General features: G+C 40.9%; 3 protein-coding genes across 4 annotated transcripts in view; all 3 read right to left on the reverse strand.

The window, feature by feature from the left end:
- Positions 1-9,908: 9,908 nt before the first annotated feature.
- LOC114665123 (bMERB domain-containing protein 1-like) lies at positions 9,909-70,178 on the reverse strand. Its single transcript, XM_028819524.2, has 6 exons — positions 69,868-70,178; positions 33,384-33,504; positions 20,254-20,327; positions 17,664-17,778; positions 17,446-17,501; positions 9,909-11,185 (listed from the first exon to the last, which is right to left on the reverse strand). Exons 1-6 carry the CDS (start codon positions 69,941-69,943, stop codon positions 11,067-11,069), a joined length of 561 nt encoding a protein of 186 aa, XP_028675357.1. The 5' UTR covers positions 69,944-70,178; the 3' UTR covers positions 9,909-11,066.
- Positions 70,179-78,122: 7,944 nt separating this feature from the next.
- On the reverse strand, positions 78,123-93,871 carry mfsd6l (major facilitator superfamily domain containing 6-like). The gene is made up of 2 exons (XM_028819221.2): positions 93,756-93,871; positions 78,123-82,579 (listed from the first exon to the last, which is right to left on the reverse strand). Exon 2 carries the CDS (start codon positions 82,553-82,555, stop codon positions 80,756-80,758), a length of 1,800 nt encoding a protein of 599 aa, XP_028675054.1. The 5' UTR covers positions 82,556-82,579; positions 93,756-93,871; the 3' UTR covers positions 78,123-80,755.
- Positions 93,872-104,126: 10,255 nt separating this feature from the next.
- The window catches only part of LOC114664830 (phosphoinositide 3-kinase regulatory subunit 6-like), a 146,430-nt gene continuing 106,377 nt past the window's right edge, over positions 104,127-144,179 (reverse strand). For both annotated transcript variants that reach the window (XM_051936289.1, XM_051936288.1), the window contains exons 8-20: positions 141,716-141,899; positions 138,966-139,113; positions 135,213-135,305; positions 131,593-132,031; positions 128,162-128,261; positions 127,737-127,862; positions 124,507-124,617; positions 122,440-122,530; positions 119,164-119,234; positions 115,510-115,600; positions 114,978-115,033; positions 110,359-110,465; positions 104,127-105,175 (exon numbers count right to left, since the gene is read on the reverse strand). In XM_051936289.1, coding sequence (XP_051792249.1) covers positions 105,019-105,175; positions 110,359-110,465; positions 114,978-115,033; positions 115,510-115,600; positions 119,164-119,234; positions 122,440-122,530; positions 124,507-124,617; positions 127,737-127,862; positions 128,162-128,261; positions 131,593-132,031; positions 135,213-135,305; positions 138,966-139,113; positions 141,716-141,899 — 1,774 coding nt within the window. In that variant the 3' untranslated portion in view covers positions 104,127-105,018. The remainder of the gene's footprint in view (positions 105,176-110,358; positions 110,466-114,977; positions 115,034-115,509; positions 115,601-119,163; positions 119,235-122,439; positions 122,531-124,506; positions 124,618-127,736; positions 127,863-128,161; positions 128,262-131,592; positions 132,032-135,212; positions 135,306-138,965; positions 139,114-141,715; positions 141,900-144,179) is intronic.

The following is a 144,179-nucleotide window of genomic DNA, read 5'->3' on the forward strand; positions in this document are numbered from 1 at the left end:
TAAGGGGCCCAAAGTGTACCAAGAAAATATCCCCCATGCCATTACACATCCAGCACCAGCGTGAACAAGGCTGGATGGATCCATGCTTTCATGTTGTTGACACCAAATTCTGACCTGACCATCCAAATGTCAACAGACACCAGTGTACAGCTCAACATCACAATCGGGACACTTTAGAGATGGTTTGCTCCCCTTGGCCTGATCTGTGCCTCACCACAATCTGATCATGGAGTTGGCAGAGATTTCCTTTGAATTCATGGCTTGGTTTTTGTACAGATGTGCAGTATGAATGTCCATTTGCCACAGGTGGGCTCCAATTAGGTTCTAGAAACATCTCAAGGAAGATTAAAGCAAACAGGACTGACCTGAGCACAACTTGAAGTAAAGGGTCTGAATACGTACAGAAATGAGAGATGTCAATTTTTGATTTTTAACAGATTTGTAAACCTTTCTGAAAACGTGTTTTCACTTTCTCATTATTGGTTATTGGTTTTATATAGATGCACGAAAGGACAAATTTTTCAATTTAAACTTAAATTGACATCACAGTAAAATGTGCAGAAAGTGAAGGGGTCTGAAAACTTCCTGAATCCACAGTAGGTGACTCTGATGCCATTTCCTTCCTTCATTAAGTTTCATTGCCTTTGCATCTGAACTTCTTAGTGCTTTTCTAAAATAATTGGAAGAGAATTTTATCACATTGTGTGTATTGGCTGAGAACATTTGCATTAATGACTAGTAAAATTTCAGTAAGACACGTAATTCATTAATGGTCGAACTGACCTATACCTTGCAATTAAATCCTAATGAGTTTGTTGAATCAAGAAGCTTGTTTCAAGAGAACAGGAGACAGACTCTCAAGATCAGCTAATGAAGCTCTGAAACTCTTAATAAATATGCAATCCCAGCACAGCGTGACCTTAGAAGCAACATTTCAGACAAATTCTTACATAAAAGAAGAACATTTCTCAATATGTGGTTATAATCTAATTAGCACTGAACCATGTGCAATTTTTCTTTTTTCCTTTTAATGGCAGACATACGTCAAGTGTGAGAGAAAATAAAGGTGAGTAAGAGGTGTGGACGGCAGGGGGCGCTTCAGCTCCCCAGACACCCAACACACACCGGCCCGGACACAGGTATAAACGTAGAAAGAATTTTATCGTGGGAAACTCTTCTCTTTAAGTGTTTCCCACATTATATCCACTATACAATACAGTACACTGTTACAATAAAGCACACTTCTTCTTCTCTCTCTCACTTGGTCATAGCCTCCTCCACTCCTCTGCAAGCTTCGTCCCCTTCCCTCCCGACTTTGGCTCCACTCAAGTGTGGCAGGCTCCTTTTATTCCAATCCCCGGGAGTATTATGAAGCTGCAGCTCCGAACCACTTCCGAGTAGGGACTCCCAAATCCTGCAGCTCCCCCAGACGGCCCTCGTGGGACCCAACAGGGCCTTCTCCCCGCACTACAATACCTGGCATGCCTTGTGGACACCCAGGTGAGGATCCAAGCTTCAGTTCACTGGTATCTAGCAGCCTGGGGGAGACAAATCCCTCTGTAAGCTATCTCCTCCTGTCCTTCCATTTTGAGGGCATTATCGCTGGGTAAAGACCCCGGCCATCCCTCACAGAGGTGAAGCCATTATTTAAGGGTAATTTAGTTATTCTTTAAGTAGCATAAAGGTTTAAGTAAGCGTATGAGGAAACCAGATGAAGGGCGTGTGATCAACAAAGAGATAAAATGTTCTAGATGGTGGTTAAAGGATTTGCTGATGTCATGTACACAGCAAGGCTTGACAGTTGTCACGCACACAGAATTTAAATAAAAGATGGGTAACAGCTGCACTTAAGAAATGTTTGAGAAGGACAAGAATGTAGTGGAAGGAGACTTTTATTTTGGGTATGAAAGCTGGCTATGCTTTCTGCTGAGAGCATCTCATGTGTTTTGAAGCAATCAGAGTAAATGTCAGATGATGTGTAATCATTAATTCAGCACTGTAAACTCAATTATCCATAAATATAGGACTGTAACTTTGCTCTGTGAGCATTCTGTGGCATCTCTGCTCGGGGAATCATCCCTTAGTAGACAATGTTAATGGGGTGTTTCCCTCTTCATGAAGATAAATTAAAAGACACAATGAATGAGCTTCCTCCTGCCTGGTTCTTTGGGGTGATTATTTGTATTGATAAGCGGTCCTAGATGAGGAAAAATTTCTTTCTGTAATATACTTTCAATTTATCTTTTCCATACTAGTTGAAAGGCAAAAATTCTATATTATGTAATAAAGACTTGATAAATCCACCACATCCAAGATGGAGACGTCACGATCACGTGATGAAATGCTTTTATTAAGCAGTTAAGGATTTCAGTGACTTTCCTGCCCACAGAAGTACTTCCTAACCATGTAAGTTACATAGCGTGATATCCTGTAATGTGAATGATACAACTATGTTATGCAAAGTATTCTAATCTATTGAAGCTCGGCTCTCACAACTAGTAGTTGGCATTTATCATCATGAACTGAGTTGTTCATACATCGGTGCTCCCTCAGATATGTCGAATAAAGGAGGTCCATTGGAACCATTGCAGGAGCGATCTCAGTCATAGACCGTAGAAAGAGGGGAAGATTAATAACTTCTAGCCTAGTAGTGACAAGTAGGTCATTCAAGCAAAACTGAATTTTCAGAGATTCACTTTGCAAAATTAAATTCACTTTGCCATTAAATTTGTGCCATTAAACCCACGAAGAATGATGCTTATTACACCATAAATAAAAAAACCCTTTCCCTTCTTTATTTTCATGTTATTAGCAACCTTATGGTAGATGCAATACAGGAGCAGGAGGAGCTGGGGCTGATGGGAGGGTGTCTTTGTTTAGATGACAGTTGCAAAAGTGGAATTCCATCTAAGGCCACAGCTACAGCGTTTTCTTCTTTAACAACATCACAGCGTCTCAAGGAATAGTTGGGGAGCCAATCATGCAACCCCATTTTAATTTGTATTCTTAAATAAACAAGTGCACAATGGCACTACATACATGCACAAAAATGGCGTCTTTGACTTCCAGTTACGTCAATTTAAGGCAAAGTGGCTCATCTGATCGCAAGGTCAGTAAATGGGAGCTCCGTTCTCATTGGCTCGGGTCCAAATAAATGACTCCCCCTATAACAATTTATTTCTTGTATAGTCCATAATCACATAAAGAATGTTCTTGTGTCTTTGTTGAAGAATTTATTTTAAAATAACAACACTGTACTAATTCCCTTTATGATATCAAACACTTCCCTTTGCTTAAACTGTGAAGGTTCGCCTCCTTCAATTTCATAGCTCAGAACTCTCAGTCCTGGATTCTGCCTAGTGGCTCCTTTCTGAGTTTTTCTAGTACTTCCATGTCTTTTTGGTATTATAGAAACCAAAACAGTACTTCAGGTGAGGTCTTACCAGCGCCTTTAATAGCTTAAAAGCAACTTCCATTGGCTTGTACTCCTCACATTGCGCTTTATCTATATATGTTACCGGCAATGTATGAAACGTGGGCATTGTATAGAATGCCTAGGCAATATATAGAACTCCTGCCGTTTTTGGGCAAAGTATGAAATATCTATATATTATTTTAATATTATATAGACTTTCATTAGGCATTGTATGTAATTCCTAGGCATTATATAGAATGACAAATGCTATTTAGGCAAAGTATTAAAAGAAAGTCATGAAAAGGCTTTTATTGAAAAGACGTATATGAAAAAGAAAGAAATACAAAATAAAGTATAGGACTTTCTTATTGAGGAAAACGAGAAAATAAAATATGAACCTACTTGTTGCAACAAGGAAGGAAAAAAATTTATTTTAAATTGCACTTAATTGTCTTTCGCACAAAAAAGTAAAACTTGAAAAGAGAGTCATGAAAAAGCCTTCATTAAAAACTACTTGAATGAAAAACGAAAATATCAAATAAATTACAGAACTTTTTTACTGAAAAAAATAAGAGAATAAAATGAACCTACTTGTTGCAACAAGGAAGTCTTGAATGGCATTTTGAATTGCACTTCATTGCTTTTTGCATTAGCGGGAGTATTTTATACTTTACCGGTTTGTCTTTTGGCATTGCATAGAATGCCTAGGAAATGTGTGAAATGTTAATCATTTCATACTTTGACGTCCAATTTTTTGCATTCTATATATTGCCTAGTCATTCTATACAATGCCTGCCTTTCATACATTGCCGGTAACATATACTGTATATAAAATCCCTATGTGCGTCCAGGCGTCCGTGTGTGTGTGTCTTCTGGTGAAGTGCGCATGCGCGGGGCACGGTGCGATGTGCGATATTACTGTCAGAGAAAGTTAGAGGCGTTTTACGGAAATACAAACCAGTAATTAAAGGTACACAATACAGTAACGCATATTACAGCCGCATACAAGCCAGTATTACTGTCAGAGGAGATTAAAGGCATATTACCAACGCGCACGCCTGTATTACCGCCAGAGAAAATTAAAGGTATATTACGGACGTACAAGCCAGCGAATGTACAAGACGGTATCCTTCAATAAGGGCGCGCACAAAAATGCGAGCCTCAGAAGGGCGACCTCAATTGGGCGCAACGAATAAAGGTACGCGTACATAAAGATCTGCACCTTTGTTGCTCTTCACATATTCCAGAGCCATTTGAACTAAATTATCTACGAACGCCTTTATTCGCCGCGCTCAATTGAGGTCGCCCTTTTGAAGCTCGCCTTTTTGTGCGCGCCCTTATTGAATAGAGCCGTACAAGACAGTATTACTGTCACAGAAAATTAAAGACACACAATACACGGCGGCAGCCCACGAAGAACGGTCAGCTCAGCAAGTAAACATCAACAAAAGAAAGGCTGAAAGAAAGAAAAATACGACCAACAAAAAGAATGAGGTCAAAGTCCCTTGCCATTTAATATAGACTGTTCCTACTAATGTTTATGCACTACTGTTCTAGCGTCCGTTATTGTAACGGGCTAAATGACTAGTAAGTTAATATTCCATTAGCCTTCTTGATTGCTTCTGTAGACAATGACGAGTCCACTATGACTCCTCAGTTCTCCTCATATTAATGTTTATCTTATTTATTATTTTCATTTTTCTGTTTGCATGTTGGAGAAGGGAAAGGGCCTTAGTTATGTCTCATGTGCTTTGTGGGTGGTTCCCACAAGGGGCGGAGCCAATTGCTAATCACCACCCACCACCCTATTTGCTGTTGCTTGTGATTTTCTGGATTTTTGAACCTTTGCTTTGTTTTCGACCTCGCCTCTGGATTTTGCATTGGGATTGTGTTTATTGATATTTTTGAACCTGTGCTCCATTTTATGACCACTGCTTTTGGCTATTGTTTTGGGACTTTGTTCTTTGTGGATCACCTTGCCTATTCACGCAACTCAGTGGAGCTCTGTACATTTCAGAGCAGGGGCAGGAGGAAGTTGGGAGCATGCACTGCACCTACCACTGAGGTGGTCTGGGGATCTGATATGGAACTCTCCAGGATGGCTCCCTGTGGAGGTTTTATGGGCACTACCAGCTAGGTGGAGACCCCGGGGATGACCCAGAACTTGTTGGAAGGATTATATCTCCCAGAAGATACCAGATTATGAGTTGGCAAGTGTGGCTGAGGAAAGGGACATATGGGCTTTACTGCTAAGACTGTTGCCTCCATGAGACTTTTAAAAATAATCCTTTTATTTTATAAAGCCCTTTGGGTTTCTAGTTGGGGTTTTTGATGGTGATCTCTCCCTCACTAATGGCCAACTTTTGAAAGTATTTTGTACTTGTGCTTTCAGGACTCAAGAATTTCATGACACATTTGTCCTGTCCAAATCCCACCGTAATGATTCAGCTGTTCTAGATTATCTGCATTTCCTCCTAGTTTAGAAGCATCTACAAATTTGACCAGATTGTTATTATATGTTCTTATCCAGAACATTTATGTATATTAAAATGAGCAGCGGATACAGCACTGATCCCTGAGGGGCACAACTTTTAACATTACTGAATTCTTAAAAAGTTCCTTTCACCTACACAATACATGGTGATTTTGTAACTCCTTTCAGTTTATTTACTAACGTCTCATGTGGTACCTTATCCAAAGCCTTCCTGAAAATCAAGGTGAATAATATAAAGACATTGGCTTATTTACTGTGTCGAAGGCAGATGTTAAGGTTAATCTGAGGTGAAGTGTTCCACTGATTCATGAATCCACTTTCAGCAATTGATTGCTTCTTCCACAAGTTTGACAACACAGCCAAAACTCCCACATCTGAAAAGGACCTGCAGCACAAACAAACCTACGTTCCTTAGCGATCTGACAGCACACTTGAAGAGAAATGAAATGTGAAACTGGAAGGCGACGACAAACATGCCGATGAACTATGCGTCATTTTGACAGTTATAAAATAAACCTGACCTTGTGTGCAGACCAGAAGAAAGGTGACGGCCTCTTCACCTGTCATTTCATAGATGGAAGAGAAATGCAGGGGGCTTGTTAGAAGGTAATAAGATGTCACAGTTCAATTAAAAATTGCATTATCGCTACATAGCTTTTGTATCTAGAGTAAGAGATTTCACATAAACAGGGGAATAAACCCACCACAATTGTGGAAGACAAGAGGAGAGGAAAACTTTCTCATCAGAGCACAACATTTAATACTTGTATTAAAACTTCAGGCAATCGTGTTCAAATGTCTGTCACCAGAAATCTGTCCATTTTTGGCACAAGGCTCCAACTGTCACCTTAAATTGGACTAACTGAATTAAGAAAAAGATTGGATGGATGGATGGATGAATTGTTTATTCCTGAAAGTGTATCTTCCCTTCTATGTATTGCACTATTTTTGGCTTTCAGGAATGACTTGTTTCAGTGACATTCACTGGTCACCTTCATTATCAGTGACTGGTCACCTCGAGGCAATGCAAAATCTTTCATTAGATATTGTGGCACGCGGCTGGGGGTGGTACCCAGCCGGGACGCCCAGAAGGACAGAAGGAGGGCTCATGCCTCCTCCGGACCACGAGGGGGCGACCGCCCTGGATATATTGGTGACCATGGGTACAGGGCTTGGAAGCTCAACCCTGTAGGGGCCCGTGGTCACCGCCAGGGGGCGTCCCCATGCCTGGAGGACTCGGGACCCCAGCACTTCCACCACACCAGGAAGTGCTGGGGGGAAGAAGAAAAGAGGCGCACGGAGTGGTTCCGGAAAGACAGCCGGCACTTCTGCCACACAGGGGCGTGTCAGGGGAAGATTGCCGGGAACCACCTGCAGCACATCCGGGCGACTATAAAAGGGGCCGCCTCACTTCATTCGAGGCTGGAGTCGGGTGGAAGAGGACGAGGTCTGACAATGAGAGATAGAGGAGAGAAGGAGGCGGCCTGAAGGCATTGTGGACTGGCCTGGATTACTGGGGTGATTGGTGTTGTGGCACTGGGTTGTGCATATTTGGACTGTGTACATAGTGTAAATAAACGTGTGTTGGGCCTTTAAAATGAAGTCTATCTGTCTGTGTCCGGGCTATTTCCCACAATATATATAAACAAAAGATCTGTTTATGTATGCGTGTGTTGGAGTGTGTGTGTGTGTGTGTGTGTGTGTATGGGGCAGTCTGCTCTTCTCACCCTCAACCACAGCCACAGGAGTTGATGTGAATTCTACAGAACATGTAGAAGCTTATACAAGTGTGACTTGCACTTAGTGAAATGGAACGTGCAGGCACTTTTAAATATTTTCAGCACGTGCATGCACCTCTCTTCTCATTCAACCCAAGCAGACAACCTCGTCTGTATTGTATGTGCATGGTGTAGGTTCACACAACGGACTACCATACATTTGCCTAAAAAAGGTTCTAGCCTGTCCCTTTCAATTTATACCACAGCCGCATTCAATTACACGTCCATCTCTGACAAGATACTACCTGTCCCTATAGAAAAGCTGCTAGGGTTGTTTTTGTCCCCAAGACCACACGCAGCTAGTCTGCTGTATAATAATATGCTAAGATCTGATTGGTCAGTATGGCTTTGGTGATGTGATCGAAAAAATAAGTGTAGTAATGCTTTTAAAAGGGAGATTTTGAAATTTGGAACTTTTGTGCAAGATATCACAACAATAATTGAACTTTTTAATTAGTGTGGCAAGTTGGAAAAAAATCAATTCACTAGTTTCATGCAGACCAACAGGCAACAACAGTAGGTGCTTTTCTCATTACAGTTATCCCTTGTGAATGCAAAAATCCACAAATATGTTTTGAGACCATGGTTATTATATATTTTATGTTTATTGCACTAAATAAGATGCAAAAACGTTACAAGAAAGAGAAGGTAGAATGATCACCATGAAAGAAAATCACGTTTGAGAGGCTGGCTGCTGAGATAAAGGTGTGTGTCATCCGCCAAGCAAAAAGCATAGTTCAGCAGTTCTTTAGTGAACTGTAACTTTTTACAAAATTTTACTTAGTATAACAAATGTGTGCGGATATTTATGGAAATAAATAACAAAAATGGTTAATGTTATAGATACAAAAGAAATACAACAAAACACTGAAGCACAAAATGATAAAGACTCATAAAAGAGTCCAGTTTCGTACCTAAAGATGATGGTGGTGTAGTCATGCAATGGAATCCCCTGTGAACAGCCCTCTGAAAGTTATTAAAAGTTTTGTCCATGATGTCGATGTATGTAAAGAGTTACAGAAGTTAGGAGCACTCTCAGATGGAAATGTTTTCCAAACCCAGATGAAATCGCACAAAGAAGCACACACAGGAAAACAACATAAACCCAGAGAGAACTGCAATGCAATGGGTGTATCCATCCATCCATTATCCAACCCGCTATATCCTAACTACAGGGTCACGGGGGTCTGCTGGAGCCAATCCCAGCCAACACAGGGCGCAAGGCAGAAAACAAACCCTGGGCAGGGTGCCAGCCCACCGCAGGGTGCGCACACACACACGCACACACCAAGCACACACTAGGGACAATTTAGGATCGCCAATGCACCTAACCTGCATGTCTTTGGACTGTGGGAGGAAACCGGAGTGCCCGGAGGAAACCCACGCAGACACGGGGAAAACATGCAAACTCCACACAGGGAGGACCCAGGAAGCGAACCCGGGTCTCCTAACTGCGAGGCAGCAGTAATTGTAATTTAACTGTGCAACGAAGCATTGAAACAAAAGACACCATCCTCCCAGCTTGTTATGGCTCACTTTTAAAAACAAGTACCCTCTTATTCACTCAGCAGACCTTGTGGCAAACAAGCAAAGCTGTTCAGGGATGCTGGGATTTGCAGTCCATTTAAGTAGCACTGATAGATAGATAGATAGATAGATAGATAGATAGATAGATAGATAGATAGATAGATAGATAGATAGATAGATAGATAGATAGATAGATAGATAGATAGATAGATACTTTATTAATCCCAGGGGGAAATTCACATAACATTGTCTGTGGATTCCACAATCAATCGCAAAATTTGCAAAATAATTTCCATTTAAGTATTGATGACAAAGCTTCAAATAGGTGGTCCTGCAAATCGGAAACCCACAAATCGCAAGGGTCAACATGTATATGCAAACAGACCTAGCAACAGAGCCTTGAATTTTTCAGATATTCTGTGCTCCAGCTCTGTGCCATAATGTTAAGGTGAGACCGTGAATGACTAGTTTAGGCATTATTGTGAGCTTTTTTTTTTAAAGGCTGTGCATTTATGTAGGCACCCCAACACTTGGTTGGTACCCACCTCATTTTGCTGTGATCACTATAATAAAGCAGCAGCCGTCAATAGTCCCATTGCATTCCCTGCCTTCGTTATGTAGCTGGCATGTTCTTCTTGTGTTCACATTGGTTTCCAGCATTGAACCAATCATAAACGATCAATAATAAACTGTAATTTGTAAAATAATTCTTTATTCATTATAATGGTTAGTTTGTCAAACAGTAAATTGTAGGTAACAAAAAAATCCATGTACAACATGATGAAAAATAAAACTGACAATAAAAAAATGCATTACAGTTTACATAAACTTTAACCATATAGAAAATGCTTATTTTTTTAAACAAATACAAGGTTTAATTGTGAATCATGCTTAAAAATTTCATTGCCCCAGCATAATAATTTATGATTCACAGGGCATCATAAAGATGGGGGCTCAAAGATGGAATGATACAATCAGATTACCTTGCATGCACAAATATAACTGTTAGTTAAAACATAACACTGTAATACAGCGACATTCACCAAGAGCACCGTATGACATAATTAAAAATAAATAATTCAATTAACAAATCTATAAAATATATTTTTAAGCTTCTGGTGCTCAGACAACATTCAAAATGCCATATCCACCACGGTCCCCCCCTGTCCTCTGGGCAATTGTGTCTTCCCTGAAAATGAATTTGCCAATGTTGTGAAGATCAGGATGTTTAGCAATGTCCACTATCTTGTCTCCTGCCTTTTGTTTGCAACATTGTGAATAGAGGACGAATTTATGTGAGGAAAACATCTACTGTAGGGGCCCATTCCAGCTATGAGATGACACCCAGTAATAAGGCGTCATCACAGGTGGCGCAGTGGTAGTGCTGCTGCTTTGCAGTAAGGAGACTGTGGAAGATTGTGGGTTCGCTTCCCGGTTCCTCCCTGTGTGGATAGTGCTTTGAGTACTGAGAAAAGCGCTATATAAATGTAATGAATTATTATTATTATTATCTTGCTGTGGTCCAGCAAAGGGGTTATCAGTGAAGACAAAAGACCAGTGATCCTTTCGCTCCTCCCTGACCAAAACCTGTTCTTCAGCTTAGAGTTTGGATTGTTGCCTGTACAGAACAGTGCGCTTGACTTCAGGACCCTGGAGAATTATTTGAAAAGTCCACACATTACGTCACATCTCGGAGAAAATGGGAAAGAGAAAAGAGGAGGCAATACAAGCAATGACACAGATAAGATGCGGCTGCTCTCCAGCCTAGCACTCCTCAGCTTCCAACAAGATTCCCTTAGGACACAGACCCTTTGGGAAGGCCCCTTCTCACGTAGCAGCCCTTGGCCTGGTTTTACATCACAGAGCAGGTGAAGCCGCAGCACTCTTTGAGCAGCCTCAGGCCTGTCTTGGTCACAAAAGGCGTGGAGGTCTGCTGTGCTCTAGAAGTCATTTTCTTATCCTTGATGGGGTCTGGGAAAAAAAAGAGAAGCAAATACACATAAGCTACAAACTAAAAAAACAACAGCTTTCAAAATTGTGTGTGCATGTGCAGAGCTTAGAAGCAGATTGTACTTTGATGGTTCCCAAGAGCACTGTGGCCTTCATAATTGTTCAATGGAAAGAAGTTTGGATCGACCATGACACTTTCTAGAGCTGGCTGTCCAGCCAAACTGAGCAATCATGGGAAAAGGGTCATGGTAAGAGAGGTAACCAAGAACCTGATGGTCACTCTGGCTGAGCTCCACAGAACCCATGTGAAAAGTGGGTGAAACCTTCAGGAGGACAACTATCATGGAAACACTCCCTTGACCTGGGTTTTATGACAAAGTGGCCAGACAGAAGCATCTCCTCAGTACAAGACACACGGAAACCACTTTAGAGCTTGCAGAAAGGCCCCTAAAGGACTCTCGGACTGTGAGGAACAAGATTAGTGTCACGTCTGGAGGAGACTAGGCAATGCTCCTCATCTGTGCAATACCATTTCAAAAGTAAAGTATGGTGGTGGAAGCAGCTATGAGATGTGCAATTTCTCTTAAAATAAACTCTTCAAATATATGCATGGGAAGATGGGTTTCATTAATTCTGGATCATTTCTGTGAAGTTACATTTACATTATAATGTTTATTATTATTTCCTGGTGCTGCAACATTATTTTGTTTTAAATATAGGCACCCTTAGAGGTAGGGTGAGAAGTTTGACATCTGGGGAGAAGCTTGGAGTAGAGCTGCTGACTCTCCGCATCAAGAGCAGCCAGTTGAGGTGGTCTGGGCATCTGATATGGAAGTCTCCAGGATGGCTCCCTGTGGAGGTTTTATGGGCACTACCAGCTAGGTGGAGACCCCGGGGATGACCCAGAACTTGCTGGAAGGATTGTATCTCCCAGAAGATACCAGATTATGAGTTGGCAAGTGTGGCTGAGGAAAGGGACATATGGGCTTTACTGCTAAGACTGTTGTCTCCATGACCTGGATTCAGATAGTTAGTGAAAAAATAAATGAATGAATGAATATAGGCACCACCAGTTTGATTCTCATTACTGGCACACTGCTCCTGGTTGCCAAGGAGTGTGGTTTTAGATGGTGCCATGTCGTATGTCATCAGTGCAACCTCTTAAATACTTGTGCAACGATTCACTTGTGTCTTTGTTTTGGATAACGAATGTTGCGCGAATTTCTTTCGAAGAAGAAGGAGAAGAAGAATTGTTGGTTTCTGATCTTTCAGTTTTCCATCTGACTTTGCTTTCTGATTAGAGATTAGGCTTTGGTGCAGCAGGTGTTATCTTCTCGGTTTCGACTTGTTTCCAGATTTGTCTACATTTCATCTCCTGATCTTTTTGTAGCCATTAGACAGAACAGCAGCATCATGCCATGGGGTTGTTTATCAGCAGCAGGGACTTAGAGGCTAGACAGGGTGGACACAGGCGTGGCTTTGAGTCAACTCTGTGAATGTTTTTGAGTGGCCCAGGCAGAGTCCAACCTTGTTCTCCATCCAGCATGACAGAGCTTGAGAGGATCTGCAGAGAAGACTTGCAGAAAATCCCCAAAGCTTGTCACATCAAACCATGAAAAGTGTCAATGCTGCCAAAGGGGATTTAACTAAGCACCGAGTCAAGGACATCAATACCTAGGTCAATGGAAGATTTCAGTTTTCTTTATTAAAAAAAAACGCAAAAATTTCTAAAACCTTTTTTAGTTTTGTCATTAAGTGTTGCTTGATGAGGGAAAATAATATTTTGAATAATTATAACACAAGGCTGCAACACAACAAAACATGAATAAAGTGAAGGGGTCTGAATACTTTCTGAATCCACTGTGTATATCTTTTCATTTTTTACTCCATTTGCTGCTCTTAAAGAATGCATTAGTGAGCCGGATTAGTGATGTTTAGTATAGAAGGCATCGGAATTACATGAATTTCCCACCCCATCCCTGTAAAGAAGGCACACTGGCTCTGTGTTAGTCCCTACATTGCTGTACTTCAAGGAATACATTGATGCCTGGCAACATGCAAGCATTAAATAATTTGCTACTTCAATTCTCTTTCTTTCTTTCTTTCTTTCTTTATTTTTTACAGTGGGAATGATTCCAGGAATGATCTACGTGATCGCCATCTCACGGCTTAGAAAACCTACGTGGAAGTGAAGGTGGGTTGATTGCCACCATTTCAGCACTGATAGCTGGAGGTGGAATGAGAGAAAAATCTTTTGTTTAAGTGTTACTTAGCAACAAGAGTTGTGGGTCCAATTAAGCACGAAGTTTAGAACATTTGCACGTGGGCTGTGAGAAATGCTTGCTATCGGGCATTAGGCAACATGACGTTTCTGTTTTCTTAATTTAGATAAGAGGGTTATTTAGTTTTCATTAACAATGGACTCTTTTGTAGAGCATATCCTGTCATGCAAATTCCAGCTTAGGCGGTGGCAGGATGGGTCTTCAAAACTTCCTCAAACATGAATGTGTCACCGTGAAGTCGGGACTCATGAATAATTCACACTGAAAGTATTGGGAGAGAGAACAATAATTCTGAAGTTGATTGAGAAGCAAGTATCAAAGTGCAGAACTGCAGACCCATATGTCACCACAGGTGTACACCAACAGGTCCAGACCAGGATGAAACTGATGTTACCTCACGTCTGTAGTACACCCTAACCACACAAACCCCTAATCTTCAATTACCACTAATCTTAACCGTGTATGCTACACAATAACCACACTAACCCCTAAGTTCAACTTCCCTCCCAAATCTTCTGGTCTATACCTGTAGTGTCATCTGCTCTTCTGGCTCTCCAGCTTCATTATCTTCTGTGACTTCTTCAAAGAAGCTGTGGTGATGTATGGCTCTGCAGCTGATGATGTACAGTATCTACTTTATTCTAGTCATAGTCATGTATACTATCCAGTAACCTGAAATGAAGACTGGACTCCTTCAGTTCTGTGTCTGTTTGGAGAATCTTTGGGTACCGCAGGTTTGACTTTGTGTTGCTCACGGAGTCCCGAATGAAGCACATTACCTGCATTGTGAGGAAGCATCAGTTACGGAACTATGGTCATGTAGTATGATTTTCCAGGGTGATCTGACGGACCGGAGTGGCTGGACCAGGCCAAGGGGATGCCCACATAACACCTGGCTGCGTCAGATAGATGGTCATTTCTGAGGGGGTGGGATTGGACCATTTGTCTGTCTAGGGGGTTGCCAACCATGATCGCGAGCTATTTCGTCTTGTGATGGGTGCAGCAACGAGCTGTACCAGTGCAGGCTCCCCCGCCTGACCTGACCTGATAGTATTTTATGATATAAGTGGACCATACTAATCACCAAGTGGGTACTTAAGACTGCTTTTTAATCCAAAACAATAGTTCTCAAAGTGTGGTCCATGGACCACTGGTGGTCTGTGAGCTTACGGCAGGTGGTCATTTGGCAGACTTTGTCATCTTTCCTAAATGGACTTCCTCACTGATAGAGCCAAATAGACCAATTCAATAATAACCAAAGAAGAGTACTCTGTCTTTATTAGGGATGACAACATATTTTAGTTCTGCTCCACACCTGGATACCTAGAGTGGTTACTCCCTTTCATTTGGCACATCCTTAAACTTGATGTCTCTGCTAATATCCAACAAAACTCTGTCAATGTGTGGGACTGTGTGACAGAATGGCCAGACAGAATCTTTTCTTCAGGAAGGGCATAAGGACACCTGCACCTAAAGGATTTTCAGGCTGTGAGAAATAAGATTCTCTGGAACCCAGCCTTCATTTTGGAGCCAGTCCCTAGCTCAGAAAAAACGCTGGGGGACAGTACCAGGAAAGGCACCTCACCATAAAAGAATCACACTGAAACGTCTTTGGCAGAAGTCTAGGCAAACTATATAAAAATGGGAATAGCTAAGGAAGAAGAACTAAGATTCTTTGATGAAAACAAGATTAGCATCATGTCTGGAGGAAACCAGGCACTCCTCCTCTCCTATCTAATGCCAATCCAATGGTGAAACATGGTGGTGGCAGCATCATGCTATGGGGTTGTTTATCAGTGGCAGGGACTGGAAGACCATACAAGGTTAAGGGAAAGCAAAGTACAGAGATTTCCTTAGTAAGAACCTGCTCCAGAGTGTTCTGGACCTCAGTCTGGGCTTAACGTTCACCTTCTAACAGGACAATGACTCTAAGCACAAAGCAAAGACGAGAGAGGATTAGTTTTGAGACAACTTTGTGAACCTCCTTCCAGCCAAAGTCCAGACTTGAACTCAAACGCACATCTCTGGAGAGTCCTTAAAATAACTGTCTATCGATGATCTCCTTCCAACCTGATAGAGCTGGAGAAGATCTGCAATGAAGAATGGCAGAAAACTCCCCAAACTAGGGACGTGAAGCTTGTCGCATCATACTGGCTGCAACTGCTGCCAAAGGGGCTTCAACAAAGTACCGAGTAAAGGGTGTGATTACTTGTGTCAGTGTGATATTTAAGGTTTTTATGTTTAATAAGTCTGCAAAAATTTGTAATGTCCTGTTTTTGTTTTGTCATTCTGGGGTATTGAGTGTTGCTTGATGTGGGAAAGAAGTAAGGTGTTGTACCGTGTTAGTCATTGCCTGAAAAAAGGGGTCTGAGCCCCCTCGAAAGCTTGCATATTGCAATCTTTTTAATTAGCCAACAAAAGGTGTCATTGTGCTTGACTTCTCATTGATGTGGGAAAATTACATTCTAATGATTTTAGCATATCACTGCAACAGAAGAATATATGTAAAAAGTGAAAGGGTTGGAGTACCGTGTTTCCCCAAAAATAAGACCTACTCCGAAAATAAGCCCTAGCATGATTTTCAGGCTGCTCTGTAATATAAGCCCTAGTCAAGATCGTCAGCTGAAAAGCAAAGTGCCTAAGACTGGGTTGATACTTCACGCGATATGACAAGTGTGCCCAAAACATCCATTAAATTTCGAGGACACCTTACCACAATATCTCTGAAAAGGATGAATGTTTTATGATTACATCCATCAATGCAGGGATGCACCCATTCCAGCAGCATCGGGCGTAAGACAGAAACAAAAACTTTGGACGGGGCATCAGCACATCGCAAGGTGAACACAAGCACACACATACACTAACTTCATTTTAGAATCAACAAATCCCCAAACCTTCATGTCTTTGGATGGAAAACAGAGCACACTGTGGAAACCCACCAAGAAAACATGCAAACTCCAGGCAGGGGAACACCAGGGATGTGACTCCCTACAAGACAGCAGCGCTACCGCTCTGCCACAGTGCCACATGTGTAACTATTAACAGTATTCATTATTTAAACAAAGTTAACGATTTTTCTGTAAAATGTAACATATATAACTTTAATGTATTTCATCATGAAAGTGATATCAAGTATAAATCTAAGGATTCTAAATGTGCAGAGAGTTGGAATATTATAAATTTAATGTGTTCTGTGTGGCGATTGCTGCTTTCAGCTCAGGAGGAAGCCCCAGAAGCACATAGTGTTTAACAACTGGGTCAGTTTTAATATGACGTTTACGACAGTCTGCTTTAACGATAAAATAAACTACGAGGTTAAAGTGGACATTTCGAGGTTAAAGCCAAAAGTTCCACTTTAATCACAAACCAGACAATTTCACCATGTCCTTCATTTTTTTCTCTGTAGCTCAAATATGCCGCCATACATTCTGATGCTGTTGTGAAGGTAAATGATGGATAATGTGAGACTTTTAAAATGTATTGTGTCATTACGATTGGGGATATGCGACGCTTGAATATAAAAGCACCACGAATGTATCTGTATGTTGGAATTTTGCTTCACCACATCAAACCATTCATCAAACATTGAAGCAGGCACATCGATCCCGGAGGATCCTAAAAGCGTCTGGAGTAGCAAGAAATTCAGGGTTTGAATGTGGAGAGTTATGACGATATTCCAGAAGAAAATGACATGACTGTATTTGGATAAATGTAGATTGTTGTACATGAATAAATACGGTATAAGACGTCCCCTGAAAATAAGCCCTAGTGCATCTTTTGGAGTAAAAATTAATATAAGACCCGGTCTTATTTTCGGGGAAACACGGTACTTTTGGAATCCACTGTACTCTGTTGAGTTGTCTGAGCTTCTCCTGATTGGTCTCAATGTTAGTATCATAAATGGACCGTGACGTAAAAGGGTCAGAACAGTACTCGGTGGAAGCCATGGTCCACAGCTAGAGAAAAGCCAAAGGAGAGTCACAATGTCCACAGTACCTTTTGATAATTTTGACTGCAAGAAGTCGGCCATTTCCTTGTCTTCTTCTTTTTCCCTGTATTGGACAAAAATTTAATTATCCGTGGTTGCAAACCAAAACACCATGCGATTTTTTTATTCATTACTTTTATACACTTTAAAACCACAGATATTTAGTAATTTGGGCTGGTCTGTTGGTTCCTAGACCCTCCGGCATGTTTTTGATCTCCATGCTCACCTCAGCCTTTCGAACTCGACATCGTCCACCAGGAAGTCTCTGGTTTCCACAAGCTTGTGGATCTGTTGAAGGAGCTCTTCTTCTTTTTGCTTGTCTTCATTCGATTTATCTTTATCTGAAAGCAGAACGTAGGAACTGAGATCCAGCTTCAATCTGATAGCACATTACCAATATATCAATATAAAGCATTAAATGGCCAAGGTCCGGCTTACTTGTCTGAACTTATCATGATTTACAAACCAGAGCGCACATTAAAATCTCAAGATGCCAGTCTGCTTATGATTCCAAGGATTAATAATATAACAGTGGGAGGTTGCGCTTTTAGTTACAGGACCCCTAAACTGTGGAATGGTCTGCCTGCTACTATAAGAGATGCCCCTTCAGTCTCAGCTTTTAAATCCCGGCTGAAGACTCACTATTTCAGTTTAGCACACCCTGACTAGAGCTGCTGATTCACTGTACAGACTGCATCTCTGTTGTTAGTCATTAGCACTTAAACATAAGGAACATGATAGTTAGAATTTGTTACTAACCCTCACCTATTCTGTTTCTCTTCTCGGTACTCGAATATGGCACTTGGTGCCACGGCCCACCTGTCAAGTTGTATTGTATTGCATATTGTATTGCATATCAAATAAGGGACCCCTTCCTTGTTTTATTGGGAGTCAATATTTATTTTATGGACCACCTTTATTGCACGGGGCACTGAAAGACACTTTAGAAAGTAAATATTGTAAGATAAAATATGAATGCAATGTAGGCTGTGCACATGGGGAGCCATCAGATCATAGCATCACATCAGAGACCAAAGCACCACATTGAATGCCCTTAGAGGAGCGGTTATCAAACTGTGGGGCGTGAAGTAACAAAAAAGGGGGCGCGAATGTTGCCATATGTGGCGTAATTTCGCTATTCGTAGGGAAATGTTAAACTTGTAGCGGTGTATCTGCAGCAAAAAATAAAGGAATAAATTTTATTAGGGTTTCAAAAAACGTTAGGGGGGCGTGATTAAAACTGTTATGAAAACTCGGGTCGCAAATGCTTAAAGGTTGAGAAACGCTGCCTTAGAGGAAGACTTCATAAGAAATGAAGGAAAATTGGCATGAGGAGGGCAAAACCGAAAGCTAAAAGGCAGATTAGAAATGGAAGTGAGAAAGGAGACACAAATCAAACATGGTGACCGATAAAGCTTTATGGACAGGCCTGAGGAGATCATTTTTAAAAAAATGAAGGAGCCACAAATGTACATAAGCCCTCCTTGAAAATTACATAACTGAGCCTCGGAGTAATGTGTAGGCTGAGTCCAGAGACCCTCTGTGCCCACCAGGTTTAGACAGGGTAACACTGATAGTTAGAAATAGAAATTTATTGCATTTTACTTTTAACCGAGTTTTGAAGATTCAGTGACTCTGTAGATTTACAGTATTGCACAAAAGCGCTAATATATTCATTTTAGACAGTTATTTTCTGGACTATAGTGTGTTGTGTCATGGTAGAGTCTCTTCTCTCTATTACTCTTTATTACATAGACCTGAACTCCCATACTGTTAGGACGCCATCAGAATTGGCTGTTACTGTAGTTGAATACTTCAACCTTCCTTTTACATGTGTAACCCATTATTCTGCCCTGAGGGGAAGAGAAAATGAGAATGACTGCAAGACCTAAAGAGAATGAATCAAAGGGAACAAGGGTCTGAACCGGGGGAACAACCTAAGCACCAATTACCAAAGCCACAAACTGTAAGACAAGGTCAAAAAGGATTGCAAAGTGTTCAAAATTCAGGAAAATCAAACATGAAAATAAAGCACAAAGAAGGGTTTTGCAATGCAAGTAGTCGGATAAGAAAGGAGAGATCAGCTAATATCACCAGGAAATGCTTGGCTGTAAAAACATAGCAATGACAAACAAAAGTGGTAGCAAGCAGAACTGACAGGAGCCAGCCAGCCATTCTCCAACCTGCTATATTCTAACACAGGGTCACAGGGGTCTGCTGGAGCCAATCTCAGCCAGCACAGGGCAGGAACAAATCCTGGGCATGGCGCCAGCCCACCGCAAGGCACACACACTAGGGACAATTTCGGATCGCCAATGCACCTAACCTGCATGTCTTTGGACTGTGAGAGGAAACCCACGCAGACACGGGGAGAACATGCAAACTTCTCGCTGGGAGGACCCAGGAAGCGAACCCAGGTCGCCTTACTGCGAGGCAGCAGTGCTACGACTGTGCCACCATGCCACCCTGAAAGGAGCTCGCACTTAAAATCACCAAGTATGAAAAGGGGCTGAGCAAATCAAGTCTCACAGAGCCAGATGGCATACGATGGGTCCGGAAAGCCCAACCCTTCATACGTTCTGTGCCCTTTACTGTGATGTAGATTTCATTTGAAATGGATAAATCTGACATTTCTGCTCTTCAATCTGCACTCAGTAACCCAAAATGACAAAGTGAAAACATTTCAGAAAGCTTCACCGGTTCAACAACAACAGACAACTGACATCTCTCTGTTTTATTACTGTCCTTGAATGTGATGTGGTGGAATGGACTCCATACTGGACCACACCAGTGGCGGTGCCATCACTGTTCCTCACCTGGTATTGAGACAAGCTTCTGGAGTTCTTTCTTCAGTCGGGTGATTTCTTTACAAAGCTGAATGTCATCCATCCTGGAAGCAGAGAGAGGAACAGAAAAGGAGGAAGAGGAGGAGGAGGAGGAGGAGAAAGTGAAAAGAACTAAGAGAAAGACAGAAAGGAGGTCATCAGACAAGGGTCTTCTAAACACAAAAAAGGCTGAAGGGAAGCTAATGGTACCCACATCATGACCTATAATATTAAAACGTAATTATTTTTTTTTTTACATTTGTATTTAAAAAGATAATGCATTTTGAAATCCCAACCATCCTTTCCAATGGTCCCAGTTGCACCTCATAGTGTCAATCATTCTCAATGTGCTTTCATCTGAGGGCAGGCTGCGGAGTGGAAAAGTGGGAAGCGCTACTATCTCAATGCACGCTGACCCAGGTTCAGCTTCCACTGGGGGAACTGTTGGGGGTGAATGGCAACTCAAATATATGGGGTGAGGTGGTAAGGTGATCACATCATGGGATACTTTGGTCAGGGGGGCACTTTCATACCAGAGATCAAAAATCAAAAACAACCCCTTACTCATGATCACTGGCCTTAAAGTAGTCTAAAATGACACCTTACATGTTTATGTTTGACGTCTGACATTTTTAACCTTCTGGGAGTGTCTCTTTGAGGGACAAGACCCCCACTAAAAACATCAAATATTAGAAATAATATATTCATGATCAGCAACCTCAGCAAAAAACAACACTTCACATATTTAGAATACCAATCCCCATTAAGTTTTATGAAAAGGAGTAACTTTGACCCCTTGTATCCCAATGGGGGCTGAACCCCTTGGGGGGCAGTTGAATGTGGCATGCACAACTTCAGGTCCTTCTGTTGGTTTAATGTTTGTCACAAAGGTGTACTTTTGTGCACAAAGTACAGTCCAAAAATGGACTAAAATATTTTTCAGGACTAGAGAGCCAAAAGATTGACATTTTGCATATCTAGACATTAAGATACGTTGAACGGTATTTCACATGTGGGGTTTTCTCGTACCAGTGAGTTAGAATTGATATCAACTGAAGGGGCATTCGGGCAATCCAGGGTTAATTCTTTCCTTGTGGCCATCACTGCCTATAGATGGATAGATATGAAAAGCACTATAAGATAGATAGATAGATAGATAGATAGATAGATAGATAGATAGATAGATAGATAGATAGATAGATAGATAGATAGATAGATAGATAGATAGATAGATAGATAGATTTAGCATAGTTGGCAGGATTACACAGATAGATAGATAGATAGATAGATAGATAGATAGATAGATAGATAGATAGATAGATAGATAGATAGATAGAGCGTAGTTGGCAGGATTACACAGATAGATAGATAGATAGATAGATAGATAGATAGATAGATAGATAGATAGATAGATAGATAGATAGATAGATAGATAGATATAGCGTAGTTGGCAGGATTACACAGATAGATAGATAGATAGATAGATAGATAGATAGATAGATAGATAGATAGATAGATAGATAGATAGATAGATAGATAGATAGATAGATAGATAGATAGATAGATAGATTTTGCATAGTTGGCAGGATTACACAGATAGATAGATAGATAGATAGATAGATAGATAGATAGATAGATAGATAGATAGATAGATAGATAGATAGATAGATAGATAGATAGATAGATAGATAGATATAGCGTAGTTGGCAGGATTACACAGATAGATAGATAGATAGATAGATAGATAGATAGATAGATAGATAGATAGATAGATAGATAGATAGATAGATAGATAGATATAGCGTAGTTGGCAGGATTACACAGATAGATAGATAGATAGATAGATAGATAGATAGATAGATAGATAGATAGATAGATAGATAGATAGATATAGCGTAGTTGGCAGGATTACACAGATAGATAGATAGATAGATAGATAGATAGATAGATAGATAGATAGATAGATAGATAGATAGATAGATAGATAGATAGATAGATAGATAGATAGATAGATAGATAGATTTAGCGTAGTTGGCAGGATTACACAGATAGATAGATAGATAGATAGATAGATAGATAGATAGATAGATAGATAGATAGATAGATAGATAGATAGATAGATAGATAGATAGATAGATAGATAGATAGATAGATAGAGTGTGACATTTGGCTTTTTAACGTAAATACACACACACACACAGACGCACACAGTGAGGTTTGAAAACTCACCAGAATGACTAAAAAGGATGAAAAATGTAAAAATAAAGAATAAAAAAAAAAGAACACTTCACTTCTGTCTTGTTGATATATAGGAGCTCCAGTTCCATTTCTTGTCCCATGGGAATGGAGAACTGGAGACACTGGGATCTGAATCCACCAACTAATTGTACTTATTTTTGGCACTGTCTGCAGAATATGCCTGTTTGATCCCCTGCAAAATGGTAGAATTCTCAGTGCACACAGCATACCACATCTCCCTCTTCTTTTCTCAATAATTAAGACTTTACATACAAAATGATCTAACAAGAGGACGCACGCTCTCCCCTTAGGCAGCCACAGCGAGAGCCCGACTGTGCAGCCAGAATGAATCACTCTCTCCAACATCGGCCAGCATGCCATCCAACAAAAGCAAATTGAAAGAAGCTGTCATCAGGTGTCAGCTTTGTTTCTGTTTCAAAATCTCAAAGGTAGTTTAGTTTAATTAACTTAACGAATATTATCAAAGCTGGCTTTGCTTTGTTTAAATGCACTTCCAGCAGCCTAATCAGCAGGCAGTGGTTAACTGCTGAAAAGGTTAACTGGATTCCAATCTGAATAAATGAGATGACCATATTATTTAACAAACAAACATCGATGTAAAGTAGGACAAACACTTAACTTTGTAGTGAACTGCCTACAGTGTAACACGATGAATGCAAGTTGAATTTGTTCTGATATCCTTTGTGCAGATTTAACCCTTGTGTGGGTCTTTCTGTGTGAGATGGCAGTCTTAGGAAGTTTGTCTGCAAGAGGCCACAATAGCTATTAATAATGATATAGAGTCTGAGACACAGGCTTTACAGGAAAGCACTCAAGAGAGGGAGCATCAGTGAAGAGACAGTCACAGGCACAAAAGGCACTGAAGGCACTGAAAGTGAACCTAGGGCAAGAGATACGATATTTAAAAGATATTTGCAATTACCTGCCTTTGACAGGTATTGTGGTTAGTTATTGAAGAATCTGGCTGTGCTGCCTATCTAAGATGGGTTGAATTCTAAGTAATCAACGCAGACCTCAGTGGCAAAGTTTGCAGTGCACCATACAATGCATATATGTCTCTGCTATATGTCATTTGGTATGTGATTTATAAAAACAGGGTTGATGTTTGTGATTTGCCATCTGTTGGAATGACAAAGGCAATACTTACTTCTCTGTTAAATGCCTTTGGTATGGGATTTGTAAAAGCATGGCTAATGTTTGTGATGTGCCATCTGTTGGAATGACAAATGTAATGCATACGTCTCTGTTAAATGCCATTTGGTGTGGGATTTGTAAAAGGTAGTTCTGACGGCCGGTGAGGATGAAACACCCTCGAGGCAGCTATCAGTCCTAGAGTCTACATGTTCCACATCATCTCATTGATTGTTATTATCTTGATCACCGTCATTATCACCACATATTCATCTTGCAACAAATCTGCTTATTTTCAAAGCATCAGCAAATTTATACCTTTTTTGCTATAACAACTACAGACTCTATTTAGAATAATATTTTCTGAGATTTGCCATCAAAACAAATTCACTAGATGGTAGCACTTTAGAAGGTAACTGAGGTGGGGCAGCAGAGCTGCATCTGTAATGGCTGTATACTAAGGTATGAGTTCTCTCATATGTCACGTCTTGATAGACTCAGTGATGTTCAAGTTAACTCATTCTCACACTCAAAGTGTAAAAGTAGATTAGGGTTACATATATATATATATATATATTGTGACAGGCATCCAGGGACCTTACTCCACCGGGATGCCGCGAGAAGGGAAGGAATGGGTGAAGGGCAATATCTTCCCTGGAACGTAAGAGGGCAGCCACCCTGGATTGTATGGGGACCATGGACCTAGGCAGCCCAACCCTTTTGAGCGATGTGGCCACGAGGACACCTGGGCAGCTCCGGAACTGGGGTATGCAGCACATCCAGAAGTGCTGCCAGAAGAGGAGCTGCACGGCTTAACGAGCCCATGTGGGATGGAATGCAGCCACACCAGGAAGTGCAGCCTAATTTAGGTCAATTATAACCTGGAGCGCTTCTGGGTGGGCTATAAGAGAAGCCAACACCTACCACTCAAGGAGCCGGAGTTGGGAGGCAGAGGACGGAGCGTGAGGGTGAAGAGTCGAGGCGGAAGAAGAATAAAAAGAAGAAGCGAGACTTTGTTGGTGAATTGTGCACTGTTTGCTGTGTCATCAGGTGTTGGGTAATAAAGTCTGTGTGTTTTTGGACTTGTGACCTCCGCGTCTGTCTGTGCCTGGGTACGAGGTTCACTATATATATATATATATATATATATATATATATATATAAGGGCGGCACGGTGGCGCAGTGGTAGCGCTGCTGCCTCGCAGTTAGGAGACCCGGGTTCGCTTCCCGGGTCCACCCTGCGTGGAGTTTGCATGTTCTCCCCGTGTCTGCGTGGGTTCCCTCCGGGCGCTCCGGTTTCCTCCCACAGTCCAAAGACATGCAGGTTAGGTGGACTGGCGATTCTAAATTGGCCCTAGTGTGTGCTTGGTGTGTGGGTGTGTTTGTGTGTGTCCTGCGGTGGGTTGGCACCCTGCCCGGGATTGTTTCCTGCCTTGTGCCCTGTGTTGGCTGGGATTGGCTCCAGCAGACCCCCGTGACCCTGTGTTCGGATTCAGCGGGTTGGAAAATGGATGGATGGATATATATATATATAACTTATGTATTTATTTTCTGCCATTTATCATAGTCATTTAAAGAAATCCATTTAAAGGTTTCGTTCTGTAGGTTGTATCCTCAGTCATTAGCCAGTCTGGAAAATTACTCTCAGAATTTAACTCTGTGGCTCTGCCCACTCATTCAAATGAAGGACCAATTGACCAATCAGAGGAGTGACTTTCATGGTTGTTTGCAGCTTGGGGGTTGGAGGGTGTATTTGAGCAGCAATATTTGCTTACTTGAAATGGACGAATCACTACTGGGCTAGATATTGGGCGGGACTGTGACAGTGATTGGGCTGTAAAGTGCCTCTCAATTCTGGAAACCCTGGGTGGAGAAAAGAAAAGAATTTTCTAGATGGGTAGTGCGCACATTTAGAAATTACATGAGGAATGGTTAAGTTGTCAACCAGATAACTAAAGTTATGTTACAAGGGGAATTTGGTTATAAATGAACTTCATTCACTGCGGTGGGTTGGCACCCTGCCCAGGATTGGTTCCCTGCCTTGTGCCCTGTGTTGGCTGGGATTGGCTCCAGCAGACCCCCGTGACCCTGTGTTCGGATTCAGCGGGGTTGGGAAATGGATGGATGGATGAACTTCATTCAGACATTAATTTAAAAAGTACAATGGCATGCAAAAGTACTCAATCCCTTTGAAAGTCAACAGAATTTTCTGCATGACAAGAGATTTGTACACATATTTATCCATTTGGTATTTTGAATGTGAACTCTTAGGCTGTAACAATACATTCCTAAAGTCAAAATAAACAATTTCTCTGTAGATATTTAACTGAAGAAGAAACTCCAAAGTTAGTGTTTGCATAAGTACAGTATTTAAATCTCTGTGCTTTGGAAGCTCCAGGTTTATACAAATTAATCACAAATGACACAAAAGTGACAGTCATAATTAAACATAATGAGGTGTTACTTGTGAGTCCTTTCTATCTCTGTAGATATAAAAAGCCCCCTTTGTAAGGACCATAGTCTTGGTTGGACAATCACTGCAAAAATGAAGACAAAGGAGCATTCTGCTGATGGGAAGAAGAAAGGCAAGAGTTTGAATGTCCCATCAAGCACTGTTGGATCCATCATCAGAAAGCTGAAGGTTCATCCCAGACTCTTACTACAACATGCCGTTCCTCAAAACTTAACATCAAAGCAAGACGTCAACTGGTGGGAGAGGCTACTAAAACTCCAACTGTCACTCTCCAAAGTTGGCAATGCTCTTTGGCGGTGTCATGATCTGCTCAAGTCCTGAAAGCTCAGCTGCCAAAAACATTTCCCAAATTGCCCAATAGAGGGGGAAACCACCGTCAAAACTACCCCGTCTAGAAATCCAAAGGGCCAAGACAAAGCTTGATAAAAATCAAAGGTTTATTTTTACAAAACCCGTGCAGGCAAAAAGCTCAGAAGAGCACAAAGAATTCCCGGAAAGGCAAGGGTGAAACACAGAAAACAGAGTCCCAATACAGCATCGAAAAAAATCGTACTCAAGGTAGCGCTGAGGTTCAAATAAAATTAGTAACACAGTCCCAATAGAGCAGTGGTTTTCAATATGTGGGGCGGGCCCTCCTAGGGGGGCGCGAAGATGTGAAAAAAAGAAAACAAGAATTGAAAATATGAAAAATACATCTATTGAAACCAAAACAAATTAACTTAAACTACATTCTGATACTAGAAAAATAAATATAGAGGTAGATAGATGTCGATAAAAGTTAAGTAGGTATACAGTAATAAAATATGCATCTATGATATATCATTAATTAAAAAAGAACAAATTGGTATTAGTGGGCTCCTTTCAAAAAAACCATAGGGGGGCGCAATTAAAACTGTTACAAAAACTCGGGTCGCAAATACTTAAACGTTGAGAAACGCCGCAATAGAGAATCCAAAAATCGTAGGTCAGAGATAAAGCACAGGTTCGAAATCCAGAAATGCAATAGACAACAGCAACTCACAAGAACTCTCCTCTCCCTGGCGCATTCATTGGGAGGACCTCTCCCTTAAATAGGGTGGAAGGCTGTTCCTAGTGGTGATTGGTAGGTGGCCCCGCCCCATAAAGCACAAGGATATAACTAATGCCCTCCCCCTTTTCTAGCATTCACACAGAAAAATATGCACAATAAAAAAAGCACTAATACAAATAAATGATACAAAGTTAAACAAGACAGACATGAAACACAACGGTGAACGACAGCCAAGTGGAAAATGCTGGCTGAAACATGTCAGGCTGGAGTGAAGCTGCAGGGGTCCACAATTTCAAGAGCTCTCCACAAAACAGGCCTCTATGGGAAGGAAGCAAGAAAGAAGCCATTCCTCAAGGAGGTCCACATAAAAGTACGTATGGCATTTGCTACAAAACATGAGAAAGACCCAGTTAAGATGTGGTAGAAGGTTTTATGGTCAGATGAGACCAAAATAGAACTTTTTAGCCAAACCTCAAAGAGGCAAGTATGGTGTAAAACTAATGCTGGTTCTGCCTCCAGAAACACTACACCTACCGTGGCATATGCTGGTGGCAGCATCATGCTATGTGCTGGGACTGGGAATCTTGTCAGAGTTGGAGGGACAATAGATGAACACAAATATCGCACAATATTTCAGTAGAACTTGTTCCAATCTGCTGAGAAGATTCATCTTTTAACATGACTAGGGGGCTCTGCCCCCTGCTCACTTTGCTCGCCCGCTCCCAGGTTTGGTTTACCAGATATACAATTTAAAGAGATTCCATTTCATGGGAATTGTTACATATGCATTATTTTCACTTTTACTTTAAAACTTTTGTAAAAACAATACTTGTCCTTTATTTCCGGCCCAAGGCATGGTTACATCTCTTTCTCGCAGGACGTATAACGCTGCTCGCGTTGTGAAGCGGGTGAGGCTGAACGCACACTAAGGAGAAGCGGTTGGATCATCTGCTGGCTTTCTGCTGCTGACAAGCTGTGTGTTTAGCTTGTCGCTTGTCGTTGTTTTAAGAGCTGGGAGCCCATGAAGCGTGTCTGCCAACAGCAATCCAACAACTGCTAGGTTAGATGTCTGTGGACTTGTTTTAAATGATGTCTCACTGCCTTGTCTCGCGTGACTTTGTAAAAACAATACTTGTCCTTTATTTCCGGCCCCGGGCATGGTTAAATCTCTTTCTCGCAGGATGTAGAACGCTGTTCGCGTTGTGATGGGGGTGCGGCTGAACGCACACTAAGGAGAAGCGGTCGGATCATCTGCTGTCTTTCTGCTGCTGTCGCGCTGCCCCTCGATCTTTTTAAAGCCTGTACAGCAGCTGTCCTTTTGCCACTTCGCGTCTCTGCCACTTGCGTTGTGAAGGGTGGGGGAGGGGGTGGGTAGGGGTTAGGGTGGCTGAACGCATGTAAGGAGAAGCGGTCGGATCATCTGCAGGCTTTCTGCTACTGGCGAGCTGCGTGTTTTGCTTGTCGCTTGGTGTTGTTTTAATAGCTGGGAGCAAGTTAAAGTGTCTCTTGCGGGACTTCAAATTGTCTTCCGAGAAGACCACGTCTCGTCTCCCTAGTCTCCCTTCCAAAGATTTTTTTTTTTATAATAGAGAGATAAGGACTTTAAGCATAAGGTCAAAGAGACACTGAAATGGTTCAAAAACAGAAAGGTGAATGTTTTGGACTGGCCAAGTCAAAGCCCCGAACTTAACCCTATTGGGAATCTGTGGCACTGCTTGAAAACTGCTGTCCACCCCACCAACCTAGAGGGTCTCTATAAAGAATGGGGAAAAATCCCTCATGAACAATAAGCAAAACTGGGACATACCTTCCCCAAAAGAATGAAGGCAGTTACTGCAGGAAAAGGGTTCTCGACAAAGTATTCATGTGTAAGGTTTGAATACTTAGACAGACACTAACTTTGGAGTTACAGTAATCCCTCACTATATCGCGCTTCGACTTTCGCGGCTTCACTCTATCGCGGATTTTATATGTAAGCATATTTAAATATATATCGTGGATTTTTCACTGGTTTGTGGGTTTCAGTGGACAATGGGTCTTTTCATTTCTGGTACATGCTTCCTCAGTTGGTTTGCCCAGCTGATTTCATACAAGGGACACTATTAGCAGATGGCTGAGAAGCTACCCAACCAGAGCACGTATTACGTATTAAATAAAACTCCTCAAATATATTGTGAGCACGGGGGCTGTTCGCACCCCTAGAGGATACGGCCGCTCCTAAAAAAACGCTGAAAGACTACCTTCACTTTGCTCCCTTCCTTGCTGGGCTTACTTGTGGTTACTTTGTCAAGCCATATGCTTCCCACACGGTGCTTCACATACTTAAAAGCTCAAACAGCCCTATTGATTTTTGATTGTTTGCTTTTCTTTCTCTTGCTCTGACATTCTCTGCTCCTGACGGAGGGGGTGTGAGCAGGGGGTCTGTTCAAGATTATTATAGTTAACGAAAACTAAAATCAAAACTGAAACTATTATTAAAAAAACATTTTCGTAAACTGAAATAAAATAATTAACAAAACCGAAATGAAAAACTAAAACTAAATAAAACTATTAAAGTAGCTGGAAAGACTAACTGAAATAAGATAATAATTTACTAAAATATTTTTAGTTTTCGTTTTTGAATGAATATTCTTGCCATTAGTCTTTAACCCTTGTAAGTTTTAACTCTTAAACAGAAAGTCATCCACCACGAGCCGCCCGCATATATTCATCCAGTGAACGGCGGCTGGTGACTGAGGGCGGCTGTTCACACAGCATTTGCGGTGACAGAGCAAGCTGAGTGCGGGTGCGTAAAGCATGCGAAATAGAAAGCGATTTTCATGCCACCTTTCTTTGCGCTTGTTCTATATCAAGATGTAATTCAAACGGCTGAAATCAGAATGTGCTTGTCAACAAAACATTTACCATATGGACAGAAAAATCACGAGTGAGTAACGTTTCAGTTTATTTCTCAGGTGTCTGCTTTTTGTTGACAGCAATTCACCTGCCACTTCGCACTGGAGAAATCATTTTTACTTTCTCATATACGAAGTATAGAGAAAGTATAGTAATCATGAAAAAATTCGACCAAGATATTTTGATGAATCTTGACGTTATAGACTAACCAGTGTCCAACAATATTGTTCTTTGGAACTGTGTGTGCGTGTGCGTGTGCGTGCGTGTGTGTGTGTGTGTGTGGGCCTGTGTGTGTGTGTGCGTGTACTTGTGTGTGTGTGTGTAAAAACACGATAACTCAAAAACGCAACTAGATAGATGGATGAAATTCAGCATGTGGTTGTTACGCCACAATTATACTTCTGTATTAACTGTTGGGCCAAATCCATCACCCAGAAGTGGTACTTTACCTGAACACATACTCGATTTTTTTTTATTTATACAGTTGCAGAGTCCGATTTATTCAAATTCACTTTTATAATAATTGTTCAATATATTATTAAATTGATTTCTTGTTGATGGTTCCTTAATGTACAGAATATAAAAATATAATCATTGTCTTGCGGTTTACTCCTCAAATGTCCATCCCCATATCTGAGTATACAAGAAAATCGAGGGGAGAGCACTCCCGGTTTTTGAAAATAAAATGGCACTGATTGAGAGACTGACTAGGTCATCATACAAGATCAGCATGTTGTTGCTGACCAGTCACTTTTGCTTTAAAAACATTGTTTAACAACGAAGCGATACAAACAAAGGTAGACAGTCTGATAAGTGATGAAAAACTAAACATACTAATGGGTTTTGTATTTATTCCATATTTATTAATTTTTATCTTTTTCAGTTCATATTCACAACTCAAAATACCTGATATTGTGAAAGTAATCCATTAGCAGAATTATATTTTAAAATATTTGTCTCCCTTTTTTCAATGTTTTTCTCTCTTTATCAAAATAGATAGTTGAAATATCATATTCTTTTTGTTCTTAACATCAGCCTTATCAAACATATTGCATACCAGGGATTTTTCCTGCCTTGCATCCAAACCTGCTGAGGTAGACTCCAGATTTCCTGCAGTTCTACTCTGGATAAACAGGTTTAGATAATGTATATGTTGTTCTTAATCTCAGACTCTCTGAGATCTCTGTTGTTTTATGCCTGTCCGTACTCCTATTACCTGCTCTTGCTCTTCTCATTATGGGCTTACTGTCCTTTATGGTGGTCTATTCAAGTCTCACTGCCCCTAACCTTGACACTACATGCTTGTTGTTCTTTGTTTCCCTTAATACAGCTAGGTGGAGTCTGCACACTCATTCAAGTCTAAGAGCCTTGTTCTTCCTAAGCCCCTGTGATTTTCATGAGAAAATATTTTTAAAATGATAAAATTGTGTAAAATTGTTCATATTCAGTGTCTAGTTTTGATTATGCTTGTTATTATCAGACAAAAACAAAACCAGATAGTAAACCAGGCAGTGTAGTATGCTTCCACTAACATTAAACTCATATCCAAATCTGTTAAGTGTACAGTTCTGTCTGATTGTGACACAAAACTAACTCCATAGACGCTCCATGCCATAATTAGTAAAACTAAAACTGAAACTAATATATATAAAAATAAAATAGAAATGTCTTTGTGAAATAAAAACTAAACTAAAACTAAAAATACGCAATGAAGGAAAACTAAAACTAAACTGAATTTCCAAGTAAGGTCAGAAAAAATATAGAAATAAAAACTAATATAAAAAGGCAAAACTATAATAACCTTGGGTCTGTTCACACCCCTAGAGGATACGGACGCTCGTCTAAAAAGTGCTGAAAGACTACCTTCACATTGCTCCCTTCCTTGCAGCTGCTTTGTCAAGCAACATGCTTCCCGCACGGTGCTTTGAATACTTAAAAGCCCAAAAAGCACCTGTCAGTTTTTGATTGTTTGCTTTTCTCTCTCTCTCTGACATTCTCTGCTCCTGACATGCACTCCTTTGAAGAGGAAGATATGTTTGCATTCTTTTAATTGTGAGACGGAACTGTCATCTCTGTCTTGTCATGGAGCACAGTTTAAACTTTTGAAAAAGAAACAAATGTTTGTTTGCAGTGTTTGAATAAAGTTCCTGTCTCTCTACAACCTCCTGTGTTTCTGTGCAAATCTGTGACCCAAGCAAGACAATATAAAAATAACCATATAAACATATGGTTTCTACTTCACGGATTTTCACCTTTCGCGGGGGGTTCTGGAACGCAACCCTCGCGATCGAGGAGGGATCACTGTATTCTTCTTCAGTTTATCATGGTTTATTTTGACTTTGGAAATGTATTGTTGCAGAATAAGAGTTATTAAAAATTACTGAATGGACAACTGTATGCAAATCTAGAAGACTTTCAAGGGGATGGAATACTTTCCACGCCATTGTAGCCTATTGAAAGGCAAAGCTAACTGGCTTGATAGACTACGGCGTGTCACTGTTGTTCCTAAAGACCATGCTAACTGAGCCAACCCACCAAACTGTGCAAGGCCGTCTATTAGGGGCTAGATGAACTGGGACCTCAGTGAAAGTCGGAGTTTGGGGGGGGGGGGGGGGTGCATCAGACTTACTTGAAGGTAGCTGACTGTCAGGAGTCGCAAACGCCTAAGAATTCCAAAGCACGTAGTCCCACAAATGCCCACTAGAGGGTGAAACTATCAAACCAGGTTAGTAACAAGGGCAAACAACAATCTTTACATATACTGTAAAAATATTTATCAATAACCAAAAAAAAAATGTTCTGTTACACGGAGTAGCTCTGAAGAACACAAAAGGTGTACAATGTCTGTTAAAGACAAATCCAAAATCGAACAGAGTGCTGATACGATATCTCAAGTAGAGCAATAGATCAATTAAAAAAATCCAGTAAATGGTGAAACACGAGCAAAACACTAATCCACTCACCACCCCAAAGCATATTCATAATGAGCCACCAGGAACTGTGGAAGATCCCCCCAGATTCATAAGGGGGTGGGCAGCTCCTGGCAGTGGCTTGCATGCATAAAGAAACAAGGAGCAGTGCGCATATTCATCAAATGCAACATTAACATAACCAACTTAAATCAAAGAATCGAAAATGAACAAAAGAGACATAAATCATGAACTTGAACCCCCACCTCCCAGCACTGAGACATGACACCATACAAACTCAACAAGAAAACGTTCCAAAGTAATGAGATCAGATGATAAAAAAATCACCACTTTTAAAAATATGAAAAACTTTATAAGGGGGCAGTGTTTCACAGATAATTATTGTAAAAGTATTTGGGCTTACATGTATCTGAGCTCCGACTCCCTCCTGACCAGGACCTCCCTTATCCTTTCAATCTTGAAGAGCTCCCCCTCGATGTCATCTATAGTGATGGTAGAGTCTGCCATGGAAACGATGTCTTCATCTGGAAAGAAATAAAAGAAAAAGACAAGAAAACGATCCCGGTGTCTACAGGGGCTCAACTTGCTGGAAGCAGACAGTTTGAAGTAGGACCTCCTCCATTTCCCAGACTCCCAGGAAAATAAAAATATTTGGATTAGCAGCAACTGGGGAAAAGTGAAAAGCCAGGCAGACACACAGAAATCGAATAGCTCAACGGTTCTCTTTGCTCAGTTTACAAAGCCTACTGAAATTTCACTGTAGATGTGGGGACTCGGAGTGAGTCACCTGTCCTGCTGGAGCTGAAAGTGCATACCGAGGGAAAGAAGTGCATACATTAAAGTTACCTTTGTGGTTGTGTTGCAAAACTGAAAGCAATAAAGTGTTTTGCTTCTTCCCTAATGTTTAAATGGTTTCATTTTATCTTCGTAGATTTTTTTCATTACTGTTCATTGTTTTCCAGACTGCTCCAATCACTGGTAGGTGATCCTACTGAGGATGTAGAACAGCTATTCCAAAAATGAAGAACACAAGGTGAAGCTTTCAACTAGACTTTCTGTGTTCTGCAATGCATTATTTCCATTGTTCTGTTAATTTATTATTGGTCCATCTATCCAGCAGAGGGCGCTAGCTCCCTGGTTAGAATAACTTCTTTTGTAATTGTAGCATTTTAAGTAACCCAAAACTATCCATATTACTAACTGAGAATGGTAAACTGGATATGGACGCAGGTACATGCCCATGGACGCAGGAGACATAGTGCGCAGGCGCCACACAAAAACGAGGAATCAGCCCCCCGCCCCAGAGTGAAACGGGAGAGACTACAAACGACACAGCCACACAAACAAGAGGAGTCAGCGCCCCGCTCCAGAGTGAAACGGGACAGACTACGGAGTCCACAAAGGTCCACAACACACAGCATAATCAAACCTGAGATGGTACGGAAAGCACAGGCGCCTACAACGCGCTATACACCGCCAACAACGAAAGAGCTCAACTAACAGAAATAAGAAATAAAGCAACAAGCCCAGAAAATACGGAACCCTAAACGTCCACAACACACAGCAGAGGCAAACCCGACATAGTACGGAAGGTGCAGGTGCCTACATCGCGCGTCGGAAGGCGCGGGAAAGTACGAAAGGTAAAGGCGCCTACACAGCAAAGTGAAACCCGACATAGTACGGAAGGTGCAGGCGTCACCGCCATATTGGGAGTGGCACTACTGCGGAGTGAAGGCGCAGGCGTCACCACCATATTGTGAGTGGCACTACGGCGGAGTGAAGGCGCAGGTGTCACCGCCATATTGTGAGTGGCACTACTGCAGAGTGAAGTTAGGAATAATGTGCTGCTTGGGATTGTACAAACCGCTGAACGTTTTATACCAAATTCAAACACAATACAGCTCAACGATACAAACACGAGCCCACCTGGATAAGATCAATGAACGCAGGCGCCTACAACGCGCGTCTGAAACTGCGGAAGCAAAGCAGGCACGGGTTCAAAACGAACGAGCTCGACTGACGGATATACAAACATGAGCCCGCCTGGATAAACTCAATGAACGCAGGCGCCTACAACGCGTGTCTGAAATGCCGCGGGCAAAGCGGGCACGGCTCCAAAACGAACGAGCTCAACTAATGTATTTCAGGATACCCAACGCCAGGAGTAGGCGATCGAAGCGAGCAGGGGGCGGAGCCCCATTGTACAGATATAATTTAAAAAGGCGAAATCCCTCCCATGGTGATACGGCGGTAAGAAATCACATAAGAGAAAATAACTTAGCTTTCTTTAATGAGGATTTACGTGGCATAACAGACAAGGAAGCCAATGAGAAACCCATATGAGAGTCTGCCATTTTTGGCGCTGCGCTGAAAGGATTTTCAGGATCGGATAACGTAATCTTCCATCTGTCCGTTGGCTTCAAAGTGTGCCGGGCAATGTTCCAAGGCTTTATACTCTTTCTCCATGTGCAGGCCCTTACTTACAGTAGGTAAATTATGCCATTCCAAACAAGGCAAAGAGGGGATTCAATTTCATGCACGTAGAAATAGTACAATGCCCATTTTTGTAGTTGTCCCTTTCTCGTCTTCTAATGCTTGCCTAGCAGTTCTAAATGATGAGCCCCTATATGCTAAATCTGGCCTTAGCTGTACATTTGAGAAGAAGCACATTTAAAATATTTGCACAGAGCACAGTGACATTAAACTCACAGTATATTCTGATTACAGTCCAATTATGTATTATCTGTTAATTGTATTCTATTTAGTTATTATTATCTATGTGAGTTTTGCTGTTCTCTAATGTTCCTTGTATTTTGTGGGTGGAGTCACCTGTCCATCACCATTAAGGGACCGCCCCCAGCTCATATTAAGGCAGGCTGGGAACTGAAGTCCAGGGCAGTTCATTTTCAATGCATTCTGGTGGGATTGGTGAGTATTGTATTTTATATTCTTTGATTATTTCTTGATTTTGCTACTTAGATTTACATAGTCCTCTAATAAATCCAAGCCAGGGGTTGCAGGTGATCCCCCTCCCTTGTGGGGGCATGTTAAGCATTTTCCAAGACATTTCCATTGTTCTACAGTTGAAGATTTGAGATGCAGATCGGGAGATGGACGAAATCGAAAAACAGGCAAAAAGTTAAAAACCAGGAGACAAAAAGGAAACTCAAGTGAAAGTGAAATGAAAATCAGGATCTAAATTTGTTGCAAAAGGTCAGGCCTGAAAACGCTAGAAAAAGGGTTAGAAATAGACCAAATTTGACACAAAAAGGCAATGTTTCTCTCCGTAAACTCGGATAAGAACGTGATCTCACTGATGGCATTTTAACCCGTTATGGGAGGACACGAATTCCGAATCCCCACCCCTAACAACTATTGCAGCAACGGTTAGACAAAAGGGCGGCGTTTGTCACAAAATGGTGTTTGTCCCATTTTTTTTTTTTTATAATTTTATTAGTATTATTTGAAGAAAACAACATTCCATACCAGTGTCTGGCCTGTTTCAAAACAAAAATTAGAAATCAGATTGAAACAATAACTCAAAATATTGATATTGATTGATATTTTAAACTCCAAGATATAGCCTTTAACCAATCAAAAAGCCCCCAAAACTGATGCAAATATTATTTAAATAAATACTTTCATAGTATATATTTTTAAGTTATATTTTGAAGAGCATTTTGGCTTGGTGTAGGTCAAAGACAACCACTCTAGTGAAAGCTAGGCTGCCTTCTGATACCCCTACTCTGGGCAGGCTGATGGGATTCCCACCTTTTTAAAGTCCTCATTCCACTTTGGCCACTTTGTAAGATAAATCAGAACACATTTTTGCATGCCACTCTTAATTATTTATGCTCACATGTTGTTGTATTTTTATTTATTTATTTATTGTGTGAGTGCCATGGAGGACAGATGGGCATTCCAGCTGGATGATGGCATGACCTCTGGACCAGATGGAAGGTGCCAAGGGATGGACAAACAGAAGCCAAAGGCCAGGAGCAGTTCCATCCCCCATATGTTAGGAGGCAGTGGACTCCTGGAGGACACCCCACAAGGGGTAATGGGAACTGGAGTTCTGAAGTACAACACTGTTGGTGTCCCTGGGAGCCACAATAGGGTGCTGTCCTGGCTTTCAAATAACCCGGAAATGCTGGTTCACCAGAAGCTGTTATGAGTTGGGAGGCAGAAGGCGAGACTCGACTGGAGGCGGAATGAGTGGATAGAATTTCTTTGTTTGTATGATTATTGGCTGTCCTTTATGCTTAGGGGATTACAAATGACTGGGTCTGGGACACTGTTGTGCCCCCTACTGGTTGCAATTGTCACATTTCACCTTATGTTTATTTATTTGTGTATATTTAAAATGTATATAATTTTGTCCAGAATATTGCTCCATATATACTGGATGAAAACAAATCTGCAATTTTAACAGCAGTTATTAATTGGCAAGTGATGGTGCCCCACAATGTCTATATTTAAAATAAAACAACTCTGGTCCAACTGCATACACAAGTGCTCAGAAACTGGCCCAAATGACCAAAACAAAAAAATGACATTCAGGAGGCCCCCATGTCTGAAATCCCTCTGAAGAAATTGAACACCTTTCTTTCCTTGACCCAGCTTAAGAATATAAGGGGTTCAGAAAATGAATGACTTCTTCTTTCCGCTGCTCCCATTACGGGTTGTCACAGCAGATCATCTTCTTCCATATCTTTCTGTCCTCTGCATCTTGTTCTGTTGCACCCATTACCTGCATGTCCTCTCACCATATCCATAAACCTCCTCTTAGGCCTTCCTCTTTTCATCTTGCCTGGCAGCTCTATCCTTAGCATCCTTCTCCCAATATGCCCAGCATCTCTCCTCTGCACATGTCCAAACCAACACAATCTCACCTCTCTGACTTTGTCTCCCAACCGTCCAACTTGAGCTGTCCAACCTCTAATGTCCTCATTTCTAATCCTGTCCATTCTTGTCACACCCAATGCAAATCTTAGCATCTTTATCTCTTCTACCTCCAGCTCTGTCTCCTGCTTTCTGGTCAGTGCCACCATCTCCAACCCATATAACATAGCGGGTCTCACTACCGTCCTATAGACCTTCCCTTTCACTCTTGCTGATGCCCGTCTGTCACAAATCACTCCTGTCACTCTTCTCCACCCACTCCACCCTGCCTGCACTCTCTTTCTTCACTTCTCTTCCACAATCCCCATTGCTCTGTACTGTTGATCCCAAGTATTTAAACTCATCCACCTTCGCCAACTCTACTCCCTGCATCCTCACCATTCCTCTGACTTCCCTCTCATTCACACACATGTATTCTGTTTTGTTCCTACTGACCTTCATTCCTCTCCTCTCTAGAGCAGATCTCCACCTCTCCAGGGTCTCCTCAACCTGCTCCCTACTGTCGCTACAGATCACAATGTCATCAGCAAACATCACAGTCTGCAGGGACTACTGTCTAATCTCGTCTGTCAACCTGTCCATCACCATTACAAAATGAATGAAATGAAAGAATTTAATTCAAGGTGGCATGGTGCTTGGCGCTGATGCTTAACAGCTTCAGTGATCGGGGTTAAACCGCAGGTCAAGTGGACTTTGTGTTTTTTTTTTTCATATCTATTTTGGTTTTCCCCGTTTCCTCCCACATCTCGAAAGCATTAAGGTTGGGTTAAATGTCGTTCCTAAATTGGCTCGGTGTAAGTGAGTGTGGGTGTGTGCACAAGTGAGGGAGTATGCAGCAAATATAATCATTAATTAGTATGCCGCTGCAATTTAGGCTTAAAATAGCTATGTAGGTAGGCATGTGATTTTCTTTTTGTTTATTTACTTGTTACATATATTTTACATAAATTTACATAAGAATTCTCAGGGCCAGTTAATCCTTTTCATAGTCACAGAAGCCACAGAGCCTGTCCAACTGCATCAGCACACCACAGGACTCACTCAGCTCAGCTCGGACACCTTCAGGGATGTGGAAAGAATGCAAAGTCAGAGTATTCAGAGTCCAAATCTGTAAAGACCAGGCACAGGACGGCAATCCAGGACGCGAGATCCACAACTTAGTGGCACAAACCAGTGCACCATACTCTACACACACACACACACATCGATATATACAGTATATATATATATATATATATATATATATATATTGTGGGATATGGCCGGCCTTTCATCCCGGCCAATACCCCCAGGCCGCCAGATGGAGCTCTCCCTGCAGCATGGTGGTACCCCGAATGCCAGTAGGGAATTATGGACATTGGAGTTTTCATCCACAACCCTGCTGGATACCACAGGGACCCCTAGAAGGCGCTGCAGGGAGGAGCAGCGAGACTTTCGCATACAACCCGGAAGGGCATCATAATCACATGAACAAAAAGACAGACGTACTTCCGGGATGAAAAGAAGACTTTTGGATCTGACCCGGAAGTGCTAAGAAGTCACATGGACAGGGGTTCAGGAGCACTTCTGGGTCACGGACTATATAAAGGACTGTGGGAGATTCCAGAGTTGAGCTGAGCTGGGTGGAAGGGTGACAACGTGTCTGGGAGAGTGGAGGATTGTTTATTATTGATTATTGTAGTGTTTATATGAGTATTGTGGAGAGGAGGGTGCTTTGTGCACTGTTTATTAATAATAATAATAATAATAATAAAGTCAACTATTGGACTTGTACTTGGTATCTGGCATATAGTCTGAGGGTTAGGGTTAGGGTTAGGGTTAGGGCGTGATTGGGAGGAATGGCCTCCCCGATCTGAACCCGAGTGGTGCTTTGTTATTGGACTTCTGTGCTCGTCACAGATTGTCCATAACGAACACCATGTTCAAGCATAGGGTGTTCATATGTGCACTTGGCACCAGGACACCCTAGCCTCAGTTCGATGATCGACTTTGTGGTCGTGTCGTCGGACTTGCGACCACATGTCTTGGACACTCGGGTGAAGAGAGGAGCGGAGCTGTCAACTGATCACCACCTTGTGGTGAGTTGGCTTCGATGGTGGGGGAGGATGCCGGTCAGGCGTGGGTGGCCCAAACGTGTTGTGAGGGTCTGCTGGGAACGTCTGGCAGTAACCCCTGTCAGAAGTAGCTTCAACTCCCACCTCCGGCAGAACTTTGACCACATCCCGAGGGAGGTGGGGGGACATTGAGTCCGAATGGGCCATGTTCTGTGCCTCTATTGTTGAGGCAGCTGACCGGAGCTGTGGCCGTAAGGTGGTCGGTGCCTGTCATGGCGGCAATCCCCGAACCCCGTTGGTGGACACTGGCGGTGAAGGATGCCGTCAAGCTGAAGAAGGAGTCCTACCGGTCCCTTTTGTCCTGTAGGACCCTGGAGGCAGCTGATAGGTACCGGCAGGCTAAGCCGAATGTGGCTTTGGTGGTTGCTGAGGCAAAAACTCGGGCGTGGGAGGAGTTTGGGAAGGCCATGGAGAACGACTTTCGGACGGCTATTGAGGAGATTCTGGTCCACCGTCCGGCGTCTTAGGAAGGGGAAGCAGTGCAGTGTCAACACTGTATATGGTTGGGGATGGTGCGCTGCTGACCTCGACTCGGGACGTTGTGGGTCGGTGGGGGGAATACTTCGAAGACCTCCTCAATCCCACTCACATGCCTTCCAATGAGGAAGCAGAGCCTGGGGACTCGGAGGTGGGCTCCCCCATCTCTGAGACTGAGGTCACCGAGGTGGTCAAAAAAACTCTTTGGTGGCAGGGCCCCCGGGGGTGGATGAGATACGCCCGGAGTTCCTCAAGGCTCTGGATGTTGTAGGGCTGTCTTGGTTGACACGCCTCTGCAACATCGCATGGACATCAGGGACAGTGCCTCTGGATTGGCAGACCAGGGGTGGTAGTCCCCCTTCTTAAAGAAGGGGGATCGGAGGGTGTGTTCCAACTACAGAGGGATCACACTCCTCAGCCTCCCTGGAAATTTCTATTCAGGGGTCCTGGAGAGGAGGGTCCGTTGGATAGTCGAGCCTCGGATTCAGGAGGAACAGTGTGGTTTTCATCCTGGTCGGGGAACAGTGGACCAGCTCTATACCCTTAGTAGGGTCCTGGAGGGTGCATGGGAGTTTGCCCAACCAGTCTACATGTGTTTTGTGGACTTGGAAAAGGCATTCAACCGTGTCCCTCGGGGAATCCTGTGGGGGGTACCCCGAGAGTATGGGGTACCGGCCCCCCTTGATAAGGGCTGTTCGGTCCCAGTACGATTGTTGCCAGAGCCTGGTCCGCATTGCCGGCGAGTAAGTTGAACCTGTTTCCAGTGAGAGTTGGACCTCCGCCAGGGCTGCCCTTTGTCACCGATTCTGTTCATAACTTTTATGGACAGAATTTCTAGGCGCAGCCAGGGCGTTGAGGGGGGTCCGGTTTGGTGGGGCTCAGGATTGGGTCACTGCTTTTTGCAGATGATGTTGTCCTGTTTGCTTCATCAGGCCGTGATCTTCAGCTCTCTCTGGATCGGTTCGCAGCCGAGTGGTGAAGCGGCTGGGATGAGAATCAGCACCTCCAAATCCGAGACCATGGTCCTCAGCCGGAAAAGGGTGGAGTGCCCTTTCAGGGTTGGTAGCGAGATCCTGCCCAAGTGGAGGAGTTCAAGTATCTCAGGGTCTTGTTCACGAGGTGAGGGAAGAATGGAGCGTGAGATCGACAGGCGGATCGGTGCAGCATCCGCAGTAATGCGGGCTCTGCATCGGTCTGTCGTGGTGAAAAAGGAGCTGAGCCGCAAGGCGAAGCTCTCAATTTACCAGTCGATCTATGTTCCTACGCTCACTTATGGTCTGAGCTATGGGTAGTGACCGAAAGAACGAGATCGTGAATACAAGCGGCTGAAATGAGTTTCCTCCGTAGGGTGTCTGGGCTCTCCCTTAAACATAGGGTGAGAAGCTCAGTCATCCGGGAAGGGCTCAGAGTAGAGCCGCTGCTCCTCCGGCATCGAGAGGAGTCAGATGAGGTGGCTCGGGCATCTGATCAGGATGCCTCCTGGACGCCTCCCTGGTGAGGTGTTCCGGGCACGTCCAACCGGGAGGAGGCCCCGGGGAAGACCCAGGACACGCGGAGGGACTATGTCTCCCGGCCTGGCCTGGGAACGCCTCGGGATTCTCCCGGAAGAGCTAGAAGAAGTGGCCGGGGAGAGGGAAGTCTGGAATCTCTGCTCAAGCTGCTGCCCCCGTGACCCGACCTTGGATAAGCGGGAGACAATGGATGGATGGATGGATGGATATATTTATTTATATATTATATATATATATATATATATATATATATATACTATATATATATATTACAGTTAGGTCCATATATATTTGGACAGAGACAACTTTTTTCTAATTTTGGTTCTGTACATTGCCACAATGAATTTTAAATGAAACAACTCAGATGCAGTTAAAGTGCAGACTTTCAGCTTTAATTCAGTGGGGGTGAACAAAACGATTGCATAAAAATGTGAGGCAACTAAAGCATTTTCTGAACACAATCCCTTCATTTCAGGGGCTCAAAAGTAATTGGACAATTGACTCAAAGGCTATTTCATGGGTAGGTGTGGGCAAGTCCGTCGTTATATCATTATCATATATATCATTATATGATTATTATTATTATTATATTATTATATTATTATATCATTATCATTATTATCATTAAGCAGATAAAAGGCCTGGAGTTGATTTGAGGTGTGGGTGCTTGCATGTGGAAGATTTTGCTGTGAACAGACAACATGCGGTCAAAGGAGCTATCCATGCAGATGAAAGAAGCCATCCTTAACCTGCGAAAACAGAAAAAACCCATCCAAGAAATTGCTACAATATTACGAGTGGCAAAATCTACAGTTTGGTACATCCTGGGAAAGAAAGCAAGCTCTGGTGAACTCAGCAACGCAAAAAAAGACCTGGACATCCACGGAAGACAACAGTGGTGGATGATCGCAGAATCATTTCCATGGTGAAGAGAAAACCCCTTCACAACAGCCAACCAAGTGAACAACACTCTCCAGGGGGTAGGCGTATCGATATCCAAGTCTACCATAAAGAGAAGACTGCATGAAAGTAAAATACAGAGGGTGCACTGCGAGGTGCAAGCCACTCATAAGCCTCAAGAATAGAAAGGCTAGATTGGACTTTGCTAAAGAACATCTAAAAAAGCCAGCACAGTTCTGGAAAAACATTCTTTGGACAGATGAAACCAAGATCAACCTCTACCAGAATGATGGCAAGAAAAAAGTATGGAGAAGGTGTGGAACAGCTCATTATCCAAAGCATAGCACATCATCTGTAAAACACGGTGGAGGCAGTGTGATGGCTGCCAGTGGCACTGGGACACTAGTGTTTATTGATGATGTGACACAGGACAGAAGCAGCCGAATGAATGCTGAGGTGTTCAGAGACATACTGTCTGCTCAAATCCAGCTAAATGCAGTCAAATTAATTGGGCGGTGTTTCATGATACAGATGGACAATGACCCAAAACATACAGCCAAAGCAACCCAGGAGTTTATTAAAGCAAAGAAGTAGAAAATTCTTGAATGGCCAAGTCAGTCACCTGATCTTAACCCAAGTGAGCAGGCATTTCACTTGTTGAAGACTAAACTTCAGACAGAAAAGGCCCACAAACACACAGTAACTGAAAGCCGCTGCAGTAAAGGCCTGGCAGAGCATTAAAAAGGAGGAAACCCAGCATCTGGTGATGTCCAGGAGTTCAAGACTTCAGGCTGTCATTGCCAGCAAAGGGTTTTCAACCAAGTATTAGAAATGAACATTTTATTTCCAGTTATTTAACTTGTCCAATTACTTTTGAGCCCCTGAAATGAAGGGATTGTGTTAAAAAAATGCTTTAGTTGCCTCAAATTTTTATTCAATCGTTTTGTTCTCCCCACTGAATTAAAGCTGAAAGTCTGCACTTCAACTGCATCGGAGTTGTTTAATTTAAAATTCATTGTGGTAATGTACAGAACCAAAATGAGAAAAAAGTTGTCTCTGTCCAAATATTTATGGACCCAACTATATATATATAAAGCTGTTGCTAATATGAAAAGAAGCATGTTGCCTAAGTTAGGCACTATATAAGAATCATTTTTTGCAGTGTAGGCTTTGCCCTTTTAAACATAAACATCCAGATGAGAGATAAAGGACAGGCATGTAAATCTTGTATATGCCAGAATGTTCTGGAAATAGAGAGAAGCAGGCAGGGGATGGCGTCCAGGATATTACACAACTATTGAGACTTATTCTTGTGAATGGTATTTGAAAAAGATAATAAAACGACAGGCAAATACGTCCTGCTGTTCTCCAACTGTCTTTATATCACAATGAGTAACAACTGAGTGCTCTTTATTTAGATTCCATAGACTCATCGCATTCTCTGGTTCAATCCACCTTAATTAAAGGATAAGTATCAGTGTGTCCATCCAGTTACTGTGTCTGAAACAGCTTGCTTACCCATGGTCCCCTAGTAGCAAACAGGAGTTTTTCAAAATGAGCAAAAAAAAAAGCAAACATTTGTCCCAGAATGTAGAACACTGCGGGTCAGGTCAGGTTGGGAGCATGCACGATGAAACAGCTCAGGATTCCAGTTGGCAACCCCCCAGGAAGACATGTGGTCCAGTCCCGCCCCCCCCAAGAAATGCAGCCAGGTGTTATGTGGGGGTCCCCTTGGCCTGATCCAGCCTCTGGGGCCTTCAACAATGAGGATCCTATGAGCCTGATGACCCTCGGGGAATCGCGCCACATGACCATAGTGTGGTAACTGACACTCCCTCACAATGCAGGTCATGTGCCTCATTCAGGACTGCATGAGGAAGATACAGGAGTCCAGTCTTCATCTCAGGTCACTGGATAGCATCCATGGCTTGCAACCATGTCAAGCACCAGGACTCTAAAGACTTGGACCTTCGTCCTTTTGCATAGATATCGGGAGCACCATACACCCCTTTCCAGTGACCTCATGACCCCCCATGCTCTCCCAATCCGTCTACCGACTTCATAGGAAGAGTCACCAGAGATATGAATGTCACTGCCAAGGTAAGTAAATCTCTCAATGAGGTCAACACTCTCTCCACAGACAGACACACTGCTGATGGCTGTGCCCAAGAGGTCATTAAAGGCCTGGATTTTGGTTTTTTATCAGGACACTCGCAAGCCCAGACACTCAGACTCCTCACTCAGTCTCTCGAGTGCCCCGATCAGAGCCTCCATTGACTCCGTGAAAATTACAGCATCGTCAGCAAAGTCAAGATCCGTGAATCTTTTTTCACCAACAGATGCCCCACAGACGCTGGACCCCACAACCCTGCCCAACACCCAGTCTACGGAAGCATTGAACAGAGTAGGAGCAGAACAGACCCCTGACAAACCCCAGAATCAACTGGGAAAAACACAGAGGTCCTGCCTCCACTCTGCACAGCACTCACAGTACAAGCGTACAGGCCGGCCATGATATCCAGCAACCTTGAGGGGATCCCGCAATTTCCTCAGGATGTCCCACAGGGTAGCGAAAATCAACAAAGGCTGCAAAGAAACTCTGCCGATATTCGTGTTTGCACTCCATGAGAACCCTCAGTGCCAGGATGCGGTCAATAGTTGACTTTATAGGCAAAAAACCAGACTGCTCCGGTCGCTGGTAGGTGAACAAGTGATCACGGATCCTAGTGAGGATATCCAGCAACCTTGAGGGGATCTCGCGATTTCCTCAGGATGTCCTACAGGGCAGCGAAAATCAACAAAGGCTGCAAAGAAACTCTGCCGATATTCGTGTTTACACTCCATGAGAACCCTCAGTGCCAGGATGCGGTCAATGGTTGACTTCATAGGCGAAAAACCAGACTGCTCCGGTCACTGGTAGGTGAACAAGTGATCACGGATCCTATTGAGGATGTAGGACAACTTTTCTGAAACTGAAGAACACAAGGTAAGGCTATCAACTAGACATTCCGTATTCTGCAATGCATTATTAGCTAAACTGTTGTGAACCACCAGGGGGCGTTGCAGCATCCCAAATCCCTGACACAACCTCACAGACACAAGTCCCAGTGTGAATAAAAGGGTTCAATCTTACAAATACCTTTCACAACAGGCTTTAAACAAAGGAGAAACAAACCACCACACAAGCCTTTTCTTCTCTCTCTCTCTTTCTCTTCTTTCCTCCGCTTTGTCCACTTCCACCCGATTCCAATTTGCCCGGATGTGGCAGGGCGGTTCCTTTAATCTTGGACTAGGGAATACTTCCGTTGTCAGGGCACAGCCCGATGGAAGTACATCCGGCCCAATCAGAAGTTCCACAAAGTAGGGATTGTTAATCCCTTCAGCTTCCCCTGGCGGCCCCCACAGAACCCCAAAGGGTTACATCATGGGACTACAAGTTCCAGCATACCCTGAATTATCTTCCCCAGTCCTTCTGTTATACTGGCCTCCCACAATGGGTAAGGATCCTTGTTCAGTCCCGGCCAGAATGCCAACCTCTCTATGCCATCCATTACAGTGTCATTTAATAAGTCAGCTCCATTGGGTTGCAAAAAGTCAAAGAAAGCCACCTGCTGATATTTTACTAGTCAACTACTGCTGTGCCACTAAAATGTGTGTGTCTCCTTGTGATTCATAAAGAATATTGGACTGTTAGAGTCACAGATATTTAATTAACTGGTAATCTCAATTGGCAGGAGCAGAGAGTACACCAATGTGCTGAAATGAAATAATTAAAAACACAATTATGAAATAAATAATCACATGAAAAAGTGCAATGATATATTTAAATATGTCATTACATTTTGACTGTGGTGGGTTGGCACCCTGCCCGGGATTGGTTCCCTGCCTTGTGCCCTGTGTTGGCTGGGATTGGCTCCAGCAGACCCCCCGTGACCCTGTGTTCGGATTCAGCGGGTTGGTAAATGGATGGATGGATTACATTTTGAAAAACTGCAATAGCTGTATTAAAAAAGATTGATTGACAGATGACAAAAGCATCTGGAAAAGAGACCTTTTGAAATAAATATTAAGTGATTTTGAAATGTGCCATTTGGAAAAGTCCAACTATGAAATATAAATGACCTTTAAAAATAAGGCAATTTTTAAATAAAACCTGCAAATGTCAAATTCATAGTACATTAGTGAAACTGAATAGCACGTACTGTAGCATTTCGTGACAACTAGTAGTATTAGTAGATATTATTATTAAATATTGTGCTCTGTTTTACAAGATTTATTAAATTATGTGGTTCAGCTATAAACAAAAACATTCACTGCATTTTGCTTTGAAATGAACACAAATTTGAAACTGTTGAAAGAAAAACAAAATGAAAGACAAAGCTGTGCACTGAATAGTAAATGTCCCTGCTTCACAAGGTCCGTCTCATGCCTTTGTTTATTTTAACCTTTTCACAAGAAACCCTTAAAGGGCCTTGGAAATATACATCATAAATTGAACAAAATGAATAGAAAGACCTGCGTTTGGTGTTTGTTGATTTGGAAAAGGTGAAAGAAAGAAAGAAAGAAAGAAAGAAAGAAAGAAAGAAAGAAAGAAAGAAAGAAAAGAAAGAAAGAAAGAAAGAAAGAAAGAAAAGAAATAAAAGATAGATAGATAGATAGATAGATAGATAGATAGATAGATAGATAGATAGATAGATAGATAGATAGATATGAAAGGCACTATATGATAGATAGATAGATAGATAGATAGATAGATAGATAGATAGATAGATAGATAGATAGATAGATATATGAAAGGCACTATATAATACATAGATAGATAGATAGATAGATAGATAGATAGATAGATAGATAGATAGATAGATAGATAGATAGATAGATATGAAAGGCACTATATAATACATAGATAGATAGATAGATAGATAGATAGATAGATAGATAGATAGATAGATAGATAGATAGATAGAAGAGAAAGGCACTATATAATACATAGATAGATAGATAGATAGATAGATAGATAGATAGATAGATAGATAGAAAGATATATAGATAGATAGAAAGATAGATAGATACATAGATATATAGATAGATAGAAAGATATATAGATAGATAGATAGATAGATAGATAGATAGATAGATAGATAGATAGATAGATAGATAGATAGATAGATAGATAGATAGATAGATAGATAGATAGATAGATAGAACTTTATTTATCCCCAGGGGGATAGCTGGCAAATAAGGTCTCCTAGGATTGCAATTCCTGGCACTGTGTCCTAATGTCTTTTCTCTTCCTCCCTCTGCAGACTGAAAGACACTGTAACACTACTGATGTCATTTCCAGTGACCGTCCACCTGGACTCACCTTTTGGTATTCTTCTTGCTTTAACACAGGAAGATGCACTATCTTGAGGTAGATGTCTCTGAAATTATTGCATGTTTTTTTGCTTTTTTTTCCCCCCTGTTCCAGTTACTCAGGGTCACCCAGGTGGTGGCCCAACTCTATCGTAGTCTGCCTGTTCTCTTACATAGTGTATGGCTAATTGTGCAGTTCTGTTCTGAAAAGATAATACATTTCAAGCGCACATTGCTTCTGTGTGGAAAATGGAAGCTTGTTTAGATCACAGTTTGCCCCCAGCACATTCTTAAGAAGACATGACTCCTTCAGATAGCTTTCTGTTCATGAAAAGCCTGACAAGGCAGATGAGCCTCTAGGATGCAGTGGGCATGCAGACTTGTGTGCACCGGCAGCATAAATCTCGGCAAGCTGGTGTCTGCATTATCTAACTGCTCTGTCAGGTGCAAATGATTATATGGAGACACGACAGGAGTGTTTGTTTCCATTTCAGTTAATGATAGGCATTCAAACTTGTCACCAGTTCTTTTTCACTGTATTAATACATGCTGTGTGACACTGTCAAAATATTCCATGTAATATAATACCACCAGTCTAGTTATATTATTAACATTTAAAAAGTATTAATTTTTCTAAACAGACCGACTCATCACCCAAGAGATTGGGCCAATAATACAAATTACTATACATGGCATCAAAACTTTGAACCACTCCTGCCACACATATCACAAACATTTGTAGTAATAAAATGCATTGCATTTGTCATTCCAACAAATAGAACATTTCTAGTAATAAAATGCATTGCATTTGTTATTCCAACAGATGGCACATCACAAACATTTATAGTAATAAAATGCATTGCATTTGTCATTTAAACAAATGGCACATCACGAACATTTCAAGTAATAAAATGCATTGCATCTGTCATTCCAGCAGATGGCACATACCAAATGACATATGACAGAGACATATGCATTGCATTTTTCACTCCAACAGATCGTGCATCACAAACATTTGTAGTAATAAAATGCATTACATTTGTAATTTCAACAGATGGCACATCACAAGCTTTAGCACTGCTTTTATGAATTCCATATCAAATGGCATATAACAGAGACATAGCAACCAGATGGACACACAGACACTTGTATTTTTATTAAAGTGGATGCCCAGTCAACACAGGATAATATGGCTAATAGTTTAATAAGTTTTACCCATCGCAAGACCTCAAGTGTCAGCCTTTTACATAATACCTTCAATCAACAGTGGATCAAAACAGAGAGTCCACGCTGAGGCCATAGCTGCAGGCTGCTTTGAATTAAAAGGGGAATTTAACTTCATAAAGACATGTTAATGGAGGCCACTAAACAGCATGAATCTTTGAGAAACTGAAGTGAAACCACATAACTCGACTCCTTATGGTAAAAGAAGTGCTGTAATTCAATTAGCGCTGAGAAACTGAACTCCAGCTGTTAAGCTGTGGTGCCCAGGGTGTTCTGATTACGCCTGGCATCAAGACAGCTGCCCAAGGCAATGCTATGCAATGCTGGCCAGCTAATTGACTTCCCTGGCTGTTTATCAGTAAATTGTCCAGATCAGTTCAATTTCATCAAGTCTTTCTCCTTTGTAAGAGAAGGTAAATCTTCCTATTCTGGTGTGTTGTGAAAAAGATTGGTAATTTATAAGGAAAATAAAATAATAAAATTCATTGTGAAGCCTTTCAGTTTATGTAACACCATGAAAGCAGAGTGTGGCTTTGCTACACAAGCACACAGATTTGTTAAGGCATCTATCCATCCATCCATCCATTATCCAAACTAAAGGGTCACGGGGGTCTGCTAGAGCCAATCCCAGTCAACACAGGGCACAAGGCAGGAAACAAACCCCGGGCAGGGTGCCAGCCCACCACAGGGTGCGCACACACACACACACACACACACACTAGGGACAATTTAGAATCACCAATGCACCTAACGTGCATGCCTTTGGACTGTGGGAGGAAACAGGGGCACCCGGAGGAAACCCACAAAGACACGGGGAGAACATGCGAACTCCGCATAGGGAGTGTCACCCCTAAGGCATCTAAAACAAACATTTGCTGGTTGTGAGGGAGCAAAATCTATAAGAACACAAGGAAGACATGCAGTGGTTCAGGTTAATTACCACTCTGCTCCCTTCTAATACATACAGGAGCATTTATTTCCACATATCACAATGAAATCTCCATTAATAATAATAATTCTTTACATTTATATACCACTTGGGCGGCATGGTGGCGCAGTGGGTAGCGCTGCTGCCTCGCAGTTGGGAGACCTGGGGACCTGGGTTCGCTTCCTGGGTCCTCCCTGTGTGGAGTTTGCATGTTCTCCCCGTGTCTGCGTGGGTTTCCTCCGGGAAACTCCGGTTTCCTCCCACAGTCTAAAGACATGCAGGTTAGGTGGACTGGCGATTCTAAATTGGGCTTGGTGTGTGGGTGGGTGTGTTTGTGTGTGTCCTGCGGTGGGTTGGCACCCTGCCCGGGATTGGTTCCTGCCTTGTGCCCTGAATTGGCTCCAGCAGACCCCCGTGACCCTGTGTTCGGATTCAGCGGGTTGGAAAATGGATGGATGGATGGATATATATCACTTTCTCCATTCAACTTATTGTCATTGTTCCTTATATTACAATGGAAACTATTTGTCACTAATTCCCACTGGAGGAGATACAGCCAGAATGCAGTAATAATATACTATATATGCAAAAATATATTTAAAAATGTATTTCAAAAATGAACAAATACACTTCTTGAGCAAATTCTTTGGACCATTCTGCTATTACTGGGTAGGGCGAACTCTGGCTCTCATCACAGCCTCACTTCTTCGTGGCATGGATTCCACAAGATGCTTGAGACATACCTTTGAGATGCTGCTCCATGTCGATGTGAAATGTCTGCAGATTTGTCAGCTACACCTTCCTTCTGCTAATCGTCTTTTCTACTACATCCCAAAGGCATTCTGTTAGATTCAGATCGGGTGAATGGGAAGGCCACTGAAGAACACTGAACTCATCGTCTTGTTCATGAAACCAGTGCTTTAATAATAACAACAATAATAATTGATTACATTTATATGCTGCTTTTCTAAATACTCAAAGTGCTTTACATAGAATGAAGGGAACCACTTCAGCCACCAGCAATGTGTAGCACCCACCTGTGATGGCAGCCATTATTGCACCAGCCCGCTCACCACACATTAGCTATGAGGTGGTTAAGGCATGAGAGAGACAGCCAATTAGAGACAGCGGATGAACGGGAGGGAAGGCAACATGGATGAGGCCGTGCTGGACCAGGACTTCGGGATACCCCCTACTCTTTATGAAAGGGATCTCTTATGACCACAGAGTTGGGACATTCCGTTTTTTTGTACGTTTCATCTGAAGGATGGCACCATTTTTACAGTACACTCTCACTGCATTGTGATCCACACACAGACCACTGGGTAAGTGTCCACTGCTGGACTCACCAAAAACCTCTTTCAGCAGCAACCAACATATGTCTAACATGGCCTCCCGTCCAATTGCTGGACATTCTAAATTAAACTAGCCCACCAATGTGAGAAAAGTCCATTATGCACTGTATTTAGTGTGCGGGAGTCCCAGTATGTGGAGCTTTGAACCTTCAGTGTCTGACAACAGACTTCACTGGTGGGCTGAGAGCTGGCGACACAAAAAAATGACTTTATAGGTATTTGCATTCCGGCACCAGGGTGACCCACATCAGATTTAAAACAGCTTTTTATCTCATAATGCATTTTGCATAGGGAAATATAAACTCACTGAGCAAATTCTTAGGAACACCTGTGCACCTGCTTATAAATGCAAATATCTAATCAGCCAGTCACGTGGCAGCAGCACAAAGCATAAAATCAGGCAGATCCAGGTCAGTAGCTTCAGTTAATGTTCACATCAAAGAACCAGAATGGGGAAAAATCTGATCTCAGTGATTTCAATGGTGGCATGATTGTTGGTGCCAGGTGGGCTGGTTTGAGTATTTCTACAACTGCTGATCTCCTGGGATTTTCTGTCTGTAGAGTTTACACAGAATGGTGTGAAAAACAAAAATCATCCAGTGAGCAGCAGTTAGATGCCTTATAGATGAAAGAGGTCAGAGAAGAAGAACCACACTGGTCCGAGCAGAGAGAAAAGCTACAGTAACTCACATAACCACTCCATACAACTGTGGCGAGCAGAAAAACATCTCAGAAAACAAATGTCTACACTGGTAGAAGACCATGTTGGATTCCATTGCCGCCAGGCAAGAACAGGAAGCTGAGGCTGCAGTGGGCACAGGGTCAGCAAAACTAGATAGATGACGACTGGAAAAACGTAGCCTGGTCTGACGAATTTTAATTTCTGCAGTGGCATGCAGATGGTTGGGTCAGAGTTTGATACCGATATCATGAATCCTTTAACCCAACCTGCCTTATGTTAACAGTCCAGACACTAAAAAAAAAACTCACACCATTCCAGTGTGGTGCTGAGATGTCACCTGCTGCATTCGGGTCTCAATCCAGGTGATTTGTGGGTGGGTGCGGCAACGTGCTATCAGTTCATACTCCCAACCAACTTGGTGGTGGTGGTGTAACGATGTGGGTAATACTTTCTTGGCACACTTTGGGCACACTAATAGAAATTAATTATTGCTTAAATGCCAGAGCCTATTTGAGTATTGTTGCTGAGTATCTGAAACCCTTAATGGCCACAGTTCACACATCTAATGGTTACTTCGCGCACAATAATGCAGCATGTCACAAATCAGCCATACCTCCTATGCTTCAGAACAGGTCATACAGCTAAAGCTTAGCTTGTCTGTGCCCAGCCAGTACTTCGATGGGAGACCATCATGGCAAAGCTTGGGTTGCTGTTGGTGAGGCCAGCAGGGGACGCTTACCCTGAGGGCTGTTAGTGGATCCCAATGCCCCAGTGCAGTGATAGAGACACACTGAGATGTTAAAATGGTGCCGTTCTTCGGCTGAGACATAAACCCGAGGTCCTGACTCTATGAGGTAATTAAAGATCCCTGGGCATCTTTTGAAAAGAATAGAGTGTTTCCTGATGTCCAGGCCAACTTGACCATCATGGTCTCTTCCAACCATCCCCTGTCACAAATTGGTTAACAACCTCTCAATGTGTGCCGAGTGTGTTGGTGCAATAATGGCTGCCATTGCATCTTCTACATGGGTGCCGCACTTTGGTGGTGGTTGAAGTCGTTCCCCTCTGTCTATGTAAAGCACTTTGAGTATTTAGAAAAGCACTACACAAATGTAATCAATTATTATTGTTATTATTAATGCACTGGTTTCATGAACAAGACGATGAGTTCAGTGTTCTTCAGTGGCCTTCCCATTCACCTGATATGAATTCAACAGAACACCTTTGGGATGTGGTAGAAGAGAAGATTGGCAGAAGGAAGGTGCAGCTGATAAATCTGGAGACATTGTGTGATGCATTCACGTCGACATGGAGCAGCATCTCAAAGGTATGTCTGCAGCATCTTGTGGAATCCATGCATTGAAGAAATGAGGCTGTGGTGAGAGCAGGACTTCCTCTTCCCAGTAATAGAAGAATGGTCCTAAGAATTTGCTGAAGAAGTGTATTTGTTAATTTCTCTCTATTATAAAAAAAATCTTGGCAGGGAGACCATGGAGACGAGACGTGATCTTCTCGGAAGACAATTTGACATCCCGCGAGAGACACTTTAACATCATGTGAGACAAGGCAGTGAGACAGAAGGACAGCTGCTGTATAGGCTTTTAAATGATCGACACGCAGCATGACAAGCAGAACACGCACCTCGGCAGCAGCAGCACAATGCCAGTAGCTGATCCGTCCACTTCTCCACAGTATATACAGTATATACACACACAGTATATTTTATATATATATATATATATATATATATATATATATATATATATATATATATATATAAATATATAAATAGAGAGAGAGAGAGAGATTATTACTGCATTCCGGCTGTTTCTCCACAAGTGGGGAAGAGTGACAAATAGTTTCCATTGTAATATAAGGAACAATGACAATAAATTGAATGGAAGTGAATTGCAGTCATCTGCTGTGCTATAGTAATTTTAATTAGCAGCAATTCTCTGCCATTATTAATGGTGTCGAATAAGAGAGAGATTCATTTTGCCACAACTGGAGAATACTGAAGGAACACCATATAACACCAAAGTGGCCCCTCTTTCATAAGTGTGAACCCAAAAATCTTCAATAGGACTTCATTAAAAAAGGACCCCCCATCAATTCTTTGCATCTAAATTAAAAAAAAAACAGAGCAGGGTGCCATTACAGTCAATACTACTCAACTCCTGGTTTTTCATCTTCTTCATGTATTTCTGTGGTACAATCATCTCCTTCCACATCAATCATTTTACTGCTGTTCTTAAACTGGAGGTGTTCAATCATTTGCTGGACCCTCCCTGACAAAACCAGATCCCTATACTAATTATTTCCACATCAATACAGTTACGAAGAGACAGATAAATTTCGATTGTTTGTGCAACATCCATCTATTGTTTCTCTTGCTCATCTTCTGTAGCATGAGTCAACATGATTGATGCAGGGCTTGATAATTCAACAGAGAAAATAGCAGTTCAGAAGAGAATGTGCACCTCATTGACTTCTGAACTCTGTTGGTGTTGTGATAAGGGGTCACTGACATAGTGAAAAGGGTGTTAGGTCTCCTGAAAGATTCACAAAGCACGTTAGGACCATTTCTCTAGAAATTGCCAGGTAGCCAGACCCAAACTACCATAGGAAGGCTGTGTCTTACATAGGCCCAATAATGCACAGAAATGACTTACAAGAAAGAGGAAACATAAAATCTCTAGCTCGATGTGACAAGTCCCACAAAAACAATGATACATTTTTAAAAAAGTTAAAAAAAAAAAAACAGTCAGTCTAAGGCAGTCTAAATCCCCAAAAATAATCTGGAAACCATAATCCTAAAAAAACAATATAAATAAATCAGAAAAATAAAAAAGTAATACCTATAATAGCCTCCAAATATCACTTAATGACAACCTGAGGGATGCTATCTCATCTCCCATAATATAGAGGTGGAATGTGGTTCCTCAGATATGATGTCATGGAGGGACGCCTTGTGGGGTTCAATCCGAAGAACATAAAAACTGAAAATCTGTTGTGATTGCAGTAGACAAAATGGCTAAAGTGGTGCAAGTCCTCTAAAGCAAATCCAAAAAGCAGGCCATTAGATTGGCTCAGGCTTGGTCTTGTTTGTAAAATACGAAAAAATACAAATACGGGGTAACTACAATGAAAAGAAGCTAATGCAATACAACACGTTCCAGATGGCTTATGGGTAGTTCAAACACACTCTGCCATTAGTGTAGTTGAAGCCAAGGTCTAATGAACATTGATGTCCACTGCGGGATTGCACCATTGTTGAACAGTACGCAGTAGTGAGATTTCTTTGGGCAGGGTGTGTGAAACGCTCGACTCCCTAGAAGCATTTGAAATGAACCACCAGGAACTATGGAAAGCCCTCCAGTTTATAGGGTGGAGGGAAGTTCCTGGTGGTGATTATCAGGTGGCTCCATCTCTTGGGGGGACAACCCACAAAACACATGGGACATAACCAAGGCATTTTCTAGTTACAAAAAAAAAAACAAAGAATAATGCACGTAATAGACAAAAGAAACCTTAACATAAATAAATGGCACTAAAATAGACAAAACAGACAAGAAAACGCGACTTTGAACCCCAGCCAGGGAGAAATGCTGGCTGAAACATGACAAAGCAGATCACAGGTTAAATGAGTCTGCATTCAGAATCACAAAAAAATGAATCAGAATATTCACTTTCATTCCTAGTCATTCAACATTTACAAGTTGGGCTTTTAGGGGTTATAACAGAACCTTCCATTTACTACATAGTAGTTTTTCGAGAAACATTTTAACTCTTCCTCTTTCAGTTACTCCCGTTAGGGGTTGCCACAGCGGATCATCTACTTCCATATCTTTCTGTCCTCTGCCTCTTGTTCTGTTACACTTATCACCTGCATGTCCTCTCTCACCACATCCATAAACCTCCTCTTGGGCCTTCCTCTTTTCCTCTTCCCTGGCAGCTCTATCCTTAGCCCCCCTCTCCCAATATACCCAGCATCTCTCCTCTGCACATGTCCAAACCAATGCAATCTCGCCTCTCTGACTTTGTCTCCCAACCGTCCAACCTGAGCTCACCCTCTAATGTCCTCATTTCTAATCCTGTCCATCCTCGTCACACCCAATGAAAATCTTAGCATCTTTAACTCTGCCACTCCAGCTCTGTCTCCTGCTTTCTGGTCAGTGCCACCGTCTCCCACCCATATAACATAGCTGGTCTCACTACCGTCCTTTAGACCTTCCCTTTCACTCTTGCTGATACCCGTCTGTCACAAATCACTCCTGACACTCTTCTCCACCCACTTCACCCTGCCTGCACTCTCTTTTTCACCTCTCTTCCACAATCCCTGTTACTCTGTACTGTTGATCCCAAGTATTTAAACTCATCCACCTTCGCCAGCTCTACTCCTTGCATCCTCACCATTCCACTGACCTCCCTCTCATTCACACATGTGTATTCTGTCTTGTTCCTACTGACCATTCCTCTCCTCTCTAGAGCAGTGGTCCCCAACCTTTTTGACAGCAAGGACCACTTTATTAGATGCAAATTTTTCCACGGACCGGTCGGGTTTGGGCAGTTTTATACACAATTTACATAACATTTCTATTATTATTAAGTTATTAAGCAGTTCGCATACGTTTGCAACTCGAGATTTTTCTTCTTTTTTTGCATATAACAAAGACATATGCTTTGCATTTGCCATTCCAACAGATTGGACATCACAAACATTAACACTGTTATCGTTTTTTTCGTGTCTGCCGTTTCTATAGGAGGGTGACAATGAGTTAAATTCCAATGGATGTTTTTCAAATGTTGACAAGCAATAAGCAAAAGGTATCACTGAAAACCACCGAAAACAAAAACAGCAAAAAAAAAAAACAGTACGAGGAAAGTTTGAAGACAGAATTTTTTTTTACAATGTTTCTGTTTGGGGATCGTTGTGCAAACGTGCACATCTGAGCTGCGACCACAGATCTAACTGCTCTGTGGATGATTCATTCAGGCATTTCAAGGTCACTTCGTTGTAATGAAAGCATCTGCTGAATGTACTTCGTAGTAACGCGATTTCTATAGACTTGTGTCATATGGGGAAACTGTCGGGACCGTAACAATACTTTGTTGTAATAGTCTCTCACCTCGGTCTCTCTCCTCTCTCTGCGCCGCTGCAAAGCCCCGCCCGCCAAGCGTTCTGAAAAGTCTGAGTGAGTCTCCGTTGCCGGCAGTTCTCTCGCGGCCCGGCTGTCAGACGGCTGCGGCCCGGTAGTGGGTCGCGGACCGGTGGTTGGGGACCCCTGCTCTAGAGCATACTGTATCTCCACCTCTCCAGGGTCTCCTCAACTTGCTCCCTACTATCGCTACAGATCACAATGTCATCAGCAAACGTCATAGTACACGGGGACTCCTGTCTAATCTTGTCTGTCAATCTGCCCATCACCATTGCAAATAAGAAAGGGCTCAGAGCTTATCCCTGATGTAATCCCACCTCCATGTTGAATGCATCCGTCACTCCTACCGTAGACCTCACCACTGTCACACTTCCTCTCGTACATATCCTGTACAACTCTTACGTACTTCTCTGCCACTACCGAATTCCTCATACAATACCACAACCAGGGCCGGATTTTCCTATAGGCTAACTAGGCTTCAGCCTAGGGCCTCAAGATCAAGAGGGGCCTACATTCAAATTGTTAGCAAAATTAAAATTACACTATTCTAAAAACAGTGAACACTAAAACACTGAACCGAAAATAAGGAGAAATTCTACGCATATGACTAATAAACAAACATAAAAATGTATTGGTTAATCACAGTAATGATGTATTTTATTATCTCTCATGTAATTTACAAACTTAAAAATGGAAGGTGAAAGGGCCTCATAAGTGGAATAGCCTAGGGCCTCTTTTCATATAAATCCGGCCCTGACCACAACTCCTCTCGTGGCACCGTGTCATATGCTTTCTCCAGGTCCACAAAGACAAGAAACATTTTAACATTACTCGGTAAATACTTCAATTTAATGCAACCTAACTAACTAACAAATGGCTCTTACACATACATTGATATGCGTCGCGATCACAGGGCACTTGACTACATTAGAAACATAAAAAGCTGGTGCAAATGCCATGGTGATGGAAAACACAGATAACACGAGTGGAAATGAAACGGGTTTTCTAATCACATACACTCATGAAGTCAGCAGAAAAGACAAGAATCGCGTCGGGCGGCAGCAGCAGTCAGGTAAGCCACGAAAGGATGGCCAGCGCTGACACCTGTGCAGCTTTGAAAAGTAAGTGCAGTATGAAGTCGAGCTCCAATCTCCTTCATGAGACTGTCACGTCTTTAGCATCAGGGTTAAACATTAAAAGTTCTTTATGGCAGTGCATCATCTCACACCTCTGTTCACTTTTTATTGTTGGGTTACTACGAGCGGCCATTTTCTACTCTAACTCCAGTGCAGTAGAAACGCATTGGGGACGCATTAATGCCAACCAGTTAAATTAGATATGGATACCATTTACACATGAAACTCACATTAAAGGGGAAACATTTGAGAAAATGAATGGCTGTATATAATGTGTTTTTAAATATATTGATGAAGCAGGTCACCTCAAAAATATTCAAGGGCAGGTTCTGAGGTATACACTTAAGTTGAACACCAGAGGTTCTTCTGATTTCTTATTTTCATTGAATTTTTGCACCGTCGTCTCGCTCACTGCCCCCTGACTGTCGGAACTCAATTACAACTGCAGCACTCTGAATGGTTTCTTTCTCTCCTCTGTCCTCACAGGCACCTGGTCAGCACCCACAAAGCTCTGCCATTTATTCTTGTTGCTACCACTGTCATGCCAATTTTTTTTTTTTTTCCCCCCAAGAGTGTTCAAAATGCACCATGCTGACAGTTTAATGAGTCCCTTCACAAATCCACAGTGCGCCAAACAAATCACCTGCGTGTGGAGCTTGTGTTTGCAGCAATCTTTAATTACAAATGTAATGCAAATGGTAAATTAAGAGAAGCAAAGTGTTTAGGAGAAAGAAGAAGGAGAGCTGGCAGGCTTGTCTACATTCATCCACTTAAAACAGAACTCTGCTGAACAGTGCCAGGAGCCATTCTGAGGATAAGAGGGTTTAATTCTGGGGGGTGGGCAGTCAGTCTGTGGCTCGAGACCCTTCCCAAACCCCCGACAGGATTATAATATGCACTACCAAAACCTAGAGTGGCAGCAAAATAAAAGAAAAAATTATTACATTTTCCGGAGAGGAAGTGACCAACACTACTTTCCTACTAGCCAGAGCATTAAATACAATGGACTCAAAGTATTCAGACCCATTCACTTTCTGAAGTGAGATACTGTACCTGTTCCCTGTTTTGAATGATACTTGATTTTAAACAATATGTTTGCTTCCCCCTTTTAGTAATATTCATGCAAGAAATACATTTGAATGAAAGTGAAAAGTGTTGCTGTTTTTATTATATATGGCCATTGTTATAGATAGATATGAATAAATATACAGTATATATCAACCGACACATTTCCTTTTTTAAACTTAAAAACAGCATTCTGTAATATCTATATAAGTCATGCATGGGCACCTGATGATCACTTTCCAGACTGAGACAAGGTATGCAGTACCCCGCTGGGAAAAGAGGTGGCACCTACGCTAACAATACTATCTCTTTTCTTCTCCATAGCTCTGAGAAGCAGCCCAGTGAGGGGACCTCAGCAACGCCCCCCACTCAATTGAGCCACACCTCCTCTGGTCAGGGCAACATAAATTTGATGGCTCAAGGATGATTTTGATTTTGATATACTTTGTTAATCCCTGAGGGGGTCAGAACACAAGGTCAGCCATTGTACAATGGCCCTGGAGCATTTTCCAGGTTAAGGACTTAGCTCATAGGCCCAAAGGATGGCATCTCAGTTTGAGGAACACAGTCCCACGTGATGAAACTCCACAACACAGATCTACTCAAGAGAGTTGATAATTTTAGGAAGCTGAAGAGGCTAAAAAGGCATAATTTGTGCCATCATTCTTTGTTTTGGATACTGGCAGTAAATGTAGTGACCTGGCTGGCACCCCAAATTTTCTTTAGTTCTCTCCCTCTTTTGCACCTCACCATATATATATATATATATATATATATATATATATATATATATATATATATATATATATATATATATATATATATATATATATATATTGTGACAGGTTGAGGTCGCTTGAACCCTCGGACAATACGCCAAACACCAGGTAAAAGTCCAAATATTGTTTTTATTCGAACTATAACTTGCACAAAGCACCCTCCTCTCCACAATACTCATAAATTACTCAATACACTAATCAATCCTCCACACTCCCAGACACTTCGCCACCCTTCCTCCCAGCTCAGCTCAGTGTACTGGTTTCCCAGAGTCCTTTATATAGTCCATGACCCGGAAGCATTTCTCTCTTCTGTCCATGTGATCATGAACACTTCCAGGTCGGATAAAAAGCTCCTTTCTTCAACCCGGAAGCGCGTCGTTTCTTCTTGTCATAACATCATGACGCACTTCCGGGTTATAGGGCACGTAAGAGTCTGATAGCCCCCTTACAGCGGCTCCTGGTGGTCCCCAGGGTATCCAGCAGGGCTGTGCATAAAAAAGTCGGGGGACATCCATGCCGTCGGGAGAGCTCCTCCTGGCGGCCTGGGGGTGAAGACCGGAATATTTAGCCGGCCACCCACCACTATATATATATATATATATATATATATATATATATATATATATATATTTTTACTGTGTATATATAAACTGCTCAAAAATTAAAGGAACACTTTGAAAATACATCAGATCTCAATGGGGGAAAAAAAAGTCCTGCCAAATATCTCTACTGATATGGTAATGTGTTAGGAACGAAAGAATGCCACATCATTTGATGGAAATGAAAATGATCGACCTACAGATGGCTGAATTCAGAGACACCCTGAAAATCAAAGTGAAATAATGATGCTGCAGGCTCGTCCATTTGGCCGAAGTTTCAGTGCAGCAACTCCAAATCATACTCAGTAGTTTGTATGAAAACACGTGCTTGTATGCATGCCTGACAATGTTCGGGGGGCATGCTCCTAATGAGACGACGGATGGTGTCCTAGTGGATCTCCTCCCAATCTGGACCAGGGCATCACTGAGCTCCTGGACAGTCTGAGGTGCAACCTGGCAGTGTCGGATGGACCGAAACATAATGTCTCACTCAGAGGTGTTCTATTGAATTGAGGTCATGCGAGCATGGGGGCCAGTCAATGGTATCAATTCCTTCATCCTCCAGGAACTGCCTGCATACTCTCGCCATATGAGGCTTGGCATTGTCGTGCACCAGGAGGAACCCAGGACCCACTGTACCAGCATAGGGTCTGACAATGGATCCAAGGATTTCATCCCGATACCTAATGGCAGTCAAGGTGCTGTTGTCTAGCCTGTAGAGGTCTGTGCGTCCCTCCATGATATGCCTTCCCAGACTATCACTGACCCACCACCAAAGCGGTCATGCTGAACGATGTTACAGGCAGCATAACGTTTTCCATGGCTTCTCCAGACCCTTTCATGTCTGTCACATGTGCTCAGGGTGAACCTGCTCTCATTTGTGAAAAGCACAGTACGCCAGTGGTGGACCTGCCAATTCTGGTATTCTATGGCAAATGCCAATCGAGCTCATGGTGCTAGGTGGGCAGTGAGCACAGGCCACCCTCATGAAGTCTGTTTCTGATTGTTTGGTCAGAGACATTCACACCAGTGGCCTGCTGGATGTCATTTTGTAGGCTCTGACAGTGCTCATCCTGTTCCTCCTTCCAGTCAGTCCTGCTGATGGGTCAAGGACCTTCTATGAGGGTCCCTGTCCATCTCTCCTAGACTAACTGCCTGTATCCTGGAATCTCCTCCATGCCATTGAGACTGTGCTGGGAGACACAGCAAACCTTCCTGCAATGGGAGGCACATATTGCTGTGCCTGCCATCCTGGAGAAGTTGGACTACCTGTGCAACCAAACTCTGTAGGGTCCAGGTATGGTCTCATGCTACCAATAATGACAATGACCATAGCCAAATGCAAAACGAGTGAAAAAACAGATGAGAAGGGAAAAATGTCAGTGGCCTCCACCTGTAAAACCATTCCTGTTTTGGGGGTCATCTCATTGTTGCCCCTCTAGTGCACCTGTTGTTAATTTCATTAATACTAAAGCAGCTGAAACTGATGAACAAGCCCCTCTGCTACTTAACTGACCAGATCAGTAGCCCAGAAGTTTCACTCACTTGATGCTATACTCTCATTAAAAAGTGGTCCTTTCATTTTTTGGAGCAGTATATACAGTCATATGAAAAGTTTGGGAACCCCTCTCAGCCTGCATAATAATTTACTCTCCTTTTAACAAAAAAGATAACAGTGGTCTGTCTTTCATTTCCTAGGAACATCTGAGTACTGGGGTGTTTTCCGAACAAAGATTTTTAGTGAAGCAGAATTTAGTTGTATGAAATTAAATCAAATGTGAAAAACTGGCTGTGCAAAAATGTGGGTCCCCTTGTAATTTTGCTGATTTGAATGCCTGTCACTGCTCAATGCTGATTACTTGTAACACAAAATTGGTTGGATGAGCTCGTTACGCCTTGAACTTCATAGACAGGTGTGTCCAATCATGAGATATAAAGGTATTTAAGGTGGTCAATTACAAGTGGTGCTTCCCTTTGACTCTCCTCTGAAGAGTGACAGCATGGGATCCTCAAAGCAACTCTCCAAAGATCTGAAAACAAAGATTGTTGAGACTCATGGTTTAGGGGAAGGCTACAAAAAGCTATCTGAGAGGTTTAAACTGTCAGTTTCAACTGTAAAGAATGGAATCAGGAAATGGAAGGCCACAGGCACAGTTGCTGTTAAACCCAGCAGGTCTGGCAGGCCAAGAAAAATACAGGAGCGGCATATGCACAGGATTGTGAGAATGGTTACAGACAACCCATAGATCACCTCCAAAGACCTGCAAGAACATCTTGCTGCAGATGGTGTATCTGTAGATCGTTCTACAAATCAGCGCAATTTGCACAAAGAACATCTGTATGGCAGGGTGATGAGAAAGAAGCCCTTTCTGCACTCACGCCACAAACAGAGTCGCTTGTTGTATGCAAATGCTCATTTAGACAAGCCAGATTCATTTTGGAACAAAGTGCTTTGGACTGATGAGACAAAAATTGAGTTATTTGATCATAACAAAAAGCGCTTTGCATGGTGGAAGAAGAACACCACATTCCAAGAAAAACACCTGCTGTCTACTGTCAAATTTGGTGGAGGTTCCTCCATGCTGTGGGGCTGTGTGGCTAGTTCAGGGACTGGGGCCCTTGTTAAAGTCGAGGGTCAGATGAATTCAACCCAATATCAACAAATTCTTCAGGATAATGTTCAAGCATCAGTCACAAAGTTGAAGTTACGCAGGGGTTGGATATTCCAACAAGACAATGACCCAAAACACAATTCGAAAATCTACAAAGGCATTCATGCAGAGGGAGAAGTACAATGTTCTGGAATGGCCATCACAGTCCCCTGACTTGAATATCATCGAAAATCTATGGGATGATTTGAAGCAGGCTGTCCATGCTCAGCAGCCATCAAATTGAACTGAACTGGAAAGATTTTGTATGGAAGAATGGTCAAATATACCTTCATCCAGAATCCAGACACTCATCAGAGGCTATAGGAGGACAGCGTCTAGAGGCTGTTAGATTTGCAAAAGGAGGCTCAAATAAGTATTGATGTCATATCTCTGTTGGGGTGCCCAAATGTATGCACTTGTCTAATTTAATTATGATGCATATGGCATATTTTCTGTTAATCCAATAAACTTAATGTCACTACTGAAATACTGCTGTTTCCATAAGGCATGTCAGATATTAAAAGGAAGTTGCTACTTTGAAAGCTCAGCCAATGAGAAACAAAAATCTAAAGAATTAAGAGGGGTTCCCAAACTTTTTCATATGACTGTATATATACTAGCTGTGCAAGCCTGTGCTGTAAAATGCCTGGGCTCCTAGAAACTATTGAAATCGTCAGAAAATAAACTGAAATGCAGAGTCGGCGGTATCGTTCTGTGGATGTGCTTGTCCCCCTTGTCTATCAGCGGCTAAGCGAGTTTCTCTCTCATCTGTCTTTCCTCTGGTTTATATCTACTCCCTATATATAAAATCCTAAGCCTAAAAGTGCAATGATTTTATGTGACGTTTTTATGTCATGTTTTTTGTCACGCTTTAAATCGGATTTATTTTAAAACCTACATACTGTATATATGTTTGGTATCAGTCTTTTCAGAATTGATCGAACTTTAATGTAATGTTGTTAGATTTTCAGATTCTTATTCCATTTTAAAATTATTAACTAAAAAATATCAAGAACTCACTTCCCGCGAGACAAGACTTAACCAAGAGTGCCAAGAGATTTAACCACGCCTGGGGCCGGAAATAAAAGACAAAGAGTAGGAAAGCTGCTGTAAAGGCTTTTAAATGTTCAAAGCGCCGCCTGAGATGCAGATCACACGGCATGGCAGCAGCAGCAATCCAGCAGCTGATCGAGCAAAGAGGTGGTAAAAAAAAAAAAATACTGTATTTGTTTTCCCATTGTATCACCGTTTAAGAGGGAGTTTCAGAGGAGCGACCGCATCTCCTTCGGGTGCATTCAGCCCCTCTCTTCACAACACAAGTGGCAGACTGGCTGCAACTGGGGGAGCTTGCCCCACTAGTATATATATATATATATATATATATATATATATATAGTGAGACACTGACACTTATACATGAACCCAGCATATGCAGGCTTAAAAAGAAGAACATCCACATATTAAGACTTTATGACCTGGACCCCACCTTATTAATCCACACCCCCCCATACCCACCTAACCCCACCCTTCCTCATTTGCTATTTATCGCCTTTTCATTACTATGTGTCTATTCATTTCCCTTTGATGATGACTCCTGGTTGGGTTTGAAAGCTTAGGAATAAAAAAACTATTTTAAGATAACATGACTCATTTTCTCCCTTTGTGGATTTCTAGCTACATATATTTTATATATACACATATATAAACATATATACACATATACATACACACATATGAGATTCTATATTAGGATGTGCCAGAATATTGTTAAATAGACTCTTTTGTCACCTTATTGGGCCCCCTATTAGGGTGGGAAAATGCCGCCAGTGCCCCTGCTGTCTCTGCCAGTTTTCTGATATAAGCGTCACCCCTAACACCTTAAACTGTGAGCTTCTGAGTGTCCGAAACCTCTGTGTGTCACCCTTTTCAATTCAGAAAATCCCTGTGCCAACAGGACACCTGTGAGTGAGGAGGCAGTGGCTCACAATGGAGCAGTGACTCCAAAGGACACCTCAATAACACGAATGCTTGTCAAATGCAGGACGTGGGGAGACTTCATCAGTGAACAGATTTGTTGTGGTACATCCCACACTTTTCCTCAGGCTAACCGGGAATGGCTGCAAGGTGTCCATGCATAATAAGTAGTTCTGTCATTATCCAGTAATTCATTAGAGCCGTCTGGCAAACAGAAAGTGACAAGAGTTATGAGAATGTAAAGTGTTGCAAACAAATTAGATGAATGACTCATCAGTGCGGGGGGGGGGGTGACAAGAAGAAGACTTCAGCTTCATTAGATGCTTTCAGGCACATCAGACGGCACAATCTCGCCTTTAAATGGGCTGCTCAAGCATTCGCTAATCAGGTTCCTTCAGCTACAGACTCAAACACTGGACAGAACTTACATATACAGAGAAAATAAACAGAAGAATAGGAAAACTCAAATAATAGCTTGTGGAAAAGCAAAAGGTTTTCAGTTGTGCGATGGCCTCTATCAATAATTCCAAACTGTGAGATAAAAAGAATGAGTTTATCCTCATCTGACATACATATGTTTGTTTCCTCCAGTAATCATTTAGCATAACTAGTTTGACATTTGAGGTGTAACGCAGCAAAGCATAGGAATTGGAAAATAACAGCTTGGTTAGTTTATTAGAGGAATCCAATTAAAAGACAGAAATAATCGGGATGAAAACCTGCTGCCCTCAGGGTCCAAAGAACTGAACTTTAAGTCCCTATATAAGATGGCCATTATTAAAATTCACAGTTAGTGCTTCACAGTTTTTGTTATTTACTGCCAACGCCTTCTCTTTCTGCACACTTCATTGTGTTGCAGATTTCATTTTAAATTAATAAATTTGCCATTTTTGCCCATCAGTCTACACTCAATAACCCATAATGACAGTGAACAAATGTTTTCAGAAAGGTTTACAAATTTATTGAAAATAAAAAAGATGAAATCTCTCATTCCTAGAAGTACTCAGACCTTCTGCTGTCGCACTCCACATTGTGCTCAGGTGCATCCTGCTTGCTTTAATTCTCTTTGAGATGTTTCTAGAACTTGATTGGAGTCTACCTGTGGCAAACTGCATTGTCTGGACATCATGTAGAAAGGCACACGTGCACCTGTGTAAGAAAGGACCGCAGTTCACACTGCACGTCAGGATGAAAACAAAGCCGTGAAGTCCAAGAAACTCTCCGTAAACCTCCGCAATCAAATTGATGTGAGGCACAGATCAGGTCAGGGGTATAAAACCATCTGTAAAGCTGTGAGTGTTCCTAGGAGCACAGTGACTTCAATAATTGTGAAAAGGAAGATGTTTGGCATCACCAGGACTTCTCCTAGAGTTGGCGATCCAGTCAGACTGAAAAAACAGGAAAGAAGGGCCTCGGTCAAGGTAGTGACCAAGAACCCAATGGTTACTCTAACAGAGTATCAGAAATCTTCTGCTGAGATAGGAGAACCGGTCGAAAAAAATGACCATCTCAGTAGCACTCCATCAATCAGGAGTGTAATGACAGACTGGCTAAACAAAGGCCACCCTTGAGTTAAAGGCATATAATGGTGAGTCTCTGGTCTGATAAGACAAAAACTGAACTCTTTGAGTAGAACTCCAAGCAGTGCATCTGGTGAACATCACCTGCCTAATACCATCAATACTGGGAAGCATGATGGTAGCAGCATTATGATATGGAGGTGTCTCTCATTAGCAGGGACAGTGAGACTGGACAGACTTGAGGGATGGATGAATACAGACAAATACAGGGAGGTCATTGAAGAAAACCTGTGACCTCCGACTGGGGTGACGGTCCACCTTTCAGCATGACAATCACCTGAAATAGACAGTCAAGACAACCCTTGAGAGCCCAGCCAAAGCCCAGGCTTAAACCTCTAGAACAGGGGTAGGCAACGTCGGTCCTGGAGTGCCACAGTATGTGCAGGTTTTTGTTCCAACCCAGTTCCTTAACGAGAACTCAATTATTGCTGATGAAGCACATATTGCTTAAGTGACATTTTAATGCTTCATTTTAGTGGTCTCGCTTGTTAAGGTTCTCCAACCTTAATTGCTTATTTCAATCTTAAACTGCTGCATTCAGTGTTTTAATTGCTCCTTATTAGCAATAAGATGTAAAACAGGGGTAGGCAATGTCGGTCCTGGTGAGCCGCAGTGGCTACAGGTTTTCATTCAACCCAATTGCTTAATTAGAAACCAATCATTGCCAATCTCAGACCTTATTTAATTTTATGGCTTGTTAGTCTGTGCAATGTAAGGCTCTTATATCGTAGATTTTTTTCCTTTCCAAGGATATCATCCAAATGATTTGAAGCCTAAAACAGATCATTTTCAGTCTGTCACATTTTTCTATTAAGTGTTTTATTAAATCAAACAGTGCATGATGAACACACACAGATGTAATTGGAAAAAAGCTAGCTGGAGAACTGCTGGCTGCTTTGTCTTTTACATCTTATTGCTAATAAGGAGCAATTAAAACACTGAATGCAGCAGTTTAAGATTGAAATAAGCAATTAAGGTTGGAGAACCTTAACAAGCGAGACCACTAAAATGAAGCATTAAAATGTCACTTAAGCAATATGTGCTTCATCAGCAATAATTGAGTTCTCGTTAAGGAACTGGGTTGGAACAAAAACCTGCACATACTGTGGCACTCCAGGACCGACGTTGCCTACCCCTGCTCTAGAACATCTGAGGAGAGACCTGAAGATGGCAGTTTACAGAAGTTTCTCATCCAATCTAATCAAGCTTGAGAGAATCTGCCAGGAAAAATGGGATAAACTGTCCAAATCTAGGTGTGCAAAGCCTGTAGAGACTTACCCAGGAGGAATCAGACCTGGAATTGCTACCAAAGGGGCTTCTACAAAATACTGAACACTTACAGAAAGAAGATATTTTAGTTTTTGATTATTAATAATACATTTCCAAACCTTTCTGAAGGCATGTTTTCACTTTGGTTATCGAGCACAGATCGATGTGGGCAAAAATGTCAAATGTATTAACTTAAAATGAAATCTACGGCTGAATAAAGTGTGAAAAATGTAAACGGGTCTGAATACTTTCTGGATCCAAAGTATCTGTGTTGTTAGGAAATTGGCTAAATATAAGAATGAATAAAAATAGATGGATGTTAAATGCATGATATGACAGACAGACAGACATCAAATAGAGGTGCGGATATGAATTCTATGATGACATAGTTAGATTATATTAACAGAAAAAGACTTAAACTGAGCCAGTTTACATAAATAAAAAAAAATCAATTTTATGCAAATTATATACCTGGTTTTGTTACAAGTAGAAAGAAAAGAACGATATAAGGGTCCCAAAGGCTGGGGGATATCCTGGGCATCTCGAAGGGGACAAACTTTGAACGATCATTGGTCAAGCCCAGTTATCACACACACTCACTCAGAACACAATTACGTAAAATAAAAATTCATTATGTTTCCCCGGAGTAGACCATACACGTGAGCTCAGTGATTTCAGATTGACTTCACTACGAAAGCTTTCTCGTGTTGTGGCGGTCAAAAAAATATGCCGCGACAATGCCTCGGCTCGGCAACTGCTCGCCTATACGTATAGACCTTTACACGTTTCTTTGTTTTGTGTGATTACACACTCGTGCCTCTATATATTGTAAATCTATACATTTTCACACAGTTAGCCTTGAAACTGAAGACACCGTGCTACTAATCCCAGCACTGCAGCATCACCTCATGCCTGCTCGGGCACACGCAGCGCACTCTGCACAAACGAATTGTAGATTTTTTTTAGGAAGGGATAAGAGCCGCACACGCACGCGCTGACACAGAGACCACAAAGTATGCTCGCGCACTCCTTCACGCTATCTACTGTAGACTGTAGCACACTACTCACCCTTTACATCTCTTTACAGTAGTTCATAACAATCTGCGCATGAGCGCTTCAGGATCATTTTCAATTCTAAACTTTTTTTGCGCAATTTGCCAGCCCAATCGAGGGCCCCCATCAAAGAGATTACACCATGAGATCGCTGCGGGTCCCGGCCCTGCTCACCTGCATTCACCTCCGCTTTCCACTTCGTGTGCTCCAGGGAGCCGTATTGCCGGGAAAGCTTCCTTTCTTTGTCCATGTCTGATAATAACGCCTGGGGCAAGTGGAGTAAGAGAATGGGAGATCCGCCGTGCTGTGATGTACGGGCGTTAGGCGGTAGCAGGATTGTACGTCGCCATGCACTCCATGCTATAATGAAGCGCAGGAGCGAATTAACGGTGCTAAATGCTGCGATGCCGGCTAAATGCGTATGAGCCCAGCAGCGCAGTCAAACCTGACTGACTGTACGACAAGCCAGTGGTGGAGTGGGAGCTACTCGATGCTGCCACCTAGTGGATTTGGTAGGCTCACTTCTATTACAGGGTAGGCGCTCTCAAAGCATAATAATAATACATTTTATTTATATAGCGCCTTTCCAATGCTCAAGACACATACAGAATATAAGAAAGAACGGCAGGGTATACAGAATATAGCATTGTACAAACCAGATAAATAAATAAAGAAGATTACGACAGTGAATTCAGAGAAAAAAGCCTAACAGACAACATAATTGATGGTTTTGCACACACACATACAGGTTACATGAGCATCTTGACAGAGAAGTAAACTGAGAGAAGGGTAATACAGTCAAGTAGAGCTAAAAGCCATCCTGAAAAGATGAGTTTTGAGTTGTTTTTTAAAAGAATTCATGGAGTCAGCTGACCTAATTAATTTCGGTAGGTCATTCCAGAGTCTGGACGCTATACAGCTGAAGGCCTTGTCATCCATGGAGTGTAGATTAGCGTGGGGCACAACAAGATTGCCAGAATCAGAGAACCTTAGTGGCCGGGCAGGCACATAGTGATGGAGAAGGTCACTGATGTAGTTTGGCGCGAGGTTATTTAAGGCTTTGTAGGTTATTAGTAGGATTTTATATTCGATTCTGTAAGACGGAGCAGGATGGGTGTGATGTGCTCGCTGCTGCTGGTTCGAGTAAGGACTCTTGCAACCAAATTTTGAATAAGCTGGAGCTGTGATATAAGATTAGAAGGGGCACCTGCCAGTAGGGAATTACAATAATCAATGCGGGATGTGATAAAAGCATGGACAAGTTTCTCAGCATTATAAAAGGAGAGGAAGGAGCGAACACGGGATATGTTACGGAGGTGAAAGTAAGAAAGTTTCTTAATGTGATTTATGTGGGCAGAATACGAGAGGGAGGAATCAAAAATAACACCAAGATTCTTTACAGTAGAGGCAGGTCTGATGAGATGACCGCCAAGATGGACTGGGAAGGAGCTCATTTTATTAAGTTGCATTTTAGTCCCAATTTGCAGGAGTTCAGTTTTGTTGCAATTTAATTTTAAAGAGTTCTGCTCCATCCAGGTTTTAATTTCACTAAGGCAGGTTGTGAGCTGAGAAAGCTCTGATGAAGTTCCACTTTTAACATTGAAGTAGAGTTGAGTATTATCTGCATAAAAATGATAACCCAGTCCATAGCTATGGATAATATGGCCAAGGGGAAGCATGTAAATACAGAAGAGAAGAGGGCCGAACATCTGTATTGGGCATCATTATCAGAGACTATGTAGGGGCTGCTATTAAAGCAAGATGTTTGTTATATTAGAGAAAGGGACAATTAACTATATATTAAATATAAATGCCTGTATTGAATTTTCTGCTTTTATTATTATAATTGTTATAATTTACATTGCAAAAACAGCTTAACCTTTGTTTATCGGGGCTCCTCTCTTAGTAGACTGCATTCAGTAGCTAAATATCTGTAAATATAAAATAATATTTTCAACCACTCTTAATTCAGGATACTCTGGAGAGTCTATGTAATTAGAAATGCTATATTAAGAATTCTAGTTGTGTTGAGAACAATTCAGAGGCAAACTGCAATGGGGCCAGCACTAGTGTAAGTGGTGGGATGGGTTTGGCCGGGGTTGGTATTACACCCCAGATTTTTCTTTCCCAACTTAAAAGTTTAAGGTAAATATTTTGCATGACTGACATACAGCAGACATTAAGCGTCCCGGAAATCAACATTTCTTCCCATACCTCCACAATGGCAGCTCCTATTCTTTGGTCACACTCATCTTATTGCACTGTCTGCCGGTCCAAGATGTCTAGTGCCAGAGATGCTGTACATGCAGATAAGCAGATCCTAATTATTCTATAAAATCATCGATGCTCTTGATTAATCCCTCAATATTTCACTTTATAGGCATCCTGTAATTGATTAATACTTTACGATAGGTAAAGATACAGTAAATTATTCATTTACACTAGAGATCAAAAGTTTGGAATCACCCAAAAATTCATGTTTTTGATAGAAATTTACATTTTTTATTAAGATACCATTAAAATGATTGAAAAATATAGCCAAAACATTACTAATATTGTCAATGTTACTGCTTGAAATTACTGAATTTAGATTTATTAACCATACATGACTGCAAAGCCACATATTCATAAGCCATAACTCCAGAGTCCTAATGGTAAACTTTCCTAGCTCATCCTTATTAATCATGTTTAAATGCTAACTGGTTATTAGAGAAACCTTTGCAATTGTGTTAGCACAACTGAAACCCGCTAATTGACTTGTCTTTCTTTTCGTACATCTGCAAAGTTCAATTGTGAGTTCAATAACAGACAAAATGAAACAGCTTTCTCAAGAAACATGTTAGTCTGTTTTTTTATAGACTAATAGAAAGAGGTTAGGAGCCCATGCTGACACAGCACATTGCCGCACCCAGCACATGACAAACCAACTCAGGATCCCTAGAACTTTAGAAACATTTTGACGAGAACAAACCATCCAGTCCATCAAACATTGCCAGTCCTATCCACTCTAAACTCCTAAAATAACATTAAGTTGAGTTTTGAAGGTCCCTGAAGTCCTACTCTCTACCACAATACTTGGGTCTATAGTTCCCCAAGTAAAGAAAATCTTCCCAATTTTTGTGCAAAATTTGCCCTTAACAAGTTCCCAACTGTGCCCCCATGTTCTCTCTGAACTCATTTTAAAGTGACCGTCTCGGTCCACTGGACTAATTCCCTTAATAATTTTGAACACTTCAGTCATGTCACCTTTTAATCTCATTTTGCTTGAACTAAAAAAGGCTCAGTTCTTTCAGTCTTTCTTCAAAACTCATCCCTTGTGGCCCTGGAATCAGCCTAGTTACTCTTCTCCAGACATTTTGTAGAATTTAAATGTTGCTTTCTCAGCCTGGAGACCAAAATAAAAGTAGAGCGGCTGAACTTCTGCTTCAAGAAGAGCCAAATGAGGTGGCTCTGGCATCTGATGCAGATTTCTCCTGGACACTTCCCTTTGGAAGTTTTAAGGACACAATCAGCCTGGAGGAGACCTCAGAGAAGACCCAGAGCTCGCTGGGAGGATTACATCACCCAGATGGCCTGAGAATTCCTTGGGATCCCAACTTTTATGAGTTGTCAAGTGTGGCTAGGGAAAGGGACGTATGGGCCTCACTGCTAAAATTGTTGCCATCGTGACCAGGTCTTGGATAAGCAGTGGAAAATGAATAAATGAATGAGTTCCAGTCCAATGGGTAACACAAAACCAGAAACACACAGAAAAATAACCACCAGTGTTTACTCCCTAAAAAACAAATCTCGCTATTATAATAAAAAATTCCTGGGATGAGATGAGACTTTTTAGCCGGAGACGAGATGTGAATTTTTCAGAGAGATACTTTCATGTTCCGCGAGATGAAACTTTCTGCCAAGAGATTTAACCATACCTGGGGCCGAAAATGAAAGATAAAGAGTAGATGACAAACTAGAACGTGGCAAAGAATTCAAAAACGTTAGCGCAATACACATGCAGAACAGGTTAGAGATGATGGAAGTACAAAAATTCAAAAGTCTCAAAAAAATGATAGTAAAGATCACATTAGTGCAAACAAATGGAAATTATTACTCAGTGAAATAATGGAACAGCGAAAAGAGATTGCATATATCATTCAGATTTAAACTTTAAGTCAGAGACTTGTAGATCGTTTCATTCTTGTTGCCATCAGGGAAGAGTAGTGTTTCTTCCCAATGAAGAGGCCTATCCACGAGAATTAAAAGATTTATTGTTTGGTGAAAGTGAAATCCACATACGCAAGAGAAGCCCCCTAGTAATAATAATAATAATAAAAATCTGCACAAGGGGTCTTACTTACCCAGTTAACCACAAAAATTGGGTTACAATTTATAGGAGTTCTGTTACAGCTCTTACTTTGCAGCCAGTTGCTGAGCCACCACACTGTGTGAGCAGATGGGCTGGCAGGCAGGCTGACTGCCACAAAACACTCTTTAGTTAACTGTTCAAACCCAAACTTCTTCTTCTACTTTTATTTAATGGCGGTTGGCAAACCAAGTTAAGGTGCGTTACCGTCACCAATTGGACTGGAGTGTGATGCAGAAAGGGGGGCAAAAAAACCCCCCAAAACAATGACTCCAAATACCTATATTTTCCAATTAAATGCTCTCAGTTAACATTATAGCTTTTAAATAGCAGAATATGTATCTATGAATCTGTTTACAATCATCTCCATACCTTAATAATTGCTCTAATGTCAATTTAACCAGTCTCGGGGATTTAAAATGTTGAACTCGTAATTTATATGCCACGTCCCCTAATAATACGCGCTCAACTGTCTCTAATTGATTACATGATCTACTGTACACACTCCAGACTGATGCTGCCCAGTCTTGTATTGTGTACAATTTAACTTAGTGTGCCAAAACATGAGGTGTGTTAATATAATTTCTTCTCATCTCGTTTTTGCCCCCCTTTCCCATGGATCCAACTCTGCTTTGTTCTTTACAATACAATACAATTTATTTTTGTATAGCCCAAAATCACACAAGAAGTGCCGCAATGGGCTTTAACAGGCCCTGCCTCTTGACAGCCCCCCAGCCTTGACTCTCTAAGAAGACAAGGAAAAACTACCCCCCAAAAAAACTTGTAGGGAATAATGGAAGAAACCTTGGGAAAGGCAGTTCAAAGAGAGACCCCTTTCCAGGTAGGTTGGGCATGCAGTGGGTGTCAAAAGAAGGGCGTCAATACAATACAATACATAGAACAGAACAAATCCTCAATACAGTATAAAATAAAAAATTCTTTGTACGTATGCCTTCTCTTACTATCAGCCTTCCACGTTTGGTCACATCTCATAGATTTTCAGGATTATCAGACTTTAAATTTATGATTTACTGAATTTTATTTCTAATTCAATAAAATGATGTTTAGTGTTTTTATTTTTGCCAAATCGTCAACTATTTCGTTTCTAACACTAAACCTCTCGCCGAGTTCACATACAGTGGTGGCTCCAGTCTCCCCACAGCGCGGCACTCAGACTCAACCACCTCAGAGGGGAAAACGTTTCACTCTCTATAAACGTCTATATATTTCCAAAAATAACTGCAGCCCTTAAATTAAAAACCAGAAAATACATCAAATTGTTGAAATAAATAAAATTAAATTAACCAGACTAAACCATTATTAAACCAAAATAAAACGGTATTTTAAACTTTGCTTCCCCCCTATCAATTCTAGTGAATCTTTTCGTCCTCACGACCTCCCGCCGACGCCGGGCCAGGGCGCCATCCTTAAACTTGGAAGCGCTTTTGTGGGTGTGTGAGTCACAAATTATACAGGCTGGGAACGATTGGAAAACACGCGGCATGTCGATAGGTAAGCGTATTTCTTTAACTTAAAGTTTATTGCGAATTAAACCCCAGTACTAAAATGAAGAAGACGCTTTTATTCATTGGCGAACTCAGACGCCCAGCGGCAAACGCTGCTCAGTTTGTCTTTAAAGCAAAGCCGTTCAGTCTGCAGTCTCGACACTGAGGCGCTGGGAGCTCCGCTGTGTTCCACCATGGCGTTTTTATGTATCATTTGTATGTATTTGTTTGTCTGTGCAGATATGTAGAAAAAGACAATTTCAATGGATTGCACTTACTTCTATAAATGACTGTGAAACATTTTCATTACAAACCCTTTGCAGTGCTGCCATTTCTTACATTATACAGTAGTACTTGAGTGTTGTACCGTGTTTGCCATTATGAATTGAGAAGTCAAGTAAAATGATACCTATAATTGGTTAACTAATAAAGATTACAATATGCAAGCCTTCGAGGCAACTCGGGCACCTTCTTCAGTACTCTTGCCTGAAGAAGGGGCCTGAGTTCCCTCGAAAGCTTGCATATTGTAATCTTTTTTAGTTAGCCAATATCAAGTTGCATTGTGCAGAAAGGTCTCTTAAATTATGGGTTTGGGAACCAAAATTGTTGAAGCTGTTGGGTCGTGAGTTATTGTTGTATTTAATGGTAATGGGTCATGGATGGTTTATGAATCAGTTTGCGGTGGGTTACTGTGGAATCCACTCTGATGATCTTTCAAGGGCAGGGGGTGTGTGGCAGAGGGAGCGGTGGCCCTGGGCATCCATATTGGGTTGGGGGGCATCCGATCCAAAGTGTGTTGCCCTCTGGAAAAGCCCTGTTTCGAAAGTAATTTTAATTTAATATGAATACATTTTAATTTTTTATAGCTCATTCTCAGTGAAGCACTATGACTTGTAAGCGCTAGAAGTGCTTGCACCAGGCCTGACCGGGCCCTGTGCAATGAAAAGAGGCTTTGCTTTCAAAACATTAAGAAAACTCTTTATTTCACATGGGACCGGAAATTGAACCCACAAGTCAAAGCTTGAATTTGAAAAATGACAATTATCCAGAATGCAATACATTCAGCTAATGAATATTGTGAAAAATGGGAAATACCAATCGCCCGAACAAGGATAAGAAAAATAATGTGGGGAGAATCAGCAGGATATAGTGGACTGGTGGCTCAGCAAGAAATTTAATAGTTATGGTAGAGATTATAAACCGAATGAAAACGGAAATTGAAGATTACAGTGTTCGTCTTCAAGACCTTCGAAACTGATTTTCATTTCTTCTGGATTTGCATTCAGTCACAGTTGAAGATGAAAAAGAAAGAGAAATAATAAAAAAAAATGTTCAGCCTTTGCAGATTACTGTAATAATGATGTGACAGCAGTTCAATTATATGATGAAATTATTGACTTTGTTATTGACTTTATTTGACTGGGGAGAATAGTTTCCCTTGATCCTAAGGATGCTCTCCAGTGCTTAGTACAGTTTGGAAAGAATGTCTTTCCCACAATTTGCATTGTGTACAGATTACTGCTTTTCATTGCATTGTCAATCGCAAGTTGTGAAAGATCATTTTCAAAATTGAAATTAATAAAAACTCATCTGAGATCATCCATGTCACAAAAGTGTCTGACCAACCTGGCTTTAATCAGCATTGAAAAAACATTTCTCACAGTTGATGTAAAAAATGAAGTAGTACAATTGTTAACAGAGCGGAGATCTAATTTGGGGAAACAAACTTAAATTAATATTAATTTGAATAAAGTGTTTGTTTAATATGCCTTTCTTTGTCAGTCGTATGCTTCTTTACCATTCATTTTGACAGCACCTCACTTTAGGGGGGCATTCAATCAAGGAGTTTGCCCTGGGCATCTTCTAGCCTCTGCACAAAACTGTTCAAGGGGGAGACTGATGATTGTCTGGGCATTCAATAAGGAATGGGTCTTGAAGACACTAAAAAGGGCAAGATTGAGGCACAACAAAATAAAGTTTAAGAAACTCTGGTATATAGTAATGGAACCTTGCAGTATTTACAGTGCTTTGGTGTCAAACACAGATAATGTAGTTTTTGGTTTTGTACTCCAATAGCATTCAGTTAGTGATGTAGAATGGGGAATTTATGCATTAGAGTAATGTGAACAATCACTGATTAGACTGTAATTACTTAAAGTATATGAATGGTACACTTTCATATTGACACGATGTCTTAACATTTTGACTGGCTTGACTGTACACAGTGATCCAGGGCCTTTTAATTTTGGTGTCTTTACCTTATTCGCTGACATGATTGTTCAATTTTGACAAATGCTTCAAAGGTTTTGAATGAAGTACTTTGATTTTCAGGGTGAAGCAAAGCATTGTGCTACAACACAAACTTTTTACAGACATGCATATACAGTTGGGAGAACTTAAAGAATATTTCAGGACATGTGCCAAAGTAATTGATAAAAAACTGTAACACTTCAGTCCTCTTCAAGAATTATTTCATGCTTGTTTTTTTTTTGTTTAAGACATACTTCTTCCAGTACGGAGTTGCAAGGACCTGAAATCTAGTGCAAGAGCATTAAGGAACAAACACCTAGACAGAGCGTCTGTCCACAACACGGTACAGTCACATGCACACGGCGTAATTCAAGACTAAGAGTTACTAAATTACCTAAAGAAAAAATAATTGCTTTTATTTTGCTTGTAATTATTTAATACATTTAAAAATAAATAATAATCTCTTAACACACAGTGTTGTTAATAAATTACTGGAGTTAAAAAGTCATATCAAATGATTATTTTCAGCAAGAAGTACTTTATCTGTTTAGCCGTCAAAGTTTGCCCCTCCCAATTGTGTTACAAGCTTCACCTAACTGCTATGGTCATAAAGCCCCTTGTATAATGTGCTCCAGAAGCTATGGAAAAATGGTTCTTTACATGTGATTTACATTTTTACATTCATGCAAAAAGACAGAAGAATCAGATTAAAATGGTCAACATGGAGGCAGAAAGAAGCTGAACATAAGTGATGAATGAAAATATTTGCACAAAACTGAATTTGCAGTGAAATTTAATGTTCCGATTCACAGAAAAATCGTGAAATAGATTTGTTTTTCACTTCCAGAGAAATTCATGCCATTCATACAAGAAGGGCATGTAGTTCCTGTCTCTAGTATTTTCATGCATTAATTCTGTATGCATCTGTTTATTATTATAGTATTTAAGTAAAGATATCTAGTAGAGAAAATAGGTGTGCATATTTTCAGCTAGAATAAGGGGTTGTCTTAATGTGTAATGAGATTTTCTTGTGAAGAAAATACATGTTGCATTTTACTCTGTTTTACTGTTTTTGTGTGGAAAATAAGCAGCATATCACATTTTAAAAAAATAAAAAGTACTGTACACCTTTGTGATGATGAATAAAACATTTTACTTGTGTGGTACAGAATGCATGATTTTACAAAGTTCCAGAAAAGAACACGTGTAAACACAGAAGGGTGAACGAGGAGTTGTATTTCAGGTTTTCCATTCCAAAACAAATCTTTAAAACCCCCAAAAAACATTTGCAGTTCGCATTTGCAAAATCGGCTGCACAACTGTACTCCAATCAAAACTTGCCTGTTTCACTTATCTCTGCTGAGCAGATAAAGCCCCTGGCAAAAGGAATCTGCAAAGTGCCCTGAGGTGCTTCTAAGGAGTGATGGTATCAGGATCTTTAGCCCCCTTTATGTGTGTCTACATGTAAATGAAGAGTGGGAGGATGTTCCCCTCAGGGTTTCAAGCATGTTAATATACAGGGTACGTCTTGGGGTTTCAAATGGTTTGACGTACATATAGAACATCTTCAAGTGGTGGGTATCTCTTGAGGTTTCAAGTTAGATGACATATGCTCAAGTGCATTATCTGTACAGAACATCGAAAGTGGCATGTTGTTATACATATAGAAAATCTTGGATTTTCCAACTGGTTGACATGCATATGGATTGTCTAAGAATGGCAAAGTATCCTTTAGGAGTAAGATGACATAAATTTAATTTTGAAAGTAGGAGTAAATTAAAGACTGAAAAGTTTCAAACAGAACAATGTACATGAGATAGGTAGAGCTGGAGACCAGGTATTGCTGGATTGTAAACAATTTGAATACAGTGATATTTGGGCAGTGACATTGGAGGAGACATAGTTTGACTTGGTTCAATTTTACTGAGGGTTCTTTATCTAGGCTTGAAGGTGGTCTTACTCAAGGATGCTGTAAGGGTCGAATATGAATGTGGAAATGTGATTTGGCTCAGTCACACACTTAATGGATAAACCGTGGTCTGGATGGGGATTGGCATGGAATAGGAAGTGAAATGCCAGGCTGGTAATTAGCTCAGGTGTACACTGCCACAAGAGGACTGGCTCAGGGGTGTAGGGATGGGCAGGACATAAATGGGAGAGGAGAAGTGGCTGATTTCACAAAGCTTTTGCCATTGGAGCATATTGCATATTGAAAAGGAGGTGGATGCTCTTCTGAAAGACATGATTGGGTAGCAAAATTACTTGGTTCAAGGAGAGCTGATTGAGTGAGAAGGCTTCAGAGACCAAAGCCCAAGGTTATCTGTCTCTGAAAGCTACCATGAGGATGAATTACTAGGCTGAATTTCCCATTAGCTAACTCGTACACTAAGTGGATTGTTTGGTGGGAGGAACTTGACTCAAGGAAACTTTTATAGAGTCTACATCTAAGGCGACATGTGAGAAGAGGTACCTTCTTTGCATGGAGTTCAAAGGCCAGAGCGTGACTTATCCCTGAGATACCCTGGAGATCAAAAACCAACCTCTTGTGTGATTTGGCTATGGGACACATTGAGGATTAAAGACCAAATCTCAATATGTTTGAGCTCTAGAGATAATGGATATTTAGTTTGAGATCCAGGAGAATAATTTAGCTAGGTTAATCCCTAGCTATTATCAGTCCTCATATAAGAACTTCTCTGTTATACTCGGGGTCATTTTGTAAAAGAAGATAACTGCCCATCTCATCAACTTCTGTTATTTCACTCCATAAAAAAAAAAGCACAAGACAAGCAGGCTTCTTTGCCTCTTATGGCTCCTGGACTACTACTTCTTAGGTGCTCCTGCACTCCATCTGGCCATAACACGTCCACTCATTCTTCACCCTGTATCCTTACTGGCTCTCATTTGCACCATTCACAGGGTGAAATTTTTGGTCAGTTAATTCATCAGCAAGTGAATGTCATCTTTCAATACCACCACGCTCATCCTTCATAGCCTTCACAAGCCAGTCTCTCTCCTGATCAGTATCAGAATCACTCCTTTCACTGTTGTCCATAGCCAAAAGCCGTGAATAATTCATCTTTTTCTTCTGTGGTAACCAAATCTGCAGAGAGGCAAAGATGGTGGTCCATAAGAGCAGAGTGACTGATACAGCTCTGTACAAGATGGACAGACTGAATCTACTGACAATAAAGCCACTGGCAAAGCTACCTACTGCAGCTCCTAGGCCTAGTGACAGCAGGTGGAAAACCCTCTGGATGGATCGCTCCATTCCAGGAGTAGCCAAGCTGTCACACTGTTTGCGTAGTGCCAACCAAAGGGTACCACTACTAAAGGCACTAAGGATCTGGATGGGCAACACAGCCCAGGGGGACCAGAGGAAGGAGTAGTAAAGACACTGGATGGACATGCATGCTAATCCAAGTGTGACCACACTGCTCTGTCCAAAGTATCGGAGTACTCTATCCCCAAAGAAGGACATGAAGAGCTCGGAGGCTAGAGCGATGGAGACTGACATACCCATGTATGACTGACTACTCCCTCTGTCTTGCATTTGCCAGAAAAGAAAATTCTCAATGTTGGCCCCAGCAGCACCCACCAGGAAGGCAGTGCTGGCATAAAGAAGGGCCCGTCCATCACCAGAGATAAGCTCGAGGGCTTTCAAGCCTTTACTGGACTGCTGCTGCTGCTGCTTTATGTAAGCTGGCAGGAAAGCCCCTACCAAGAGTGCTATGGTCATTAGGCCAGCGTACCCATAGAAGTGCACAGCACTTCGAGGCATACGACCACCTAGGAAGCATCCAAGACTGCTCACCAGAAAGCCCACACCACAGGCACTGCAAGCTGCCCCCACATGTCCCCACATCCAGCGCCTATTGTAACGGTCAGCTGCATCAACACAGTCCATATACTCATAGAGGCTATCATCCACCGTCCACTCCAATGGGGCAGTTGAAACCTCCCACAGTACTACCACTATGAGCACAAGGAAGAACATCTGGTGCTGGGCATCCAGGGCAAAGAAGCTTTGAAAATCTGTAAAAGCATATTTGCTATGGTTTTCACTATCCAGAGATCTCTGTGGTCTGTATATGACCGGTTGGAGATTTTGTTGGGAGTCTGAGTCATTACCAGGTGAGTTTTTTACTTCATAGTTTCCAGAGCTGAGTTCCTCTTTTAGCAGAGCTTTATTTCCATTCCCCTCAAGAAGAATGGTTGCCTTTTGGGTTGCCATATGGTGGGTGGCCATGTCGTCAAGGAGATGAGATACTAGTGTCAGTGTGATGACATCTGACGGCCGAGTCACTTGAATTTGTCTGTCAGCACTGAAGGTATTATCTTCATGAGCCTGTGGTCTGCTTGTAATGGAAAGGAGAGATGCCTGGGTCACACCACTTGCAGAAGCTTGCACAGGAGATGCCAACCTGCTACTGCAGTTTTTGGTCCATGCCTCCCTGTCAGCAGGAGGAACAAGGATAAGAAGAAGTCCGGAACCTATGGAGCACAGCAGTGAGCAGATAATAAGGACCCTTCTCTTTTCATAGTGGCCAGCCAAGTAGGAGAGTAGTGGTGCGCCCACCATATAGATGACTTGCTTTGTGCCCATGATGACACCTGTATGGGGAGCAGGCAGGCCAAGCTGTCGGAAATACAGAGTCAGAAATGGGAAGATGCATGCCTTAGCTGCAGAATGCACAAAGTAGAAAAGACTGGCCAGCACGGTTGCTTTGTGAACATCCCACTGCCTGGTCCTCTTCATGGCGCTGTCAGCAGGAGATCATCCCTGTGAGGGGAATGAGAAAAAAAGTAGGCCATTAGTGGCATGTACACACAAACCCTCAAAACAACAAGACGGCTAGAATCCTGTCTGTGGCTGGTATCTGCTTTTATGCCAGTTGATGCTTGCTTGGGCTTAAGCTCTGTGTGATCCTCTAATGAACTAAAGAAGATTAGAAAAAATAGATGGATGGATGGAAATCTGTGTCACAGCACACATTAATTCACCGTGTAGAGGCAGTAACCTGCCCCTTCTGCTTAACCTCTTCTTTTTCAATGTCCAAGTATCAGTGCCACCATTTATGGCCTCATCCCATTATAAACCCCACCTCAGATTTATACTGTGTTCACATGCTGTAGGTGTTTGCAAATGATTAGAACATCATTAGAGATGATCTTGTCTGAAGCGGTTTAATTTAAACCTCAAAACATTTGATTTGTACTTTGTTGTTAAGTGTTTGTTACCACCATGCAGAGATCAAAAGAGGTCCCTGAGGCCTTCAGAAAGAAGGTTATAGATGCCTATGAGTCTAGGAAGTAATTTAAAAAGATCTGCAAGCAATTGAAAATCAATCATTTCACTGTGAGGAAGATCATGTACAGTACAAGTGGAGATGATCTCAAACGACTGCCAACTTGTCCAGTCCAGGTCCCCAGAAAGTTCAGCCTGACAGCAGAACACAAGATGCTGAAAAGTGTGTAAGACACTGTAGATGTCAAATTCTACTGTAGACTCTTGCACTTTGAAAGAGGCTGCACAAAATAGATCTGCAAGGGAGGTGTGCCAGAAGGAAACCAGAAGGAACATCAGGACAAATATGTTATTTGGCCAGAGTACCAGAAGATGTGCTAGTGGAAACCAATGGCAAGATTTGATCAAAAGAATCTGATAAAGACTGTTAAGTGTAGAGGTGGAAATGTTCTTGTTTGGGACTGCTTTGCTGCACCAGGGCCTGGGCAGATCACCATCATAAAATCCATTATGAATTCTTCATTTTATCAGTTGGTGCTTTAGGATTATGTGAGCCCATCTATCGGAAGACTGAAGCTCAGTCAAAAATGAACCTTGCAAAATGACAATGGGCCTAAACATAATAGTAATACCACCACTGAAAGGCCGAAAAGAAAGAAAAGGAGGGTTCTGGAATGGCAAAGTCAAATCCCAGATTTGAATCCCATTGAGATTCTATTGTGGGAGTAGCGTGGGGATTTGAAATGGGCTGTGCATGCAAGACACCCCTCAATTATAACACAGCTGAAAGAATTCTGAATGAAGGAGTGGGGAAACTGGAAGTTACAGGAAACCCTACTTGCAGCTTTATTTTTTCTGCCAAAAGGGGGAAATACCAGCTTTTAGAGTCAAAGGTGGACTTCTGCAATTTCTTTCTTTGGAAGAAGATCTGTTTATTTTTGTTGAATAAGTTATTGTAAAGTCAATTTTTCATTTTTTTTTTTTTTTTTCCCCCCCAATGACGTCACCTTCGTTTATACATGCTGTTTAAAAGAAGATCATATATTTATACCAGGTCAGACTCTTTGGCACTGCTTGGTACTATAACTTGCCCACTCTCAACACAACCACACTCACCCAGTGTTTTCTGGTGCCATTCCCTTCCTAAGGCTATACCAGACTCATACCCTTGGCATCATACCCCCTCACTAGCAGCAACAGGACCTTCTAAGCAAGTAAAGAGAGAAGATGCTAGTAAGGCTAAAATTCTAAAAATAACACACACAATCAGATCATGCGGTGTTCACTGGATGTTCAAACTGTTCTTTTTACAGCCTCCAGTTAATCCAAAATGCGGATGCAAGAATTATTACAAGAACAAGAAAATACGAACACACAACTCCAGTTCTTAAATCCTTACACTGGCTCCTGGTTAAGTTTAGGGCAGATTTCAAAATCCTTCTTTTAACATATAAAGCATTAAATGGCTTGCTTGTCTGAACTTATCATGACTTACAAACCAGAGCGCACATTAAGATCTCAAGATGCTGGTCTGCTTATGGTTCCAAGGATTAATAAAATAACAGTGGGAGGTCGAGCTTTTAGTTACAGGGCCCCTAAACTGTGGAATGGTCTGCCTGCTACTATAAGAGATGCCCCTTCGGTCTCAGCTTTTAAATCCTGGCTGAAGACTCACTACTTCAGTTTAGCATATCCTGACTAGAGCTGCTGATTAACTGTACATACTGCATTTCTGTTGTTAGTCATTAGCACTAAAACATAAGTAACATGATAGTTAGAATTGGATACTAACCCTCACCTATTCTGTTTTTCTTCTCGGTACTCAAATGTGGCACTTGGTGCCACAGCCCACCTGCCAAGTTGTTTTGCCTGCCTAAGGTAAAGTCATCCCTGATGGAGTATCGCAGGAATCGTGAGAAAGAGGGGTCCTTTCATTGGATTGGCTGGCCCAACACTGTTTCGGCCATAGAGTGGCCAAATGGGGGAGGCAGCTTGATGGATGAGGTCTCCAGGAGTCTAAAATTATCCAAATCTTATTATGTGATATCATCTACTGTTAAATTCTGCTCCGTACTTCTAAAAAATTTTTATTTTTTATTGAGGATTTGTTCGGTGTATTGTATTGTATTGACCTCCTTCTTTTGACACCCACTGCACGCCCAACCTACCTGGAAAGGGGTCTCTCTTTGAACTGCCTTTCCCAAGGTTTCCTCCATTTTTCCCTACTAGGTTTTTTTGGGAGTTTTTCCTTGTCTTCTTAGAAAGTCAAGGCTGGGGGGCTGCCAAGAGGCAGGGCTTGTTAAAGCCCATTGCGGCACTTCCTGTGATTTTGGGCTATACAAAAATAAACTGTATTGTATTGTATTGTATTGTATCATGGTGGCAATGCTGTCATGAATGGACACTTTTATCCCATTGTCCATATCACAGAGCAGCATGCACTTCTCTGTATGTGTGTGTGTGTGTGTGAAAGTTAATGGGTGCCCATCTAGATTAGCAAGGGGCATGTGTCAAAAGTGGTAAGCCAATCTCTCCAGAACATGCATGGAGAGAGCGGATGCCAATAACGATGTACTCATCTAATTCTAATTCTGAAATCTATCCACTACCTGAGTTTTTTTAAGTATACTTTCTATTTTAAAATCTTCTTGATATTGATGTGTGTGCATTCAAAAGCATAAAATTTTAAATGAAGTCAAATATACATACTGGGCAAAGGAAGGAAAGATGGAAAATGCAGGTTAGCCACATGCTGTTGGACACCCCTGAGCTATCTGCACTGTAGAGATGAAAAAGGTAGCCATATTTAGAGGGAGAAAATGAAGGTGACGCTCCTAGCACCCTGGTTCCTCTTGCATATCCATATTAGAAACAAGTTACAAAAGCTGATTTCAAGAAGTCCCTTGGCATGTTCCATTTCACAGATAGGAGACAAATTTGGACGTCTTTGCAACACGTTTCACGGTCTTCACTAATTACATTTTTTTTTTTTATTTAAAATTATAAAATTGACTAACATAGTTCTAAAATATCTATTAGTGATGTGTAAACTTAACAAGAAAGACCTGTGAGCTAACACCCCTCCTCAGTGGTGAGATGCACTCTAAGGGGCTGCTGGAAGGGCACCGTTTATTAGGGGAGGCTCAGAACTTCCCAATATGTGGAACTGAAAACAAAGCTCCTCAGTTTAAGTAATTTCCTTTTCTGAGTAAAGTAACACTAATTTCTGTAGCTTATTCATTTTAGCTTTGAAAAATTAGGGCTATGGAAATGTTATATCCACTACCCCACCTGGTTACCTGATGTGGTACATTCTATGTAGCTGGCCAACAAGCATTTGCTGTGGAGTAAAGCAGAAGCCTCCCATGCTTGTTTTCTATGTTATCTACTTTGTATTAAGTTCAAATTGTAGAAAGGAAGTGTTTGGAGATCTCCTGCTGATTTTTTTTTTTTTTTGATACATCCAGCCATTTAGCCAGTCACATCCTCAACATGCCTCTTTTTAAATGTAGAGTCATCTGAGGCAAAAAGGAAAAGTCTATATGGACTCCACACAGCCAGTGAATAGACTGACTTCTGCAAAAGGAGTTATACAAGCCCATGGAGGACAGGAAGAGAACATACAAAACCCATGCACACAGTGAATGGGCTGATGAACAAACTCGGAAGCCCTATAAGCTTATGGGGTACATGGGGAGAATATGTAAAATTCTCAGATAGTGAATGGCATGAGGTCTGAACCCAGCAGCCATACAAGCTGATAAGGGCATGAGGAGAACATGCAAAATCCACACTCGGTGAAACATCTGACGCCTGAACCCTGGAATCATACACACCGATGAGGGATGGGTTGGGGGAAACATGCAAAATATTTGCAGATAGGGTCAGACCTGATCCCATTCACTAACAGTCCTACAAGCCAATGGAGGACATGGAAAAATATCCTGACAGACAGTGAATGGGCTGATGCATGAACGCAGAAGTCCTACAAGTTTATGGGGGACCTGGGCAGAACATAGAAAAGCCACACAGTGAGTGAATACACTGACATTTAAACCAGGGGTGCGGAAATCCAATGCCCGACTCGTCCGACACAGGTAAATTGACCATCGGACAAGCGTGTATTTTTGGTTTCAGTTGTCCGCGGACAAGTGCAGTTTTCTGGAGAAAAAAATATATGTGCTATGCAGGGCACATTTTACCACTACTTTCACATTTTAAACATTTGGGTACGTACTTTGTGCGGAAACAGTCTACTTAGGCATGTTCTTCATGTCTCAAATTGGTCTTCAATATTGTTTACAAAATGACGGCCGATTTTTCAAAGGGGAAGCGCTCTTATGGTCTTACATAAGTATTTTACCCTAATATTTACACGCTTGGAGATGCGGTCATTTTTTTCATGCCGATATTACGATGTAATCTGATGATTTTTCATTATAAATTGATAACTTTTATATATAACCAGTAATGGCACACTGCACGATAACATGCAGTGAATACACTTGACTTGAGCATTCATAGTTTTCATCCTCTTTCTCTGTACGTTTAGCATTCGTTTGCTCAGAGGTTGATGTGCTTGTGGCTTCCTGAGCAGCTCTTCTTTTCTCCACCCTAGCGGCCCGCTGCTTCTCTTCTTTCGTTGGCATCTTTTCGCGTTAAAACTGATTTAGTTTTTGTGTTGCAATTATTTAGTACGTTTTCTTTAATTTTTCACTTAAGCTGGCACTTAAGTCTTCAATCTGCCTCAAGAATGATTAGCGAAGGTGGTGGGGAATGAGAACGGCTCCCATACGCATGCGCCGCCCTGCTGCGCGGTGCCGAGAGTTGATTCAACAATAAAATAAAAATAAAGAGTAATACAAAGCATCACCCCAAAAGCGGATAGTAGACGTCATGTAGTATATGTGTACCAAATTTCAAGTCAAAAGGTGAAATGGTTTGTGAGCTACAGGTGATTTAAAATCTTGGACAGACAAACAAATAGCCACGGTAGCATATTATAGGAGAAGATTGATAAAATTCATTGTTTCTACATAAAAATGCAGTCATTTTACTTACAATACATGGGGTACATGTTTTCACCACATAACAAAGCTTGTTAGGCAGTTAATCTTTCCTGAAATTTGTGATTTCGTGTAGGTTGTGATATATTGAGGAGTTAAGAAATTTATTGCGTGACATAAATTTTGATGAGCTATCAATAGATCGTTTTTGATTAGCGAATATTTCATATAAAACAAGTTGGTTTCGCGCTGTCAGTTTATTAAAAATAAAGAAGAAAACATTCTAACGGTTTCCAAAGGTTATGAAATATCTATAAAAATCTTCACTGTAACTGTAGTATGTGAAACAGAACTAGTGTAGCTATAATGAAGGCATTGTTTATTAGTGAGTTAAAATGATAAGGGAATCTTTTATATAATGTTCTAGAGCAAGGTGGCAAAATACTACTCCCTGAAAGAACTTTTTTCAGTTTTAAAATGGAAGGCAGTTTTGGTATCAATAAAAGAGATCAGAAAAAATAAACTATTTTTCACTTTTGTTATTTGTTCATGGGCAAGTGAATTTAACTGGCGAACAAGTGGATTTTCTAAGTTTACTTGTCCGTGGACAAGTAGAAAAAAATTTGATTTCCACACCCCTGTAAACCCATCTGAGGAGACCTGTCCCAACAAGCTTTTGCCGCAAATTATTAAAAAATTTTGATCATGACAAAATGATGGCAAACAGTTGGGGGGAAAAAAGGGCAATTTGTTTCTAATTCAAAGGTAACTGTACACTCCAGATGTTGCTCAGTTCTCTCTTGAGTGTTATACTCTTGCGGTTAGGAACAGCTGTCACTCGGAAGTGATTGATATTTACTGGTTAATAAACTTCAGTTGCTCTAGATAAATTTGTTTCTAAAATATGTGTGCTACAGAGTGAAAGAAAATTTATAATCATTGGTGATTTAAAGATAAATGCGTGAACAACTAAGGGCTCATTTATACTTCACGCTCAGAATGCGTAGGCGCCCGCGTTATGGCTGCCACGCATTCTCAACGTTCATTTGATGCGTCATCTGAGCAGGTCCTCAGAAATCAACACGATGTGTGCACGAGTTGCAGTACCAGCAAAAAGACGGGGGGGGGGGGGGGGATGGGTGCAGTGTGCTAAAAATTGGACTGTGATGTCAGAGTCTCTCTGGTTACTATCTACATGTGACAGAAAGCCGCTTTGCGGATCCTACGAGATTGGTGTACACGCTTCGATGTTTGATGAATGGTTCGAAGTGGGGAAGCAAAATGCCGACATACATCTGCATTCATGGTGCTTTTATATTCAAGCGTTGCATATTCCTGATCATAATGACACGATTCATTTTAAAAGTCTCAAATACCGTCTTCTGTGCCATCTTTTTTTCTAGGGCTTCCTCTGGTACTGACAGCAGTGGCAAACAGCAATAGATCGCCACACTGAGCACATTTAATATATGATATTTCAACTCTCTGCACATTTAGAATCCTTAAATTTATACTTTATCACTTTCATGATGAAATGCATTGAAGTATGTATGTTACATTTTACAGATAAATTGGTAATTTTGTTTAAATAATGAATACTGTTAATAATGACACACATGGGGGTGACACAGTGGCGGAGCGTTAGCGCTGCTGTCTTGCAGGGAGTCATGTCGCTGATATTCCCTGCCTGGAGTTTACATGTTTTCCTGCTGGGTTTCCACAGTGTGCACCGGTTTCCTTCCAAAAATATCCAGATTTGGTTACCCTAAAATGATGCCAGTGTGTATGTGTGTGCTTATATTCACCTTGCGATGAGCTGATGCCTCGTCCAGGGATTGTTTCAGCCTCGTGCCCAATACTAGCTGAAATGGACAAATCCTTGGACTGATGGATTTAATCATTAAACATCCTTTTCAGAGATATTACGGTAAGGTGTCATCGGAGTTTAATGGGTGTTCCAGGCAATTCACAACACAGCGAAGCTGAACCTGTTCTCCCCGTGATAATATCTTGCACTGCCACCTGGTGGATTCCTCCAGATATACGTAAAGTATGCGCACAAGTATAAGCAGTACAACGCTTGCGTAGCAGGAGTGTCCTCTGCAGCATGCGTCCAATCGCGTGAAGTATAAATCCGGCTTAAGCAGGGCCATTTCTAACCTAGTTGGTGTCCCAGGCAAGAAACTCTCTCCAGTACACCCCCCCCTTATTTCACACAACCATACGGACATACCCACAAAATATACAACTAACACAGTTTAATAACTTTTTTAATTAAAAATAAATATAAATGTAATAAAAATATAATAACAATAGAACACTTTGCATATAAATTGTGAATGTAACAAAGCATACAAAACATATATAGAACAGTAAAATAACAAAATACAACCACTTTGAATGTACACAACTTATTTAACAGACTCTACAAACATTATATAGAAAAAGGAATTACAACAAATAATATTTGAAGCAAGTCGTTGATAAATGGAGGGACTTAACAATGCAAATAAGTCTTTTTAAAATCAGACACGCTTTGACATTCTTGCAGCAAAACTATTTATAACATCATTATGGAAGATTCCTGGACTGAAGCGGCAGTCACTCAGCTTGTGGTGCCGCAGTTAGAACCTTAGAACATTAGAACACTCTAGATGAGAACAGGCCATTCAGCCCAGCAAAGCTCGTTAGTCTCATCCACTTATTTCTTCCAAAATAACATCAAGTCGAGTTTTGAAAGTCCCTAAAGTCCTACTGTCCACCACACTATTTGGTAGCTTATTCCAAGTGTCTGTCGTTCTTTGCATAAAGAAAAACTTCCTAATGTTTGTGCAAAATTTACCCTTCACAAGTTTCCAACTGTGTCTCAGTGTTCTTGATGAACTCATTTTAAAATAAGTCAAACCACTGTACTAATTCCCTTAATAATTTTAAACATTTTAATCATGTCACCTCTTAATCTTCTTTTGCTTAAACTGTAAAAGTTCAGCTCTTTTAATCTTTCCTCATAATTCAACCCCTGTAGCCCTGGAATCGGCCTATTCGCTCTTGTCTGGACCTTTTCTAATGCTGCTATGTTCTTTTTGTAGCATGGAGACCAAAACTGCACACAGTACTCAAGATGGGGCCTCACCAGTGTGTTATAAAGGTTGAGCAGAACCTCTTGTGACTTGTACTCCACACACCGTGCTATATAACCTGACATTCTGTTAGCCTTCTTAATGGCTTCTGAACACTGTCGGGAAGTCGATAGCTTAGAGTCCACTATGATTCCTAAATCCTTCTCATAAGGTGTACTCTTGATTTTCCGACCACCCATTGTGTATTCATCCATCCATCCATCCATCCATTTTCCAACCCGCTGAATCCGAACACAGGGTCACGGGGGTCTGCTGGAGCCAATCCCAGCCAACACAGGGCACAAGGCAGGGAACCAATCCTGGGCAGGGTGCCAACCCACCGCAAATTGTGTATTCAAACCTAACATTTTTACTTCCGATGTGTAATACTTTACATTTACTGACATTAAATTTCATCTGCCACAAATCTGCCCAAGCCTGTGTGCTATCCAAGTCCTTCTGTAATGATATAACAGATTTGAAATTATCTGCTAATCCACTTATGTTTGGTATCATCTGCAAACTTAACCAGCTTGTTACTTATATTCCTATCTAAATTTTATATATATATATATATATATATATATATATATATATATATAAATTAAAAATAGCAGCGGCCCTAGCACTGACCCCTGTGGAATAGCACTCTTAACATCTGCCAATTCTGATGGTGCGAGGCTCGCACCATCACCCTCTGCTTCCTGTGTCTGAGCCAAGTTGCAGCAGAGGAGGAGGAGGGAACAGGGACCCAGCTTCTGTAGATAGATACTTTATTAATCCCAAGGGGAAATTCACATAAATGTGTCCTTCTGACAGGTTGTGTGTCACATGGGAAGACCAGTGGGTGAGTCCTGACTTCTGGTCCTGGCAGTAGCTAACTGCCAAACTTAAAGCAGCTGTGCCACACTGTCACACATAGGGCACAGAGGTAATGAGGAGGCCGCATGTCACACTAGATATGTGGTATGTGGCCTGCTCTAGTGTATGCAACAGTATGCCGATTGTTCTGTGCAGACGTTACAGGCGCTGCTGGGGCGCACAATATAAACGTTTGTTTGTGTTCAGGTCCGGTCAAATTTTTCTCAACAAAATAATGATAGGAATCTCTACAACTGGCTGCACTAATGCGCCTATAGACTCCTTGCCTGGACAGCCTATACCCAGAGATGGCCCTGAAAGCGATGGAAAACGTCAGGGAGCTTTATTTCAGAGCACCGAAAGAAAACCCATTAAGCGTAAACGGAGAATATCCAATCATGATATATACTAAAATTAAATTTTTAGACCATCACATGCCACAAACTCACCGTATTGTTGAATATAATTGAAATTTGTATATAATGTTTCATTTGAACTCGTACATTTTGCTCTGGTATGTTTTTTGTAATGTTTGCTTTAATCGAAAGCAAATAAGAGTGACTTTTTCTATGCATGCAGTGCTATGAAATGGCACCTCGTGAATCCGGTCCGTTTGTGCGTTATCTCTGTGGCTGACCAAGTATTCTATTTTCCCTCGCACAGTCGCACAGGTTGGATTGATTGCAGATTTCAAATCGGCACTGTGTGAGTGTTACGTGTTCCAAGATCTGCTGTCCCGTCCTGCATGCTGAAAGGAACGGCACCTGCTGACCTTCAGCTGGATTATGTGGCCTTAACATTAAGATGTGCGCCTTCCCGGAGGAGAGGAAAAGAGCGGATGGGTTACTGATCTCATGCAACCCTCGGCTCCTTCCCGGTGCTCGATGCGGGTAGAATATGGCTGCGGGCAGTGAGGTGATTTCCCTAATTTGCGCGCACACGCCAGTTTTATACCCTCAGCCAGTGCCATGATTTCCCTAATTTAAGCAAATACGCCAGTTTTTTAGTCTATATATAGCGTTATGGATCAGCTATTTTATTTTCAAACTAAAATCGTCAAACGGAGCCCACTCCACATTTCACCTAAAAATTATCCAACATCCTAAATCTTGATTGTTAGGCATTTAATGAGAGAAAATGTGACACCCACTTCATTCAAACAGTCACGAAGTCGAACATCCCGTAACACTCTCAAACAAATTGTTCGCTTAACGTGTACGCCTCATCTTTGATTTATTTGAATCTAATACGAGCTCACATCTGACAATATAAAGCTCTTTCAAAGAAGTATGAAATATCTTTTACAGCTTCAAATCGCGTTGACTTGAAGGTAAAACTATTCGTGACATCAGATTTAGTTCATAATCTTCTCCCAGGATGTTGTACCCGGGTAGAAATGATCATATTTTTTTATCGATGTCAATTCAGAAAAGAAACCTTCCGCTTCCGCATTTCCCTTAAAACGCACTTTCTTGCCCAATAAGCTGGAAGACGAATTTACTTGTTAAATTTATTTCTCTAAATATTGTAAAGTAGAGTCGTGGGCAAAAATCTGCCCCGTGAAAACAGTGTCTTTGCTTTCAGCTAACCCGCTATAGAATGCAGTTGTCACCTGTCTGGCAGGTTTCGCCGCTACAATCTGTAACGTATTGCCCCACCTTTCTTAATGTACTTGTTACCTTTGCCTATAGCTTTTAAAGACTGTACCTGTCATGAGTAACTCACCTCTCAAATGGCTTGATACGAATCGGGGACACTGGTGCCTGCTACACACCTTCAGTACCGGGCTTCACCGTGCACACCTGTTTCATGTGACTTCACCTGTGAAAGCAGCGCTCCTCTGGTGTAGCGACACGTCACGCACTTCCTGATAGACGAGTTTATAACGCAAACAAAGACCGCCTATCGCAGCGGGCGTTCATTGGCAGTCGGACTTCTGTTTTCTCAGGTAGTCCAAGAGACTGACTGTTAGGGCCCGCTGCTGATAAACCCCGCGGCAGTAGATGATGGCAAACTATTTTTTTTGTCATGCCATTTTAATATTGTGTTTGTACAGTTGTTCTATGTTTTGTTTTGTTTTTTTTCCACGACGACGCGAGCGCAAGAAAACGCCAGTAAAGATTCCTGGGAGAAACTGTGTTACTGATGATCCTTTAGCGCGTCCCAGCTTTGCAAAACATGGACAATTTCTCATGTACTTAAATCGTAAAAGCTGTCTCATTAGCAGGCGTCAGTCGATTGCTGTTTATAATTCCTTTGCACCTAAATGCCTGGCTGCTTCTTGCGGTGAACCACTGACCGGTATGTGGTTTTGTTTTTAGTCACGCGTTCATCGATATGGTTTCCCACGTACTTTCAACAAACAGATATTTTCTATTAATTGTTTTAAGTGAACACAAGGTAGGAACCATTTGGGCCATTTGCTTAGTTTTGTTTTGTGATACGAAATCCAGAGACAGAGGTTATAAAGTACCGATTAATAAATTGGAATTGGAAGTTATATCTTAATCGGATTTTTAAATGCTGCGGTGGGTTGGCACCCTGCCCAGGATTGGTTCCCTGCCTTGTGCCCTGTGTTGGCTGGGATTGGCTCCAGCAGACCCCCGTGACCCTGTGTTCGGATTCAGCGGGTTGGAAAATGGATGGATGGATGGATTTTTAAATGATGGGGTTTCAGTTGTACTCTTAAAATGATTGGTTCCTTAATGGCATATTACTGGGCTGCGTGGGTACTCATAGAACCATTTCTTGACAGAGCCAGCTAAATCTGGCAAGGGATCTTTGCGAATTGGTTCCTAATTTGTGGAAAAAATAAAAATATTTAAGGTCTAGTAGGTAGAATACAAACATATCAAGAAAATCTGAATTTGGCCTGTGCAGATTTTACACAGCGAGAGTGCTTTGAAAGCAACAAACCTATTGATATTTTACTAATCTGTTATAATGAATTCATTATCTTACTTGTTACAGATCTAAACAAATGAAAGTTCCTTCTGGAAACCAAAAAGGGTTTCCCAAAGGCATCACTCTGAAGATCCACTTTATTTGTAACAATGAGTGATAAGACTGAATAAGATGCAACAGGTTGTGCTACATGGGGGGGGGGGGCATAAATCCTCACTGTTTTCTCAATTGCGACACATTAAAATAAATTGTGCAGTCTTCATGACAGTAATCATTCATATCTTCATGGAGGATTGCCATTATTTCCCTGCTAAACAAGGTATTGGGGCCATCAAAAAAATTCTTGTACTCATTTTAAACCAGCTTGTTGCTCCCACGTTTTTGGTGTATTAAGTATGGCATCAGGGAGGGTAAAGATCATTCCTCTTGAAATTCTGTGGAGATATTTGTCAAAATGAATAAAGTTATATTGAATATAGTTATAACTGCAAGCAATTTATGTATGATAAGTATGCTTATATAAAAAACTTAACCAACTTAATACTGTGCTAATAAGGAGAAGGAAGTGTGGCTGGTCTTTGGTTTGATATAAAAAAAGTATAAATGAAATACAATGTGGTGTCTTTCTTAATTTTCTAAATGTTTGTATAACATTCATAACCAAATCTACAATTGAGTGAAATAACTTAACGTGATGCCTATTTGAATTCAAGCTTCAGTGACCACTGTTTTTCAATGTAAATGATGCAGAGTATAATTTTAATAATTTAATTGGACTTGATAATCTTTTTAAATGTGCACTGAACAGGTTCATTAACGACAGCCATTACTGACATCAGCCGTTGCACAACAATAGAGTTGCATACACTGTAGAAAATCTGTGATTTTACAGTAAATTATTGGCTACTATTTGAATTACTTTCACAGTATTGAACTGTATTATTACTGTATATTACAACAAAAATAGCAATGTACAGTGACTTGACAGTAAACTGGGCCACAAAATTATGATATACTGCTGCTATTAAATTACAGTAAGTCTTTGACTTTTTATACTTTGTCTCCAAGGGGAAATTAAGATTTTATAGACGCTCCAAAAAAATAAAATAAATATGATAAAAACAAAGAACAACCTCTCCCGCACAAAAAAAATTTGTGTTAACAGTAATGGTAGTTCAATTTAGTAGTTAGTAATTTACTGTAAATTTACTAAAATGGTTTAAGTTAAAGTCCATAAAAAACATAAATGATTAGCAAAGCAGTTACCAATTATTTGGCTGTCAGATACAGAGACCACCATTGATATCCATTGACACAATTTTAACGTTTAGTAGACTGTATATTTTCTAGTGGAAAAGGAAAAGTTGCTTTTGTGATGTAGGATGTGCTACACTCTTAATAAGAGTGCCTACTGGGCAGACGGTGTGGTGTAGTGGTTATGACTTTGGACCTCAAACCTTGAGGGTGTGGGTTCAAATCCTGCTACTGACACTGTGTGACCCTGAGCAAGTCACTTGACCTGTTTCAAAAGAAATCCAACCAATTGTACCATAATGTTGTAAGTCATCTTGGATGAGGGTGTGAGCCAAATAAGTTAATATAAATGGTTAGTTAATGGCACTTTATGGTTCTTTACTTGATTGTGTGGTTCCTCTTAGAACAATTGCTTGACAAAGCACCATTTCATTCTGGGAAGGTATGGATTTGATTCTTTGTGCTTTGAACAACTTCCTAATATGTATAAGAAACCTGAGATCTTTATTGTATGGTTGTGTCCCTTTAAAGTCATTGGAATTTCACAGGTCTTTTACCATCTATTCATGGCTATTTACTGTATAAAGCCTGTTATGGATCTAAATAAATAAAGGTTCTTTCTGAAAACCTCACGTGAATGAGTCCTTAGGTTCATCTATGGCATCACTCTGTAGAACCAGTCTGGCCCCTTTCTTTTTAAGAGTGTACAGGCTTACCACTTTATTGAAATACAAACTACATAAATCAGCTTCCATAACCACAAAAAAACAAAAAAAAAACACTTCAGCACACATAGAAAAATGAGTTTGCTAGCCATCTTGAAGTTTTTGTTTCTCATAGTGGTGTAGGAGTCATTGGGAACCATTTACAGTTGCTGCAAAGGGGGCGTTCCTTATGCAAATATACAGACTTTATGCAAATTTAGTCTTCTCTGCCATTGTGGATTTAAGCAGCAGTACAACAATTATTAATAAAAAATAGTCCTGAACATTGAAACAGTTAATTAATTCTGATAGGGAAAACACATTAAATGTCAGTGTATGTGCATTTATCTATTGAATTAAACTGTATTAACCATTTGTTATTTTACAGTTTTTTGACAGTCAAAATATACAGTTAATGTAATGTATTTCTACAAGATTTTACTTCAGTGTATTTACCTATTTCCCTTAAATTGTACATAAAGTTGAGTTTTGAAGGTCTCTGCAGGTCCTGTCAGTTCTCACTACTTGGTCACTAATTCCTTGTGTCTCTGGTTCTTTGTGTGAATGAAAACTGTCTAATATTTCTATGATATGAAGCAAGTCTCCATCAGTGTCCCCTAGCCATTATTATTTTTTTCTTCTCAAAAATAATAATAAAACAACACTCCTGTATAGAAGAAAACTGAACGGAACTTTATTTCCTTTATTGTATTCTACTGCTGGGCAAAGAGTACAGAGATTGTTGGGAACTGAAGGTCTCCGCACTGCAGTTGCTAACAGAACATATATGTTGACATCATCAATAACAAAGCCTCATTAAAGTTTTGCCATTATAGCCACGTTAACATGTCAAGCGAGATCGCAAAACTCACACGAGGAACTTACTTGACCTTCGGAGCTTACGTTCCACGGCTCATTGTTTGACACAGAGATATAAATGTTGCGACACTTGCGGGTTCAGATTAAATAAGAAACCCGTTTAAACCGCGCCCTATAATCTGCTTTTGCTGTCCCGATGGGAAATATGCGCGTCTATCCACATTATCTTTATTTGTGACTCCTATACATAAAAATCCGACAAGGGAAAGCTGACAAAGAAAACGTAAGGAATCCTTTCCTTTTAACAGAGTCAACGGATATCGCCACATTTTTCTTGGGTGGACATTTTGCAAACTTTTTTTTTCTTCAAATTGAACAGATTTAGTGCAGTGTTTGTGTAAACTAAGTCATGAAAGACTTACTTGATTTCTTTTGCACACTCTTTAAAATAACTGTTCCAAAATTGCATTTTACTGGGCTGTGTAGTTCAATGTAGAACAATTGCATGATCAAGAACCATTTCAATCTGGAAAGGGTTCTTTGCAGATGAAACTTTTTTTTTGTCTCTTTAAGAGGGTTCCCATATGTGGACAATATAGAAACCTTTAATATATAGTACACTGCTTATGGTTAGTGGAAGCTAGGTTAAGAAGTGAGGTGATGATTAGAGAGCAGCAGTATGGTTTCATGCCAGGAAAGAGCACCACAGATGCAATATTTGCTCTGAGGTTGTTCATGGAGAAATATAGAGAAGCCCAGAAGGAGTTGCATTGTGTCTTTGTGGACCTGGAGAAAGCATAAGACAGGGTGCCTCAAGAGGAGTTGTGGTATTGTATGAGGAAGTCGGGAGTGGCAGAGAAGTACATAAGAGTTGTACAGGATATGTACAAGGGAAGTGTGACAGTGGTAAGAACTGAAGTAGGACTGATGGATGCATTCAACGTGGAGGTGGGATTACATCAAGGATCGGCTCTGAGCCCTTTCTTATTTGCAATGGTGATGGACAGGTTGAGAGACGAGATTAGACAGGAGTCCCCAAGAACTATTATGTTTGCTGTAGGGAGCAGGTTGAGGAGACCATGGAGAGGTGGAGGTTTGCTCTAGAGAGGAGAGGAATGAAGGTCAGTAAGAACAAGACAGAATACATGTGTGTAAATGAGAGGGAGGTCAGTGGAATGGTGAGGATGCAGGGAGTAGAGTTGGTGAAGGTGGATGAGTTTAAATACTTGGGATTAACAATTCAGAGTAATGGGGATTGTGGAAGAGGTGAAAAAGAGTGCAGGCAGGGTGTGTGTGTGTGTGTGAACGTCACTTTACCGGTGCTCCCTTCTCTAGAGCGCATTCCCATAAAGCCTGCTTCTCAGATTGTTTTATTTTTGAGGTGCCTTTTTCACCTCCATTCTGATTTTATACTTCCCTTGCGCTTCCACTGTCATCGCCTCACCAAAGTCAAAACAACCAATCAGATTGCTCTGTGAGAATGGACACATAGGTCTCAGTGTTTTATTATATACTATAGTAGATATTGTTGTTTTTGAATTGCTATTGGTCTATACTTGTATACTGTCATCTTAAAGTGGCATCCATTCCATGTATTCTGTAGGTGGTACTGCAAGAAGCAGGACCACCCTGACATTACCACTCCTGAGACGTCTCCTGTCTATTTAAGCCGGGAAAATATGGAGCTCAGGAGCAGTGCATTGGGTTTGGAGGAGTTTTTTGTGAGTATTTGCTTATGTCATTTGGATATCCGGTTATGTCATTTCTTCTGCTCTGTTCTTGTATTATGTTTTCAGGAATCGTGTATGGAGACTTGTTCACCTTAAGCACATTTCATGACTTCTAGTTTTGGGGTTTATCAGATTTTCCGCCCGCACTTGCTGATCTCATCACTGGACCATGTCAGTTTACACAAAAGTAAATCACTGGGCATGTTGTATTTAGTGAATGCATGTCAACTTTCTAGCACAATCTTAGTTAACCTTTTTTGTGGCAGCCAATAGCGGGATGCCCAATGGAGCTGGTGCTGTATGAAGAGTGAACAGTTAATGGCAACTGGTGCCAGAATCTCCGCCATTTTCTTTTTCTGGCAATCAGGCTTCCCTTCTGTTTTGTGAGGTCCTAAACATCTGTGTTCCTTATTCTTCATCCCTGCTTTTTATGCATTGTACTTCTGGATGAGCATTCATTGGTTGTTCAATTTTGCAGACAGAGACCTGATTTCATTTTAAATGTGTCTCTGAGTTTGTCACACTACATGACTGTCTTCATGGGAACATGCTGTCCACTACCGCTGACTATGTGAGAGTAAATAAATGAAAGCTATGACTGAGAATCAATGGAAAAGTTGCATGATATGACATGGCCTTTAGGGAAGTGCCTTTTTGACAACTCCTTTCTGCTCTTCTCAGCACCTTTTTTATTAATTCTTGTTTGTTATAATTGTTATAGTTATTTCATTCATAAAGAGTTTGTGTTGCAGGGTCACCATTAAGGCGAATCGGGCATTTGCCTAGGGCACAGATCATTGGGGGGGTTATGCTGCACAGGTTAGCTACTGAACAGTCAGTTGGAGCACTAATAAGCTTGGTCTTGGGCGCAAAATAACCTAGCACTGGCACTACTCGCAAGGTGAGGTTTTTGAACGGTTCCTCCCATATATGTAGGAGGCATTTTTTGAACATTTAAGTGTAATTGTGAACTTTTATCCCATGTCTCCATTTTAGGGCCTGATAAGTCTGAAGCCTACTGCGGTAGTTGGGAGTACCTGGACTGGGTTAGCCTCATCTGAGCTGGCTAGTGAGGATGCAGGCCTGCTTTAATAGCTTCTAATGGAGGCCTTACACCTTTACATAATATTTAAAAACTCCATCCCAGAATATTGGAAGAAATGCCAGTTGATTGCAATTCATAGTCGCACATACTGAGCCACGTTGGACTTCATTAATTAATTTGAAAAGCACGCCATTGTAATGTAGGAGGAATCCTTAGTTGCCAGGAACCCCTAAACATACAGTGACATGAGAAGAACATGCAAACCACACACTGAGGCTCTAAAAGTCTCCAAAACGGTGGGGCAACAGCATTAACCACTAAGCCACTGTTGTCATCTTTGTTATGGACATGAAAAAATAAACTTTTATCTTTCACATTTATGTTTATTAGCAACATTTGCTTAGAAATGGACATGATGAAAGATCAAAACAGTGAATTAAAAAACTCATAAAAACAATTGTTCATTCACTATCTCAAAAGACAGTGTGTTACACCTTCAATTAATATGTTACATATTTACAATTTACATGCTATGAAAAAAACTATCATTATGTACATATTTAAATTCAATAAATTACTCTAAATATAATATCTGATTTTGTTATTAACACATACAGGAGGCTTGGTGTACATTGCTCAATTTTTCATTAAATATATGTACACAGTACAATTCATACTAATTAGTGTGAAAAATTGTATTCGTCACATTAATTTTGTTCCTCTCGGTCATTTCAGTATAATTGACTTCAAACCAGATGACTGCAAATACATACATTAAATAATTCATTAGTCTTCTATCGAATTTTCTGGTAAACATTATCCCTAAAAATCGCTTCCTGTGCAAAGTAAATGGAAACCTTACAGAAATATTGTGCAGGCACAGAGGGGAGGCAGTTGTTGAACTCGGCTACAAAAAAAAAATTCCACCTACAGAAGAGTTAAGACATTTGTTATGTCTGTGCAGATAACATGTTCCAGAGTAGGCAAAATGGGCTAGTAACTAAAACCCAGAGCTGCTAACAAGCCACGTCAATCCCACTATTAACACCATTTGTACTTGGGCCTGCCTGTGCACGTTCCATACAGTATTTCTGCAAGATACAAATGAATGTAAAATAAATTTTGATAATGTTCACTAAAAGGGCACAAAATTAAATTAGGAATTATTCATAACATCAAATTTATGAAAAGCATGCTGAATATGTTTTCCTAGAGATTCTCTGGGCCAGTTTGGGCCTTTAAATCCTTCTTAGCACTTGGTTGCCAAATAGAAGAAAGTTTATGAGCCTTGGTTAGTCTTTCTGATACTGTTTGTTGTGTCATCATCTTAATGTTTTTCATCTAATTATCACAGTCTGCTGCCCTTGAAAACATGCAAGCACACTGTAGCACTGAGGTAGCAGAAAGAATAAAAAAGGTCCACAATATTCTGTCAGCTTATTGTGGCAACTATAACAGAAAGCTATTAATATGTTACCATAAAATAAAATACCTTGATTGGCCCAGACACTGTTTACAGGGACCTTAGGACCCCAAGAATGGGTCTTTGTAGAAAATAATTGTTGGAAATATGAATAGCAATACTACTAATACAAAATGATTTTTTTTATTTATTTACTAGATTCATTTACCCAGGATGGTCTACAAAAATGTAAAGAATATGAAAATTTAGAGAGCTTGGCAAAACGGCAACACTAGTAGTCAACCATTAGTAAAGTATGGAATTGACATCCTAAAGTGAGCATCAGGACAAGATTGACTGCTTTGCTCTAAAGGTATGTGACCTGTAAAACACAAGACTTTGTGATATTTCAGGAGAAAATAAAAAAGGACGACAACTTAAGCTGTTAACACCAAAGTCAAGTCAGTTTCGAGTGAGGCAACATTGGCAGCAAAGTCATCTGAAAAAAACCTGATGGAGAACCTCCCCAAAAATGGAGGAAAACCTTATTCACCAGTCTCTTTTCAAGCATAGTGCTCTCTTTAGGGCTCACAATGACAAAGTAAAATATTTGCACCTACTGTATAATCAGTGGTCTGGCAGGCATGAAAAATAGTAAAAGAGATCATGATGGCTAGGAATAGAAAAGATGAGGGCTGTCATGCCCAAGACTGCCAGTAGTGGGAAACAGAGCAGTTAAAGGCCATAACTGGGATTATGTTGTATTGTGGTGAGGCGTGTATTTTTCGTTATACATATAAATATAGAGTGCTGTAGAATGCCCAGATGGAGCCAGGCCGTCTTTCAGCCTTGGAACTGCTATAGATTTATTTTTTCCAGTATTGACACCAGCTGAAGATTGTCTATACCTACTGTATAACCACTCAACAGAATGAATGTCTCAAAACGCAGCAAAAAGGTCCTAACTCCAATCTGTTGTCCTTTCCCTAACTGTATAAGAATGTTTTTTAAGAAGCAGACCCTAAGCTTTGGTGGTTCCATCTTAAATACCATTGGCAAAATAATGTCAATGCCAGTGAAGCATGTGAGGCTGTTGTACTAAGCAACACTGTGCTACTTTGATATACACTGTCCATTGCTATTCACTTCCACTAGGAATCGTTTAATTTTCAACTCTTTTGTAAGTTTCATTTTCAATTCACTATTTGTAAACCCTGTTCAACTAAATTTCAGAATGAAAAAGTCCTAAATGCTTTTTTTTGTCTTTTTTTTTTTTATATATACTTGGCTGTGAAGGCAGAGATGTCAACGAAATTTTGTTGTATAATGACAATAAAGCTCTCCAAATGTAGATAAACCTTGTTGTTACTATAGCACCCGAAAAATCACTTGGTGACATAATTGTCAGTTGCATGAAGATTTGAGAGTGTTGAGTAAGAGGGTAAGATGCACATGTTCAATTTATAGCAAAAAAAAAAAATAGTTGCGCTCCAAAGCAGTGGTGCACCTTCCATGGACACTAGGTGTCCATCAGGTGATGCATGAAGAAGATATGCATCCCAGAGCAATGGAGAAATTTATTGATCCAGAATGAGGTTTCATGTGGGTCTCTTTAGTATACTTCGTGAAACCCATGTGTTGGGCAATATGAGATGGGATGGAATTTCTTGTGGAAAATCCAAACAAGCATTTCTCAATGGCTTAAGGACTTCACGTTGGGTGGGGAGTGGATGTATGTGCAACCCTTGAATGTCCTGCATGAGCTCTATTACAGATAGACCAAAGTACACTGGTATCTCCTTGGTCTTAGTAGGTTACATGTATGTGTGGTCAAGCGTTGTATTAGCACCAAACCAGCCTGCCCTAGAAGTTCTAAAGATTTGCAAAAGAATCTCGATCATCAAATGATTGAATAACACCTACAACAGTATAGGTGATCCCGAACAAGACAGATGTCTAGATTGCATAGTCTGTGTCAGCGCCATGTACAAACCAACAAACCATGCCCAATAATTAAGTCCCTATGAATTGTTCATATTAGTGATATGTATACTTTGAGACATTCTTGGTTTTTTTGTAGCAGCATAATTAAAGATCTAAGGCCACCATGTTTAATAATCAAAGTGCATCTCTTCATATACTGTATGCTCATTTGCTTTTCCAGTCCCTGCACATGTTCCATGTTGTTGACCAATGTTTCTGAGCAGAAATTTTCTCCTTTTTTGGCTCCGCTGGGTGCAAAATAATCAGAAGTCTAACATAGTTTAGTATAGACACCTTTATGTCCGTCCATTGTATATATGTAGCAGCTATGCTGCATACCTTCTGGAAAGTTGGTCTTTTGTGCAAACAGTCTGCTTTAGCAGTACTTAATGTACTGCATATGAACCATTTTGAAATGAATTGCTCATTCACCATGCAGTCTGCCATTGCTATGATTCTGGATGAAACAATGATTTCCCTTCATTCTTTTCATTTTTCTACTCCACTTCCAGCGTGACCATCACTGTTGATCAGGTTTCTGTCACTGGTGGGGTACTGCCACTTGTTCAGGGTTATCCCTGAACCAACAGAGTTTGATTAGTGCATACATATATCACTGACAATTATGTTTAAGACTGAGAAGCCATTGTGCCTTGCATCCAGGGCTGATAGAGGTAGGCTGTAGCTCACCATGCTTGACACTCCTGCTTTGATCACTACAGTGGTATAAACATGTAGTTAGTACATCACACACAGTACTCCATACACTTTGACCCACTGGATGTGGGAGAAAACGTGTGGACCGAGGCTGAGGTCAGAGTGGTGGGTAGCTGCAGCATCATTTACTGCTTGAAGGACAAGTGCAACCCTGAATATTAATTTCTTGGTCACAAAGAAGTGTAGAATGCTGCCCATAGAGGCAGTGGTTGCTGTCTTACCACGGATGCAGCGTCAATTCTTTCAGTGCAGGCTTCCATCTTCCATCGCATCATCACGAATGAGGTGACTGTTCAGAGCATATTCTGTTGAACTGCAGTATCCAAGCCAGAAGCTTGAACTGGTGGGATGTTTCCTGAGCATTTGTTAAGTGCAGAGAAAGACCTTCCAAGGTACTTAATGTAACAATTATAACAGTGCCCTGTAGAAGTCAGCGAATGATGCCAGCAAACGTGTTAATGGCCAGAGAGAGTCCTTTGGGCATGTACTGTGTCAGGCCTACATTCTGGTCTTCCCCAAAGAAGAATTTTGTATCTCTCTTTTTCTGCAAGCAGAATCCTGGATCCAGACAAGGTGACACTTCAATGCTAGAAAATAAATAATAAATAAATAAAGGTAGGATTTACATTTACATTTGACTACTTACCAGATGCTTTTATCCAAAACGACTTACAAAAGGGAGAATGTTTGGGATCAAGTGTGACAGGACAAGGTGACAAAATTGAACATCACAAGTGAAACAAAATACAAGGCTGTTACAATTCCTAACAACTAATATGAATTAAACAGAAATTCACCAAACAAGTGAGGCTTATTAAACACACTAGCTGTACCCCGTGGCTGTGCCCACATAGTAATGAAACAGGACAAACTTTAAAAATCAATAGATGTTGACACTATATCTGATCATGTTCAGCTCTGACGGGAGAGCGTTCCCCACATGGGGAGAAAGACACATGGCCGTGATATCTCTGGCAATCAGCAGCTACCTTCTAAAACACAGGGAGCTCTGATCCCTCTCAAAAACATCAAACGTTACTCCTTAACAATCTGTAGATGATAATGTCTATTGAACAAACAGGTATTGCTAGCTAAGCGGAGACAAGGTGCACTCCAACACATGGCGAGACGTAGACCAACTCGAACAGAGGCTGGCGAGTGAATGAGGAAGGCCCCGCCCCCCTGCTCTTGGCCAACAGCCACTCTCTTGGATTTGCATAAATACATTGGTACCACAACTGAACTATGGTACTTAGCGCGATGAGAGAAGTCGCAAAATCAACAGGAAAGTTCAAGCAAATTATAGGAAACAACCAGATCTAAATCCGTTAAGTAATTTTCCCGTGAAAAGCGGACAGACATACAGACAAAACGCGCTTGGACCATGAAATTTTTAAAACCGTTTCTTAGAGAGCACCTATGGGCCAAGGGTAACCTACATTCCAAATTTCAAGTCCCAAGTCCTCATGGTTCAGGAGATTTCGTGATGAGTGAGTCAGTGGTATTCGGACTTCTTTAATCTACATATATAAAAGCCAAATTCCAAATAAAGGTGGGCAGCTCACACGAAAAGAGTCTGGTCTGAGATTTAATATCATGCAGAGGTGACATCCCCACATGCCCTTCATCAGCAGACCTGAGTGGCTAAAAAGAAACACAGGACGTCACAAGTCTCTCCATATATATAGAAGCTGACCCACTGACTACTCTGTAAGCAAACATAAAGGGTTTGAACTTAATTGGTGGTGATCAGAAGAGAGGAGTGACATGTGCCCACCTCGGCTGGTTGAACACCAGGAGTGATGAGGATCACTGTGACAGGAGTAGCTATGAAAGCAAAGCAGCACTGACACTCATGCTCATTTGTATTACAGATTTAGAGTACAGTTTCATATCCCACTGTCGACCAGCTCCCTAATTCTGAACATGCTGACATTTATAAATCTAACCTGCATTTAACCTTCAAGATTTAAAGTGCTTTATCAATACCCAATTAGAACTTGACCTTTCAAGAAGTGATGCTGCTAGAAATAGAGATCTACTAAAGCAATGTGGGACAAGATCTACTAGGAAAGGAGCTATAAAATATACTTTGAGTAATTCAGTCTCCGACTGCCAGTCCATAAACTTTAAAGCAAAGGATTTTGCAATAAGCCACCAACAACAGTGCTTTATTAGAACAACTCTGATGAGAGCATGGCTGCCAATCCATGCTTTCACCTCATATCTCTAAAGATTTGAAGATCTGTCAAGCCCTGCCCTCAACACCTGTCTGTAGTTCTTTGTTTGAAGAAAAACTTCCTAACATTTTGTATGAAATTTGCCCTTAGCAAGTTTCCAACCATTTCCCGTTGTTCTTGCTGAAGAATTTATTGTAAAATAAACAGCCGGGATCCACTGGAATGGTTCCCTTCACAATTTTCAACACTTCCATCAAGTCACCTCTTAATCTCCATTTGCTTAAACTGAAAAGGTTCAACTTCTTCAATCTCTCCTCATAGCTTAGACCTGTCAGTCCTCGAATCACCCTAGTCACTCTGGACTTTTTCTAGCGCTGTTCTGTCATTTTTGTAGCCTGGGGATTAAAACTGAATGCAGTACTCCAGGTGCGGCCTCATCAGTGTGTTATAACGTTTTGAGCATAACCTCCCTTGACTTGTACGCCACACATATATAACCTATATAACCTAACATCCTACTACCCTACTTAGTGGCTTCTGTCTGGATTAAGGCAGTAAAGTCAACTTCAGCTCCCAGGACCTCCTCCTATGAAACATATTCAAAGTTCGAACCTCACACTTTGTATTGAAATCTAACATTTTACCTTCCTATATGTAATATATTTTATTTGCATTCTGCTCAGTTTTGTATTTTGTCCATGTCACTTTTTAAAATTTTATGTTATTTGTTCTTCCTTCCAGTTTAATATGATCTGCAGATTTAACCATCTTGTTATTCATATTCTAATGTAGATCGATTATTTACATTAAAAATAGCAGTGGCCCCAACACTGAGCCCTGATGGACACCACTGTTAATCTCACCCAATTCTGATAAGGTTCATAACCCTTAGTTTTAGTCAACTCTCACCCATCTACACACTTCTTACTTTTACAGTTTGATGTTAAGCATCTTGTGTGTTAACTTATCAAAAACAGGATAAAAATATCACATGCATCTGTGACCACGTTTACGTTCCTTCCTTGTAAAATTCAAGCATATTAGTGAAACATGATCTCCCTGCCTGAACAAATGCTGACTGCTCACTAATACACCTGATCTTTCCATATACTCAATGTTTTCCTTAATAATTGCTTCAATTAATTTACCCTTGATGCAGGAAGAGCTTACTAGCTGATATTACTTGGATCAGCCTAGTCACCCTTTGTACTGTATATAAAGCAATAAAATCTAGTCATTGTGAATTTCCCGTGTGAAGTGATTTTCAAATAATATGCATCAAGTTTTTATACATGTACTCACTAACCTCTTTAAGCATTTTAGGTTAAATGTCTTGTGGTCCTGGCACTTGCTAGTTTTATTTAATCTAAGCAGCACTTCTCCCTTTACAATTACCTAAGTAGCCTCTGTTACTATTGGGATGATATCAGCTTTGTCACTCATGTAAACTTCATTAAAATAAAAGTTTGGAGGATTTACTGTTTTACTACCTGAATATTTTTGTTTACCTTAATGTTTCTAATGCACATCACCTACTTCTTGAATATTATTTTACTATTAAACTACTGAAAGAATCTTTTTGGGGTTATTTTTCACCTGTTCTAAAATACTCCTCTCTAACTACCCTTTAACTTTCCTAATGTCCTTTTTAATCCTGGCTCTCATAAGCCCAGCAGTTAGCCCTGAAGTTATTTGTCTTGTAAAACTAACGTAGACATTTTTTCCCTTTGCTGGTTTTATTTCTCAGCTCTTTGTTATATTAATACATTTTTATACATTTTTATTTTTAATATGAGGATTTGTAAGGTTTACTTTGTATTTTTGACTTAGTTTTACAAAGTTTATTTTCATTCATGCCTTGTTTTTGTGTTCCGCTTTAGGATTGTGATACATAAGGTGTTATCCCTTAGTGCAGGGGTAGGCAACGTCGGTCCTGGTGAGCCGCAGTGGCTACAGGTTTTCATTCCAACCCAATTGCTTAATTAGAAACCAATCATTGCCAATCTCAGACCTTATTTAATTTTATGGCTTGTTAGTCTGTGCAATGTAAGGCTCTTATATCGTAGATTTTTTTCCTTTCCAAAGATATCATCCAAATGATATGAAGCCTAAAACAGATCATTTTCAGTCTGTCACATTTTTCTATTAAGTGTTTTATTAAATCAAACAGTGCATGATGAACACACACACAGATGTAATTGGAAAAAAGCTAGCTGGAGAACTGCTGGCTGCTTTGTCTTTTACATCTTATTGCTAATAAGGAGCAATTAAAACACTGAATGCAGCAGTTTAAGATTGAAATAAGCAATTAAGGTTGGAGAACCTTAACAAGTGAGACCACTAAAATGAAGCATCAAAATGTCACTTAAGCAATATGTGCTTCATCAGCAATAATTGAGTTCTCGTTAAGGAACTGGGTTGGAACAAAAACCTGCACATACTGCGGCTCACCAGGACCGACGTTGCCTACCCCTGCCTTAGTGGATATACTACATTCAAAATCTCTCTTGATGTACAGTTAGCATCAATTTTAGGCCATTGACTTCATTTCACCACCGACTTCTAAAAAATGTCTTGCCCTTTTGATTCTGGTTGCCTGATTAATTTTAGATCTCTCTGTTTTGATCCCTTGCTTTGATTGGTCTCAGCCTTGTTTAACTATCTCATGATTATCTTTTATTTCCCACAATAATCCTCAGAAATGTGCTGTGCCGCAGTATACTTATTTATCCACTGCAGAATTTCCTTTAACTTCTTACTTCTCTGAACTTTTTGGAAGAAGTTTTCCTGCATTAGGCCTAAAACACATTAAAACCTGCTTTACTGTTTCTTGACCAAGTCCACACTTAAAAGCTTATCCCAGTTTGTTTCTTTTAGACTTTGTAGCATCTGTTCCAAATGTGCTTTACTACGATTTCACTTATTCATAAGTGCTCTTCCAAGACTCTGATGCACACCATCACTGGATTTTAATGATTCAATCATATCTACCTAATACACTAAATCTAGACAGGTTTCCTCTCTCTTTGGTGCTGATTTTTGTCCATGAAACTCTTAACTTCTGCTCGCCATTCTTACAGTCGGTTTTGGCAAATACACCTTCCCTATAAATTTCTTACCTCTAAACTTGATTTTTTTCTTGATATTATTAAACAGTTGCAAATTGATGCTATCATCTGCTTTGGGGGGTGTATAACGCAAGAAATATCAGACCTTTATCCCTAATGTGTTCTGGTCAGTTCCTGAGAACCACACTTAAGATGTGGCTCATTGTCCAATTGAAGACATTCATTTGCATATGTAGCGACTCCTACATCTTTTGGTTTTGCCAGTCTTTCCTAAATAATGTATAACCATCTATATTACACTCTTCTCCATCTCTCCTATTTAGCCAGGTTTCCGTTATTGCAGGCCCTAAACATTATCTTCAGGTGTACATCTACTCCTGCATCATGGATATCTGCAATTGTATAGGTTTTCAGAATAACAAAACCCCTCATTTTAAGCAACCTAAAACAAAGAAATTCAAGCAGATCTCAGCATTCCGCAGGGTATGTTGGGTTAGAGAATGTTGCTGTCATGGAGCTCACCTTGACACCTCTTTGTAGACCCTCCTGTGATCCTTGTCAAAGCAGACATTGAACGATTTTTGCTCAAGGCTTCTTATTTTAATACTAGAGGCTCTGATCTTGCTGTCCTGTGAATGAGAGAGTACACCTCATCGTTAGCACCTCTGTGATTACAGATTACACCTGCAGTTATAGGTTAGAAGGAGGACAATATCAGGTTTGTTAGCATTATGGGTGATTGTCCATAACAACAAGCGGCCTTTTCACGATTCCATCCCCAACCTTGGTATGATGAAGCGATCAAGTCTACATGCACTTAATGCAAGGCCTTTATTTAAAGCCGAGGTCAGAACAGGACAAAGACCACACTTGGTTAGTCTTTTGTGTGTTCCATAATGCCTCAAATATCATCAAAATCAAGTCAGACCGCATGTCCTATCATGAGTCAGCGCTGACAGAATCTGCAGGGTCACAACTGCAAGTAAAGCTTCAGCAGACTAACTGACAAGGAGGGATTAAAGACCCCCACAAGCCCCTGGGTAACTTAGCTCTTTAATTGAGAGTTGATCACACTTTTAACAATGCAGTGCGCAGATTTAAGCAGCACTGTATTTCTCACTCTTAATTTTGGTGTGGATACTCCATCATTTTATCAGGTTCCCCTTTTGTCATTTCAACTCACAGATAATTGATCGTTTCTTTTGATGGCTATTGGTGAAATGGTCCCCTGCTGTCATGGGTCCCTGGGTGTGCACCTAGAACACTCTGATGGTACATCGACGCCCGCTAACAAGACAAATGAATGTCCAGTATCTGATCATGCAATATTTTACCACACCAGCGCTGATCCATCTGAGAGGCTATTTCAGATATGTCACCTCTACTCCTGGCCAAACTGCCGGTAGATACAATGTCTGCATCATTGACAGGACATTGAGGGAGAGGCTGCTGAACTTATCTGAGGCCTTCCACTCACACCTCCTAGACGTCTGACCATACTACAGGACCCTACCAAGCCACAAAAATCTGTTGAGGTCATATCTGTCCTGATGAATTAATAATAATTCTTTGCATTTATATAGCGCTTTTCTCACTACTCAAAGCGCTCAGCATTTGCAGGTTAAGGGCCTTGCTCAAGGGCCCAACAGAGCAGAGTCCCTTTTGGCATTTATGGGATTTGAAACAGAAACCTTCCGATTGCCAGTGCAGCCTCAGAGCCACCACTCCGCCTCCGAATTAATGCTGGCATACAGGTGCTGCCTTGGCCCACTTTATCTCTTTATTAGGATAGATTTCCTTTTGAGCATTGTTTTTTTTTTTTTTTGTCGATTCTGTCATTTTGGGGGTTTTGGAGTAGCTAAGTTTGATTCTGACATCCATTTATGGCAATTCTCATTTGTTTTGATATTTTGGACTGTTTTGTCAGCCATTTTCATTTTTAAACACACCACTATTTTGCTGCCCCTGTAATTAGGGCAAAGGTGCCAGGTTTTTTTTACAGGTGTGTACTCTGAACTTGTGTCATGACAGGATGGGTTAAAATTCACTTCCTCATCCAAGTTTCAAAACCCTTTTCTAATCGCTTGTAATCATGCACTTCAGAACAGATTATCCACCTGAAGCTAAGCATGTTCAGGCCCAGTCATACTTGGTTGGAAAGCTTAGGTTGCTGTTGAAAGAGGCGTTGGTAAGGTCAGCAGGGGATGCTTACTCTGTGGTCTGTGAGTTGATCCCAATGCCCCGGTGTAGTGATGGTGACACTGTGCTGTAAAAATGGTGGTGTCCTTCGGATGAGATGTAAAACAGAAGTCCTGACTCTCTGTGGTCTAAAAGATCCCTGGCCATCTTTCATAAAGAGTAGGGTGTTTCCTGATGTCCTGGCTAAATTGCCCATCACGGCCTGGTCATTGAGGTCCCCAAATCAACCCCCAGCTCTAATTGGCTAACTATCTCTCTGTCTCTTTGACCACCTAATAACTAATAAGTGGTGAGTGTACTGGCACAAAAATGGCCGTCATCACATCATTCAGCTGGACGCTGTACATTGATGGTGGTTGAAGTGGCTCCCCCCTCTCTATGTATACACTTTGGGTGCCTTGAAACTTGCTATATTAATGCAATGTCTTCTTCTTTTGCTAATGAAATTTTTGTTTAACAATTTCTTTTTGTCTCTCATTTTGGGTTTGATGCTCATTCTTTTTAATGTCCTGGGGCCTCATGTATAAACGGTGCGTACGCACAGAAATGTTGCGTACGAACGTTTCCACGCTCAAATTGCGATGTATAAAACCTAAACTTGGTGTAAAGCCACGCACATTTCCACGGTACCTCAAACCCTGGCGTACGCAATTTCTCCGCTCGGTTTTGCAGACTGGCGGCACCCAGCGTCAAAGCAGTGCTACTGTTCCTGTGTGGTTACCCTTTCTTTCTTAGACCCACATTCCTGACGCGGCTTTATAAATACACTGAAATTAACTGCATGTTGTTTATTAGTGTAATGCATCTGATTGTAATTAACCTGTAGCAATATAATGGTCCAGGGAATAGCCATAGTATTCTAAATACCATAACTGCTTTAGCGTTGTTACGCTCACTGCATCTTCTTCTTCTTTCAGCTGCTCCCGTTAAGGGTTGCCGCAGCGGATCATCTTTTTCCATATTACTCTCACTGCACCACTCAGAGTATTTATATCACTGTATCTGAGTGGGGAATCACAGCAGCAGCTGATCGGAAAGAGAATTATCGGTATACAGTTTCAAGCACACACTACCTCAGCCACGGCAAAACGCGTCAAAGCCTTTCCTGTACGGACCTCGCGTTTCAGAAACCGTTTCATCCCAAGAACTATAAACGCACTCAATCAAGTGCTTCTTGTAGAACTGTTTGTAGTTATAAGTACAATTACCCCACTGTAAACTTGCACTACAGTTATAATATTGTACAACCTGTGCCACTTTATAAAGCGCATATGATGACGATATCATTTTTAAGATGAAATGCAGCAAAATATGTTGCTTATAGTATACAGATAAAACTTTGACTTCATTTAAATAATCAGTATTGTTAATAATTAAACATGTGAGGACACGGTGCCGCAGCGCTAGCTAGTTCACGGATAGCTCCTGCCTTGCGCTGTATTATTATATACGGATATACGGATAAAATAATTAAACATGTACTACGAAGATATTTCAATGTTCCTTAAACGTTTTGAAGAATCGACGTTCTGAACTTACAGATGGCTTAACGTCTATTACAGAGCTGATTGTGTGGCGATTGGGTATTTGGAGAAAGAAAAGTAAGGACAGGAATTGGAGGTTAGTACGTTTGAAAGAGACAGTACTTCTGTAATAAATTATTTCATCGAAGGTCGCGCATGGCGCAGCAAGCCTCTTGTGTGAGATATGAACAATCACTGCACCACCGTGTTCCCATGTTTAATAACATGCTTTCATTCCTATCATCATGAAAAAGATATCACGTATACATCTCAGTAGTTTAATTATTCAGAGAGCTGTAATATCTCGAATGTAATGGATTCTGTGTCCTGTCGGAGAAAGAGACAGAATGGAAGCACGTAGTGATTCACACACAGAGCACATAGAAGATCAAACACAGAACAAAGCATTTAACGTCCTACTTTAGTTATGATGGGATTTGAGAAACTAGTAAAATAAACAATTTTAAGATGAAGTTTATGATGTTCTACTTTAAGGACAAAATAAACTACGTGATTAAAGTGGAAATTTTGAGATTAAAGTTGACATTTTGTGCTTTTTTTCCCACTGTGTGCCTATTTTTTTTCTCTGTACCCTAATAAGCTTTCATATGACACTCAGACGGTCCGCTACGAGTCGCCTTTTCACACCAACTTTGATATGTAACAACTTCTTTTTTTATTTCAGGCACTGTGCGACTTTGTGAACTTGAGCTTTCAATTTTCTCCGACACTATGTCACACGATCAACTTCCTTTTGTTGATTATACCACTGTTTAAACCAACAAACTGTACGTTTTTCCTTTGCCTCCACTTGGTATTCGCTGAAATTCTTAGATTTTCCCATTGTCTTTTCACAGAAGGCTATTTATATTGATTTGTATATTCAAAGAGGTGTAATTCTGGGAGGAGTTGGGGCAGGACAGAAGGCGCGTGCACAAGCGTTACTTTTCACGCTGATCGGGATTTATGTAGCGGAAGAACGTGGAAGTTTGCGTACCTACGGATTCCTGCATCTGAATTTTTCTGTGCGTACGCACATTCCCGCTTTTGTGCTTACGCCATGTTATAGTGTGAGTTCTATGCACGGCGTTATACATGAGGCCCCAGGTATTTTGTCTATTCTTCTGGCTTACATTCAAACCCAACAGACACAACACTCTTGAGCTTAATCAACTACAGCTCCTTTGGGATGCCCTGGATCACATTTGGAACCTCATCAGACTCTTCTTCAGTAATGTGATGACATCCCTAAGCTTCAGATTCTGAGGTGCCTTGGTTCTGTGTGCCATCAGAGGCTGCAAGGAGTGGAAATAAACAAGTACTGCATGGATATGTACAATTCATAGCTCACTTTTACTTTGAGAAAAACTTACCTGCCAATAACCCATATAGTAAAGAAGAACAAATAATGTTGCTCACCTCAGTTGACTTAACTTTCAGGCCATCAGAAAAGCAGATGGTCAAGCAGTCAAAGTCTGTGACAAAGAGAAAACAGCAGAGGATGTCAGAACCTGCAGATATCTAATTGGATGAAGTGGATGGGCTATGCCATGCCACAAGAGAGTAGCTGAATCATTGGCACATTATTTTGGCATCAAAGTTACTGAAAATACCATAGATAAATTGAGGAGAGCAGGAGCCGTGACTTTGCAGGTACATTGAAACATGAAAGCTGGATGAACACAGGCATCAATATAGATATTTTGAACAGACATAGCCTGTCTTTTAAAGTACGAAGTACATATTTTATCACTACTCCCATCAGCCACAAGGGGGCATCCAAGAACCACATGTACAGGGGTCAGTACAGGGACAGCACTGTGGGTCTGCCCTGCTACTTCTCAACTGGAAAATGGGACTTCTTCTTACAGCAAAGTTCAGCCCAGAATGAAGCTTCAAAAGTTGACAGGAGTTGTATGTTATAAATGGCCAGAAAAGCCCACTTTCTTACCCTCTGTGGTACAGGATGGAATAGCATTTATGACGACTCCACTGGTGCGCAAGGTCAGCGATTTCTCACACTCCCTGTTGCTTAGAGATGCCTGGGTAATACAAAGCAGAACAAGGAAATTAGAATGAAGGTGTGGTTGACAAAGGGCAGCTTTGTGTTTTAGAGCACCTCACATTAGATAGTCAAACTTCACAGAGAATGTAATGAGAAGTCAAATCATTACATCTTGCCTGAAGAAGGGGCCTGAGTTGCCTCGAAAGCTTGCATATTGTAATCTTTTTAGTTAGCTAATGCAAGGCGTCATTTTGCTTGACTTCTCACTACATTCATAATGGCTAACATGGTACAACACCCTAGTACTACAGAAAATGTAACAATAAAATGTAACAATATCTCCTTTTGAAAGGAGTCACAAAGGAAACTAAACAGCGGTTAATATGGTGCAGCAACTCAAATGGGTAACGGCAGGTGTGGGCCAGAAAATGTAGGAGCATTTTGAGGATTATCTAAATTGATGAGATGGACTAAACAATCTACAATTTAGTGAAATGATTTCCAGACAGAATGCCAATCATGGTACAGGTCCAAGTTTTCGATTTTTGGGAGATGTTACTTGGCTATATTGGCATAGATAGCTACATAGCAACCTAGTAGAAGTGGCTAAGATATGCAGTGCCTTTAAAAAGTGTTCACCCCCTTGGAAGTTCTCATTTTATTGTTATAGAACACTGAATCTCACTGGATTTAATTTGGCTTTCTTGACATTGATCAACAGAAAAAGATTCTTCAATGACAACGTGAAGACCGATCTGTGCAAAATGGTCTAAATTAATTACTTCATCACACAAGTGTTCACCTCCTTAAAGTCAGTATTTATTAGATGCTACTTTGACAGGTATGATAGCCTCGAGTTCTGTGTGTACACAGCTCAACACCATCAAGTGTCTTGGGGATTGTGAGTGATCAGCCTTTGTCAAATCCAGCCACAAAACAATTCTCAATTGGATTGAAATCTGGACTCTGTGACGGTGCCACTCCAGGACACTTTCACATTGTTGTCCTGAAGCCATTCCTGTGTGATTTTGGCTTTATGCTTGAGGTTGTTGTCCCGCTGGAAAACGGGCCTTCTCTCAAGGTGCAGGTTTCTTGCAGACTGCATTAAGCTTTCCTCCAGATTTTCTCCACATTTTGCTGCATTCATTTTTCCACTCACAAGTCTTCCTGGTCCTGCAGTAGAGAAGCACATCCCCACAGCCTGATCCAGCCACCTCCATGCTTCATGGTGGGGATGGTGTGTTTTAGTCATATGCAGTGTTCAAACATGGCATTCAGTCTGATGGCCAAAAATTTAAATTTGGTCTTATCAGACCATAGAACCTTCTTCCATCTGACTTCAGTTTCCCAGTGGCCTTCTCTTTGCCATTCTCCCATACAACTGGAAGCAGTTGTTGTCTGCACAGTCTCTCCAATCTCATGGGCCTCTAAATTGTCTCCTTCACTTGCCTTGTTTTTGTGGAGGGCCTACTCACTTATATTCAGTGACTTGAATATTTTCTTGTCTCCATCCCCTGATTTGTGCTTTTCAACCACCATTTTTGGGGGTTTCTTGAATTGTTCTTTTGTCTCTGTTATATTTTAGATGACTGTACTGACCCACCACAAGCTGATCCTTCCATATTCAGGGGGAATTATACTGTAACCAATGGGAAACTCAGACAGGTGGCCTCCATTGAACTAATTCTGGGACTTCTAAAACCAATTGGCTTCTCCAGAGAGGATTCATGCGTGTCATAGTAAAGGGGGTCAAAAGTTATGGGATCAATTATTCTGTGTTCTGTGACAGTTTCTTCAGCTTTTGACTTCTCTATGTGTTATGTGATAAGTAATGGGCATAATGACGACAAACAATATGACACTGGTCATGTAAGATTGACTGTAAATGACAGGCAAAAAAAAGAAAAGAAAACGGATATAGAGTTAAATAAATAAATAAATGAATGAAAGACTCCAGAAAATCCAAAACACGACTGTCTTTTTTTTTTTTTGGTAGTGCTATCTGTTGGGCTATAGCCAGAATTGTTTTCTCAAGCATGTATCTATCTTCTGTTTTTTGTTGTTTTTGTTAATGTCTGTTAGTTTCTTATTATTTAATTTATATGTGGATTTAAACTGTTACTTTAAATGTGTTGCATTCCTTGTTGCCCTCTGGCTGTACATTGCACTCGGAAAGAGAGATTTGGCACTGGTTCATTGAGATTGTGTCAGAGTTTACAGTGAATATTGTGATTTTTCCCTTCTGTTATTGGATTGTGATTGTTGGACTGGTTTGCCTTTGAATTTCCTTTTAGGCCAATCCTTAGATTAGATTAGATAAACTTTATTAATCCCATGGGGAAATTCAAATCCATATAGCAGCAGAAACATAAAAAACAAATATACAGACTCACAGGACAAACAGCACAGCCAATCAATCAATCAAGCAATAAATAAATATAAACTTAACAAGTACATCAAGTGGAAGTCTTGAATTTCCTGATAGCAGTGGGCAATAAAGACCCCCAGAGGCTCTTCTCAGCACACTGAGGTAGAATGAGCCCATAGCTAAAAGTGGTCCAATGGAGCACCTCCTGGAGGGGATGGAGGGTCTTTTTTCATTATGCATCCAATTCTTCTTTGCTGTTTTGAGCATTTTGTTGCATTTCTTTCTTTTTGTTAATACAGTTTCTGCGCAAAAGTTTATATACCCCCCATAGAATTTGTAAAATGATTTTGGTAAGATTTGAGCGATCAGACAAAACACTCTTATTTAGGAATTGTGGTCAGGTAAAGCCTATTTATCATCACAGAATTGTGTGTGTCATTTAGTAGTCCTGCCCTAATTTGTGGCTTATTTTGAAGGCCTCGCACCCTTTTTGCCATGTTTTGATTTCACTTCCTGCTACTGCATAACAACCAATAGTCTCATTTTTTTCAATATCAGATCAAAAGGAAGGAGAAAGAGATGTGCGTGGTCCCTTTGACTAGGGCCTGTTCATCAATGATTTCTTTTGTTGGATTAGAAAATTTGCTCTTTAATTAAATCTGTTGTAACCTTTGCTTTACTTTCTTTAACAGCTCAATATTCAGTTTTCATGTTTTTTTGTCTTGCTATAATATTATTGTATAATTACTGTATTTATTTCTTTAGGATATTTTCCGTGTAAGAGGAAAACTAAAGATATGGCAACATGTAACCAGGTATGAAACGGAAAACCTCTTTACCATAACTCCCTATGATTCAGTTTAAAAAAGAAAAATAACTGGAAACATTTTTCAGACCCCCCAGTTGTGTTACCCTAACTCCAATGAAACCAAAATGAATTGAGTTTCCTGAAATAACCCCAAAATAAAATGTTTCATCTGCTAAATAAAAGAAAAAAAAAATCAAAAGGAAACGTCTGCAGACCTGACAAAACCACAAGATGTGTTGCACGAGATAATTATTGATGTCACATGCAGCTTAGAATCTCAGAGAAACTCACAAGAGCACAAGTAGTACTCAACTTATAAAATGCTGTAAAAGAAAAGCAAGGACAGACAACACAAAGCAAACAACCTTTTATATTTCCCGAACCCCCCAAATAAATCCCCAGACGTTCTGTGGATGGAGTCTACCTTCTTGTAAGTGACAGACAGGACAGCACCAAAACTTTCAGTCATATTCCTTTTCCGTGTCAAAGTGTTTTCTAAAAAATAAAATAAAACACACATTGTGATTTTTAAGGTTGAATGTAGTAAGGTGTAAAGTGAGGGCTGAACCCCAAATTCTACAGTGCAGAGCAAACAAGAGTGTCAAGTTCTACAACTTCATTACCAGAGGATGTAATGTCCTCCTTTGGTCCAGAGGCTCCTCCAATATCAGCATGCACTGAGCTCCTGCCTCCTAGATGACTAGGCTTTAATTTTATTATCTACATAACCCATGCCAATAGACACAAACTAAAGAGACAATACAGAAAGTATTCGAATGGTTGCATTCATCCTGAGGTGAAAAGGCAGTGGAACCTTTCAGGATGACAGTGTCTCCATCCACAGGATATGAGTGGTCAATAGATGGTTTGGAAAGTCTGACATAAATGTACGCTATTTACAGGTCAAATTCCATTAGAACAAACTTTGAAAATGCTAATTTTTTTCGCATTAAGAGTTAAGATTAAAAAACAACTCATGCATAAGCGTTTGAGGAACACCCTTCGGGCTCATCTAAGGCATGTAATACCACCCTGGGATGAGAGGGGGCATTGGCACTAATCATGGCCTTTTCTCTTCCCTCCACAGTGCTAAGAAGACACCCAGTAAGGGCAGCTGACTCTGCCCCTTCTGGGCCATTGCTTATAAGTTCCAAAGCCACTTTAGATTCTACGAAATAGAAGCAAATTCGAGACATACGCATCCATGCAAAGCAGAAAATGTCAGAGAAAAGTGAGGATTCAGCCATTGCAAGATAACGCAGTGTAATGGCAAATCGCATTTCAGCTCCAACAGGATCAGGGTGCTTGCTTCGATGTTTGATGAATGGTTCAATGCAGGGAAGCAAATCATGAAACTTAAATGCTGACATACAAAAGTATTCATGGTGCTGTTCTTCATCCATTTCTAATATATGCAATATATACGTAGCATATTCCCCATTGTAATGATTCAAAATATTTAAAGGTCTTGCATACCATCTTCTGTGTAACTGTTGCCATCTTTTTTGTGCACCTTCACAAAACCGCATCTCGCCCTGCCACCTAGTGGAATCCTCCAAATTTACATAAATTATGTGCACAAGTATAGTCCGCACGCTGCTTGCATAGTGGCAGCACCAACAACCATACACGTTACATAGTGTCAAGTATATCCCGATCCTAAGATGACATTTTAGGTCATCAGTCAACCCTGTTATTCTATGGGTGTGGCCTCAGAGGTTGTGACCTGATTGTAATCAACACAACAGGATAAAAGGACGACTAGGGGTTTATTTCCTTATCTGATCTGCAGACACCAACACTCTATCAAAGAGCCGTGCTGTAAATATTCTTGTGTGTTTCATTCAGTTTTGAACTTTTGCTTGTTCTTTAGACCTCTGTTTTTGTTTCACATCTTGGCTTCTGTTTCAAATCGTGAATTCCCAGCTTGTCCCCTTTTTGTTGTCCTACATGCATCTCCTGGTTCTCCACACAAAGTTTACCTGTTAATTCGCTGTCAGGATAACCTTCATTTTATTGTGTGCGCTAAAATCATTTAAATTATTTTTCTCTCATCAGGAAAACCTTGATATCCCAGAATGATGAAGCAAAAAAAGAATTTTAGAAATTTTTGCAAATTTTTAAAAAATAAAAAAACTGAAATATCACACTGACACAAGTATGCAGGCCCTTTACACAGTACTTAGTTCAAGCCTCTTTGGCAGCGATTCCAGCCTGGAGTCTTCTGGTCTGTGACACAAGAAGCTTTGCCGACCTGGATTTGGGGTTTTGTGCCTTTCCTCTCTGTAGGTTCTCTCAGGCTTTGTCTTATTTGATGGACAGCTATTGTCAGGTCTCTCTAGAGAAGCTCAATTAAGTTCAAATTTGTGCTCTGACTGGGCCACTCAAGGGCATTTAAAGAGTTTTCCATTCACAACTCTTATACTGTGTTGTGCTTAGTATCACTGTCCTGTTGGAAGATGAACCTTTGGCCCCATATGAGGTTCTGAATGCTCTGAAGCAGGTTTTAATTAAGATATCTCTGTGCAATGCTCTGTTCAGCATTCCACAAACCTGACTATTGTCCCACTCCTCAACTCTACAGCATGATGCTACCACCAACATACTTCATTACTGTAATAGTATGATACAGGGGATGAGCAGACTAATATTCATTTCATTAGACCAGATAATCTTCGTTCTCACAGTCCAAGAGTCCTTTAGGCATTTTTTTTTTGCAAATTCTAAACAGGCTTCCATGTGTCTTTTACTGAGGAGAGACTTCTGTCTGGCCGCTCTGTCATAAAGCCCGGGATTGGTGGAGCATTTCAGTGATGGTTTTCCTTCTGGAAATTTCTCCCATCTTCAGACAGGTTCTCTGCAGTTTCTTTGTCACCTGTCTTACCATGGCCCAACTTTCATGATTTCTCAGTTTGGCTGAGTGACCAACTCTAGGAAGAGTGGCTGTTGTTCCAGACTTCTCCATTTAAGAACTATGGTGGCCACTGTGCTCTAGGGAGCCTTCACCGCTGGAGGAATTTTATGTAGCCTTCCACAGATCTGTGCTTTAACACAATCCTGTCTTTAAACCCTGCAGGCAATTTTTTCAACCTTGTAACATGGGTTTTTGCTCAACTGTGAGACTTTTTATAAACTGATGTGTGCCTTTCCTAATCATGTGCAACCAATTGAATTGACCACAGGTGGACTCCAAACATCTCAATGAGGATCAATAGAATGGGATGCATCTGCTCCCAGTTTTAAGTTTCACAGTAAAAGATCCAAATACTTGTGTCAATGTGATATTTCAGTTTTCTGTTTTTAAATAAATTTGCAAAACTTCCTAAAGTCCTGTTTTTGCTTTGTCAGTCTGGGGTTATTGAGCGTTGCTGATGAAGGGAGCGATTAATTTAAATTATTTAACACAAGACTGCAATATAGCAAAATGTGAAAAAAAAAACTGAAGGGGTCTAAATACGTTCTGAATCCACTGTTAAGTCTTAGCATGTCCTGTTATGACATCCACGTAACACACCTGACTCCTGTTGGAAGTTAAAATATTAATTTTACAATGGCCTTGTAGATCCCATACCCCTGTTGTGTAGTAATCCCCTCTTTTGTGTGGTACCAGCACATACCTGGCAAAACTTGGCAAAATGAAGTGACTAACTATGGTGGACAGATGTGGTGTGATGTAGTATTCATTTAACTTCCACCTTACCTCCAGCGCTTGGCGATTCTGGAATGCAGATCTCTGCCTGTGTCAGAAAGACATCTTCTACAGCCTCTTTTGTCAAGCAGGAAAAGGATATCTGAAATAAGATGAAAAAATACATTCTGTAACTTATGATGAAATATAACATTCTGCTTTAAATCATATTTCATATCTATTTTACTCTAAGAAATGTCAATGGGCAAGACGAGTATGCCATTTTCTTCTGGTTAATAACCTATAACCGCAATAACCTATAATGACAGTGAAAATATTTTCAGAAAGGTTTACCACTTTATTAAAAAATGAAACACCAAAATCTAGTATTCAGAATTTTCTCCAAATTGTGGGTTTCTAGAACTTGATTGGAGTCCACCTCTGGCAAATTGAAATGATTGGACATCATTTAGAAAGTCCACATTTCACACTGTGTGCCAAGACAAAAAACATGCCGTGAAGTCCAAGGAACGCTATGTAGACCTCCATAGTCAAAATGTGGTGAGGCATAGATCATGATAAGGGGATAAAATCATTTCTAAATCTTTGACTGTTCCCAGGAACACAGTGGCCTCAACAATTTTGAAATGGAATACGTTTGGAACCCCCAAGACTCATCCTAAAGTTGGCTACCCAGCCAAACTGAGTAACTGGGCAAGAAAGGCCAAGGTCAAAGAAGTGGCCAGGAGCTCAATGATCATTATATCAAAGCTTCAGAAGCCCTCTGCTGAGATGGGAAAACCTATTGAAATGATGGCCATCTCAGCAGCACTCCATCAATCAGGCCTTTATGGTAGAGTGGCATGACAGAAGGCCTATGATGCATTTAAAGGACTCTAAGAGCATGAGGGAAAAGATTCTGTAGCCTAATCAGATAAAAACTGCACTCCAAGCACTATATCTGAAGACCAGGCAATGCCTATCTCCTGCGTGATGCCATATCACTACAGTGGAGTTTGGTGCTGGTAGCCTCGTGCTATGGGGATGCTTCTTGGCAGCAGAGCCAGGGAGACTGCTCAGAATTGAGGGAAGGATGAATGCAGACAAAGAAAAGACAGAGAAAACCTGCTCCAGAGTGCAAGAGACCTCAGATTGGGATGATGGTTCGCCATTTCGCTTAATAATGACACAAACAACAACAACAACATTTATTTATATAGCACATTTTCATACAAAAAGTAGCTCAAAGTGCTTTACATAATGAAGAAAAGAAGAATAAAAGACAAATAAGAAATTAAAATAAGACAACATTAGTTAACATAGAAAGGAGTAAGGTCCGATGGCCAGGGTGGACAGAAAAAACAAAAAAAAAACTCCAGAAGGCTGGAGAAAAAAATAAAATCTGTAGGGGTTCCAGGCCACGAGACCGCCCAGTCCCCTTTGGGCATCAGGGCCAAGACAACAATGGTGTTGGCTCAGCCAAAGCCCAGACATAAACTTCATAGAACATCTCTAGAGAGACCTGAACATGACAGCTTACAGATTCCTCCCATCTAATCTAATGGAGTTTGAGAAGATCTACCAGGAAGAATAGGATATACTGCCCAAATCCACGTGGGTAGAGCTTGTAGAAAATTACCAAGAAGACTCAAAGCTGTAATTGCTGCTGAAGGGGCTTCTACAAAGCACTGAATTAGGGGTCTAAATACTGTTATGAATGAGAGACTCAAGATGCTGAATTTTAATAAAATTTGTAAACCTTTCTGAAAATGTATTTTAACTTTGTCAGTATGTGTTATTGAGTAAAGATTGATGGGCAGAAATTGCAATTGTATAAATTTAAAATCAATAACAAAGTATTCAGAAAGTTGAGAGGTCTGACGACTTTCTGAATCCACTGTAGATGAATTTAATGGAGTACAACATCAGTTGTGATTGTGCCTCTCGAGAAAGGAAGGAATCTTTTCCTAAAGCTGGATACTGTGGTGCTGTGATAGCAAAAGTATATCTGAAGACCTGGTGGGGCGGCAGCTTGGACATTTAATTATATAAACTTTGAACATGATTCTCAATTGTACAGGAAGGCAGCTTATTTAGAGCAGCAGCAGTCTGCACAGATGAGATGTAAGCCATACTAACCTTGACTGAGTAAATACAGAAGTAGACGGGCTGCTGACCCATTCGCACATAGTAGGAAATGATGTCCACCAGGAAGGGGTTTGCAGCTGAAGTCTTGCCAGAGCAGCAATTCTGTTCGAGAAAACAAAAAAAAATCAGTTCGGTTTAACACAGTAAATTTAATTGAAAAGATCTATGAAATAGTGTGTCATACTTTATTCAATCTCATTTTAGATTGTTCCCTTCATGAACATTATTTGTCCCCGGGGGAAATTTGGCATATTCCTTAAACCACCTTGAAAAGCAATCTGTTCATCTTTAATTAATTACATTTATATACAGTAGCTTTTTTCTATCTTACTCAAAGTGCTTTACATATGGTAGACAAAGGGAAAGCACGGCCACTTTACCCCCAACCAATGTGAAGCATCCACTGTGTGGCCCTCTAATCATTCCCCGTCTCTAATTGGCTAACTACAGTATCTCTCGCAACCCTTCACTGCTTAACAGCTAATGTGTGATGAGGGTATGTAATAAGTAAATAAGTTTAACATGTCACTGTGCTCTGTACAACAAGTATTTTATAAATCCACTCACATGTACAGCTCACACAAGGCCAGATTTAGCACACAGTGGCTCATCATTTAGAACTGCTAAGCAAGCATTAGAAGACAAGAAAGGGACAACTGTGAAATGGGCTTTGTACTATTTCTGTGTGTCAGAGTCAGCATGACGTTGGATCTTCTTTTCCTTGCTTGGAACGGAATGATTTACCTTAGTGCGGGCCTGCATATGGAGAAAGGGTATAAAACCTTGGGTCATTGCCCGGCACACCTTTGAAGCCAACGGACAGATGGAAGATAACGTCATCCAATCCAGAAAATCCTTCTAACGCAGCGGCGAAAATGGAAGACTCTATTCAAACTACCCGAAAGGTCTTGTCATGGCTTTCTCGTCTGTTATGCCATGTAAACCGTCATTAAAGAAAGCAAAGTTATTTCACCTATGTGATTTCTTACTGCTGTATTACTTATGGAGGGGTATCACCTTTTTATATTATATATATATAGTTTCAGGTTATGTAACATGCCACAATTACAAAAGAACTTATTCCAACCAGGGAGCTAGCACCCCCTGCTGGATTCAAGGTACTGGGGCAATAATGGCTGTAGTCACACATGGAATTGAGGATTTTCTGCCATCATGGCATATCCAAGAAGATTCCGGGCTGGAATGGATGCCATTGGGGCTTCAATGAAGTGCTGAGTAAAGGGTGGCATACTTGTGATATCAGTTTTTATTTTTAATAATTTATCAAAAATGTCTAAAATCCTGGTTTTGCTTTGTCATTCTGGGATATTGTGTGTTGCTTAATGTGAGGAAAAAAAGAAATTAAAGGATTATATCGTAAGATTCCAACATAACAAAATATGAAAAAAGTGAAGGAGTCTGAATACTTTTTGAGGGGGTCATATATTGCACTATAATTTATTTTTCTAATTATTATAAATCAAGCAGGCTTGAAAAGCTTGCTATTATTTCATTTAATCCAATATAATTTAATTTGCTCTTTGTATCTTTTGTATTGATGCATGTTTAGTTAATGAGTTGAAAACATCTGCAATACTGAACGTTTATTTAATTAGTTTATTATAATACAAGTCAATTAAATCTATATTTAGTGTGTGGTATAACATGTTATGATTTACTGTCATTTTTTAAGAAATATGCTGTTTTGTTTGGAGATTTATATTGTCTATTTAATTTAACTCATTTAAAAGTATAATTATACATAATTTAACACTTATTAGTCAGTAATATGGTCTGCATAAATATGTCAATTTTTTTCCCGTTTATGTTTCTATTATTTTCTCTTCATTATTTATCTGAATCCACATATTCCAATGCAAAGTTGCAGGAATCTGAAATTTCTGAGTCACGCAGTGTAAGAAATAAACCTGCATGAATTCCTTACTGCCCTTTACCCTCACAGAGCATCAAGCAAGCAGTTCAAACCACAGTTACTGAGCACAGAAATGTCGTATATTTAACAAGTACTATAAGATGGGACTATATTAAAAATGATTTTTAAATTAAACATTGCATTAATAAAGTAGAAACACCACAAGCCAAGCCTCGTTTGGTTTTGATCTGCCAGTACTGACCTTTTTTTGACTTTTCTCCTGAGTTGCGCTCATACTCCATCTCCTTGCTGACATTACAAGGTCAAAATCACAACTCTAAAACATAATGCTAGGGCCGTAAATAAAAAGTTAACACTAAAGAGTAAGTGTTTCTTTTTCATCCATGGAGGGATAGTAGAGAATGTGAGGGCTGCCAAGATCACGCAATCAATATTGACATCACATAAGCAAATCTTATACATAAAATTCTACGCCTGGAAGTGTGTGTGTCTGTCTATCTGACCTGGAAATGCGAGGCTACAGCATGAAGCTCAAAGAGCTGGCAAGGCAGCACCAAGTTAACAAGTCGGAAGAAGAAAGAAGTTCGAGGCTACAGCATGAAGCTGAAAGAAAGCGACTCTGTTGCCAAAGTGAAACCGCAGAGGAAAAACAAACTAGCCTCTGATAGACAAGGGGGGCGAGCACGTCCGCAAAATATAACCTCTGACTCTGCATTTCAATTTTTTTTCTGACGATTTCAATAGTTTCTTTAAGCCCGGGCTTTTTACAACACGGGCTTACACAGCTAGTAAATAAATATTTAAATAAATAAAGGCCATAAGCAAAATAAAAATTTGGAAGGCGAGACAAATCGATGAACACTAAAATAAGAATCTATGCATACAAAACCCTAAAATAACAAAAAATTATATGTGTAAAATGGCTGAATTACATTACTGCTTAATAAACTACCTATTCTGATCACTTACACTATTCTGAACATATTTTGTTCAAGTGGAAAAATTCCAGGCCACTTACCGTACCAAGATGGGAACATTTAAAACTGGTGAACAACATTTTCACTTTAGAAGGTTTTTTTTTTTTTGTTATGTTCGAGTGGTCCAACCATTTGATAATCTTTTGGATATTTTGTTACTCATAACGCATTACTTCTTATCACATCTTTCTCTGCTCCCTAGACAGAGAAGGCTTCTGATCTGAATAGGGTGTAGTTTTATCTGCCCTAATGATTTCTAAGTTACACACTCAAATGACATTCTTAAAAAAAATAAGAAGTTAAAAATAAACCTAACAAAATAAGTGCCTAGGAGGGAGAAATCTTCTCACCATTTTGGCTAACTTGGGGATCATGTGGGAAAGGCTGTTGATGTTACTCTCATACCAGGGGTCTGCCCTCCCCAGGTAGGCGGCTAGCTGGCAGGTGTCCATCTTCTCAGCCGATAGATACTCCAACTGTAACACACAGAAAGACGTCAGCATCTGAAACACCATTAGATTCCAGCTGGATGCTCCGTAAGTCGTGTCTTTCTTTTCTCTCCCTCCATTCATCTGTCAGTCTTACCCAGTTCAGAGTCGTGGTGTCTTTCTCTCTTTTGTTAGTTTAACCGTGATGTTTATAACAGTAGAAAACAATATTAACAGTGGAAATGAATACAAATATGCTACATTTTTAAATGTTAAACCATTCCAATAATACGACCTTGCTGTCTCCCTGTTTATTTCGTCTCAGTATAGGATGCCATGCCACTAACCTCTGTTGATGGTGACCCTGGCTGGCTGTTGCACACAGGGATGCAGTAGATATGTAAATTCATCTTGGGCAAGAGGAATGGCCGTCTGGCTTCCCTTTTCCTATGGAGAAATAAACAGTATTTTTCAGTACTGAAGCCATCTTAAAACTCTTGCAAGAAAGAGAAACTTTTCATTGACTTTGCTCACAAAACCAACTGTTGTGATGTGAGATTTTGCATATAACTTGATAAATATTGTGTTTATTTCTAACTCAGGCAAAGCAATGTAATATTAGTGTTACATTATGTGAGAAGCATTCATGTTTACAATCTTCTCCCCACCAGGAATGGGTCTCTTTCAGTTTTACCAACGGCGGTGTTGGGTAGTGCCTTAAACCAGTTTGGCGAGTGTTTCTCTGCTAAAGTCTTTCAACCCCCGCAAGAAAGCCAGACTGCCTAACTGCTAAGTTTTACCTTAACATGTGGTTGGGGGGCAGGTGTTAAGATGTTCTATTCCCCCATTGGTCTGAAGTACGGCTGTTTGGAATTGGCATGTATCAAAAGCTTTTAAGTACCATGACGTCCTATTGGCTCTAGCAGTTGGACAGAGAATCTATAAATTTACTTGCTTAACCTCACACTCTCTCTCTTACTAACATCTGATGAAGGAGCATCTCTCTCTCTTACCAAACCGATGAACTGAAAGGACAACACAATGGAGAGCACAGCTCGGCAGCCATATTGAACAGACATGCGGCTGAAAGCTGACCACAAATGAACTAGAGACATTTTTAAGTAACTAACAAGTCTGTGTGCCGCCTGAAACTACACATCACCATTTAATCAGGTTGTATGGTTGCCAATATTCAAATGTACTTTGCATATTGTTATTATTTATGAATATTATCAATAAGACATTGTTTAAATTGTAATTTAACTCCTGCTTGTCTTTTGCTATACCTAACTGCCTGAGGTTATAGATATAGAAGGGAAGGTGGGGAGGAGTTATATGGTACAATACCTTATAAACAGTGGTAAATCCGTGAGATTAGAGGCATTCTGACAAAGGCTACATATTAATAATACAATAGGGGAAAGTAGAGCAATACATTACTCTACCATGACAAAACACCAACCAAATTAGACTCTGCGTTTGGTGATCGGGGTGGGGGGGTGGGGTCCTAAAAGCACAGGTACCAAAAACACCTTCCATAGCTGCCCACTACATGGGGGAAGTGCCATCAAAAACCCAGATTAGAAACCCAAAGGGCCAAGAGAATTCTGTATGAAATAAAAAGGTTTATTTTCACCGAAGCCTGTGCAGGCGCAAAGCTCCGAAGAGCACAAAGAACTGTCTAAAAGGCAAGGAAAAAATGCAGTAAACAAAGTCCCCAAAAACAGAATCCAAAAATTGTGGTCAAAAAACCGAGCAGAAGTTCAAAATCACAATAAACACAGTCCCAATATGAAATCCAGAGGCGAGGTAAAAAACAGAGCAAGAGTTCAATTCCAGAAAATCACAAATCAATAATATAAGCACAGAAAAACAAGAAAACACTGCACTCCTATGCGCGTTCAGTGAACCGCCAATAACTATGGGAGGGCCTCTCTTAAATAGGATGGAGGGCCATTCCTGGTGGTGATTGACAGGAGCCCTCCTACCAAACAGAAGGCCACATTCACTTATAAATTAAAACAGAGAAAAATGTACATAATAAACATTGATACAAATAAATGACATAAAATCACACAAAACAAACAAGAAGCGCCACTTTGACCCTCAGCCAGGGGAGACATGCTGGCTGAAACATGACACTGCATTCATGCACACCAAATCTTTTCATTGTTACAAGTGGTACTATTTAAAAGGTTTCAGTCATGCTTTCAAGAAGGTGGGACTCCAGCTTCACAGGCTGGGCAATTTCAGCATCACATCCTTAGAAATGCTGTATATGACACACATCATTGTGGAACTATTCTGCTGTGCTGAAGAAATGGGACCACTGTAATGAGGAAAAGTGATATGCCTGTTACATCCATAGGGACACACCAACCTAGAATATGAACTCCGCCTGTCCCCACCTCTTGGTGCATCTTTTAAAAAGTCCTTAAATCTGCAGTCTGGTGTCTAATGACCTGGATACAACAGTGGCTGCCAGCACTACGCTAGAACCCCAAATGCATGTTATGAGAATCATCATCAAAGTGAGATTTTCCCACCTGGCTCTTCCACCATTACTCTTGGATTTGTGGTTTCTTTTACATCACAAATTATCAGCATTGCAGAACCATATAAGCCTAAAGAAAACCTCAACAAATGACAAAAGATGCAGTACATGAAACTTATACTGAAGAATGTACTATGAGAAAGCCATATCAGAGACAGCAGCAAAAGCAAGGGTTGCAGCACTGACTAGAAGTTTATTAGACAGTTTGCCATCTTCATTATAGACTTTCCTCAAACCCCTATTAGTGCTGAGCTCTTCATTGGTCACCTCTACCATCCCAGTTCATTATGGACTATACTGGACCAGCCTGGTCTTCCCAAGCAGTGATAAACTCTTGCAGATGTGGCTTCTCAGGTTATACATTCCATACATTTTCTGACTTGTCCTATCATCATTCACTGGACAAGGCTCTGGCTAAAATGAGGTGACATGGACTTGTCCTACTCAACTGTATTCCTCCCAGGCAATCTAGAAGTGCATATTTGTGAGTGAAGAAAGCCATTCAATGAAGGATCAAAATCCAGGTGCCTAGCTAATATCATCCAGTTCCTTCCATTGTCATTTACCCAGTGACATATAGTTTCTCTACTTGTCTTTTAAGTTCCCTAAATATTTACAACTACTCCCTGGGTCCACTACAGTCAAGGATCCTTCATCTAAGGTTTAGCCACTGCTTGTTAATAATCACCGGCTTTTTTGGAACTAGGCCTTGTTTCCTTTTTGGCCATTTGGAGGACAGTTGCAGCCCATGACTATGCCATTAAAAAAAGGCAATCAGGTGCAATTCCTCTATCGTACAAACAAACCAGCATGCACCATTAATAAACTCTTCACCTTCAAACGCATGCAAATACTGGCCAATAAATTATTTTATGTTCAACTTCTCTATTAGTAAAGATGAGATTCATACACTAGCAAGCCTTACATCTCTCTCTAGAGATCCAGTAGGGCCTTCCATGAATTGGTACCAGGCATTTTACCCAGAAGCCTCTGCTTACTTCAGCTTATGGCTGTCACTCTTTTTATCCAATATTGATGCACCTAGAGTGGTTTAGCAGAGCCTAAAGATGATGGATGCCAAGCAAATCAATAAGGCTTATTGTAGGCACCATTCTACTAGGCTTTGCTCCATGGGGATTTGCAACCAGGAACTCACCCCACCATTTATGGAAGTTATTTTTATCACTTCGCCTTGTGTTTAGTTCAAAAGCAGCTCACAGGTACCTGATAGAATAGTACGCTTTTGCCATTTTTCCCAGAATCCGATCATCTCCCAGAAGCACGACACGTGCCGTGTATTGTCTCTGACTTCTGCTCCCGGAGATGCCTTGGCTACCAGATCTTCTCTGCAGCTTTCCTGGTGGGCAGGTAACTGTCTCCTCAGCCGAGCTGGCTATGGTGTCTGTTATGGAGGGTTTCATCTTGATGCCACCCTTTCTCACAAGCCGCCCCTGTTCTGGCTCTCCTTTGCTACTGCCAGGCTCCTCGATCACAGGAAGCATCTCCGACAAAGGAAGGTCTCTCTCAATACCGCTGTCTGTAGAGAGTATAGAAAGCCTTATCATGTCAGTTGAGGTCAGGTCTGCAATCGAGTCCTGCAAGTCAAAGAACTCTGAATCTGCTCGGGAGAAGCCTCTCTTGATAACTTTTGACAGCTCTTGCCCTGTGTATGAAAGCAGACAGAGATGTTCACACTTAAGAGATGGGGCCACTTCATGGCACTTAAACAAAGACTGAAAGGACAGAGTTCAACATATGTTTTGTCTTTTCTAGTGAGATATTAGAACTCAGAATAGGTGTCTGGCAGTCATAATTATTCATATATACGTATATGGGGTTTGACAGTTTATAAAAGGTCAGACAAAATCTCACAATGATAAATCTAATTATTACGTGTGGTTTTGGCATTTAAAATGTAATTAATGCTACTCTTGATGAAATTATGCCAGGTCACTAATTAAGTACATTTCATCTGCTCCAATACTTGATGATAAATTGACAGTTTAAAACCAGAAGAATACAACATTTAAATTTTAACACTGTCATAATTCATGAGAAAAATCATGCATAATGCCTCACTGTGTCTGTGACAGCTACTGTATGTCAGAAGTTTTCTCTGTTTTAATTTTTTTTTTTGTTCAGACCAAAGTGTGTTATTTATTTATTTATTTATAAAGCTTCTGTAAAAAGCCCAATTTCCCCCCTGGGGACAAATAGAGTTCTCTCTGTCTATCCATCCTTATTCTTAACAATGATGGTGATCAGCAGGTCTTGTCTTCTTATGCTCTGGAAGCTCACTATGGCTAAGTGATATTAAATGCTCTCTTAAATTACGGTGAAGAAAACTAGAATGGGAAAGGGGAGCAAAGTGAAATTACTACTTCAATTTTTGAAGTGTAGAAGGTTTATTTTAAGTTTTAATTGTTTTGTTCAAGTGAACTCAGGATTAACTGAATTTACCGGACTTTAATTACAGGCATTGCAAGCAGCCATTTCTTGTATTCTTCCTATTGTGCCAGTAATTTATGCATCTGTTCCAGTCGGTTTCTTTTCCAATTAGATTATGACCTACGAATGGGAAATATGTACAGATATCACAGAATCTGTTTTAATTAATTTATATCCTGGGAACAGCTTGAGAAAGGAAGGAGCACAGGGAGTACTTAAAAGATCAAACACTTTGATCAGAGTCATTCGTCATCTGGACAAGATAGCTAATCAAATATGTGCAATGTCACATGTCCCGGAACTCAACATGTGTGTTTTAACATAAACATGAATTGTCCAAAGGACAAAACACAACGACAGAAAGGTGACAGGCATAGGAATCGATGTTGCAGATCAAGAGACGTGATACCATATGAGTTGGACATCAGAAAATGTCAAGTATTAATGACATCGATCGGTAAACCAAAAGTTGCTCTGGACAACATTCACCCCGACACTTCTGATTTTCGGTCATTTTTTTATATCTAGACTTTGCAATCTATTGAATTTTCTGTTATATTTTCTTTTATTTAATACTGCTATACATTAGTAAATACAGCATTGCTTTTATATTTTCTATACTTTTTCTTTTATTTAGAGTGATTAAAATAATAAAAGAGAATCAAATGTGAGTTAGATGTCTGCTATCCTATCCACAGGGTTTATTAAGGCTATTGAGGTCGCTCCTCAGTAATTAGAATTTTTCTTCGTCTTCTTTCGGCTGCTCCCGTTAGGGGTTGCCACAGCGGATCATCATCTTCCATATCTTTGTGTCCTCTCCATCTTGCTCTGTTATACCCATCACCTGCATGTCCTCTCTCACCACATCCATAAACCTTCTCTTAGGCCTTCCTCTTTTTCTCTTCACTGGCAGCACTATCCTTAGCATCCTTCTCCCAATATACTCAGCATCTCTCCTCTGTACATGTCCAAACCAACCCAATCTCGCCTCTCTGACTTTGTCTCCAAACCGTCCAACCTGAGCTGACCCTCTAATGTCATCATTTCTAATCCTGTCCATCCTCGTCACACCAAATGCAAATCTTAGCATCTTTAACTCTACCACCTCCAGCTCGGTCTCCTGCTTTCTGGTCAGTGCCACCATCTCCAACCCATATAACATAACTGGTCTCACTACCGTCCTGTAGACCTTCCCTCTCACTCTTGCTGATACCAGTCTGTCACAAATCACTCCTGACACTCTTCTCCACCCACTCCACCCTGCCTAAGTGACATACAACCAAAAGAGAATGAGAGAATGAAAACACGTACCCAAACCTGATTTGAGACCCTCTGTATTGAATTGTCTTAAGATGAAGCCTTAAATAAATACATTTAAGAACATTTGTGTTAGGCAGAATTCCCAGTGGGAGCTGTGTGGTTTTTCGGCCTTGGAACACCTACAGATTTTTTTCCCCAGTTTAACTGGAGTTTTTTTAAAACGTTTTCTGTCCATTCTGGACAGTTGACATTATCATTGGCACGTCATTTAGAAACTTAAAAAATATCTATATTTAAGGACTCTGTTTCTCTTTATTATATATCTGCCTTATGCAAGTGTACATTAAATACTATTACTGCATTATTTTTATCTTATTTAATTTTTTAGTTTGTTTTTCTTTGCAAGTAATTACTATTTTCACATATTGTAAAGCACTTCGAGCAGATCGTTTGTATGAAACTGTGCTATAGAAATGACTGTTGTTAATGCTGTCATGTTCCTTGTAATGCTTTGAAGACCACTTTCTTAGAACATTACAACAATCTGGATGAGAGCAGGCAATTCTGCCCAACAAAGCTCACCAGTCTTATCCACTAAATTCTTCTAAAAAACATCAAGTCGAGTTTTGAAAGTCCCTAAAGTCCTCCAGTCCACTACACTACGTGGTCACATATTGCATGTGTCTGTGATTCTCTGTGAAAAGAAAAAACTTCCTAATGTTTGTATGAAATTTACTCTTAACAAGTTTCTAACTGTCCTCATGTTTTTGATGAACAGTATTGATCCATTGGACTAATTTCCTTCATAATTTTAAAACACTTCAATCATGTCTCCTCTTAATTTTCTTTTGCTTAAACTGAAAATGCTCAGCTCTTTTAATATTTCCTCATAATTCATCCCTTGTGGCCCTGGAATCAGCCTAGTTGCTCTTCTCTGGACTTTTCATAGCACTGCTTTATCCTTTTTGTAGCCTGCCATTCATGGTAAGAATCATCACAAGGCAAATGGCTCGATTTCATGACAATGCACAAAAAGTGGATCACATTTCATTTGTAAATTTAATTGTAAAGAATGTTATGGTCACTCAGTATAGCAAATAAACAGGTAAAAAGAAAATGCACCATAGAAGACTTACAGAGAAGCGTATCCTCATTCCACATGTGAAAGGAGATGTTGGGGTTTGGAATCGAAATGCCAGAAGGGGCGCCGGTCATTGACTCATCAAAGGCTGATCGACAAGACAAAAAGTCTGTTAGCAAGTGCCCATATTTCTTATAAGCAATGACAAACATGATTCTGTGTGCGAGCACAGAAGGAAAATGTACCTGACCCCCTAAGCATGACCCCTAAATTCAAGCTTTAAAAGGCCCCAGCAAGTCTGAGATTGATGCTTAGTTTACAAATTACATGCTGCCATTTGAATTTGATACAAGTTACTTCTCCATTGCTTCCACATTTATAGTGTGTGAGAAGCAGTCCGGACACAGACAGACGGACATCATATTTTCACCCACCACACGTTTATTTACACTATTTACAGGTGAAATATGCACAATCCCAGTGCCTCCAGCACCAATCCCCCAAAGTCCAGGCCTCTCTTCTCAGTGCCTGCTTCCTTCAGGCCGCCTCCACTCTGACTTTGTCCATTCCTCACCCGACTCCAGTCTTCGTTTGCAGGGAGGCGGCCCCTTTTATACATGCCTGGCTGGGCTCCAGGTGCTTCCCGACACTCCTCCGTGGACACTCCCCTGTGTGGCGGAAGTGCCGGCTGCGATCCCAGAAGCCCTCTGGGTGTCCCCAGTCTTCTTCCCCCCAGCACTTCCGGGTGTGGCAGAAGTGCTGAGGTCCAGGGCTCTCCAGGAACTGGGGCGCCCCCTGGCGATGACCACGGGCCCCTACAGGGTTGAGCTTCCCAGCTCTGTACCCAAGGCCCCCAAAGGAACCAGGGCGGTCGCCCCCTCGTGGTCCGGAGGAGGCATGAGCCCTCCTCCTGTCCTCCTGGGTGTCCCGGCTGGGTGCCACCCCCAGCCGCGTGCCACAGGTGATATACATAAAATACAGTGTCTTTCAAAAATATTTAGGCCTTATACCTTACACACTTTATTGGGTTTCAATATGGAATCTAAATGTATTTAAATGAATACTCCACCCTAAAATTATATTTTTATGTAATTTTCACCATGTAGTTTGTTGTGAAGAACAATTTTTAATCTCATGTTTTTACACCGAATGAAAAAAAAGAAGTTTGTGTCATAATTGAAGTTAATAGATAAATGATGTGAAAGACTATGGAATAACATTTGTGCTCAAATTTTTTTTTCTGGTGTTTGGTACACTGTTATTAATCCCACAGGGAAAATTTTCTTTTTGCACAACCTTTTAGGGTCAGAGCGCAGTGTTAGCCATTGTACAACACCCTGGAGCAATTTTACAGAGTAAGGGAATTGCTGAAGGGTCCAACAGAGTAGGGTCTCTTGTGGCATTAACAGGATTTGAACCGGCAATCTTCCAGATACTAGTGCAGATCCTTAGCCACTAAATAAAAAAGCAATTCTGAAATAAATAACTGCATGCATAAGTACAGATATATATATATAAATAAACAAATAAATTATGAAAATGTGTAATTAAGTAAAATTAATTTAATTATTATGAAAAGACAATTATTTTATTATTATTATTATTATTCTTTCGGCTGCTCCCGTTAGGGATTGCCACAGCGGATCATCTTCTTCCATATCTTTCTGTCCTTTCCATCTTGTTCTGTTACACCCATCACCTGCATGTCCTCTCTCACTACATCCATAAACCTTCGATTAGGCCTTCCTCTTTTCCTCTTCCCTGGCAGCTCTATCCTTAGCATCCTTCTCCCAAAATACCCAGCATCTCTCCTCTGCACATGTCCAAACCAACGCAATCTCGCCTCTCTGACTTAGTCTCCCAACCGTCCAACTTGAGCTGACCCTCTAATGTCCTCATTTCTAATCCTGTCCATCCTCATCACACCCAGTGCAAATCTTAGCATCTTTAACTCTGCCACCTCCAGCTCTGTCTCCTGCTTTCTGGTCTGTGCCACCGTCTCCAACCCATATAACACAGCTGGTCTCACTATATTGCAGGTTTAATTTCCAAATGGCCTTATTTGTAAAGACTGTTTTAATTTCATAATGCAATTTTTCTTAATGGCTCATTTCCCAACATCTCTCCTCCTGATGGTTTCTGCATTTGTCAATCAAGACAAAAGACCATCCGGCTTAACTTGTTCCTGTTGGTTAATCCTTTGCTGGCAATAGGCTGCCAAAGATTCTGTTTTTCTTTTTTTTCTTTAAGTGCTCTCACTACCATTTGAAACTGAATGGTGACATATTGTGACTTGCCAGACATAGAAATGCTCTTCAACATGTTAACGCTGATGAAGAAGTTGTTAGTAGTTTAACACTGACTGAGTTAAGCATTTGCACAAAAAAAAAAAAAAACCCATAAAGAAATCTCATAGGTGCACATTAATGCTACGCATAAGAGGCTGAAAATTCCTGATGGGATGTTCTTGCTGAATCAGGCTTATAATAGTGAGAGGATTACCAAAAATATGAAAAACAGCATGTGACTAATCTTCTTAAGCTTTTCATGAAAGGCATGATTGAAGCCTACATGAATCTGCTTTGGCAACTTGGCTTGTGTGACAAGAAGTGAGTGCCTGACTAAGCAACTAGCTCTTAATAGTACAAAATAGACACAGCGGTACTGATAGAACTTGTGCAGAAAACTGTTAAATGGAAAAAGAAAAATGAAATAATCACAATAATTTACCATAAGAGCTGAAAATCTTATTGCATTCCCCGATTTCTCTCGTAGGAATAATAGTAGCTGTGATGTCAAACACCAAAACACATGACCATGTCAAATCCACAGTGTAATTCCATGATATCACATGCCATCTCAGATACTAGAAAACAATCTGAAATAAACTATAATGAATGGCAGGCCTGGGCTGACACCCCGGCCAGGATGGTTTTAAGGTTCCTTTCCTGGCCAGGAGATTGGCCCAACAAATCAGTCCCTGCTGCAGCCAGCAGATGAGCAGAAGTTAATATGCTGACATCCCAGAAGGATCCTTAACCAGCCAGGATGCCATGGAGAATGGGCTGGGCAACATATCTGGGTAATTTAATCCCCCAAAACACAATGTGGCAGTGTGCCTGAGTTACCATACTTATAAAGATACACATAGACAAAGCTGAGAACTGTAATCCCATGGGTTAGCCGTGTTGGGTTCCATAGGTGCCGCCAGGTGGACGCTGCAAGGATTAACAGTCCCTATTTCATGAGTCTTTTGCCTGCCCCGGTAGTGCTTCTGATGGGTAACGCATGGCACGAGAAGTACTCCCAGGTCCCGTTTTAAAGGAATCAGCTCTGCTTCATCCGGTTGAGTCGGAGTCGGGGGAGTAGCTGGACCACCCTTGCTGGGGAGGAGTGGTGGAGAGAAGAGTTATATTGCTGAACTGTGCCATGTTAATAGAGAGTAACCTATCAAAGGTATTTATGTTTTTAGCCCTGTACTGTGTCTGTGAGGTTGTGTTTGGGGGTGATGTGATGCCCCCTACTTGTCACACTGGGAACAATTAAAAATAAAATAAAGAATAAATATGCACAGAACACCACAAAAAATGTGTCCAGGTGGGTGTCATACTTGAAACCAATCTGATTAAAATTCCATATTGTAACACCATAAAATGTGAGCATACTCAATAAATGTCAAGGTATGAGGATCTTGTCCACCCTAAAGGACTTTGTCAAGAGATATTTGTGATGTCGATCTTGCTCTAGGATTTACAATTCTGTTTCACTCTGGAGACTTGAACACTATAAGCAAGTTACTGAACAGTACCTCTTGTCGTAGGGCCTGTGATGGTCAAGTACAGTTGCCGCAGCTTTTCCACGTACTGGCTACGGTTTCCTCCAACATCCTCAGCACTCTGCTCTACTATGGCCACCAACTCTTGAAAGTACAGCTCGATCATGTCTTGCTCTTTGCTCTGAAGAATAAATAAAAGTTATCATGAGAGGTTGCTGCAGCTCCCTTAGCTTTACAATGTGGAAGAACTTGTCCAAGGTTAGCATGAAAATATTTTTTAGCAATGTGTGGCGTGTTGGTTGGCCATGCAAGTAAGCAAGTGCTATACTCTGTAGACATGATGATGCTACTGTTAGTACCACTATTAGATTGAAACAGCTTTTTACTTTAGGCTCCCTTTCCTAGGCTTGTCCTCTAAAAGCACCTCCTTTCCTGTCAGAATAAAGTGTGACTACTCAATGGTCTTTTTGGTGTGGACTATGTACTGTAGTTCTTCTTAGGTACCTGAAAAAGCCACTTTACCATTCCTCCCCATAGCAGCAAACTAAAGACTTTCCATCACATCATAGTGATTAAGACTAAGGTCACAAGACTAACAGCTCAGCTCCGGACTTCTCCTCACTGTGGAACCGTTGACAAGTTACAACCCTGTCCTCCAATTCTAAAAGAATAAGTCAAAATAATTGCAAAGTGTGATCTTTTTGGTTGCCTTGTGTAAAGCCATCTTACATATAAATAATAATCTTACAGGAAGCGAGGCCCCATCTGACTAATAAATCTTCAACTTCTGACGTTCACTCCCTTCATTTCTGCATTCTGTATCAGTCCTCTCTCTTATAGACCCTCATTTTGCATGCCAGCATCACAAGCCCACTCATCTCAGTATGAGAAGCTGTCACAACGTCAAGCGTGAGACTTGCTAATTCTCAAGCCGCAAGATGAACGCTTGCATTTCTGTCCAATACCAAACTGTACACATGAAGACATATTTGTTGTGATGATCCTGATCCTTAAGTCTGACCTTCATCCAGATGATTCCTCATTCTTTTGTGTCTAATTGGGAGCAAAGAAAAGCTCATTGTCGGACCTTCATGACTGTTCTGCTGTGCCTTCCAGCCAATTCCTTCCATATAAGACCAAATACCAAACATGCGTTTTTCTACTGCTTAACACTTTGTCTTCTCATGCAGTGCTCTTTATAATATATCTAACCCTATTTGAAGATGAAGCCTTCATGACTATGTGATAGACCGCCGGCAGCTGAACCCGGCTGGGATGCCCAGAGACTGGAAGAAGGGGGGGGAGGCAATTATTTTGGGACATTGCCTCCCCCAAGACTCTAGATGGCAGCTTCCCTACAGTATAGCGGTGCCCTGGATTCCTGCAGGGCACCATGGGATATGGAGTTCGTCATCACAGCCCTGCTGGGTACTGTGGGTGCTGCCAGGAGATGCTGTAGGACACTGGGAGACAAGGTTCTCACTGAACCTGGAAGTACTAGTAGGTCACGAGGACGGAAGCCCCAAAGTACTTCCGGGCTGATTTAAAAACTCGAGTTCTCCATCTGATACAGAAGTGCTGACAGGTCACGTGGATTGAAGAACATGAAAAACTGAAAACGCAGCAGTCGAGCCTGAGTCGGGAGGAGTTGAACAACGCTTGCTAGGAGGTGTGGAGGAGGAAATAGAAAATTTGTGCTTTGTGCTTGTTTACTTGCCTGTTTATCTGTAGCTGTGGTGCTTGGAGGGCACTGTACAAGAAGAAAATAATTAAAGAATACTTCTTAGTGCTTTTACCTTGTGTCCTGCGTGTCTGTCTGTTGGGTTTAAGGGGCAACAGTGACCTCTAGCGTCCACAACTGATATGTTGAAACAAGTCATTGTGGGACCAAAGTCCAGACATATTTGTACTAAAGTTTTTGGTGAGGTATTTCAACCTCATGCCTCCTCAGAGGCCTGTCCCCTATTTCAAACAAAACAAATCCTTGGCCATTAAAGGCAAATCTTCCCAATTCATCACCCATCCAATATTCTTGTGTTTGATCAAGCCAAGGATCACCCCTATTCTCATCTCCTCAGGCTTCATGATGATCTTATGACACCCACCCTTTACATTAATATTCATTCTATTCTCTTTCCTTTTCCATTATGGCCAGTTTTTCCTCAGGTGTTCAACATCAGTCTGACTTTCCATTAAGTCTAGTCATCTCCTCTCTTTCTGCAATGGTTAGGCTTTCCATTATGACAAAGTCTTCCCTTGTTTTTCCATTATGATTAGTATTGCTTTCAATTTCCAGTGTTGGTCTCTTGATTTTATCTCCCTTTTGAAACCCCTGATGAGTCCGTTGCCTCAGACTGGAGGACATTTTTTGTGGACTGAATAAGATTTCAACAGCATGTTGTGCCACTATGACATCTGGTACCTGTGATAACCGCAGCTGCACTCGTATTTGTGATCTTCAATCACATTTCCCATCTCTTGCTCAAAACAACATTCTCAACAATTAGCTGTTACTGTACCACTAGTATGAAAACAGACCCCTGTCTCAAAGTGGTTGTGAACTTAATGTGAGCAATGAAAGCCTTTGATGTTTTTATTTTTAAAACACTGCCGAGCCACAAGCGCTGAGACAGCAAGCGGTACACAGACCCGAGATGATCCATTTCACCCTGAGAAGGCTGCCTGCAGGGACCGCTATTACAGATGCAAGCAGAGGTCACAACACCACAGAAGGAAGGAAGAAAGCAGCGAGTGTAGTGTTTAAAGCTACAGCCCACACCAACCTGCAGAGCTCGGCCTAAACGCCGTGTGCAGCAGCTCCCCCCAAGCGCCGCTTGCATAATGTGCAGGATTCCATCACACATGTAGCTTGATTGGCTCCTGCAGATATCTGCTGACTCAAACTCTTCAGCCAGGGCAGCACTCATCTCCTCTGAGAACAAGCTGGGGTCTGCAAACACAAACACCCTGCAGCAGAAAGAACACACCATCAGAACATTAGTATTGTTTATAAATTCCATCATCTCTTGCTTTGTGTCACACAACAAAGGGAGAATTTCATTGCACACTTAGCACTATCGGTGAAATTGAGCTTCCCAGGCAGCTTCTACAGTTAATCAACTAAGTACATCTTGGACTTACTAGGACAAGTGGTCAGCTGCATGAGAAGTTCACTGTATTTCTCCTTTTTGGACACAGGCTCAGTGCTGTCCATCACTTTTGAAGGTCAGAAGGAATTAAAGCCTTCCAGGGCTGAAGGAACGTTCCGTTAGCCGTAAGACTGCTCTGACACTTTTAAAGTGGTTCATGGAAAGTGCGCTGAAGGTTCACGGCCATTAATTCAAGCAGCTGATGTCCCCATGTGATCAACATGTAGAGGATTTCAGTACCTTCATCGCTGAAATATCCTAGTTTCACCTCATCTGTAGTAAAGGTGACTTTTTGTCAGGATTCCTTCCCAGGCTCATGTTTTTCATATTTTTTTCTTTACATGTTTATATTATTTATTTTTGCAATTGTTCTTTGTTCATTTTTTCTTACTTCCGGTTGCCACTGTTTTGTGATGTGGAAGATCCTGTACCTGTAGTTGCCATAGAGAGAAGTGTGATGCCCCAGTGTCCACAGTCATGAGCACCAACCTGTGTTTGGACATCTAGTAATTCATAACCAAGATGGACCAGGGCAACTGAGGAAACTTACTGTCCAAAAGTGTGTGCAGAAGTTTTTTTAAAACATAGAAATGAATATGCATGCAGTGCATAAGTAAGTATGTATTCTTTCAAAGTCTGGCCTTAAAACAGTGTCTATAAGACTGCTCACTACATATCAATAAAACTCCAAATTAAAGCTTTCCACATTCTATTGTCTTTCCTTTGCAGGACACCACAACAAATCCCTTCTATATAGTTGGTAGCCTCTCAGCCTGTCACCTCCCTTGGAACCTGCAAATATCTCCTACACATTCCGTGGCACCGTGATCTACCTCCTCAATCCATACCACTAGACCCTTCCTGTGCAGTCCTCAGCATCCTGGCCTGCCATCTCCATTGGTAGAATATCCTTCAGCACAGTCAGTTTACAGCATCTCCCACCAGCTCTGCCTTCTACATAACGATGGTCTGGATTTGTCCATGCATATTCAAATGAGCTTGAGAGTTTGTGAGCGTTTCTTAGTTTAATGCCGTGCTTTTGTCCATATACATTTCCCTTTCCTGAACGACTCTTCACCCTTCTCTTCTGCTCTGTATAAGTAAGTCAGAAGATTTGAATTTAACCGCCCAGTGGAATTCCTCAACAGACATCAGTCCTGCTCCCTCATCAGTCTCAGCTTGCCTGACGTCGTCCGTCCTGCCACTCTCTGACCGGTTTACACCCCAAACTGACCTTTGATCAGCTGATATTTTTTCTCTTATGACTCCTCTTTCTCCACTTTATTGCACTTGACATGCCCTCTTTTAAATTATGCTAACCCAAGCTGATGCTTGTTAATCACATGCCATAGTTAACTGACCATGGCAGATCGCATGAGCTCATGTGCGAGCTGCTTGTCAGTAGTGGTTAAGCCATTGGGTGTTCAAATCCTTGTTTCAAGCACTTTAGGTTAATTTTTACTTTTGTGAATTATTTGTATTGTTTCATGTTTTTGATTTTGCCGGTGCATTTATGTGCCTTGTGGGTGGTCCCCCAAAAGGCAGGACCACCTGCCAATCACAGCCCTCCTCACTATATATACAGGGGTCTACCACAGTTCAGTTCCTGGTGGTTCATTTCGAATACGCTTGGGAATTTGGTGAACGTTTCTTAATTTAGTTCTGTGCTTTTGAGATTTTTTTGGATTTTTGAGAATTTTGCTTTGGTTTTTTCACTTTGCCATTGGATTTTGTGTCAGGACTTGTTTGCATTTTCCGGCGACTCCTTTTTGTTTTTTTGTGCTCTACGGAGATTTATGGATTTACAGAGCTTTTTTGTGAAATAAACCGTTTATTTTTAAAATATTCTGTGCGTGCTCTTATCACTAGCAGGGTTTTACAGTGATATCCCCCTCTAGTGGGAATTTTGGATCTATAAGGATTTGAGTTTGATAGATTCTGAATAAACCATTGTAGGTTTTCTTTCTTAAAACACATTCTATAGGTTCCTTTGTGTATGACTTTTGATTTATGTTTTTTTCTACTATGATTTATGGGTTTGACAATCTTTCAAACAGTCTCCTGGTTAAGATACTTTGCATGTTTTACAACTCATCTG

Source organism: Erpetoichthys calabaricus, chromosome 14 (assembly GCF_900747795.2).
Source record: "Erpetoichthys calabaricus chromosome 14, fErpCal1.3, whole genome shotgun sequence".
NCBI lineage: Eukaryota > Metazoa > Chordata > Cladistia > Polypteriformes > Polypteridae > Erpetoichthys > Erpetoichthys calabaricus.

Excerpts from the sequence above, each read along its gene's own strand:
- LOC114665123 (XM_028819524.2), bottom strand. The coding sequence starts at position 69,943 with ATGGACAAAGAAAGGAAGCTTTCCCGGCAATACGGCTCCCTGGAGCAC. Across the intron at positions 17,502-17,663 it reads GTCGAGTTCGAAAGGCTGAG|GGAAAAAGAAGAAGACAAGG; the intron begins GTGAGCATGGAG and ends TGTCCAATACAG. Across the intron at positions 11,186-17,445 it reads GCAGTCAAAATTATCAAAAG|ACCCCATCAAGGATAAGAAA; the intron begins GTACTGTGGACA and ends TTTTTTTCCCAG.
- mfsd6l (XM_028819221.2), bottom strand. The coding sequence starts at position 82,555 with ATGAAGAGGACCAGGCAGTGGGATGTTCACAAAGCAACCGTGCTGGCC.